The sequence below is a fragment of the Crinia signifera genome, chromosome 3, assembly GCF_055691185.1.
Source record: "Crinia signifera chromosome 3, ASM5569118v1, whole genome shotgun sequence".
NCBI lineage: Eukaryota > Metazoa > Chordata > Amphibia > Anura > Myobatrachidae > Crinia > Crinia signifera.
In genome coordinates, this window is record NC_139219.1 from 336666911 (window position 1) to 336809568 (window position 142658).

Consider the following 142658-nt stretch of genomic DNA (forward strand, 5'->3'; position numbering starts at 1 on the left):
TAGATTCACAGGAGGAATACCTAAGGCTTTAGCCAACGAAATATCAAGAAAATTCCCTGCGGCTCCGCTGTCAATAAAAGCCATAAGAGGCTCAGCGGAATCTCCCCAGGAAATTTTCGCCGGTACCATCATAGAGTTCTGCGAGGAGACCCATTGAAGACCTGAGCGAACCTCCTCACCATTCGCTAGGTCCGAGAGTTTCCCTGACGCTGAGGGCAATTTTGGACAAAATGACCTCTTCTGTTACATAAAAAGCAAACACCAAGGTTTCTTCGGCGAACCCCTCCTCCAGCTGGGATCCTAGAGAGCCCCACTTCCATGGGTTCATCCAGCTCTTCTGCCGAAGAATAGACGGCAGTGTGAGGGATTGCCGCAGAAACCTTCTCCGCTTTACCCTCCCTGAACCGCCTGTCAATTTTAATAACCAGCTCCATGAGTTTATCCAAAGTAGAAGGAACTGGGTATTGCAAGAGACTATCCTTGATGGACTCTGATAGCCCCAGTCTAAATTGGCTTCGTAGCGCTGGGTCATTCCACCCGCAATCGTTAGCCCATCTGCGAAATTCAGTACAATAGGCCTCCGCGGGATTTCTGCCCTGTTTTAGAGCTCTTAGATGACTCTCAGCGGATGCCTCTCGATCCGGGTCATCGTATAACAGCCCCAAAGCTTTAAAAAAGTTATCTACTGAAGACAACGCCTCATCCCCTGCTTTTAAACCAAATGCCCATGTTTGGGGGTCTCCATGGAGTAAAGATATTATGATCCCCACCTGTTGGGCCTGGGTGCCCGACGATCTGGGTCTTAACCGAAAGTATAATCTGCAAGACTCTCGGAAATTAAAGAACTCCCTTCGGTCACCCGAAAACCTACTGGGAAGGTTTAACTTAGGTTCAGGGGCCGTGTTCTGGGCAGCATGCGTAATACCTTCCTGCACTGACACCCGGAGGGTGAGGTCCTGCATCCTCTGGGTTAACCCCTGAAGCTGCTCAGCAGGGTTCATGTTGGAAGATGTTAAAGAATGATACTCCAACAATAAGTTTTGTCCGGTGATACTGTTAGGATCCTGGGGCCCTCCCCTGCCAACCCTACCTCCGTTGCCTCGGACTAGCGTTGGCGGACACGTGCGGTACTAGGCTTCGCCAATAATAGCCGCGTCCGAAGGAGCCCGTTAGTCAGGCTCCAACCCCGATGCCACCTGGTCTTGAGAGGAGACAACGCGGCCACCAAGGCTAGGAGAGAACAAGGGGATGACTAACTAAAGTGTACCCGAGGCAGGGGACCCCAAGGTAGTCAGGGTGGGTAAATACAAAGAGGTATGCGGACTGAACCCAAAGGGTATACAAACAAAACACAGAGGAACTGATAATTATAGAAATTAACCTGCGACACAGTCGCAACCAACAAGTGACCCTAGTCACACAATACCTGTGAAACCAATCCACAGTCAAAGGAAGTTGTGACCACCACAACTAACAGAGGGAACGAATCCCACAAATGATACGGAGGAACAAGGCCCACCTCCAATAGGGCACTAAAGAGGGACAATGCTACACGGCGGTAGCCCAAGGTAACTCACGGCACCCAGGGGGTGAGATGGAAGAAGGTCTGGGCTGGACCGTAGTATGCCAATCGTCCTCAGAGCTGGCTGCCTACAAACGAAGGCAACTTGAGCAGCTAGTAACAGGCTGCTATCACCGGCGTCTGAGATAATACTCAGACACCTGATATAGTGAGCTGGGCCAATGAGATGAGGCCTCAGGGCCAAGCCCCTACCCTGGTGATAGGTGCTAGAGAAAAGGCGCCAAGTCCCCGGCGTCCTGACTGTTTAGAAACAGCCAGGACTCAGCTTAGAGCCGCCCGGCGTCTGTCGTTGCCTAGCAACCCGCCGGGGAGCTCCGTCCTCACTGCCGGCAGTAGCGCGTCGGGCTGGTTGCCTAGCAACCCCCGACGCCCGGCGTCCGGAAGTCAGAGAGGAAGCCTCTGACGTCCGGCTGCTCCCCTGTCCTGCCTCGCGGCGCCTGAGAGGCGCAGAGACCCGGGGCGTCCGTGTGACCACCTGATCACTGCCAGTAGGTGAGTCCACGGACCCCCGAGTCCTGACACACTGTGGGAAAATGTCAAAAATGAGAAAATGTGATAAACTTACTGTACAGTACTCTTATTACTGTAAATGGGGCAGGGGTGGGCTTACAAAAAGGCGTGGACTGGATTTTATAAAGTGCTGCGGCCGCTATAGTGTACTTTATAAAATCCACTCCGCTCCAAAGTGGATAGGACCGCTGCGCTTGCCCCGCTTACGGCTGCCCTGGATAGTGGTTGTTTCAAATGGAGGCATTTGCCAGTGCAGTACAGGATTTAGTACTGCCACTGGCAAGTGCCTCCTTTGTTGTGCATCAGAGGCATTGGCGCAACGCTCCACCCCCACCCCCCCTGACATGGACACTATGCTGACTACGCAGGGCTCCCGCGGGGACACTACGCTGACTCCACTAGGCTGCCGTTGGCCGATGCTGATAGCGTCGCCCAATGGCACGGCAAAAAACTACACTACGTAGTTCAAACACACAAACACAAAACAAAATTAAGAAATGACAGGACTTACTGCTTAGCATCGTGGCGATGCTTTAGGTGGGGCCTGCAGCATCCCGGCAGGGAAGGGTCCCCTCTTCTTCAAGCGGAGGCACTGTGGGCAAATGACAAAAATGTACTCTTACTGTATTACTGTAAATGGGGCAGGGGTGGGTTTACAAAAAGGCGTGGACTGGATTTTATAAAGTGCTGCGGCCGCTATAGTGTACTTTATAAAATCCACTCCGCTCCAAAGTGGATAGGACCTCTGCGCTTGCCCCGCTTACGGCTGCCCTGGATAGTGGTTGTTTCAAATGGAGGCATTTGCCAGTGCAGTACAGAATTTAGTACTGCCACTGGCAAGTGCCTCCTTTGTTGTGCATCAGAGGCATTGGCGCAACGCTCCACCCCCACCCCCCCTGACATGGACACTATGCTGACTACGCAGGGCTGCAGCGGGGACACTACGCTGACTGCGCTAGGCTGCCGTTGGTCGACGCTGACAGCGGCGGCCAACGGCACACCAACAAAAGATACAAGTTCGAAAGAAAAAAAAAACACAAATACAGTACAAATGACAGGACTTACTCTCAGACGGAGCGGCGCCGCTTGTAGAGGCTGTGGGGGCTGTGTCGGCCTGCATGGGCAGGGTGCCCTCGTCTTCAAGCGGAGGCACTGTGGGAAAATGTCAAAAATGAGAAAATGTGATAAACTTACTGTACAGTACTCTTATTACTGTAAATGGGGCAGGGGTGGGTTTACAAAAAGGCGTGGACTGGATTTTATAAAGTGCTGCGGCCGCTATAGTGTACTTTATAAAATCCACTCCACTCCAAAGTGGATAGGACCGCTGCGCTTGCCCCGCTTACGGCTGCCCTGGATAGTGGTTGTTTCAAATGGAGGCATTTGCCAGTACAGGATTTAGTACTGCCACTGGCAAGTGCCTCCTTTGTTGTGCACCCCCACCCCCCCTGACATGGACACTATGCTGACTATGCAGGGCTGCAGCGGGGACACTACGCTGACTGGGCTAGGCTGCCGTTGGTCGAAGCTGACAGCGGCGGCCAACGGCACACCAACAAAAGATACAAGTTCGAAAGAAAAACAAAACACAAATACAGTACAATAAAGAAAGGACAGGACTTACTCTCAGAAGAAGCGGCGACGCTTGAGGTGGTAGGTGGGGCAGCTGTATGGGCCTCCATGTCTTCAAGCGGAGGCACTGTGGGAAAATGACAAAAATGCGAAAATGTGCTGTTTACTTTAAATAAACTTACTGTACTCTTATTACTGTAAATGGGGCGGGGGTGGGTTTATAAACTACAATACATTAGTGGGGGTTGGTGGTGCAGAGCTTTCCCAGATAGAAATGCTAATGAGTTATACCCCAACGGCACGCCAAGAAAAGACACAAGTTGGAAAGAAAGAAAAAATACACAAACTCAATAAACAAATGACAGGACTTACTCTCAGACGGAGCGGCGCCGCTTGTAGAGGCGGTGGGGGCTGTATCGGCCTGCATGGCCTGCATTTCCCTCCTCCTCCTCCTCTGAAGTCCTGTGTAAAAATAACATTTACAGTATACTGTAGTGTCCTTTCAAACATTAGTGCATTGGGTCAACAACACTAGTTCGACAGAAAGCAAGGTCGACATGGGTTTACTGTAGGTCGACTTTGGTCAAGGTCGACATTTCATTTGGTCAACACACCTATTACAACATTCCCGCCAGACAATGTTTGTACTGTCATGTGATCAGGGACGTCATCACAGCTACTGTACATACTGTACTGTATAAGCTACGCCGCTACGACGGTGGCACGGGGAGCAGGAGGGCTTGCACCAATACTAACCCTAATACAATGAGCTGTGGGACGTGCAATCGCAGCTTGGCTCCGACATCTCCGCATCGCCATCTCCTGACGCTGTGACATACTGTACTGTACTTGCGACAGTGTCCTACATGCGCCAAATATACAGCCAAATACAGTATACAGTACCTGTATACTGTAGTATTTTTTTTTAAAAATATACTGTACTGTGTGCTGCATTACCTACTGTAATACATTATTTGCGGATATGCCCTTAAAAATTGTGTTTCGGGGTAATTATTATCTGCAATTATTGGGGAAGATGTAGAACCGGCCCTTTGAGGGTGACCAAACTGCTGATGCGGCCCCGGATGAATTTGAGTTTGACACCCCTGCCCTAGTGGATGATAGGGCATGAAATACAGTACAGTTTCGCCTGTCAGCACATGGCGGATCCCAAAAACACTGGAAAATACCATGTCAACCTTTTGAATGTTGACATACTGTAATGCTTGTGTCAATCTAATCACATGTCCACCTTGACCCATGTTGACCTAAACACATGTAGACCTTGCTTTCTGTTGACCTAGGGGTGTCGACACAATGCTTGTCAACCTACAGTAGTTGGTGTAGGTACTGTAGGTACAGGATCAGTACACAATCTAAATACAGTATACTGTACAGTAGAGTTCAATGTAAAGTACAGTACCTAACAGGAGTAGCAGTGGCGGAACTCCAGGAGACAATGGAGGTCCCCCATCACCTGCAGTGGATCGGATCTTTATTTGCGATCCAGGCAGTGACTGACAGCCACCGCAGAGCTGTACTTCCGGTGGCTGTCCAGTAGCATCTGCAGCCTGTGATGACTGGACAACACACAGGCTGCAGGGACTGGTAGGGAATGTCTCTGCAGGCCCCGCAGTGGGGTCTGCATGGAGCGCTGGGTCCAACAGGCGGGGAGCAGAAGCTGTATCCGTTCTTCTCCTTCCCTCCTGGTTGCACCACGGAACTTTCTCCCTCCACCCTTGATACAGTCAAGTGCAGGTGGGGAGGGGGGCTCAGTATCCCCAGCACCCGCCGATCCGACTCCCCTCTCACAGCGCCCTGTCAGTAATGATTTTCCCTGCCAATCAAGGGTGTCTGCATGCACCACATAGCGCGATTATCAACAACACAGCCACCCGGTCTCCCCCCAGGCCATCGATGAAGAGAAGCTAACTGCCCTCCCCAGGGGTGTAACTATAGCACCGCAGCCCCCGCGACCGCGGGGGGGCGCTGTGCATGTGCGGGCGCCGGGGGCTGCAGTGCTATAGTTACACCCCGCTGCCCCGCCGCCATCCCCCGCAGTCTTTACCTGTCAGTGTCTTCTTCAGTACGCGCTGGTCCCGGCTCCCTTCTTCTGCTGTGAGGACCACAATAAAATGTCCGCCCCAATGTAGCAGACAGTTCTCTGAAACTGTCTGCTGCATGGGGGCAGACATTTTGTGGTGGTCCCCATAGCAGAAGAAGGGAGCCGGGACCAGCGCGTACTGAGCATAGGTAAGACTGCGGGGGATGGGGGGGATTGCATGGGCGGCGAGGCGGGGGTTGGTGCGGCGGGGCGGGCGAGGGTTGGTGCAGCGGTGCGGGCGGGGGTTGGTGCGGCGGGGTGCGTGGGTGGGCGCCCTCCCTTTAACGGCGGGGGGGGGGGGGGGCGCCCAAAAGCTAGTTACGCCACTGGCCCTCCCCACAGCATAATCCTATCCTCCCCCTGCAATCTATAGCTAACTTTACCCCCCCAAGTCTAAACTTAGAACCCCCTCCAAGCCTGACCCTAACACATACTGTACTGTAGGTTTGTAAAAAGGGTACATGTTATAAGTTATAGTGGCCACATGTGTGTACCTCTGTAGGGGGCACCAATATTTATCTTGCCTCCGGGCGACTTTGACAAACTTACGCCACTGAGGAGTAGTGTACAGTACTTACTTGCGACAGAACGGTGCAGGGCCTCTAGCTTCGCAGGCTGCCTTGTCACTAGGTCGCTCCATTTTCTTTGGAGCGACCTAATCCTGCGCAGCCGGCAGTATCTGCGCAGGATTAGCCTGCGCGCATCCCGGTAAGCATTCCGCTTCTCCAGGTTAGTGCTCAGAGGCTGGTCCCGGCAGCTAACCAAAATCATCAGCTCGCCGTAGCTGTAACGCTGCCTCTGAGCAGAATCCATTTTGGAAGTGAACACTCCCCAGCGCATGACACAAAACGCAGTACACATGGTAGTCAGTAGGCTAAAGTAATCAATCCAGGAGACATACTGTACTATAGTAGCACTTGCGAATAATATCCGACCTTTGCGAATTTGATCCCAGCGCCTGTCCTGCGTTTATTATCCCAGCTCTGAGAATAGTAGCCCAGTTCGACTGTATACTGTATACTGTAGTAGCACGTGCGAATAATATCCGACCTTTGCGAATTTGATCCCCGCGTCTGTCCTGCGTTTATTATCCCAGCTCTGAGAATAGTAGCCCAGTTCGAGTCACGGATATTATCCTGTAGGGAAAAGCTCTGTAATGTACAGTAGTACAGTGATGTACAATACTGTACTGTATATACGATTTTATATTATTATATTATTATTATATTATATTATTATAGTATACTGCAGTATACAGTACATTAATTTTCCAGACTCTGTATTGTGACCAAAAGATATGCAGCTGGGGGAGGTGTTTTCATAGACACAAAGTCACAATAGTGTAAACAGTGGTTCTGCATACTAATTAATGAGTGATCGTGGGGGAAGGTACAGTAAAGAAATCTGCAGTGACTTTTCAAACTCTGTAGATTGCGAACAATGCCATGTCATACTGTACTGTAGTACATCAGCATACTGTATTATTCCATTGGATGTTGTGAATGAGTTTCTTAACTTTAATGAAATTGTGTCTTCATACCGTACAGTATATGGGAGGCCTCATATTAATTAATTTAATTTAATAAACTGTGCGTTGCAGCTGCTACAGTATTATTCCTGCGATTAATACTGTACAGTATACCGGATTTAGTACTCAATATACGGTACTATACTGTATGTTCTGTACGTATTTTGTCCTGCGAAAATAACCGGATTTAGTGGAGGGTTTCCGTAATCAGTGCATACTGTATAGTGATAGGGTATGTGCGCCGCGAATTTGTTCTGCGAAATTTTCCGTTTTTAGTGCAGGGCTTCTGTAAGTACTGTAGTACACTAATGTAGGGACAAAAACTTGAATGATGCGACTTGCTGTGTTTGAAATGTGACCTGTGTCGACATGTGACATGCGTGGAAGGCGGCCACTATTACAGTATACTGTAGGCAACATGGCGCAGAGGAAAAGGAACTTCTCCGATGCGGGGCTCCTGATCTTGCTGCGGCATGTTGACAAGTCCTTGGCCACTAATGCCGATAAACATAGCGCATATAGGAGCGCAAAGGAGGAGATTGAGGAAGTCCTGCACAGGGATAGGAGTATCCTCTCGTTGCAGAAGAGGTGGAGTGACCTGCTTTGAAGACAGCCAGATAAACTGGCCAAATTGAGGGCCAAGCTGAGCAGAGGTACAGTACTGTACAGTACAGTACATGACATTTACAAAATTAAAGTACATTAGTACTGTAGTACAGTATTTACTGTTATTATAGCGGGTATGGATAATTGGATAGACACAAACGCGTGGGGACGCGGACACCTGTGAAGCCCGCGTGGGTAAGCGTTTATCTGTACAGGTATCCGTGTCCCCTCGCGGTGCTCGCTGCGCTCGCCACACTTTCTGTTCTAAACTCCACGGCGACGTGGATAGTGGGGTTATGAAAAGGTCGTTGGACACGTAACGCCGCCGCTCGCCACGCTTCGGGTTGGCGTTGATAGTGGGGGTGGTTTACTATGAAAAGAGGAACCGCCGTGCATCAAAAAACAGTGACAAAACCCATGATGACATTTTGACTGTAGCCCTATTGCTTGTGTTGACCAAATGAAATGTCGACCTTGACCAAAGTCGACCTAAACCCATGTCGACCTTGTGTTCGGTCGACCTAGTGTTGTTGACCCAATGCACTAATGTTTGAAAGGACACTACTGTATACTGTAAATGTTATTTTTAATGCTACAGGACTTCAGAGGAGGAGGAGGGAAAGGGCAAGTCCACTGTCGCCATCAAGTGGAAGCGTGGCAAGCGGTATGTGTCCTATCCACTTTGGTGCGGAGTCGATTTTATAAAGTACAGTATGGCGTCCGCAGCACTTTATAAAATCCAGTCCACGCCTTTTTGTAAACCCACCCACGCCCCATTTACAGTAATAAGAGTACAGTAAGTTTATTTACAGTACATTAAACATCACATTTTCTCATTTTTGACATTTTCCCACAGTGCCTCCGCTTGAAGAGGAGGGCACCCTGCCCATGGAGGCCGACACAGCCCCCACAGCCTCTACAAGCGGCGCCGCTCCGTCTGAGAGTAAGTCCTGTCATTTGTTTATTGAGTTTGTGTATTTTTTCTTTCTTTCCAACTTGTGTCTTTTCTTGGCGTGCCGTTGGCCTAGGCTGAGGGGACGCAATGCACTTTTCTAGTGTCCATGTTGACTGTGTCGACATTCAGGCAACAATAATGAAAAACTCGATGGTAAACTTTTTGAATGTTGACCATACCCATGTCGACCTAATAATTTAGTTTTCCTAATGACCATGTCTCCCTAACCCATGTTGACCTTCAGTCATGTCGACCTTCATGCATGTCAACATTCAGTGGTCGACCTAAAGCTTGTAGATCTAATGTCTGTCTTTCCTATGACCCATCTTTGTTTGCTACTACTGTATACTGTATTTGTGAAAATCTGAAAGTTTTCTTCAAATGTGATGAGGATTCCCCTTTTCAAAGCTGCAAGTTCACCCTTCTTTCTGTAGTGTTAAGTGCAGACAGATAATGTGATTAAGGGTCACTATACACCTGGACTGCATTGTCTAAAAAGGACATTTACATTTGAATCTTGTATCTGTCAAAGGAAAAATAACACTTAGCCTCCCCACTCCAAGTACACTAACTCATTAGCATTTCTATCTGGTAAAGCTCTGCACCACCAACCCCCACTAATGTATTGTCGTTTATAGGATACTGTATTTGTGAGAAACTGAAATACTGTATTTCTTCAATGTTGATTAAGATCTAGTTTCTCTGTACTGTATGTATAAATACTGTATATGAAAATAAAAAACACCCTGCCCATGGAGGCCGACACAGCCCCCACAGCCTCTACAAGCGGCGCCGCTCCGTCTGAGAGTAAGTCCTGTCATTTGTTTATTGAGTTTGTGTATTTTTTCTTTCTTTCCAACTTGTGTTTTTTCTTGGCGTGCCGTTGGCCGACGCTGCCAGCGTCACGGGAGTTTCCAGGGTTGGACCCAGCTTCATACCCAATTTACACAGCACTGTGACCCAGGTCGGACCCAGGTCTGCGCCGTTTACACTGAACCGGGGTTAAAAGACATGACAAGTTAGCATTGAAAAATGTTGGTTTGTTTATTTAGCAAAATATTTTTCAAAAAGTTTTACATTCAGTGCTCAAGCGCACATAGCGGTATAAAGGTGCAGCATCACCCATGTGCTCTCCCCAGCCCCCTCCCCAGCAGCAGCAGACCGAATCTCCCATGTGCTCCCCCCCCCCAAATAATAATAATAATAATATACTGTAAATTATACTACATCCAATTATGATTTCTGTGTGCACTGCCCGTATCCTTCCTGGCTGCTGTCTTTTGCCACTGCAGCGCACTGTGGAAAGGCGTCCAGCACTTCTGGTATCCTTTCAGCTCTACCCGGATGTCCCAACCTGGGACCCCCGCCCCATTTACAGTAATAAGAGTACAGTAAGTTTATTTACATTAAACAGCACATTTTCGCATTTTTGTCATTTTCCCACAGTGCCTCCGCTTGAAGACAAGGAGGCCCATACAGCTGCCCCACCTACCACCTCAAGCGCCGCCGCTCCTTCTGAGAGTAAGTCCTGTCCTTTCTTTATTGTACTGTATTTGTGTTTTTTTTTTCTTTCGAACTTGTATCTTTTGTTGGTGTGCCGTTGGCCGCCGCTGTCAGCGTCGACCAACGGCAGCCTAGCGCAGTCAGCGTAGTGTCCCCGCTGCAGCCCTGCGTAGTCAGCATAGTGTCCATGTCAGGGGGGGTGGGGGTGGAGCGTTGCGCCAATGCCTCTGATGCACAACAAAGGAGGCACTTGCTAGTGGCAGTACTAAATTCTGTACTGCACTGGCAAATGCCTCCATTTGAAACAACCACTATCCAGGGCAGCCGTAAGCGGGGCAAGCGCAGCGGTCCTATCCACTTTGGAGCGGAGTGGATTTTATAAAGTACACTATAGCGGCCGCAGCACTTTATAAAATCCAGTCCACGCCTTTTTGTAAACCCACCCCTGCCCCATTTACAGTAATACAGTAAGAGTACATTTTTGTCATTTGCCCACAGTGCCTCCGCTTGAAGAACAGGGGACCCGTCCCTGCCGGGATGCTGCAGGCCCCACCTAAAGCATCGCCACGATGCTAAGCAGTAAGTCCTGTCATTTCTTAATTTTGTTTTGTGTTTGTGTGTTTAAACTACGTAGTGTAGTTTTTTGCCGTGCCATTGGGCGACGCTATCAGCATCGGCCAACGGCAGCCTAGTGGAGTCAGCGTAGTGTCCCCGCGGGAGCCCTGCGTAGTCAGCATAGTGTCCATGTCAGGGGGGGTGGGGGTGGAGCGTTGCGCCAATGCCTCTGATGCACAACAAAGGAGGCACTTGCCAGTGGCAGTACTAAATCCTGTACTGCACTGGCAAATGCCTCCATTTGAAACAACCACTATCCAGGGCAGCCGTAAGCGGGGCAAGCGCAGCGGTCCTATCCACTTTGGAGCGGAGTGGATTTTATAAAGTACACTATAGCGGCCGCAGCACTTTATAAAATCCAGTCCACGCCTTTTTGTAAACCCACCCCTGCCCCATTTACAGTAATAAGAGTACTGTACAGTAAGTTTATCACATTTTCTCATTTTTGACATTTTCCCACAGTGCCTCCGCTTGAAGACGAGGGCACCCTGCCCATGCAGGCCGACACAGCCCCCACAGCCTCTACAAGCGGCGCTGCTCCGTCTGAGAGTAAGTCCTGTCATTTGTTTATTGAGTTTGTGTATTTTTTCTTTCTTTCCAACTTGTGTTTTTTCTTGGCGTGCCGTTGGCCGACGCTGCCAGCGTCACGGGAGTTTCCAGGGTTGGACCCAGCTTCATACCCAATTTACACAGCACTGTGACCCAGGTCGGACCCAGGTCTGCGCCGTTTACACTGAACCAGGGTTAAAAGACATGACAAGTTAGCATTGAAAAATGTTGCTTTGTTTATTTAGCAAAATATTTTTCAAAAAGTTTTACATTCAGTGCTCAAGCGCACATAGCGGTATAAAGGAGCAGCATCACCCATGTGCTCTCCCCAGCCCCCTCCCCAGCAGCAGCAGACCGAATCTCCCATGTGCTCCCCCCCCCCCCAAATAATAATAATAATATACTGTAAATGATACTGCATCCAATTATGATTTCTGTGTGCACTGCCCGTATCCTTCCTGGCTGCTGTCTTTTGCCACTGCAGCGCACTGTGGAAAGGCGTCCAGCACTTCTGGTATCCTTTCAGCACTACCCGGATGTCCCAACCTGGGACCCCCGCCCCATTTACAGTAATAAGAGTACAGTAAGTTTATTTACATTAAACATCACATTTTCGCATTTTTGTCATTTTCTCACAGTGCCTCCGCTTGAAGACAAGGAGGCCCATACAGCTGCCCCACCTACCACCTCAAGCGCCGCCGCTCCTTCTGAGAGTAAGTCTTGTCCTTTCTTTATTGTACTGTATTTGTGTTTTTTTTTTCTTTCGAACTTGTATCTTTTGTTGGTGTGCCGTTGGCCGCCGCTGTCAGCGTCGACCAACGGCAGCCTAGCGCAGTCAGCGTAGTGTCCCCGCTGCAGCCCTGCGTAGTCAGCATAGTGTCCATGTCAGGGGGGGTGGGGGTGGAGCGTTGCGCCAATGCCTCTGATGCACAACAAAGGAGGCACTTGCCAGTGGCAGTACTAAATTCTGTACTGCACTGGCAAATGCCTCCATTTGAAACAACCACTATCCAGGGCAGCCGTAAGCGGGGCAAGCGCAGAGGTCCTATCCACTTTGGAGCGGAGTGGATTTTATAAAGTACACTATAGCGGCCGCAGCACTTTATAAAATCCAGTCCACGCCTTTTTGTAAACCCACCCCTGCCCCATTTACAGTAATACAGTAAGAGTACATTTTTGTCATTTGCCCACAGTGCCTCCGCTTGAAGAACAGGGGACCCTTCCCTGCCGGGATGCTGCAGGCCCCACCTAAAGCATCGCCACGATGCTAAGCAGTAAGTCCTGTCATTTCTTAATTTTGTTTTGTGTTTGTGTGTTTGAACTACGTAGTGTAGTTTTTTGCCGTGCCATTGGGCGACGCTATCAGCATCGGCCAACGGCAGCCTAGTGGAGTCAGCGTAGTGTCCCCGCGGGAGCCCTGCGTAGTCAGCATAGTGTCCATGTCAGGGGGGGTGGGGGTGGAGCGTTGCGCCAATGCCTCTGATGCACAACAAAGGAGGCACTTGCCAGTGGCAGTACTAAATCCTGTACTGCACTGGCAAATGCCTCCATTTGAAACAACCACTATCCAGGGCAGCCGTAAGCGGGGCAAGCGCAGCGGTCCTATCCACTTTGGAGTGGAGTGGATTTTATAAAGTACACTATAGCGGCCGCAGCACTTTATAAAATCCAGTCCACGCCTTTTTGTAAACCCACCCCTGCCCCATTTACAGTAATAAGAGTACTGTACAGTAAGTTTATCACATTTTCTCATTTTTGACATTTTCCCACAGTGCCTCCGCTTGAAGACGAGGGCACCCTGCCCATGCAGGCCGACACAGCCCCCACAGCCTCTACAAGCGGCGCTGCTCCGTCTGAGAGTAAGTCCTGTCATTTGTTTATTGAGTTTGTGTATTTTTTCTTTCTTTCCAACTTGTGTTTTTTCTTGGTGTGCCGTTGGCCGACGCTGCCAGCGTCACGGGAGTTTCCAGGGTTGGACCCAGCTTCATACCAAATTTACACAGCACTGTGACCCAGGTCGGACCCAGGTCTGCGCCGTTTACACTGAACCAGGGTTAAAAGACATGACAAGTTAGCATCGAAAAATGTTGCTTTGTTTATTTAGCAAAATATTTTTCAAAAAGTTTTACATTCAGTGCTCAAGCGCACATAGCGGTATAAAGGAGCAGCATCACCCATGTGCTCTCCCCAGTCCCCTCCCCAGCAGCAGCAGACCGAATCTCCCATGTGCTCCCCCCCCCCCCAAATAATAATAATAATATACTGTAAATGATACTACATCCAATTATGATTTCTGTGTGCACTGCCCGTATCCTTCCTGGCTGCTGTCTTTTGCCACTGCAGCGCACTGTGGAAAGGTGTCCAGCACTTCTGGTATCCTTTCAGCACTACCCGGATGTCCCAACCTGGGACCCCCGCCCCATTTACAGTAATAAGAGTACAGTAACTTTATTTACAGTAAACAGCACATTTTCGCATTTTTGTCATTTTCCCACAGTGCCTCCGCTTGAAGACGAGGGCACCCTGACTATGGTGGCCGACACAGCCCCCACAGCCTCCAAAATTCATTGGAGAGGCCGGATCAGCCCACCACCTAGTAAGTACAGTACATGTTTTTATTTACTGTACAGTACAGTATTTGTTAGTTTGTAAATACAGTAGGGGGACAACTGTCTGAATTTTTTTTCCCGATTTTTTAAGATTGTGTGCGTCTACAGTACAGTATTTCTCTCCCTGGGGCCGATTCTGATGTTTTCTCTATAGTACAGTATACAGTATTACAGTATGAATGCAAGTGCTACTAATAGACCCCAGCTCCATTCCATCCCCTCTTACGCATGCGCAGAAACACAAGTGTGTCTGATTACGCTCAACTCTAAACTACAGTAGTCCCTCTGTGTCTCTTTGCATCCATACAGTAAAATACTGTACTGTACTGTACAGTATATCCTCTATGCTACAGACAAGATTGTTCCCTATTGTACAGTGTACTGTATCACCAAGCTCAAATTGTGGTGTCATTTGTTTTACAGACCTGCAATATAAGGAAGATGCCCAAGACCAGGAGGATGAAGAGAGTGTAGAGGGCGACACTTGGAGCACTTCATCCCCAGAGCCACAGGAACACCCCTACACTAGCCCTACAGAGAGTGAGGTGGCAGTGGCAGAAGCTCTTCCTCCAGCCTCGACCAGAACTCCACCAGGATGTAAGTACCGTACTCAGGGCCGGCCCCATAAATCTTGGGGCGCCATCCTGTACATTGATCTCTCTGGGGCCCCTTCCCCATCAAGCATACAGCAGTTAGTAATGGTGTGGATCATGGGGGGAGTAATACTGTAGTTTCGAGTAGGGAGGTACAGTAGTGTGGGAGTAATAATGCAGAGCAGGGAGGTAGGCTGTGAATAATAGTGTGGTGGAGGGTGGGAGTAATAGTGTGGAGTAGAGAGGGAGGTAGTAATTGTGAAAAACAAGGTGGGACGGTGGGAGTAATAGTGCGGAGCAGGCAGGGAGGGTACAGTAGGAGTAGTAGTGTGGAGCAGGGAGGGAAGGTGGGAGTAATGGTGTTGAGCATTGAGGGAGTTGTTGAGTCCACCTGTAAAGCCATACAGTATACTGTACCTACTGTACAGTATGCAGTACAAAATTCCCTCAATAGTGCCATTCTGTATACTGTACAGAATGACCCATACTGTATGAAGAATGCCCCCCTTTAGTGCCTACAGTAATTATGCATTCTAACCCCCCCTCCCCCCTATCACCTAATGCACAATGCCCCCTGACTTGTGTAATGCCTTCATTCATCAACACTCCCTGCTGCAACTGCTGTACTTCTGCTGCATTGAATACTGGCCTACAGTATGGATAGCTGTCCTGAGATTCTGTCTCCAGGAGCAGCTGAAATGGGAGCTGCTCCATCTGTACATTACTGTACACAGAAAGTTGTGCTCCACTATGACAATTCTTATGACTTTATTGGTGTTCATACAGTACTGTACAGTACACTAGTGTACAGTACTGTATGTGCTGCAGTATGAGACACTATTGTTCAGTACTGTACAGTACAGTATTTGTACTGTACTGTACAGTATTGTACAGTATGTACTGTACAATATGCTGTACTGTATTACTATTGTTTCAGAAAATGATCAAACATTTCTTTTTCCACAGTGCATTCCCCTTGTCTACCTTGGCAGTATGACCAAACTCCTCCCCAACCATGTAAGTAGTAGTAGTAGCAGTACGTTTATTTATAAGGCGCCACAAAGTGTCCACAGCGCCGTACATACTGTAGCAAACAAAAAAACAAATTACAAGGTAACGTACTGTACTGTACAGGGTGTGTTGAAAAATACAGCATACTGTAAATAGGGGTATACTGTAGCTGGTAGAACTAAAATCAGCATCAGTTCAGAAGTACTGTAGGTGTTGAAATTGTCGAGGAGACTGAAGATGAAGTACAGTACAGTAGATGAAGGGAAGAACAGGACAGGAGCACAGGTGAGGTAAAGAGGTAGGGTGAGTACGTGAGGAAGGAGGGCCCTACTCATAAGAGTTAACCGACTAAAAGGAGGACGAACGAAAAAACAATAGGATACTGTACTGTAAGTACTGTAGGAACAGATGGGAACGGAGGCAGGATAGGAGGATCAAAAGAGGTTAGGAGGAGGGATAGGCTAGTCGAAAAAAGTGGGTTTTGAGGGAGCGCTTGAAGGAGGTAAGGGAATCAGAAAGCCTGATACAGTAGGTGGCGGGAGGTTGTTCCAGGAGGCGGAGGTAGAGTGGCGGGAGAGGAAGATGAGCCTAGCAGCAGCGTTAATAATGGTAGCCAAGAGAGAAGGATGTTGCAGTAGTCAAGGCGGGAGATGACAAGAGAGTGAATGAGAATTTTGGTCGCGTCAGTGGAGAGGAATGGTCTGATGCGTGAGATGTTGCGTGAGATGTTGCGTAGGTGAAAACGGCAAGACTGGGAGAGAGCACGAATGTGGGGGGTGAAAGAGAGGGAGGAGTCAATGATGACACCGAGGCCGCGCGTTTGGTCGGTGGAGGTGATCTCGGTTTCACCAATGCTGATGGAGATAGTGGGAAAAAGAGGATGTTCGAGGGATGGAAGATTAGAAGTTTAGTTTTAGCCATGTTTAGTTTCAGTAAGCGTTGGGTCATCCAGGCTGACATGGCCGTGAGGCATTCGGAGACCTTGGGCAGGAGTGATGGGATACTGTAGGTCGGAGGAGCAGAGATACTGTACTGTAGATTAGGGTATCATCAGTATAAAGGTGGTAATGGAAACCATAGGAGCTGATGAGAGTGCCCAGAGAGGTGGTGTAGAGGGAGAAGAGGAGAGGGCCAAGGATTGACCCTTGGGGAACAACGACTGGCTGCGGGGTAGTAGGAGAGGAGGAGCTCGGAGTGGAGATGGAGAAGGGGCGATCAGAGAGGTACAGTATGAGGTGAACCAGGAGAAGACCGTGCCAGTAATGCCAAAGGAGCAGAGGGTGTTGAGCAGGAGAGGGTGGTCAACAGTGTCAAAGGCAGCCGACAGATCAAGCTGGATGAGGATAGAGAAGAGGCCTTTGGATTTAGCCGATAGTACTGTAGATCGTTAGTGAATTTGGTCAGGACAGTTTCAGTGTAATGTAAAGGGCGGAACACGGATTGGAGGGATTGGATTATCTACATTTTTAAAATACAGTACAGTACAGTATGTACAGTAATACAGTATACAGTACTGGTTGAAATTTCATAAGCACTTTTTGCCTCAAATTTGCACATTTCAGAGGTGCGGTTTTTAGTGAAACTACAAATCGCATCCAGATGTTTTCGCATGAAAAAGCATACAAATCAGCTACTGTATTTAATGGGATGCGATTTTTATCCATTTACAGTATCTGTACTGTACAGTACAGTATTTTGTTTTTCACATTGGGTAGAGGTTGATAATTACAGTACTGTATTATACTGTACTGTAGTAAACTGACAGTGCTTATTTTTTTTTACAGCAACTCCTGCACCCTCGTTTGTTGAAGAAGAGCAACAAGGTACAGTACAGTTTTGTACTTCTTAATACTGTAACTTACAGTATTTTTAAACTTTTTTTTAAATTAAGGCTTTCACCACTGTCTCTCAACCTTATTCCCCACACGGTGCCTTGTATCCAACCCCTCCCCCAGTGCCTAAGTTTAAACCGTGACTTTCAGCAAATCCCTGCCCCTGGGGCTAAGCCTCTGCTTGGCAACATCATGACGTCAGGCCATCTGCCAGTCATGATTCCTCTTGGCCTTTTTGTGCCTTGCTGAATGCAGGAGCTTATACTGTATACAGTACAATACTGTACTGTAATGGGGGGAGCTGGTACATGCACACCTATTGTGTGCCCTCCTTAACCGAGCAGTAGTGTACTCCAGTGAGTGACATCACAACTGGTTGGACACATGTACTGTACAGTTAATGGATGGATACTGTAGTTGTGATACTGTATCAAGCAGGTCTCAATGGCCACATTCAGTACAGTAATTAGTATAGAACTGTAACTGCGTGCACTTACAGTACATTTCAGAATAGAAAATAATGTACTGTACAGGAATGTACTGTAAAGGAATGTACTGTAAAACTCACTGCATTTACAGATAAATATTTTTTCTCATAAAACAGGTCACAGGCAAGATGGAGGGCAGGTGCCATTGGGCCATGGGCCACCACCACCCCAGAATAGAGGTACAGTATACAATAACACTGTAATAATGTTTACTGTAAAGTACTCAACTTGTATTACTGTTCTAAAACTGTTCATTTTTTTTTATTTTCACAGATGCCATACGAAGTGAAATTCGGAGACTGATTGGGACAGCAAATCATCTTTTTGATTACCTTTTAAAAAATTTATAAATTATTAATTTTGTTTTAAATGTGCAGTACTATTTATTTGTGTTATTATCCATCTTAGTAGTAGACTACTTTTTTTGGGGGGGTTGATCACCCCGCCCATGGAAACGGAGCCACCAGGGCAATCCCTGGCCCGCCAGCCGGCCGACCCCAGCACGCAGCATGTCACTTGCCATCTCCCCGGCAATGGCACAGTGGGGGTTGAGGTGAGCGAGCTGGCTGCCTCACTAATCCACTGTCCCTTTGCAGCATTGGGCATCTGGCAGCGGGTATACTGGGATTTAAGATTGGACTCCATGCAAAGCAGCAGAGATTTGGAGACAGGGAAGTTATAAAACAAGTCCCATTCTACCCACCCCCCCCTTAATGGAATTACTGCGGTGAATTACAAGGTGAGCAGGAGCCGGACAGCCAACACAATAATCTCCCCTGGTCTCCTTCACGCTGCCGAACAGCCTCTGAACTAATCCCTGCTGGTCTTCCACGCAGCCACACATCCCAGAGCATGGGCTCTGCCGACCTGCAGCAGCGGCAATGCTGAAGCTCACGCTCCACTGGAAGCACCCTCCCTATGCCCCTGGTCCTATCACATCTGTCTCAGTGATGTGGGCTGACGTACCTGTCACTGAGGCAGGTGTGCAGTGACATTTTTCAATGGGCTTTTCAGCCTCTTTTTGTGCACAAAATTAGCCCCCCACCGCTGCTAACATTTTTCCATTGACAGCGCAAGGCATGGACACTTCCCAGGTCACAGCCCAGACACACAGGTGTACTCATTACTCACTGACACACTTCTGCAGAGTGCGCACGATGCCTGCTACCCTCTCCAGCCGCGACCTCCAAGATACAACTTCCCTCACAGCCGCAAAGCCGCCTATTACCTCCGCAGTGCCGCTACCCTGACACCCACCACTGCACTCAACTCTCCGCCGCTGCCTGCTACCTCAGCACCTGCAAGGACTACCGGTACTTTATTGACAAAACACAGCATTGACCAAAAATATTGTACATTACAGTACATCATTTTTCTTAAAACATACAGTACAGTACAATACAGTGCAGGAGAAGTGTTATTTACAGTATGCATGTACTGTACATTACATTACATTTCATTCAATGACGTCAGGCAAGACCCTGTACAGATGGTTTGCAGTTTGTCTGGGGACTTAACGTAGAATACTGTATTATAATAAAAAGTACAGTAATTCAATCAGTCCTAACACAGTATTTTAAGTAAAGTACAGTATTTTACAGTAGGTGACAAGAAAGCTTTTTCCAAGGCAGTGGGTCTCTCTTTTTCTCTGTCCCAAACACGCTTGATTTTGCTCATGGTAGAGTGGTATGGGGAGAGAAGAAAAATAGCGGTAGTACTGAATGGTCACAAGGATTTCAGGGGGGGGGGGGGGAGACACATGTTGGCAGGGGAAGAGGATGGGAGAGAGGGAGAGAGATACAGTAATGTACAGTAAGATCATGGGTGACATTTACAGTATTAGAGATCGATGGTGGGTTTTTGGCGATTTTTATCGCAAAAACGGCCATTTTTTTTCATTTTTTTCCCAAATCGATTTTTTAATGGTTGGCGATTTGCGGCACTTTTTGCTGCGAAATCGCACTTTCTAAAAGTGCGATTTTTTTTAACTCCGGAATTCGCATTCAGATGTTTTCCCCATTGAAAAAGATACAATTCACATTTTTAATGAGATGCGAATTTGGAAATCGCCAAAAAAAATGGTCTAAAGTTTAAAAAAAAAATAGACCTGATCCTGACTGGCGGTTTGGTCAGAAACATGGCGATTTTGTCAGAACCATGCACAGATCATTGTGATCTGTGTATGGTTCTTTGTTAAAATACAGTATGTGTAAAAGTAAAAAAAAAATTGGCGTGAGGTCCCCCCTCCTGTACATAACCAGCCCCGGGCTCATTGAGCCAGACCTGGTTCCAAAAATACGGGGGACAAAAAGCGTAGGGGTCCCCCGTATTTCTGAAACCAGCCCCGGACTCTTGGACCGGTCCTGGTTCCAAAAATACGAGGGACAAAAAATCTGGGGGTCCCCCGTGTTTTGAAACCAGCACCGGGCTCCAACAGCCCGCAGTGTCATGCCACAGCCGGGGGACACTTTTTACACAAGGTCCCCCGGCCGCACCATGAGCACCGTGGCTGGTCAGCCTTGGACGGGGTACCTGGAGGAGTGGGGACCCCCCCAATAAAGGGGTCCCCCCCCCCCCAGGCTTCATCCATCCAGGGCTGAAGCCCGGGGCTGTCACCGGCGTCCCTGGCCATTGGACGCCGGCCTGATAGGGTTAAATTCGCATTCCTAACATTGCCTAATACAGGAGAACTGCAAGTGCCAGCAGACCTCCCCCGCAGGCTGGGACTTGGGGAACCACAAGTCCCAGCATGCGGGGCATTAATGGGCCCACTGGGACTAGTAGACCACCTGTAAAAAGAATGTTAAAATAAAGCACACACACAGAAAAGTATAACTTTAATACACCCACATCCGCACACCTCACTTTTACACCACATTCTTACCGATCCAGGATCCAGCGCTGGTCTCTCTGCAGCCGAGCCGGACAGTCCGCATTGACAGCGGGCTGAACCGGCTTCCTCCGACGCAGCTAACAGCTTCTGTCGCGCTGTCCCAGCGCGACACTGGCTGTCCCAGCGCGACGCCGGTGACAGCCCCGGGCTTCAGCCCTGGACGGGTGAAGCCTGGGGGGGGACCCCTTTATTGGGGGGGTCCCCACTCCTCCAGGTACCCCGTCCAAGGCTGACCAGCCACGGTGCTCATGGTGCGGCCGGGGGACCTTGTGTAAAAAGTGTCCCCCGGCTGTGGCATGACACTGCGGGCTGTTGGAGCCCGGTGCTGGTTTCAAAATACGGGGGACCCCCAGATTTTTTGTCCCCCGTATTTTTGGAACCAGGACCGGTCCAAGAGTCCGGGACTGGTTTCAGAAATACGGGGGACCCCTACGCTTTTTGTTCCCCGTATTTTTGGAACCAGGTCCAGCTCATTGAGCCCGGGGCTGGTTATGTACAGGAGGGGGGACCTCACGCCAATTTTATTATTTTTTTTCAATCACAAAATCGCACATTAAAAAAAAATTGCAACTTTTCATGACTAAAAAATCGCAATTTTCATCCCGAAAATCGCCCTACTGTACATCGCACTTTATCGCACTTTTCATGCCGGAATACACACCTCATTAAATATTCGAGTTCTGGAAAAAAATGCGATTTTAAAAAACGGCGATAAAGGGCGATTTGAGCAAAAATTGCATTTTCGGAAAAACGGTAAACACAATAAATCTTGCCCCATAAACGTACTTTTTTCCATTTCATTGCCTGTCCTTTGTTCTCTGTCCCAAACACGCTTGATTTTGCTCATGGTAGAGTGGCATGGTGGATAAGGGGAGAAGAAAAAAGAATAGCGTTAGTACTGAATGGTCACAAGGATTTCGGGGGGGGGGGAGACACATGTTGGCAGGGGAAGGGGATGGGAGAGAGGGAGAGAGATAATGTACAGTAAGATCATAAACATACTTTTTTTTCCATTTCATTGCCTGTCCTTTTTTCTCTGTCCCAAACACGCTTGATTTTGCTCATGGTAGAGTGGCATGGTGGATAAGGGGAGAAGAAAAAAGAATAGCGTTAGTACTGAATGGTCACAAGGATTTCGGGGGGGGGAGACACATGTTGGCAGGGGAAGGGGATGGGAGAGAGGGAGAGAGATAATGTACAGTAAGATCATAAACATACTTTTTTTCCATTTCATTGCCTGTCCTTTGTTCTCTGTCCCAAACACGCTTGATTTTGCTCATGGTAGAGTGGCATGGTGGATAAGGGGAGAAGAAAAAAGAATAGCGTTAGTACTGAATGGTCACAAGGATTTCGGGGGGGGGGGGAGGGAGACACATGTTGGCAGGGGAAGGGGATGGGAGAGAGGGAGAGAGATAATGTACAGTAAGATCATAAACATACTTTTTTTTTCCATTTCATTGCCTGTCCTTTGTTCTCTGGCCCAAACACGCTTGATTTTGCTCATGGTAGAGTAGAAAAAATAATAGCGAGGGAGAGATACACATGACAATCTGTAAGAGTGTTGTACAGTAAGATCATAAACTTACTTTTTTCAGGCCAGTGGTTCTTCCTTGTTCTCTGACCCAAGCAAACTGCAATGTGTAGTACATGTCAAGTAATCATTGAAGGGAGGGAAATACAGTAAGTTGTGAGGTGGACAGCGAGTAAAAGGAGAGGTACTGTACTGTACTGTACAGTACACTGTACTGTAAGAGACTGCTGTGAGGGGTTCAGTTTTACAGGTACAGTACTTTATACTGTATTATACAGTACTGGAGAATCTACATAGCAGTTGCATGCCCATTTCGCTCAATGACGACAGGCAAGACGGTGTCCAGATGGTATATGTACTTATTACACTGGACACGTGTCAGTTTTTTTTCCCAAAAAGTCCTGATCCCATCCAAAAGTTCTTGTTTATTTTTCGGTTTCACTTCATTCCTGATGAACTTCTTCATTTGTGCCCAGACCATTTCAATTGGGTTCATGTCCGGTGACCTAAAGTATACGTAGTACAGTACATACAAAAGTTAAGTACTACTGTATTAACCCCTTCCCGACATTTGACGTACATTTACGTCATGGTCGGGAAGTACTTCCCGACACATGGCGTAAATGTACGTCATGGCTTTAAACTGTCACCGCGCCTATAGACGCGGTGACAGTTTAAACATGTCTGCTGTCCCTGACAGCAGACATGTCCCTGCATGCCCAGGGGGGGCTGCGATGCCGCCCCCCCGTCGGCGATCGCTGTGATTGGCTGTTCAGTGTGAACAGCCAATTACAGCGTTTTCTGTGTCACCGGCGAATAACGTTCGCCGGTGACACAGGGATCGGAGGTGATTGGTGCTGTAAAGTACAGCACCAATCACCACGGGGTGTAAGGGTGACACTGGTGTCACCCCACCTCACCCCGCCCGCCCCCAAAGGCCGTGATTGGTTCGTCGGACCGACGAATCAATCACAGCCATGGAGGGGGATTTAAACTAACGGTGACTGCACTGCAGACGCCATTCCGGTCTGGAATTGCGTGCAGTGCGGTCACCGTGCCTATCTGCCGTAGTATACTGACCTGATCCTTGCAAATACTTACCTGATCACTGCTTGTAGCATGCTGGATGCTTCCTGGATCCTGTTACTACTTGTGACTTCCTGTGTTGTGCTGCTGCAGTGTGATAGCGTTATAGATAGAGAGAGATAGAGAGAGATAGAGAGAGATAGTGACAGAGAGTGCTATATTTTGTGCTGCTGCAGTGTGATAGAGTTATAGATAGAGAGATAGAGAGAGATAGAGAGAGATAGAGAGAGAGAGATAGAGAGAGATAGAGAGATAGTGACAGATTGTGCTATATATTTTTTATATAACTGACTGCTGCCCCCCCTTTTGTGCTGATCAGTATAAATTAACTGATCAGCAACTTTTTGGGGGCGCAGGTTTTTTTTTAATATATATACCTGTCAGTGCTGCTGCTGAAGTGTCATAGAGTGATAGATAGTGAGAGATAGAGAGATAGAGAGAGATAGTGACAGAGAGTGATAGAAAGTGCTATATTTTGTGTCTGCTGCCCCCCTTTTGTGCACCCCCAGCAACTTTTTGGGGGTGCAGGGGTTATTTTTTATATATATAACTGTCAGTGCTGCTGCTGCAGTGTCATAGAGTGATAGATAGAGAGATAGAGAGAGATAGAGAGAGATAGTGACAGAGAGTGATAGAGAGTGCTATATTTTGTGTCTGCTGCCCCCGCCTTTTGTGCTGATCACTATATCTGAGGTGATCAGCAACTTTTTGGGGGTGCAGAGGTTTTTTTTTTTATATATACCTGTCAGTTGCTGCCAGTTGCACTGTCAGTTGCACCAAAGGTTGTGCACCTGCTGCCCCTCACTGGTAATCAGTGTCGCATCAGTGATCACCTTTTTTTTTTTTGAGGGTGCTGTGGGGTCTTTTTTTAATTTTTTTTTACACACACTGTGATTTTGTGGGTGTCCTGTGGCCACTGTGCGCTGATCAGTGACGTACATCACTGATCAGCTTTTTCGGCACAGGGTTGATCTATTTTTTTTTTTGATCAAATTCCTGTTGCCTTTGAGCGCTGTTCAGTGACGGACGTTACTGACCAACATCTGTGCTCAATTTTTGGCGCAGGACCTTTTTTTTTTTGTTTTTAACCCCTTCAATTTTTTTTTTTTTTTATTGGGATCAAATTCCTGTATAAAGTATTTTTTTTTCTGCACTACATACACACTACACACTACATACCCCCCTGGTTGAAATAAAGTTTGTACCCCCCCTACACTATACACGTGTTGAAACATTTCACTACCAGAAACACAAAAATAAAAATGTCATCCCAAATGTCATCCCAAATGTCATCCCAGTCATCCAGAAGAATGTATTCAGCGGAGGAGGCATATGCCATGCTTGCCTCTGACTCTGACACAGCCAGTGATGCAAGCGGGGAATTTGAAGGATTCGTCGTAAGCTCCTCTTCCTCCTCTAGTGATGAGGGACCCCCTCAAAGACGCCCCTGTAGAGCAGCTGAGACCCCCCCCAATAATTGATCTCGTATGGACCCCACCACCAGACAATTTTGAGCCCCAGGTTCCTGAGTTTTTGGCCATGCCAGGAATCCAATTTGATTCCACAGGTCTCAGAGAAATTGACTTTTTCAAATTATTTTTCTCTGATGATTTTATAAATTTAATGGTGGACCAAACTAATTTATATGCCCAGCAGTTTATTGCTCAAAACCCCACGTCATCATTTGCTAGGTGGACCCCTGTAGATGCAGTAGAGATGATGACGTTTTGGGGTCTGGTGTTTCATATGGGCATAGTAAAAAAGCCAGAAATTAGGCAATATTGGAGTACAGATGTTCTGTATAGCACCCCATTTTACCGTATGGCCATGACTCGGGCTCGTTTTGAGATGATCCTTAAATTTTTGCATTACAACGATAATGCACAGTGCCCACCCAGAGATGATCCCACCTTTGACCGGCTATTCAAAGTCAGGCCGGTCATTGATCATTTCAGTGCCAAATTTGCAGAGATGTACATCCCTGAAAAATTTATTTGTATTGACGAGTCCCTTATACATTTTAAAGGAAGGGTTAAATTCCGCCAGTACCTTCCCAGTAAGAGGGCAAGGTATGGCATAAAAATGTATAAGCTGTGTGAAAGCACCTCAGGGTACACCCACATGTTTAGGGTATATGAAGGGAAGGATTCAAGAATTGAACCGCCAGAATGCCCCCCCTCCCTCGTAGGTGTTAGTGGAAAAATTGTCTGGGATTTAGTGCACCCCTTCCTGGATAAAGGTTATCACCTCTATGTGGATAACTTTTACACTAGCATCCCCCTGTTTAAGGCCCTTGGTTCAAGAGGTACAGCAGCTTGCGGTACTGTGCGCAAGAACCAAAGAGGCCTCCCAAAAACGCACATTGCCCAAGTAATGAGAAGGGGTGAAAGCAGGGGAATATGCACCGAAAATATGTTGTTGGTCAAATATAAGGACAAGAGGGATGTCCTTATACTGACAACAATTCACGGAGACAGTACCACCTCCGTCCCTGTACGAGGTACCAGTACCCACACCTCAAAACCTAATTGTATCCTGGATTACAATAGGTACATGGGCGGAGTGGATCTTTCAGATCAGGTACTGAAGCCGTACAGTGCCCTGCGGAAAACAAAAATCTGGTACTAGAAGCTGGCCGTGTATATCATCCAGATGGCACTGTATAACGCTTACGTGCTATTCCGTTCTACCGGCCAGAGGGGGACATTTATGCACTTTCAAGAGGAAGTCATAAAGGGCCTAATATTTAGGAACCAGCAGGCAGAGGGCCCCAGTACTTCTAGTACTGGCCTCCGTATTGTACCAGGGCAGCATTTTCCTGATGAAATCCCCTCCACTGGAAAAAAGGGCAGGACACAAAAAAGGTGCAAAGTTTGCTATAAAAAGGGAATAAGAAAGCAAACTATTTTCCAGTCTGACACTTGCCCCGACAAACCCGGCCTATGTATAAAGGAGTGTTTTAAAATATACCACACATCTATGGATTATTAGGTTCATCATTTCACCGTGCTTCGGGGGTCTTGCTAATGCCACATAGCACCCACCATTCATTCCACCAGAATCTGAGCCGCAAAATCCAAAAATCACTCCTTCCCTTCTGAGTCCTGCCATGCACCCAACTGGTATTTTTTGGTCACATGTGAGGCATTGCCGTACTGGGGAGAAATTGGGGCACAGATTTTGGGGTGCTTTGTCTCCTTCATTCCTTGTGAAAATGAAAAATTTTGAGCCAGAACTGCATTTTTGTGTAAAAAAATGTAATTTTTCATTTTCACTGCCCAGTTGTATCAAAATTGGTGAAACCCCTGGGGGTTTGAAATGTACACTATACCCCTAGATGAATTCCCTGAGGGGTGTAGTTTGCAAAATGGGGTCACTTGTGGGGGAGTTCCACTGTATTGGTGCTTTGGGGGTCTTGCTAATGCGACATAGCACCCACCAACATTCCACCAGAATTTGTGCTGCAAAATCCAAATATCACTCCTTCCCTTCTGAGTCCTGCCACTTTTTGGTCACACATGAGGCATTGCCGTACTCGGGAGAAATTGGGGCACAGATTTTGGGGTGCTTTTTCTCCTTCATACCTTCTGAAAATGAAAAATTTTGAGCCAGAACTGCATTTTTGTGTAAAAAAATGTAATTTTTCATTTTCACTGCCCAGTTGTATCAAAATTGGTGAAACCCCTGGGGGTTTGAAATGTACACTATACCCCTAGATGAATTCCCTGAGGGGTGTAGTTTGCAAAATGGGGTCACTTGTGGGCGGGTTCCACTGTATTGGTGCTTTGGGGGTCTTGCTAATGCGATATAGCACCCACCAACATTCCACCAGAATCTGAGCTGCAAAATCCAAAAATCACTCCTTCCCTTCTGAGTCCTGCCATGCACCCAACTGGTATTTTTTGGTCACATGTGAGGCATTGCCGTACTGGGGAGAAATTGGGGCACAGATTTTGGGGTGCTTTGTCTCCTTCATTCCTTGTGAAAATGAAAAATTTTGAGCCAGAACTGCATTTTTGTGTAAAAAAATGTAATTTTTCATTTTCACTGCCCAGTTGTATCAAAATTGGTGAAACCCCTGGGGGTTTGAAATGTACACTATACCCCTAGATGAATTCCCTGAGGGGTGTAGTTTGCAAAATGGGGTCACTTGTGGGCGGGTTCCACTGTATTGGTGCTTTGGGGGTCTTGCTAATGCGATATAGCACCCACCAACATTCCACCAGAATCTGAGCTGCAAAATCCAAAAATCACTCCTTCCCTTCTGAGTCCTGCCATGCACCCAAATGGTATTTTTTGGTCACATGTGAGGCATTGCCGTACTCGGGAGAAATTGGGGCACAGATTTTGGGGTGCTTTGTCTCCTTCATTCCTTGTGAAAATGAAAAATTTTGAGCCAGAACTGCATTTTTGTGTAAAAAATGTAATTTTTCATTTGCACAGCCCAGTTGTATCAAAATTGGTGAAACCCCTGGGGGTTTGAAATGTACACTATACCCCTAGATGAATTCCCTGAGGGGTGTAGTTTGCAAAATGGCGTCACTTCTGGGGGGGTTTCACTGTATTGGTGCTTGGGGGGTCTTGCTAATGCGACATAGCACCCACCAACATTCCACCAGAATCTGAGCTGCAAAATCCAAAAATCACTCCTTCCTTTCTGAGTCCTGCCATGCACCCAACTGGTATTTTTTGGTCACATGTGAGGCATTGCCGTACTCGGGAGAAATTGGGGCACAGATTTTGGGGTGCTTTGTCTCCTTCATTCCTTGTGAAAATGAAAAATTTTGAGCCAGAACTGCATTTTTGTGTAAAAAATTTAATTTTTCATTTTCACTGCCCAGTTGTATCAAAATTGGTGAAACCCCTGGGGGTTTGAAATGTACACTATACCCCTAGATGAATTCCCTGAGGCGTGTAGTTTGCAAAATGGGGTCACTTGTGGGGGGGTTCCACTGTATTGGTGCTTGGGGGGTCTTGCTAATGCGACATAGCACCCACCAACATTCCACCAGAATCTGAGCTGCAAAATCCAAAAATCACTCCTTCCTTTCTGAGTCCTGCCATGCACCCAACTGGTATTTTTTGGTCACATGTGAGGCATTGCCGTACTCGGGAGAAATTGGGGCACAGATTTTGGGGTGCTTTGTCTCCTTCATTCCTTGTGAAAATGAAAAATTTTGAGCCAGAACTGCATTTTTGTGTAAAAAATTTAATTTTTCATTTTCACTGCCCAGTTGTATCAAAATTGGTGAAACCCCTGGGGGTTTGAAATGTACACTATACCCCTAGATGAATTCCCTGAGGGGTGTAGTTTGCAAAATGGGGTCACTTGTGGGGGGGTTCCACTGTATTGGTGCTTGGGGGGTCTTGCTAATGCGACATAGCACCCACCAACATTCCACCAGAATCTGAGCTGCAAAATCCAAAAATCACTCCTTCCTTTCTGAGTCCTGCCATGCACCCAACTGGTATTTTTTGGTCACATGTGAGGCATTGCCGTACTCGGGAGAAATTGGGGCACAGATTTTGGGGTGCTTTGTCTCCTTCATTCCTTGTGAAAATGAAAAATTTTGAGCCAGAACTGCATTTTTGTGTAAAAAGTTTAATTTTTCATTTTCACTGCCCAGTTGTACCACAATTGGTGAAACCCCTGGGGGTTTGAAATGTACACTATACCCCTAGATGAATTCCTTGAGGGGTGTAGTTTGCAAAATGGGGTCACTTCTGGGGGGGGTTCCACTGTATTGGTGCTTGGGGGGTCTTGCTAATGCGACATAGCACCCACCAACATTCCACCAGAATCTGAGCTGCAAAATCCAAAAATCACTCCTTCCTTTCTGAGTCCTGCCATGCACCCAACTGGTATTTTTTGGTCACATGTGAGGCATTGCCGTACTCGGGAGAAATTGGGGCACAGATTTTGGGGAGCTTTGTCTCCTTCATTCCTTGTGAAAATGAAAAATTTTGAGCCAGAACTGCATTTTTGTGTAAAAAATTTAATTTTTAATTTTCACTGCCCAGTTGTACCACAATTGGTGAAACCCCTGGGGGTTTGAAATGTACACTATACCCCTAGATGAATTCCCTGAGGGGTGTAGTTTGCAAAATGGGGTCACTTGTGGGGGGGTTCCTAAATTTTAGCATCTTATGGTGCCTAGAAACCTACATGGTGCCTAAAAAAATAATCTCATAAAAAGGAGGCTCCAAAATCAAGTAGGTGCTCCTTCTATTATGAAGCCTGTGGTTTGGTCATCGTGCACACTAGGGCCACATATAGGATATTTATGAAAACAAAAGAATTGGGGGAATCAATTTTTAGTCACATTTCTCTAGTAAAATCTACTGTGTTCCTTAGAAAAATGTATTAAAATTGCAAATCTGCAAAAAAAATGAAATTTTGAAATTTCACCTACACTTTGTTTTAATTCCTGTGAAACACCTAAAGGGTTAACAAACTTCCAAAATGCTGTTTTGAATACTGTGAGGGGTGCAGTTTTTGAAATGGCATCATTTATGGGGGTGTCTCACATACAAGTCCCTCAAAGTCACATCAGAACTGAACTGGTCCCTAAAAAAATCAGTGTTTGAAATTTTCTTGAAAATTTGAGAATTTGCTATTCATATTGTAAGCCTCCTAGTGTCCAAAAAAATTAAAAGGAAGTTGAAATAATGATGGAAACATAAAGTAGACATATGGTCTATGTTAGTTATTAACTATTTTGAGTGGTATGATTATTTGTCTCACAAGCAGAAAATTTAACATTTTGCAAATTGCTAAATTTTCCATTTTTTTACGACATTTTGGTATTTTTCACAAAAAAACACAGACTGTATCGACCCAAATTTACCACTAACTTGAAGTACAATGTGTCACGAGAAAACAATCTCAAAATCACTGGGATAAGTAAAAGCAAAAAAAAGTTATCCCCACTTAAGTGATACATGTCAGATTTGAAAAAAAGGGCTCTGTCAGGAAGGCAAAAACTGGCTGTGTCAGGAAGGGGTTAACATACTGTACAGTACAGTAGTAATAAAATCACGACTGTACAATAAGTAGTGTACTGTAGTTCAGTAAATGCTGTTCGAATAATACTCACTCTGGTGGTGTGCATTGCCAAATTATTCCTCTCTCTTCCATGTATTTTGCAGAAGCAGAATGTTTTGGGTCATTATCTTGGAATACTCTGTGTCCAGATGGATAGTATTTTCTGATAAATGGCACCAAAACACGATCGACTATTTGTTCTTGGAAGAAGATCTTATCCATAATCCCTACAGAGATACAGTAAGATGCCATTAACATGTACACATTTCAGGGTTCTGAGTTGTTTAAAACTACAGTAGAAATGTACAGTACAGTACCTTCAAAAACTAACATAGGTCCAGCACCCCTGCGAGATATACCTCCCCATACGTGGACTTTTAATGGAAACTTTGCTCGTGGTTTCAATGAGATAAAGGTAGGTTTGCGGAAGGACATTCTTGAGAACCTCTCCATAGAAACAGAAGTTTCATCTGTGAAAAGAACATCATTAAATTTTTCTGCACTGTCAATCCACTGTTGAGCTTGTATCACTCTCTTTTCTTTATTGACATCTCTTATCATGGGATGCAGCCTACAGGTACAGTAAGTAAAGAAAAATTAGGACCATTGAGACATTAAATGCTTATGACTTGCAGTATACAGTATTGTAAAATTAAGGTTGATGTACTGTACAGTACAGTATTTTACATTACCTTGTGCGACCATATCTCCATCCCATTTTTCTTCGCATCCGTTTCACAATGGAAACTGAAACGTCCATATCATAGTCCGAATGAAGAATGTTTTTTATTTTTCCAGCAGTACGCTCATCATCACCACAAGTTAATTCTTCTACAATCTTTTGGACTTTCCTATAGTATAACACAGACAAAAATGATTGTACAGCATACAGCAGGCATGTCCAAACTGTGGACCTCCAGCTGTTGTGAAACTACACATCCAGGCATGCCTTGCCATAATTGTACTGTACTGTATCTTTCTCTAATAGCAAATCGATGGCACAGCATGATGGCAATTGTAGTTTCACAACGGCTGGAGGGCCACAGCTTGAAGCCGCCTGGTACAGTACAGTATACAGTAGTAATGTACAGTACAGTAATTATAGAATCTGCTAATATACAGTAGAGTACTGTACTTACAATGTGTAGTGAGAAGAAGTTCTGTATCTGGGGCGCATCCTCATAGAAGCATGATTGCGCACAGTCTGTAAATGAACTTCAGTACCACTTTCTTTCAGCCAAGCCTGGATCTCTCGTGTTGTCTTGTTATCTTGCTTCATCTTGACGATGATCTGGCTCATTTCTTTGGTGATTTTTGACGGCATGTTTAATCTCAGGAACTGTGGAGACAAGATACAGTAATGTACCGTAAATACTGACCAGTAATGGAAATTTTGGTACTTCGGCAACAAGTCGACTGGCTGGCAGCCGGGCAGGCAGGCGTGAAGTTGGGGCCGGACGTGCAGCCGGTAGGGTTGCCTTCCCTTAATTAGTGGTACAGTATGCGATGCGATGGGCGCCGTGATAATAGACAAGTACCAAATACAGTACAGTCTAAAGGATTAAAGGGATGAGGTGGCAACCCTAGGCCGGTAATGTGTGGCTTCTCCCTGCTCATAACAACACAGAGCAGGGGGAAGGAGCAGGGGCGGGAGAAGGGGAGGCGCAGAGGCGGTCCGCAAGTTGAAAGCCCGCGCGGCGTACACACACACACACAGCGATGATGGATGAAAAATTATCCATCATCGCTGGCATGCTGGTCAAATCAGCAGACGGGAGACTTTGCTAGTGTTGTGTCTCCCATTGGTGGCCTACACTATACACACTTGGAGATTTACTGTAAATCTGAAAATTGGCAAAAAGTAGCATGATTAAAAAAAAATGGGGTACTGTACTTGTGTATTATCAAGGCGCCCCCGAAATACGTTACTTACAGTAGTACACCAATAGTATTACGGAGAGCAGCCTACAGTAGCCCACCCTAATAGAGTATTGTCATCGCTAGTCGGGGATCTGCATCCCATACACACCAGGCAATTTTAACACATTGTACAATATTCTCAATGGGCTACAGTATCTCTACTGCACTGTGCAGCCATGTCGATTCCCAACATGGCTGAAAATCACGATATCACATGTGCTCCTATTACTGACTGAGCCTGCGAAACAGTCCGTTAACATGAGAAAAACACCGGTCCCCTCGTTTGAGGAAAAAATACGTTATTTACAGTATTACACCAATAGTATTACGGAGATCTAGTATTTAGCAGCCTACAGTAGCCCACCCTAATAGAGTACTGTCATCGCTAGTCGGGGATCTGCGGCCCATACACACCAGGCAATTTTAACACATTGTACAATATTCTCAATGGCGCTATCTCTACTGCACTGCACTGAACGGGTGCATTTGAACAGTAGGGAAAGAAGGGAAACAGGTTCATTCAGGGACAAGGTGGGAACCGAGCGCTTCCGCGCAGGGACCGTTTTGTCCTCGTACAGTAGGAGCCTGGCTGCTTACTGTATACTGTAATGCAGCAATCAGTCAAATGTACAAATGACTGTACTACTGTATAGTGTACAGTACTTACTGCTCCAGCGAGAAGATACTGTACTGTTCTTGCGGAAGGAAGGCAGTATGATGGTAAAGCTTGGTAGAAACAGGAACGCAGCAACAACTTGACTTTGGATTCAGCAGAATGATTAGTCCAGGTGTACAGGTACAATCTCGTGCTTGTATACAGGCAAGAGATGAAGAGACGATCCGTAGCAATTCTACACGGTTTAGATGCAGAAAAACAAACTGGATAGTTTGACAACTTTAGTGTCTGTAGCTGAATTTATGCTGGCAGAGACAAAGGAAAACCTTCACGAAGCTGATAGGTGCATTTGAATTATGTACAATTAGCAGTGAAACAAAAAGGCAGACTGCAATTAACATACTGTATTTTGTATGACTGCAATCAACATCTTATTGTCTGAGGTGTCGGTCTGTGTCTGAGTTTGGAGAAATCTATTGTTGCGGAAAAAAACGTTCTCTGTAGCGCAGTACAGTATGTACAGTATGGGTATTAACTATCGTGTACATGGCGGCCTGCCATTGTGAATTTTTGTTTGTGGAAAAGTCCGAAAGAATTTGATACTGTAAGCACCAAATACTGTAACTACAGTACCTGTATTGGTTTAAAAAATAAAAAAAGTACGTTTAAAAAATGAAAATATGTTGTAACCAACTGAGGATCAAACTACTGATACTGAGATAGTGAAGCCGTGCCTCTACCCGCTAGGCCACTGTTGCCTGTGATTACACTGCTGGCAGATGGTTAGCATGGCTTCTGCACCAATCACATACAGTTCATGACCATACAGTACGTCACTGTGGCTGCGAATAAAATACAAAAACTCTGGCCGTAAAGTAAGGACAAAATCCGTAGTGTAAAGTATGATACTGTAGGTCCTCAAATAATGTTTTAAGTAGTCATCCAGCAATAGCAAAGGTTAGCATGGCTTCTGTACCAATTACATAAATGACCGTACGTAGCTGCTTCTGCGAATAAATACAAACACTCTGTCCGTAAAGTAAGGACAAAATCCGTAGTGAAAAGTGGCTGTTTAGCAAAGGTTAGCGAATTTAATCCCGAAACACGGTCCGGTACTTATGTAGTATCTGGGCGTCCGATTTTGTGATTGTATGCCTTACCTTAAGGCATACAATCAGATGCGATGTGATGCGATTCGATGCGATTTTGCATAGGATTCAATGTTAAGAAGGTCCTGTTAATTTCCCCACTATCCAAGTGGGCATAGAGTTGATTTTATATAGCGTGGCGAGCGCAGCGAGCCACCGAGCCCGAAGCGTGGTGAGCGAAGCGAGCCCCGTGAGGGGACGCATATTTCTTAAAAAGTATTCTGTGTCCCGTCGCGGGGCTCGCTACGCTCGCCACGCTTCGGGCTCGGTGGCTCGCTACGCTCGCCACAGGTTTATATCCGACTCCATGCCCACTTGGATAGTGGGGAAAGGAAAAGGACCCCTTTTTCCCATTGAATTCTATGTTAAAATGGACTCAGACCATTTTAACATTGAATCCTATGGAAAAATCTTAACCATCGCATCGCATACGATTTGGTCGCATGCGATGCGATCCGATCCGATTTCTAAATCAGACGCTCAGATACTACATAAGTACCCACGGTCCTCAAAGCAAGGAATTTTACCTGAAAAGCTAAATCTATTTTGCGAAAAAAAAACGTTCTCTGTAGCGCAGTATGTATGGGTATTAACTATCGTGTACATGGAGGCCTGCCATTGTGAATTTTTGTTTGTGGAAAAGTCCGAAAGAATTTGATAAGCACCAACTACTGTAACTACAGTACCTGTATTGGTTTAAAAAAAAAAAAGTACGTTTAAAAAATGAAAATATATTGTAACCAACTGAGGATCGAACTACTGATACTGACATAGTGAAGCCGTGTCTCTACCTGCTAGGCCACTGTTGCCAGTGATTATACTGCTGGCAGATGGTTAGCATGGCTTCTGCACCAATCACATACAGTTCATGACCATACAGTACGTCACTGCGGCTGCGAATAAAATACTAAAACTCTGTCCGTAAAGTAAGGACAAAATCCGTAGTGTAAAGTATGATACTGTATGTCCTCAAATAATGTTTTAAGTAGTCATCCAGCAATAGCAAAGGTTAGCATGGCTTCTGTACCAATTACATAAATGACCGTACGTAGCTGCTTCTGCGAATAAATACAAACACTCTGTCCGTAAAGTAAGGCCAAGATCCGTAGTGAAAAGTGGCTGTTTAGCAAAAATCCATAGCGTAAAGTCTTAACGTGGAGCATTAGTCACCCAGTGGTTAAACTATGTATTACATGGCGTGGTACATAACGCAGGACATAACGCAATCTGCAACTCGCGAGTCAGAGCCCTCAAAAGCGAGTTGTAAACCACGATGTACCTGACCATAACTGTAATTAACTACTTTTAAGAGGAATTGTATCAGAGAAGTCTAGATATAATGCATAACAAGAGGTGGTTTTATGTTTTAACTTGTCTACCTAAGGTTCTTCAAAATATGATCACAAGGTTAAAAATATCCCTGGGTGGATTTAAACCACAAACCTTTGAGATAGAAACCAAATGTGCTGACTGATTGTTCCAAGTCAACAAAATAAGACTAGATTCAAGTTAGTACCATAAAAAAATTCCTAGACATAGATTTAATAGTCATTATTTTAAAGAGCTTTTGTAAGATTCTTTATCTACTGAAGAACAGAGGAGAAACATTGGTACTTTCTGATGAAGAGTGAAGCTTTCAGGAGCTTCTGTGACTTAAGATCAGGAACACTATACCACAAGAGGTGATTTAATGTTTTAACTTGTCAACATCTAGTTCTCCAAAATGTGACCAAAAAGTCGATTACGTCCCTGGGTGGGATTGAACCACCAACCTTTCGGTTAACAGCCGAACGCGCTAACGGATTGCGCCACAGAGACCCCGCTAACGTTGTATCAAATTAGTGATCTAAAAATAATTTATTGAAATATGTGTAAAAGGCCAAAATCTGGAGATCTTTTGTAAAACTCTTCCTCCATTGAAGAACAAAAAAACAAATTGGTACTTTCTTGTCAAGAGGTAAGCTTTCAGGAGCTGAAACTGTTTATATGATAAGCAGAGTGGCGCAGCGGAAGCGTGCTGGGCCCATAACCCAGAGGTCGATGGATCGAAACCATCCTCTGCTATCTTTCTTTTTTTATAATTATTTGTTGATTAAACCAATACAAAACTGAGATTAATATTTTGGCTCAGTTCTATCTTTTTTATTATGTTAAAAAAGAGATTTAGTAAAACTGTTCATCCATTAAAGAACAAAGAAACACATTGGTACAAACACTAAAATGTGCTTCAATGGTTTCCTAAAAACTTACCTAATTAACTACTTTTAAGAGGAATTGTATCAGAGAAGTCTAGATATACTGCATAACAAGAGGTGGTTTTATGTTTTAACTTGTCTACCTAAGGTTCTTCAAAATATGATCACAAGGTCAAAAATATCCCTGGGTGGGATTAAACCACAAACCTTTGAGATAGAAACCAAATGTGCTGACTGATTGTTCCAAGTCAACAAAATAAGACTAGATTCAAGTTAGTACCATAAAAAAATTCCTAGACATAGATTTAATAGTCATTATTTTAAAGAGCTTTTGTAAGATTCTTTATCTACTGAAGAACAGAGGAGAAACATTGGTACTTTCTGATGAAGAGTGAAGCTTTCAGGAGCTTCTGTGACTTAAGATCAGGAACACTATACCACAAGAGGCGATTTAATGTTTTAACTTGTCAACATCTAGTTCTCCAAAATGTGACCAAAAAGTCGATTACGTCCCTGGGTGGGATTGAACCACCAACCTTTCAGTTAACAGCCGAACGCGCTAACCGATTGCGCCACAGAGACCCCTCTAAAGTTGTATCAAATTAGTGATCTAAAAATGATTTATTGAAATATGTGTAAAAGGCCAACATCTGGAGATCTTTTGTAAAACTCTTCCTCCATTGAAGAACAAAAAAACAAATTGGTACTTTCTTGTCAAGAGGTAAGCTTTCAGGAGCTGAAGCTGGTTATATGATTAGCAGAGTGGCGCAGCGGAAGCGTGCTGGGCCCATAACCCAGAGGTCGATGGATCAAAACCATCCTCTGCTATCTTTGTTTTTTTATAATTATTTGTTAAATAAAAAAATACAAAACTGAGATTAATATTTTGGCTCAGTTCTATCTTTTTTATTATGTTAATAAAGAGATTTAGTAAAACTGTTCATCCATTAAAGAACAAAGAAACAAATTGGTACAAACACTAAAATGTGCTTCAATGGTTTCCTAAAAACTTACCTAATTAACTACTTTTAAGAGGAATTGTATCAGAGAAGTCTAGATATACTGCATAACAAGAGGTGGTTTTATGTTTTAACTTGTCTACCTAAGGTTCTTCAAAATATGATCACAAGCTCAAAAAAATCCCTGGGTGGGATTAAACCACAAACCTTTGAGATAGAAACCAAATGTGCTGACTGATTGTTCCAAGTCAACAAAAAAAGACTAGATTCAAGTTAGTACCATAAAAAAATTCCTAGACATAGATTTAATAGTCATTATTTTAAACAGCTTTTGTAAGATTCTTTATCTACTGAAGAACAGAGGAGAAACATTGGTACTTTCTGATGAATATTGAAGCTTTCAGGAGCTTCTGTGACTTAAGATCAGGAACACTATACCACAAGAGGTGATTTAATGTTTTAACTTGTCAACATCTAGTTCTCCAAAATGTGACCAAAAAGTCGATTACGTCCCTGGGTGGGATTGAACCACCAACCTTTTGGTTAACAGCCGAACGCGCTAACCGATTGCGCCACAGAGACCTCTCTAAAGTTGTATCAAATTAGTGATCTAAAAATGATTTATTGAAATATGTGTAAAAGGCCAACATCTGGAGATCTTTTGTAAAACTCTTCCTCCATTGAAGAACAAAAAAACAAATTGGTACTTTCTTGTCAAGAGGTAAGCTTTCAGGAGCTGAAGCTGTTTATATGATTAGCAGAGTGGCGCAGCGGAAGCGTGCTGGGCCCATAACCCAGAGGTCGATGGATCGAAACCATCCTCTGCTATCTTTGTTTTTTTTATAATTATTTGTTGATTAAACCAATACAAAACTGAGATTAATATTTTGGCTCAGTTCTATCTTTTTTATTATGTTAAAAAAGAGATTTAGTAAAACTGTTAATCCATTAAAGAACAAAGAAACACATTGGTACAAACACTAAAATGTGCTTCAATGGTTTCCTAAAAACTTACGTAATTAACTACTTTTAAGAGGAATTGTATCAGAGAAGTCTAGATATACTGCATAACAAGAGGTGGTTTTATGTTTTAACTTGTCTACCTAAGGTTCTTCAAAATATGATCACAAGGTCAAAAATATCCCTGGGTGGGATTAAACCACAAACCTTTGAGATAGAAACCAAATGTGCTGACTGATTGTTCCAAGTCAACAAAATAAGACTAGATTCAAGTTAGTACCATAAAAAAATTTCTAGACATAGATTTAATAGTCATTATTTTAAAGAGCTTTTGTAAGATTCTTTATTTACTGAAGAACAGAGGAGAAACATTGGTACTTTCTGATGAAGAGTGAAGCTTTCAGGAGCTTCTGTGATTTAAGATCAGGAACACTATACCACAAGAGGTGATTTAATGTTTTAACTTGTCAACATCTAGTTCTCCAAAATGTGACCAAAAAGTCGATTACGTCCCTGGGTGGGATTGAACCACCAACCTTTCGGTTAACAGCCGAACGCGCTAACCGATTGCGCCACAGAGACCCCTCTAAAGTTGTATCAAATTAGTAATCTAAAAATGATTTATTGAAATATGTGTAAAAGGCCAACATCTGGAGATCTTTTGTAAAACTCTTCCTCCATTGAAGAACAAAAAAACAAATTGGTACTTTCTTGTCAAGAGGTAAGCTTTCAGGAGCTATAGCTGTTTATATGATTAGCAGAGTGGCGCAGCGGAAGCGTGCTGGGCCCATAACCCAAAGGTCGATGGATCGAAACCATCCTCTGCTATCTTTGTTTTTTATAATTATTTGTTGATTAAACCAATACAAAACTGAGATTAATATTTTGGCTCAGTTCTATCTTTTTTATTATGTTAAAAAAGAGATTTAGTAAAACTGTTCATCCATTAAAGAACAAAGAAACACATTGGTACAAACACTAAAATGTGCTTCAATGGTTTCCTAAAAAACTTACCTAATTAACTACTTTTAAGAGGAATTGTATCAGAGAAGTCTAGATATACTGCATAACAAGAGGTGGTTTTATGTTTTAACTTGTCTACCTAAGGTTCTTCAAAATATGATTACAAGGTCAAAAATATCCCTGGGTGGGATTAAACCACAAACCTTTAAAATAGAAACCAAATGTGCTGACTGTTTGTTCCAAGTCAACAAAATAAGACTAGATTCAAGTTAGTACCATAAAAAAATTCCTAGACATAGATTTAATAGTCATTATTTTAAAGAGCTTTTGTAAGATTCTTTATCTACTGAAGAACAGAGGAGAAACATTGGTACTTTCTGATGAAGAGTGAAGCTTTCAGGAGCTTCTGTGATTTAAGATCAGGAACACTATACCACAAGAGGTGATTTAATGTTTTAACTTGTCAACATCTAGTTCTCCAAAATGTGACCAAAAAGTCGATTACATCCCTGGGTGGGATTGAACCACCAACCTTTCGGTTAACAGCCGAACGCGCTAACCGATTGCGCCACAGAGACCCCTCTAAAGTTGTATCAAATTAGTGATCTAAAAATGATTTATTGAAATATGTGTAAAAGGCCAACATCTGGAGATCTTTTGTAAAACTCTTCCTCCATTGAAGAACAGAAAAACAAATTGGTACTTTCTTGTCAAGAGGTAAGCTTTCAGGAGCTGAAGCTGTTTATATGATTAGCAGAGTGGCGCAGCGGAAGCGTGCTGGGCCCATAACCCAGAAGTCGATGGATCGAAACCATCCTTTGCTATCTTTGTTTTTTTTACAATTATTTGTTGATTAAACCAATACAAAACTGAGATTAATATTTTGGCTCAGTTCTATCTTTTTTATTATGTTAAAAAAGAGATTTAGTAAAACTGTTCATCCTTTAAAGAACAAAGAAACACATTGGTACAAACACTAAAATGTGCTTCAATGGTTTCCTAAAAACTTACCTAATTAACTACTTTTAAGAGGAATTGTATCAGAGAAGTCTAGATATACTGCATAACAAGAGGTGGTTTTATGTTTTAACTTGTCTACCTAAGGTTCTTCAAAATATGATCACAAGGTCAAAAATATCCCTGGGTGGGATTAAACCACAAACCTTTGAGATAGAAACCAAATGTGCTGACTGATTGTTCCAAGTCAACAAAATAAGACTAGATTCAGTTAGTACCATAAAAAAATTCCTAGACATAGATTTAATAGTCATTATTTTAAAGAGCTTTTGTAAGATTCTTTATCTACTGAAGAACAGAGGAGAAACATTGGTACTTTCTGATGAAGAGTGAAGCTTTCAGGAGCTTCTGTGACTTAAGATCAGGAACACTATACCACAAGAGGTGATTTAATTTTTTAACTTGTCAACATCTAGTTCTCCAAAATGTGACCAAAAAGTCGATTACGTCCCTGGGTGGGATTGAACCACCAACCTTTTGGTTAACAGCCGAACGCGCTAACCGATTGCGCCACAGAGACCCCTCTAAAGTTGTATCAAATTAGTGATCTAAAAATGATTTATTGAAATATGTGTAAAAGGCCAACATCTGGAGATCTTTTGTAAAACTCTTCCTCCATTGAAAAACAAAAAAACAAATTGGTACTTTCTTGTCAAGAGGTAAGCTTTCAGGAGCTGAAGTTGTTTATATGATTAGCAGAGTGGCGCAGCGGAAGCGTGCTGGGCCCATTACCCAGAAGTCGATGGATCGAAACCATCCCCTGCTATCTTTGTTTTTTTTATAATTATTTGTTGATTAAACCAATACAAAACTGAGATTAATATTTTGGCTCAGTTCTATCTTTTTTATTATGTTAAAAAAGAGATTTAGTAAAACTGTTCATCCATTAAAGAACAAAGAAACACATTGGTACAAACACTAAAATGCGCTTCAATGGTTTCCTAAAAACTTACGTAATTAACTACTTTTAAGAGGAATTGTATCAGAGAAGTCTAGATATACTGCATAACAAGAGGTGGTTTTATGTTTTAACTTGTCTACCTAAGGTTCTTCAAAATATGATCACAAGGTCAAAAATATCCCTGGGTGGGATTAAACCACAAACCTTTGAGATAGAAACCAAATGTGCTGACTGATTGTTCCAAGTCAACAAAATAAGACTAGATTCAGTTAGTACCATAAAAAAATTCCTAGACATAGATTTAATAGTCATTATTTTAAAGAGCTTTTGTAAGATTCTTTATCTACTGAAGAACAGAGGAGAAACATTGGTACTTTCTGATGAAGAGTGAAGCTTTCAGGAGCTTCTGTGACTTAAGATCAGGAACACTATACCACAAGAGGTGATTTAATTTTTTAACTTGTCAACATCTAGTTCTCCAAAATGTGACCAAAAAGTCGATTACGTCCCCGGGTTGGATTGAACCACCAACCTTTCGGTTAACAGCCGAACGCGCTAACCGATTGCGCCACAGAGACCCCTCTAAAGTTGTATCAAATTAGTGATCTAAAAATGATTTATTGAAATATGTGTAAAAGGCCAACATCTGGAGATCTTTTGTAAAACTCTTCCTCCATTGAAGAACAGAAAAACAAATTGGTACTTTCTTGTCAAGAGGTAAGCTTTCAGGAGCTGAAGCTGTTTATATGATTAGCAGAGTGGCGCAGCGGAAGCGTGCTGGGCCCATAACCCAGAAGTCGATGGATCGAAACCATCCTTTGCTATCTTTGTTTTTTTTACAATTATTTGTTGATTAAACCAATACAAAACTGAAATTAATATTTTGGCTCAGTTCTATCTTTTTTATTATGTTAAAAAAGAGATTTAGTAAAACTGTTCATCCATTAAAGAACAAAGAAACACATTGGTACAAACACTAAAATGTGCTTCAATGGTTTCCTAAAAACTTACCTAATTAACTACTTTTAAGAGGAATTGTATCAGAGAAGTCTAGATATACTGCATAACAAGAGGTGGTTTTATGTTTTAACTTGTCTACCTAAGGTTCTTCAAAATATGATCACAAGGTCAAAAATATCCTTGGGTGGGATTAAACCACAAACCTTTGAGATAGAAACCAAATGTGCTGACTGATTGTTCCAAGTCAACAAAATAAGACTAGATTCAAGTTAGTACCATAAAAAAATTCCTAGACATAGATTTAATAGTCATTATTTTAAAGAGCTTTTGTAAGATTCTTTATCTACTGAAGAACAGAGGAGAAACATTGGTACTTTCTGATGAAGAGTGAAGCTTTCAGGAGCTTCTGTGACTTAAGATCAGGAACACTATACCACAAGAGGTGATTTAATGTTTTAACTTGTCAACATCTAGTTCTCCAAAATGTGACCAAAAAGTCGATTACGTCCCTGGGTGGGATTGAACCACCAACCTTTCGGGTAACAGCCAAACACGCTAACCGATTGCGCCACAGAGACCTCTCTAAAGTTGTATCAAATTAGTGATCTAAAAATGATTTATTGAAATATGTGTAAAAGGCCAACATCTGGAGATCTTTTGTAAAACTCTTCCTCCATTGAAGAACAAAAAAACAAATTGGTAATTCTTGTCAAGAGGTAAGCTTTCAGGAGCTGAAGCTGTTTATATGATTAGCAGAGTGGCGCAGCGGAAGCGTGCTGGGCCCAGAAGTCGATGGATCGAAACCATCCTTTGCTATCTTTGTTTTTTTTACAATTATTTGTTGATTAAACCAATACAAAACTGAGATTAATATTTTGGCTCAGTTCTATCTTTTTTATTATGTTAAAAAAGAGATTTAGTAAAACTGTTCATCCATTAAAGAACAAAGAAACACATTGGTACAAACACTAAAATGTGCTTCAATGGTTTCCTAAAAAACTTACCTAATTAACTACTTTTAAGAGGAATTGTATCAGAGAAGTCTAGATATACTGCATAACAAGAGGTGGTTTTATGTTTTAACTTGTCTACCTAAGGTTCTTCAAAATATGATCACAAGGTCAAAAATATCCCTGGGTGGGATTAAACCACAAACCTTTGAGATAGAAACCAAATGTGCTGACTGATTGTTCCAAGTCAACAAAATAAGACTAGATTCAGTTAGTACCATAAAAAAATTCCTAGACATAGATTTAATAGTCATTATTTTAAAGAGCTTTTGTAAGATTCTTTATCTACTGAAGAACAGAGGAGAAACATTGGTAATTTCTGATGAAGAGTGAAGCTTTCAGGAGCTTCTGTGATTTAAGATCAGGAACACTATACCACAAGAGGTGATTTAATGTTTTAACTTGTCAACATCTAGTTCTCCAAAATGTGACCAAAAAGTCGATTACGTCCCTGGGTGGGATTGAACCACCAACCTTTCGGTTAACAGCCGAACGCGCTAACCGATTGCGCCACAGACACCCCTCTAAAGTTGTATCAAATTAGTGATCTAAAAATGATTTATTGAAATATGTGTAAAATGCCAACATCTGGAGATCTTTTGTAAAACTCTTCCTCCGTTGAAGAACAAAAAAACTAATTGGTACTTTCTTGTCAAGAGGTAAGCTTTCAGGAACTGAAGCTGTTTATATGATTAGCAGAGTGGCGCAGCGGAAGCGTGCTGGGCCCATAACCCAGAGGTCGATGGATCGAAACCATCCTCTGCTATCTTTGTTTTTTTATAATTATTTGTTGATTAAACCAATACAAAACTGAGATTAATATTTTGGCTCAGTTCTATCTTTTTTATTATGTTAAAAAAGAGATTTAATAAAACTGTTCATCGATTAAAGAACAAAGAAACACATTGGTACAAACACTAAAATGTGCTTCAATGGTTTCCTAAAAAACTTACCTAATTAACTACTTTTAAGAGGAATTGTATCAGAGAAGTCTAGATATACTGCATAACAAGAGGTGGTTTTATGTTTTAACTTGTCTACCTAAGGTTCTTCAAAATATGATTACAAGGTCAAAAATATCCCTGGGTGGGATTAAACCACAAACCTTTGAGATAGAAACCAAATGTGCTGACTGTTTGTTCCAAATCAACAAAATAAGACCAGATTCTAGTTAGTACCATAAAAAAATTCCTAGACATAGATTTAATAGTCATTATTTTAAAGAGCTTTTGTAAGATTCTTTATCTACTGAAGAACAGAGGAGAAACATTGGTACTTTCTGATGAAGAGTGAAGCTTTCAGGAGCTTCTGTGACTTAAGATCAGGAACACTATACCACAAGAGGTGATTTAATGTTTTAACTTGTCAACATCTAGTTCTCCAAAATGTGACCAAAAAGTCGATTAGGTCCCTGGGTGGGATTGAACCACCAACCTTTCGGTTAACAGCCGAACGCGCTAACCGATTGCGCCACAGAGACCCCTCTAAAGTTGTATCAAATTAGTGATCTAAAAATGATTTATTGAAATATGTGTAAAAGGCCAACATCTGGAGATCTTTTGTAAAACTCTTCCTCCATTGAAGAACAAAAAAACAAATTGGTACTTTCTTGTCAAGAGGTAAGCTTTCAGGAGCTGAAGCTGTTTATATGATTGGCAGAGTGGCGCAGCGGAAGTGTGCTGGGCCCATAACCCAGAGGTCGATGGATCGAAACCATCCTCTGCTATCTTTGTTTTTTTATAATTATTTGTTGATTAAACCAATACAAAACTGAGATTAATATTTTGGCTCAGTTCTATCTTTTTTATTATGTTAAAAAAGAGATTTAGTAAAACTGTTCATCCATTAAAGAACAAAGAAACACATTGGTACAAACACTAAAATGTGCTTCAATGGTTTCCTAAAAACTTACCTAATTAACTACTTTTAAGAGGAATTGTATCAGAGAAGTCTAGATATACTGCATAACAAGAGGTGGTTTTATGTTTTAACTTGTCTACCTAAGGTTCTTCAAAATATGATCACAAGGTCAAAAATATCCCTGGGTGGGATTAAACCACAAACCTTTGAGATAGAAACCAAATGTGCTGACTGATTGTTCCAAGTCAACAAAATAAGACTAGATTCAAGTTAGTACCATAAAAAAATTCCTAGACTCAGATTTAATAGTCATTATTTTAAAGAGCTTTTGTAAGATTCTTTATCTACTGAAGAACAGAGGAGAAACATTGGTACGTTCTGATGAAGAGTGAAGCTTTCAGGAGCTTCTGTGACTTAAGATCAGGAACACTATACCACAAGAGGTGATTTAATGTTTTAACTTGTCAACATCTAGTTCTCCAAAATGTGACCAAAAAGTCGATTATGTCCCTGGGTGGGATTGAACCACCAACCTTTCGGTTAACAGCCGAACGCGCTAACCGATTGCGCCACAGAGACCCCTCTAAAGTTGTATCAAATTAGTAATCTAAAAATGATTTATTGAAATATGTGTAAAAGGCCAACATCTGGAGATCTTTTGTAAAACTCTTCCTCCATTGAAGAACAAAAAAACAAATTGGTACTTTCTTGTCAAGAGGTAAGCTTTCAGGAGCTATAGCTGTTTATATGATTAGCAGAGTGGCGCAGCGGAAGCGTGCTGGGCCCATAACCCAAAGGTCGATGGATCGAAACCATCCTCTGCTATCTTTGTTTTTTATAATTATTTGTTGATTAAACCAATACAAAACTGAGATTAATATTTTGGCTCAGTTCTATCTTTTTTATTATGTTAAAAAAGAGATTTAGTAAAACTGTTCATCCATTAAAGAACAAAGAAACACATTGGTACAAACACTAAAATGTGCTTCAATGGTTTCCTAAAAAACTTACCTAATTAACTACTTTTAAGAGGAATTGTATCAGAGAAGTCTAGATATACTGCATAACAAGAGGTGGTTTTATGTTTTAACTTGTCTACCTAAGGTTCTTCAAAATATGATTACAAGGTCAAAAATATCCCTGGGTGGGATTAAACCACAAACCTTTAAAATAGAAACCAAATGTGCTGACTGTTTGTTCCAAGTCAACAAAATAAGACTAGATTCAAGTTAGTACCATAAAAAAATTCCTAGACATAGATTTAATAGTCATTATTTTAAAGAGCTTTTGTAAGATTCTTTATCTACTGAAGAACAGAGGAGAAACATTGGTAATTTCTGATGAAGAGTGAAGCTTTCAGGAGCTTCTGTGATTTAAGATCAGGAACACTATACCACAAGAGGTGATTTAATGTTTTAACTTGTCAACATCTAGTTCTCCAAAATGTGACCAAAAAGTCGATTACGTCCCTGGGTGGGATTGAACCACCAACCTTTCGGTTAACAGCCGAACGCGCTAACCGATTGCGCCACAGACACCCCTCTAAAGTTGTATCAAATTAGTGATCTAAAAATGATTTATTGAAATATGTGTAAAATGCCAACATCTGGAGATCTTTTGTAAAACTCTTCCTCCGTTGAAGAACAAAAAAACTAATTGGTACTTTCTTGTCAAGAGGTAAGCTTTCAGGAACTGAAGCTGTTTATATGATTAGCAGAGTGGCGCAGCGGAAGCGTGCTGGGCCCATAACCCAGAGGTCGATGGATCGAAACCATCCTCTGCTATCTTTGTTTTTTTATAATTATTTGTTGATTAAACCAATACAAAACTGAGATTAATATTTTGGCTCAGTTCTATCTTTTTTACTATGTTAAAAAAGAGATTTAGTAAAACTGTTCATCCATTAAAGAACAAAGAAACACATTGGTACAAACACTAAAATGTGCTTCAATGGTTTCCTAAAAAACTTACCTAATTAACTACTTTTAAGAGGAATTGTATCAGAGAAGTTTAGATATACTGCATAACAAGAGGTGGTTTTATGTTTTAACTTGTCTACCTAAGGTTCTTCAAAATATGATCACAAGGTCAAAAATATCCCTGGGTGGGATTAAACCACAAACCTTTGAGATAGAAACCAATTGTGCTGACTGATGGTTTCAAGTCAACAAAATAAGACTAGATTCGAGTTAGTACCATAAAAAAATTCCTAGACATAGATTTAATAGTCATTATTTTAAAGAGCTTTTGTAAGATTCTTTATCTACTGAAGAACAGAGGAGAAACATTGGTACTTTCTGATGAAGAGTGAAGCTTTCAGGAGCTTCTGTGACTTAAGATCAGGAACACTATACCACAAGAGGTGATTTAATGTTTTAACTTGTCAACATCTAGTTCTCCAAAATGTGACCAAAAAGTCGATTACGTCCCTGGGTGGGATTGAACCACCAACCTTTCGGTTAACAGCCGAACGCGCTAACCGATTGCGGGCATTGAGGCATTGAACACAAAAATCGCGTCCATTGACACTTTTAACATTGATCCCTATGGGAAATCGCGGGCATCGCGGGCATCGCGTCGCACCCGTTTTTTTAGTGCATGCGATGGCCGCGATGCCCGCGATTTTTTACCCCTGATGACCGCGATGGACATCGTGGGCGCCGTTCTAGGTAAAGAGTACCAACTGTTCATCCATTAAAGAACAAAGAAACACATTGGTACAAACACTAAAATGTGCTTCAATGTTTCCTAAAAACTTACCTAATTAACTACTTTTAAGAGGAATTGTATCAGAGAAGTCTAGATATACTGCATAACAAGAGGTGGTTTTATGTTTTAACTTGTCTACCTAAGGTTCTTCAAAATATGATCACACGGTCAAAAATATCCCTGGGTGGGATTAAACCACAAACCTTTGAGATAGAAACCAAATGTGCTGACTGATTGTTCCAAGTCAACAAAATAAGACTAGATTCAAGTTAGTACCATAAAAAAATTCCTAGACATAGATTTAATAGTCATTATTTTAAAGAGCTTTTGTAAGATTCTTTATCTACTGAAGAACAGAGGAGAAACATTGGTACTTTCTGATGAAGAGTGAAGCTTTCAGGAGCTTCTGTGACTTAAGATCAGGAACACTATACCACAAGAGGTGATTTAATGTTTTAACTTGTCAACATCTAGTTCTCCAAAATGTGACCAAAAAGTCGATTACGTCCCTGGGTGGGATTGAACCACCAACCTTTCGGTTAACAGCCGAATGCGCTAACCGATTGCGCCACAGAGACCCCTCTAAAGTTGTATCAAATTAGTGATCTAAAAATGATTTATTGAAATATGTGTAAAAGGCCAACATCTGGAGATCTTTTGTAAAACTCTTCCTCCATTGAAGAACAAAAAAACAAATTGGTACTTTCTTGTCAAGAGGTAAGCTTTCAGGAGCTGAAGCTGTTTAAATTATTAGCAGAGTGGCGCAGCGGAAGCGTGCTGGGCCCATAACCCAGAGGTCGATGGATTGAAACCATCCTCTGCTATCTTTGTTTTTTTATAATTATTTGTTGATTAAACCAATACAAAACTGAGATTAATATTTTGGCTCAGTTCTATCTTTTTTATTATGTTAAAAAAGAGATTTAGTAAAACTGTTCATCCATTAAAGAACAAAGAAACACATTGGTACAAACACTAAAATGTGCTTCAATGGTTTCCTAAAAACTTACGTAATTAACTACTTTTAAGAGGAATTGTATCAGAGAAGTCTAGATATACTGCATAACAAGAGGTGGTTTTATGTTTTAACTTGTCTACCTAAGGTTCTTCAAAATATGATCACAAGGTCAAAAATATCCCTGGGTGGGATTAAACCACAAACCTTTGAGATAGAAACCAAATGTGCTGACTGATTGTTCCAAGTCATCAAAATAAGACTAGATTCAAGTTAGTACCATAAAAAAATTCCTAGACATAGATTTAATAGTCATTATTTTAAAGAGCTTTTGTAAGATTCTTTATCTACTGAAGAACAGAGGAGAAACATTGGTACTTTCTGATGAAGAGTGAAGCTTTCAGGAGCTTCTGTGACTTAAGATCAGGAACACTATACCACAAGAGGTGATTTAATGTTTTAACTTGTCAACATCTAGTTCTCCAAAATGTGACCAAAAAGTCGATTACGTCCCTGGGTGGGATTGAACCACCAACCTTTCGGTTAACAGCCGAACGCGCTAACCGATTGCGGGCATTGAGGCATTGAACACAAAAATCGCGTCCATTGACACTTTTAACATTGATCCCTATGGGAAATCGCGGGCATCGCGGGCATCGCGTCGCACCCGTTTTTTTAGTGCATGCGATGGCCGCGATGCCCGCGATTTTTTACCCCTGATGACCGCGATGGACATCGTGGGCGCCGTTCTAGGTAAAGAGTACCAACTGTTCATCCATTAAAGAACAAAGAAACACATTGGTACAAACACTAAAATGTGCTTCAATGTTTCCTAAAAACTTACCTAATTAACTACTTTTAAGAGGAATTGTATCAGAGAAGTCTAGATATACTGCATAACAAGAGGTGGTTTTATGTTTTAACTTGTCTACCTAAGGTTCTTCAAAATATGATCACAAGGTCAAAAATATCCCCGGGTGGGATTAAACCACAAACCTTTGAGATAGAAACCAAATATGCTGACTGATTGTTCCAAGTCAACAAAATAAGACTAGATTCAAGTTAGTACCATAAAAAAATTCCTAGACATAGATTTAATAGTCATTATTTTAAAGAGCTTTTGTAAGATTCTTTATCTACTGAAGAACAGAGGAGAAACACTGGTACTTTCTTGTCAAGAGGTAAGCTTTCAGGAGCTGAAGCTGTTTATATGATTAGCAGAGTGGCGCAGCGGAAGCATGCTGGGCCCATAACCCAGAGGTCGATGGATCGAAACCATCCTCTGCTATTTTTGTTTTTTTATAATTATTTGTTGATTAAACCAATACAAAACTGAGAATAATATTTTGGCTCAGTTCTATCTTTTTTATTATGTTAAAAAAGAGATTTAGTAAAACTGTTCATCCATTAAAGAACAAAGAAACACATTGGTACAAACACTAAAATGTGCTTCAATGGTTTCCTAAAAAACTTACCTAATTAACTACTTTTAAGAGGAATTGTATCAGAGAAGTCTAGATATACTGCATAACAAGAGGTGGTTTTGCGTTTTAACTTGTCTACCTAAGGTTCTTCAAAATATGATCACAAGGTCAAAAATATCCCTGGGTGGGATTAAACCACAAACCTTTTAGATAGAAACCAAATGTGCTGACTGATTGTTCCAAGTCAACAAAATAAGACTAGATTCAAGTTAGTACCATAAAAAAATTCCTAGACATAGATTTAATAGTCATTATTTTAAAGAGCTTTTGTAAGATTCTTTATCTACTGAAGAACAGAGGAGAAACATTGGTACTTTCTGATGAAGAGTGAAGCTTTCAGGAGCTTCTGTGACTTAAGATCAGGAACACTATACCACAAGAGGTGATTTAGTGTTTTAACTTGTCAACATCTAGTTCTCCAAAATGTGACCAAAAAGTCGATTACGTCCCTGGGTGGGATTGAACCACCAACCTTTCGGTTAACAGCCGAACACGCCACAGAGACCACTCTAAAGTTGTATCAAATTAGTGATCTAAAAATGATTTATTGAAATATGTGTAAAAGGCCAACATCTGGAGATCTTTTGTAAAACTCTTCCTCCATTGAAGAACAAAAAAACAAATTGGTACTTTCTTGTCAAGAGGTAAGCTTTCAGGAGCTGAAGCTGTTTATATGATTAGCAGAGTGGCGCAGCGGAAGCGTGCTGAGCCCATAACCCAGAGGTCGATGGATCGAAACCATCCTCTGCTATCTTTGTTTTTTTATAATTATTTGTTGATTAAACCAATACAAAACTGAGATTAATATTTTGGCTCAGTTCTATCTTTTTTATTATGTTAAAAAAGAGATTTAGTAAAACTGTTCATCCATTAAAGAACAAAGAAACACATTGGTACAAACACTAAAATGTGCTTCAATGGTTTCCTAAAAACTTACCTAATTAACTACTTTTAAGAGGAATTGTATCAGAGAAGTCTAGATATACTGCATAACAAGAGGTGGTTTTATGTTTTAACTTGTCTACCTAAGGTTCTTCAAAATATGATCACACGGTCAAAAATATCCCTGGGTGGGATTAAACCACAAACCTTTGAGATAGAAACCAAATGTGCTGACTGATTGTTCCAAGTCAACAAAATAAGACTAGATTCAAGTTAGTACCATAAAAAAATTCCTAGACATAGATTTAATAGTCATTATTTTAAATAGCTTTTGTAAGATTCTTTATCTACTGAAGAACAGAGGAGAAACATTGGTACTTTCTGATGAAGAGTGAAGCTTTCAGGAGCTTCTGTGACTTAAGATCAGGAACACTATACCACAAGAGGTGATTTAATGTTTTAACTTGTCAACATCTAGTTCTCCAAAATGTGACCAAAAAGTCGATTACGTCCCTGGGTGGGATTGAACCACCAACCTTTCGGTTAACAGCCGAATGCGCTAACCGATTGCGCCACAGAGACCCCTCTAAAGTTGTATCAAATTAGTGATCTAAAAATGATTTATTGAAATATGTGTAAAAGGCCAACATCTGGAGATCTTTTGTAAAACTCTTCCTCCATTGAAGAACAAAAAAACAAATTGGTACTTTCTTGTCAAGAGGTAAGCTTTCAGGAGCTGAAGCTGTTTAAATTATTAGCAGAGTGGCGCAGCGGAAGCGTGCTGGGCCCATAACCCAGAGGTTGATGGATTGATACCATCCTCTGCTATCTTTGTTTTTTTATAATTATTTGTTGATTAAACCAATACAAAACTGAGATTAATATTTTGGCTCAGTTCTATCTTTTTTATTATGTTAAAAAAGAGATTTAGTAAAACTGTTCATCCATTAAAGAACAAAGAAACACATTGGTACAAACACTAAAATGTGCTTCAATGGTTTCCTAAAAACTTACGTAATTAACTACTTTTAAGAGGAATTGTATCAGAGAAGTCTAGATATACTGCATAACAAGAGGTGGTTTTATGTTTTAACTTGTCTACCTAAGGTTCTTCAAAATATGATCACAAGGTCAAAAATATCCCTGGGTGGGATTAAACCACAAACCTTTGAGATAGAAACCAAATGTGCTGACTGATTGTTCCAAGTCAACAAAATAAGACTAGATTCAAGTTAGTACCATAAAAAAATTCCTAGACATAGATTTAATAGTCATTATTTTAAAGAGCTTTTGTAAGATTCTTTATCTACTGAAGAACAGAGGAGAAACATTGGTACTTTCTGATGAAGAGTGAAGCTTTCAGGAGCTTCTGTGACTTAAGATCAGGAACACTATACCACAAGAGGTGATTTAATGTTTTAACTTGTCAACATCTAGTTCTCCAAAATGTGACCAAAAAGTCGATTACGTCCCTGGGTGGGATTGAACCACCAACCTTTCGGTTAACAGCCGAACGCGCCACAGAGACCCCTCTAAAGTTGTATCAAATTAGTGATCTAAAAATGATTTATTGAAATATGTGTAAAAGGCCAACATCTGGAGATCTTTTGTAAAACTCTTCCTCCATTGAAGAACAAAAAAACAAATTGGTACTTTCTTGTCAAGAGGTAAGCTTTCAGGAGCTGAGGCTGTGTATATGATTAGCAGAGTGGCGCAGCGGAAGCGTGCTGAGCCCATAACCCAGAGGTCGATGGATCGAAACCATCCTCTGCTATCTTTGTTTTTTTATAATTATTTGTTGATTAAACCAATACAAAACTGAGAATAATATTTTGGCTCAGTTCTATCTTTTTTATTATGTTAAAAAAGAGATTTAGTAAAACTGTTCATCCATTAAAGAACAAAGAAACACATTGGTACAAACACTAAAATGTGCTTCAATGGTTTCCTAAAAAACTTACCTAATTAACTACTTTTAAGAGGAATTGTATCAGAGAAGTCTAGATATACTGCATAACAAGAGGTGGTTTTATGTTTTAACTTGTCTACCTAAGGTTCTTCAAAATATGATCACAAGGTCAAAAATATCCCTGGGTGGGATTAAACCACAAACCTTTTAGATAGAAACCAAATGTGCTGACTGATTGTTCCAAGTCAACAAAATAAGACTAGATTCAAGTTAGTACCATAAAAAAATTCCTAGACATAGATTTAATAGTCATTATTTTAAAGAGCTTTTGTAAGATTCTTTATCTACTGAAGAACAGAGGAGAAACATTGGTACTTTCTGATGAAGAGTGAAGCTTTCAGGAGCTTCTGTGACTTAAGATCAGGAACACTATACCACAAGAGGTGATTTAATGTTTTAACTTATCAACATCTAGTTCTCCAAAATGTGACCAAAAAGTCGATTACGTCCCTGGGTGGGATTGAACCACCAACCTTTCGGTTAACAGCCGAACGCGCCACAGAGACCCCTCTAAAGTTGTATCAAATTAGTGATCTAAAAATGATTTATTGAAATATGTGTAAAAGGCCAACATCTGGAGATCTTTTGTAAAACTCTTCCTCCATTGAAGAACAAAAAAACAAATTGGTACTTTCTTGTCAAGAGGTAAGCTTTCAGGAGCTGAAGCTGTTTAAATTATTAGCAGAGTGGCGCAGCGGAAGCGTGCTGGGCCCATAACCCAGAGGTCGATGGATTGAAACCATCCTCTGCTATCTTTGTTTTTTTATAATTATTTGTTGATTAAACCAATACAAAACTGAGATTAATATTTTGGCTCAGTTCTATCTTTTTTATTATGTTAAAAAAGAGATTTAGTAAAACTGTTCATCCATTAAAGAACAAAGAAACACATTGGTACAAACACTAAAATGTGCTTCAATGGTTTCCTAAAAACTTACGTAATTAACTACTTTTAAGAGGAATTGTATCAGAGAAGTCTAGATATACTGCATAACAAGAGGTGGTTTTATGTTTTAACTTGTCTACCTAAGGTTCTTCAAAATATGATCACAAGGTCAAAAATATCCCTGGGTGGGATTAAACCACAAACCTTTGAGATAGAAACCAAATGTGCTGACTGATTGTTCCAAGTCAACAAAATAAGACTAGATTCAAGATTCAAGTAATTAACTACTTTTAAGAGGAATTGTATCAGAGAAGTCTAGATATACTGCATAACAAGAGGTGGTTTTATGTTTTAACTTGTCTACCTAAGGTTCTTCAAAATATGATCACACGGTCAAAAATATCCCTGGGTGGGATTAAACCACAAACCTTTGAGATAGAAACCAAATGTGCTGACTGATTGTTCCAAGTCAACAAAATAAGACTAGATTCAAGTTAGTACCATAAAAAAAATCCTAGACATAGATTTAATAGTCATTATTTTAAATAGCTTTTGTAAGATTCTTTATCTACTGAAGAACAGAGGAGAAACATTGGTACTTTCTGATGAAGAGTGAAGCTTTCAGGAGCTTCTGTGACTTAAGATCAGGAACACTATACCACAAGAGGTGATTTAATGTTTTAACTTGTCAACATCTAGTTCTCCAAAATGTGACCAAAAAGTCGATTTCGTCCCTGGGTGGGATTGAACCACCAATCTTTCGGTTAACAGCCGAATGCGCTAACCGATTGCGCCACAGAGACCCCTCTAAAGTTGTATCAAATTAGTGATCTAAAAATGATTTATTGAAATATGTGTAAAAGGCCAACATCTGGAGATCTTTTGTAAAACTCTTCCTCCATTGAAGAACAAAAAAACAAATTGGTACTTTCTTGTCAAGAGGTAAGCTTTCAGGAGCTGAAGCTGTTTAAATTATTAGCAGAGTGGCGCAGCGGAAGCGTGCTGGGCCCATAACCCAGAGGTCGATGGATTGAAACCATCCTCTGCTATCTTTGTTTTTTTATAATTATTTGTTGATTAAACCAATACAAAACTGAGATTAATATTTTGGTTTAGTTCTATCTTTTTTATTATGTTAAAAAAGAGATTTAGTAAAACTGTTCATTAATTAAAGAACAAAGAAACACATTGGTACAAACACTAAAATGTGCTTCAATGGTTTCCTAAAAACTTACGTAATTAACTACTTTTAAGATGAATTGTATCAGAGAAGTCTAGATATACTGCATAACAAGAGGTGGTTTTATGTTTTAACTTGTCTACCTAAGGTTCTTCAAAATATGATCACAAGGTCAAAAATATCCCTGGGTGGGATTAAACCACAAACCTTTGAGATAGAAACCAAATGTGCTGACTGATTGTTCCAAGTCAACAAAATAAGACTAGATTCAAGTTAGTACCATAAAAAAATTCCTAGACATAGATTTAATAGTCATTATTTTAAAGAGCTTTTGTAAGATTCTTTATCTACTGAAGAACAGAGGAGAAACATTTATACTTTCTGATGAAGAGTGAAGCTTTCAGGAGCTTCTGTGACTTAAGATCAGGAACACTATACCACAAGAGGTGATTTAATGTTTTAACTTGTCAACATCTAGTTCTCCAAAATGTGACCAAAAAGTCGATTACGTCCCTGGGTGGGATTGAACCACCAACCTTTCGGTTAACAGCCGAACGCGCTAACCGATTGCGCCACAGAGACCCCTCTAAAGTTGTATCAAATTAGTGATCTAAAAATGATTTATTGAAATATGTGTAAAAGGCCAACATCTGGAGATCTTTTGTAAAACTCTTCCTCCATTGAAGAACAAAAAAACAAATTGGTACTTTCTTGTCAAGAGGTAAGCTTTCAGGAGCTGAAGCTGTTTATATGATTAGCAGAGTGGCGCAGCGGAAGCTTGCTGGGCCCATAACCCAGAGGTCGATGGATCGAAATCATCCTCTGCTATCTTTGTTTTTTTTTATAATTATTTGTTGATTAAACCAATACAAAACTGAGATTAATATTTTGGCTCAGTTCTATCTTTTTTATTATGTTAAAAAAGAGATTTAGTAAAACTGTTCATCCATTAAAGAACAAAGAAACACATTGGTACAAACACTAAAATGTGCTTCAATGGTTTCCTAAAAACTTACCTAATTAACTACTTTTAAGAGGAATTGTATCAGAGAAGTCTAGATATACTGCATAACAAGAGGTGGTTTTATGTGTTATACTGCATAACAAGAGGTGGTTTTAACTTGTCTACCTAAAGTTCTTCAAAATCTGATCACAAGGTCAAAAAATATCCCTTGGTGGGATTAAACCACAAACCTTTGAGATAGAAACCAAATGTGCTGACTGATTGTTCCAAGTCAACAAAATAAGACTAGATTCAAGTTAGTACCATAAAAAAATTCCTAGACATAGATTTAATAGTCATTATTTTAAAGAGCTTTTGTAAGATTCTTTATCTACTGAAGAACAGAGGAGAAACATTGGTACTTTCTGATGAAGAGTGAAGCTTTCAGGAGCTTCTGTGACTTAAGATCAGGAACACTATACCACAAGAGGTGATTTAATGTTTTAACTTGTCAACATCTAGTTCTCCAAAATGTGACCAAAAAGTCGATTACGTCCCTGGGTGGGATTGAACCACCAACCTTTCGGTTAACAGCCGAACGCGCCACAGAGACCCCTCTAAAGTTGTATCAAATTAGTGATCTAAAAATGATTTATTGAAATATGTGTAAAAGGCCAACATCTGGAGATCTTTTGTAAAACTCTTCCTCCATTGAAGAACAAAAAAACAAATTGGTACTTTCTTGTCAAGAGGTAAGCTTTCAGGAGCTGAAGCTGTGTATATGATTAGCAGAGTGGCGCAGCGGAAGCGTGCTGAGCCCATAACCCAGAGGTCGATGGATCGAAACCATCCTCTGCTATCTTTGTTTTTTTATAATTATTTGTTGATTAAACCAATACAAAACTGAGATTAATATTTTGGCTCAGTTCTATCTTTTTTATTATGTTAAAAAAGAGATTTAGTAAAACTGTTCATCCATTAAAGAACAAAGAAACACATTGGTACAAACACTAAAATGTGCTTCAATGGTTTCCTAAAAACTTACGTAATTAACTACTTTTAAGAGGAATTGTATCAGAGAAGTCTAGATATACTGCATAACAAGAGGTGGTTTTATGTTTTAACTTGTCTACCTAAGGTTCTTCAAAATATGATCACACGGTCAAAAATATCCATGGGTGGGATTAAACCACAAACCTTTGAGATAGAAACCAAATGTGCTGACTGATTGTTCCAAGTCAACAAAATAAGACTAGATTCAAGTTAGTACCATGAAAACTCACCTCTTCAGGCAAGCCTATAATGTTTAAGTTCTACATGCATAACCCTCTGAGGCACTTATGTATTATATAGCTACCCTTCTGGACTTGTAACTTGGTGGGACTGCTATGGTATTACTGGTGCCTGTCCTTGTGTTTCCCCCTATATCCCTATAGATTGTAAGCTTGCAGCAGGGCCCTCCTACCTCCAAGTCTGTATGTTGTTACCCAGTTTGTTTTATCACTGTCTACTATTGTAAAGCGCAACGGAATCTGCTGCGCTATATAAGAACCTGTAAATAAATAAATAAATAAATAATACCATAAAAAAATTCCTAGACATAGATTTCATAGTCATTATTTTAAAGAGCTTTTGTAAGATTCTTTATCTACTGAAGAACAGAGGAGAAACATTGGTACTTTCTGATGAAGAGTGAAGCTTTCAGGAGCTTCTGTGACTTAAGATCAGGAACACTATACCACAAGAGGTGATTTAATGTTTTAACTTGTCAACATCTAGTTCTCCAAAATGTGACCAAAAAGTCGATTACGTCCCTGGGTGGGATTGAACCACCAACCTTTCGGTTAACAGCCGAACGCGCCACAGAGACCCCTCTAAAGTTGTATCAAATTAGTGATCTAAAAATGATTTATTGAAATATGTGTAAAAGGCCAACATCTGGAGATCTTTTGTAAAACTCTTCCTCCATTGAAGAACAAAAAAACAAATTGGTACTTTCTTGTCAAGAGGTAAGCTTTCAGGAGCTGAAGCTGTGTATATGATTAGCAGAGTGGCGCAGCGGAAGCGTGCTGAGCCCATAACCCAGAGGTCGATGGATCGAACCCATCCTCTGCTATCTTTGTTTTTTTATAATTATTTGTTGATTAAACCAATACAAAACTGAGATTAATATTTTGGCTCAGTTCTATCTTTTTTATTATGTTAAAAAAGAGATTTAGTAAAACTGTTCATCCATTAAAGAACAAAGAAACACATTGGTACAAACACTAAAATGTGCTTCAATGGTTTCCTAAAAACTTACGTAATTAACTACTTTTAAGAGGAATTGTATCAGAGAAGTCTAGATATACTGCATAACAAGAGGTGGTTTTATGTTTTAACTTGTCTACCTAAGGTTCTTCAAAATATGATCACACGGTCAAAAATATCCATGGGTGGGATTAAACCACAAACCTTTGAGATAGAAACCAAATGTGCTGACTGATTGTTCCAAGTCAACAAAATAAGACTAGATTCAAGTTAGTACCATAAAAAAATTCCTAGACATAGATTTAATAGTCATTATTTTAAAGAGCTTTTGTAAGATTCTTTATCTACTGAAGAACAGAGGAGAAACATTGGTACTTTCTGATGAAGAGTGAAGCTTTCAGGAGCTTCTGTGACTTAAGATCAGGAACACTATACCACAAGAGGTGATTTAATGTTTTAACTTGTCAACATCTAGTTCTCCAAAATGTGACCAAAAAGTCGATTACGTCCCTGGGTGGGATTGAACCACCAACCTTTCGGTTAACAGCCGAACGCGCCACAGAGACCCCTCTAAAGTTGTATCAAATTAGTGATCTAAAAATGATTTATTGAAATATGTGTAAAAGGCCAACATCTGGAGATCTTTTGTAAAACTCTTCCTCCATTGAAGAACAAAAAAACAAATTGGTACTTTCTTGTCAAGAGGTAAGCTTTCAGGAGCTGAAGCTGTTTATATGATTAGCAGAGTGGCGTAGCGGAAGCGTGCTGGGCCCATAACCCAGAGGTCGATGGATCGAAACCATCCTCTGCTATCTTTGTTTTTTTATAATTATTTGTTGATTAAACCAATACAAAACTGAGATTAATATTTTGGCTCAGTTCTATCTTTTTTATTATGTTAAAAAAGAGATTTAGTAAAACTGTTCATCCATTAAAGAACAAAGAAACACATTGGTACAAACACTAAAATGTGCTTCAATGGTTTCCTAAAAACTTGCCTAATTAACTACTTTTAAGAGGAATTGTATCAGAGAAGTCTAGATATACTGCATAACAAGAGGTGGTTTTATGTTTTAACTTGTCTACCTAAGGTTCTTCAAAATATGATCACAAGGTCAAAAATATCCCTGGGTGGGATTAAACCACAAACCTTTGAGATAGAAACCAAATGTGCTGACTGATTGTTCCAAGTCAACAAAATAAGACTAGATTCAAGTTAGTACCATAAAAAAATTCCTAGACATAGATTTAATAGTCATTATTTTAAAGAGCTTTTGTAAGATTCTTTATCTACTGAAGAACAGAGGAGAAACATTTATACTTTCTGATGAAGAGTGAAGCTTTCAGGAGCTTCTGTGACTTAAGATCAGGAACACTATACCACAAGAGGTGATTTAATGTTTTAACTTGTCAACATCTAGTTCTCCAAAATGTGACCAAAAAGTCGATTACGTCCCTGGGTGGGATTGAACCACCAACCTTTCGGTTAACAGCCGAACGCGCTAACCGATTGCGCCACAGAGACCCCTCTAAAGTTGTATCAAATTAGTGATCTAAAAATGATTTATTGAAATATGTGTAAAAGGCCAACATCTGGAGATCTTTTGTAAAACTCTTCCTCCATTGAAGAACAAAAAAACAAATTGGTACTTTCTTGTCAAGAGGTAAGCTTTCAGGAGCTGAAGCTGTTTATATGATTAGCAGAGTGGCGCAGCGGAAGCTTGCTGGGCCCATAACCCAGAGGTCGATGGATCGAAACCATCCTCTGCTATCTTTGTTTTTTTTTATAATTATTTGTTGATTAAACCAATACAAAACTGAGATTAATATTTTGGCTCAGTTCTATCTTTTTTATTATGTTAAAAAAGAGATTTAGTAAAACTGTTCATCCATTAAAGAACAAAGAAACACATTGGTACAAACACTAAAATGTGCTTCAATGGTTTCCTAAAAACTTACCTAATTAACTACTTTTAAGAGGAATTGTATCAGAGAAGTCTAGATATACTGCATAACAAGAGGTGGTTTTATGTGTTATACTGCATAACAAGAGGTGGTTTTAACTTGTCTACCTAAAGTTCTTCAAAATATGATCACAAGGTCAAAAAATATCCCTTGGTGGGATTAAACCACAAACCTTTGAGATAGAAACCAAATGTGCTGACTGATTGTTCCAAGTCAACAAAATAAGACTAGATTCAAGTTAGTACCATAAAAAAATTCCTAGACATAGATTTAATAGTCATTATTTTAAAGAGCTTTTGTAAGATTCTTTATCTACTGAAGAACAGAGGAGAAACATTGGTACTTTCTGATGAAGAGTGAAGCTTTCAGGAGCTTCTGTGACTTAAGATCAGGAACACTATACCACAAGAGGTGATTTAATGTTTTAACTTGTCAACATCTAGTTCTCCAAAATGTGACCAAAAAGTCGATTACGTCCCTGGGTGGGATTGAACCACCAACCTTTCGGTTAACAGCCGAACGCGCCACAGAGACCCCTCTAAAGTTGTATCAAATTAGTGATCTAAAAATGATTTATTGAAATATGTGTAAAAGGCCAACATCTGGAGATCTTTTGTAAAACTCTTCCTCCATTGAAGAACAAAAAAACAAATTGGTACTTTCTTGTCAAGAGGTAAGCTTTCAGGAGCTGAAGCTGTGTATATGATTAGCAGAGTGGCGCAGCGGAAGCGTGCTGAGCCCATAACCCAGAGGTCGATGGATCGAAACCATCCTCTGCTATCTTTGTTTTTTTATAATTATTTGTTGATTAAACCAATACAAAACTGAGATTAATATTTTGGCTCAGTTCTATCTTTTTTATTATGTTAAAAAAGAGATTTAGTAAAACTGTTCATCCATTAAAGAACAAAGAAACACATTGGTACAAACACTAAAATGTGCTTCAATGGTTTCCTAAAAACTTACGTAATTAACTACTTTTAAGAGGAATTGTATCAGAGAAGTCTAGATATACTGCATAACAAGAGGTGGTTTTATGTTTTAACTTGTCTACCTAAGGTTCTTCAAAATATGATCACACGGTCAAAAATATCCATGGGTGGGATTAAACCACAAACCTTTGAGATAGAAACCAAATGTGCTGACTGATTGTTCCAAGTCAACAAAATAAGACTAGATTCAAGTTAGTACCATGAAAACTCACCTCTTCAGGCAAGCCTATAATGTTTAAGTTCTACATGCATAACCCTCTGAGGCACTTATGTATTATATAGCTACCCTTCTGGACTTGTAACTTGGTGGGACTGCTATGGTATTACTGGTGCCTGTCCTTGTGTTTCCCCCTATATCCCTATAGATTGTAAGCTTGCAGCAGGGCCCTCCTACCTCCAAGTCTGTATGTTGTTACCCAGTTTGTTTTATCACTGTCTACTATTGTAAAGCGCAACGGAATCTGCTGCGCTATATAAGAACCTGTAAATAAATAAATAAATAAATAATACCATAAAAAAATTCCTAGACATAGATTTCATAGTCATTATTTTAAAGAGCTTTTGTAAGATTCTTTATCTACTGAAGAACAGAGGAGAAACATTGGTACTTTCTGATGAAGAGTGAAGCTTTCAGGAGCTTCTGTGACTTAAGATCAGGAACACTATACCACAAGAGGTGATTTAATGTTTTAACTTGTCAACATCTAGTTCTCCAAAATGTGACCAAAAAGTCGATTACGTCCCTGGGTGGGATTGAACCACCAACCTTTCGGTTAACAGCCGAACGCGCCACAGAGACCCCTCTAAAGTTGTATCAAATTAGTGATCTAAAAATGATTTATTGAAATATGTGTAAAAGGCCAACATCTGGAGATCTTTTGTAAAACTCTTCCTCCATTGAAGAACAAAAAAACAAATTGGTACTTTCTTGTCAAGAGGTAAGCTTTCAGGAGCTGAAGCTGTGTATATGATTAGCAGAGTGGCGCAGCGGAAGCGTGCTGAGCCCATAACCCAGAGGTCGATGGATCGAACCCATCCTCTGCTATCTTTGTTTTTTTATAATTATTTGTTGATTAAACCAATACAAAACTGAGATTAATATTTTGGCTCAGTTCTATCTTTTTTATTATGTTAAAAAAGAGATTTAGTAAAACTGTTCATCCATTAAAGAACAAAGAAACACATTGGTACAAACACTAAAATGTGCTTCAATGGTTTCCTAAAAACTTACGTAATTAACTACTTTTAAGAGGAATTGTATCAGAGAAGTCTAGATATACTGCATAACAAGAGGTGGTTTTATGTTTTAACTTGTCTACCTAAGGTTCTTCAAAATATGATCACACGGTCAAAAATATCCATGGGTGGGATTAAACCACAAACCTTTGAGATAGAAACCAAATGTGCTGACTGATTGTTCCAAGTCAACAAAATAAGACTAGATTCAAGTTAGTACCATAAAAAAATTCCTAGACATAGATTTAATAGTCATTATTTTAAAGAGCTTTTGTAAGATTCTTTATCTACTGAAGAACAGAGGAGAAACATTGGTACTTTCTGATGAAGAGTGAAGCTTTCAGGAGCTTCTGTGACTTAAGATCAGGAACACTATACCACAAGAGGTGATTTAATGTTTTAACTTGTCAACATCTAGTTCTCCAAAATGTGACCAAAAAGTCGATTACGTCCCTGGGTGGGATTGAACCACCAACCTTTCGGTTAACAGCCGAACGCGCCACAGAGACCCCTCTAAAGTTGTATCAAATTAGTGATCTAAAAATGATTTATTGAAATATGTGTAAAAGGCCAACATCTGGAGATCTTTTGTAAAACTCTTCCTCCATTGAAGAACAAAAAAACAAATTGGTACTTTCTTGTCAAGAGGTAAGCTTTCAGGAGCTGAAGCTGTTTATATGATTAGCAGAGTGGCGTAGCGGAAGCGTGCTGGGCCCATAACCCAGAGGTCGATGGATCGAAACCATCCTCTGCTATCTTTGTTTTTTTATAATTATTTGTTGATTAAACCAATACAAAACTGAGATTAATATTTTGGCTCAGTTCTATCTTTTTTATTATGTTAAAAAAGAGATTTAGTAAAACTGTTCATCCATTAAAGAACAAAGAAACACATTGGTACAAACACTAAAATGTGCTTCAATGGTTTCCTAAAAACTTGCCTAATTAACTACTTTTAAGAGGAATTGTATCAGAGAAGTCTAGATATACTGCATAACAAGAGGTGGTTTTATGTTTTAACTTGTCTACCTAAGGTTCTTCAAAATATGATCACAAGGTCAAAAATATCCCTGGGTGGGATTAAACCACAAACCTTTGAGATAGAAACCAAATGTGCTGACTGATTGTTCCAAGTCAACAAAATAAGACTAGATTCAAGTTAGTACCATAAAAAAATTCCTAGACATAGATTTAATAGTCATTATTTTAAAGAGCTTTTGTAAGATTCTTTATCTACTGAAGAACAGAGGAGAAACATTTATACTTTCTGATGAAGAGTGAAGCTTTCAGGAGCTTCTGTGACTTAAGATCAGGAACACTATACCACAAGAGGTGATTTAATGTTTTAACTTGTCAACATCTAGTTCTCCAAAATGTGACCAAAAAGTCGATTACGTCCCTGGGTGGGATTGAACCACCAACCTTTCGGTTAACAGCCGAACGCGCTAACCGATTGCGCCACAGAGACCCCTCTAAAGTTGTATCAAATTAGTGATCTAAAAATGATTTATTGAAATATGTGTAAAAGGCCAACATCTGGAGATCTTTTGTAAAACTCTTCCTCCATTGAAGAACAAAAAAACAAATTGGTACTTTCTTGTCAAGAGGTAAGCTTTCAGGAGCTGAAGCTGTTTATATGATTAGCAGAGTGGCGCAGCGGAAGCTTGCTGGGCCCATAACCCAGAGGTCGATGGATCGAAACCATCCTCTGCTATCTTTGTTTTTTTTTATAATTATTTGTTGATTAAACCAATACAAAACTGAGATTAATATTTTGGCTCAGTTCTATCTTTTTTATTATGTTAAAAAAGAGATTTAGTAAAACTGTTCATCCATTAAAGAACAAAGAAACACATTGGTACAAACACTAAAATGTGCTTCAATGGTTTCCTAAAAACTTACCTAATTAACTACTTTTAAGAGGAATTGTATCAGAGAAGTCTAGATATACTGCATAACAAGAGGTGGTTTTATGTGTTATACTGCATAACAAGAGGTGGTTTTAACTTGTCTACCTAAAGTTCTTCAAAATATGATCACAAGGTCAAAAAATATCCCTTGGTGGGATTAAACCACAAACCTTTGAGATAGAAACCAAATGTGCTGACTGATTGTTCCAAGTCAACAAAATAAGACTAGATTCAAGTTAGTACCATAAAAAAATTCCTAGACATAGATTTAATAGTCATTATTTTAAAGAGCTTTTGTAAGATTCTTTATCTACTGAAGAACAGAGGAGAAACATTGGTACTTTCTGATGAAGAGTGAAGCTTTCAGGAGCTTCTGTGACTTAAGATCAGGAACACTATACCACAAGAGGTGATTTAATGTTTTAACTTGTCAACATCTAGTTCTCCAAAATGTGACCAAAAAGTCGATTACGTCCCTGGGTGGGATTGAACCACCAACCTTTCGGTTAACAGCCGAACGCGCCACAGAGACCCCTCTAAAGTTGTATCAAATTAGTGATCTAAAAATGATTTATTGAAATATGTGTAAAAGGCCAACATCTGGAGATCTTTTGTAAAACTCTTCCTCCATTGAAGAACAAAAAAACAAATTGGTACTTTCTTGTCAAGAGGTAAGCTTTCAGGAGCTGAAGCTGTGTATATGATTAGCAGAGTGGCGCAGCGGAAGCGTGCTGAGCCCATAACCCAGAGGTCGATGGATCGAAACCATCCTCTGCTATCTTTGTTTTTTTATAATTATTTGTTGATTAAACCAATACAAAACTGAGATTAATATTTTGGCTCAGTTCTATCTTTTTTATTATGTTAAAAAAGAGATTTAGTAAAACTGTTCATCCATTAAAGAACAAAGAAACACATTGGTACAAACACTAAAATGTGCTTCAATGGTTTCCTAAAAACTTACGTAATTAACTACTTTTAAGAGGAATTGTATCAGAGAAGTCTAGATATACTGCATAACAAGAGGTGGTTTTATGTTTTAACTTGTCTACCTAAGGTTCTTCAAAATATGATCACACGGTCAAAAATATCCATGGGTGGGATTAAACCACAAACCTTTGAGATAGAAACCAAATGTGCTGACTGATTGTTCCAAGTCAACAAAATAAGACTAGATTCAAGTTAGTACCATGAAAACTCACCTCTTCAGGCAAGCCTATAATGTTTAAGTTCTACATGCATAACCCTCTGAGGCACTTATGTATTATATAGCTACCCTTCTGGACTTGTAACTTGGTGGGACTGCTATGGTATTACTGGTGCCTGTCCTTGTGTTTCCCCCTATATCCCTATAGATTGTAAGCTTGCAGCAGGGCCCTCCTACCTCCAAGTCTGTATGTTGTTACCCAGTTTGTTTTATCACTGTCTACTATTGTAAAGCGCAACGGAATCTGCTGCGCTATATAAGAACCTGTAAATAAATAAATAAATAAATAATACCATAAAAAAATTCCTAGACATAGATTTCATAGTCATTATTTTAAAGAGCTTTTGTAAGATTCTTTATCTACTGAAGAACAGAGGAGAAACATTGGTACTTTCTGATGAAGAGTGAAGCTTTCAGGAGCTTCTGTGACTTAAGATCAGGAACACTATACCACAAGAGGTGATTTAATGTTTTAACTTGTCAACATCTAGTTCTCCAAAATGTGACCAAAAAGTCGATTACGTCCCTGGGTGGGATTGAACCACCAACCTTTCGGTTAACAGCCGAACGCGCCACAGAGACCCCTCTAAAGTTGTATCAAATTAGTGATCTAAAAATGATTTATTGAAATATGTGTAAAAGGCCAACATCTGGAGATCTTTTGTAAAACTCTTCCTCCATTGAAGAACAAAAAAACAAATTGGTACTTTCTTGTCAAGAGGTAAGCTTTCAGGAGCTGAAGCTGTGTATATGATTAGCAGAGTGGCGCAGCGGAAGCGTGCTGAGCCCATAACCCAGAGGTCGATGGATCGAACCCATCCTCTGCTATCTTTGTTTTTTTATAATTATTTGTTGATTAAACCAATACAAAACTGAGATTAATATTTTGGCTCAGTTCTATCTTTTTTATTATGTTAAAAAAGAGATTTAGTAAAACTGTTCATCCATTAAAGAACAAAGAAACACATTGGTACAAACACTAAAATGTGCTTCAATGGTTTCCTAAAAACTTACGTAATTAACTACTTTTAAGAGGAATTGTATCAGAGAAGTCTAGATATACTGCATAACAAGAGGTGGTTTTATGTTTTAACTTGTCTACCTAAGGTTCTTCAAAATATGATCACACGGTCAAAAATATCCATGGGTGGGATTAAACCACAAACCTTTGAGATAGAAACCAAATGTGCTGACTGATTGTTCCAAGTCAACAAAATAAGACTAGATTCAAGTTAGTACCATAAAAAAATTCCTAGACATAGATTTAATAGTCATTATTTTAAAGAGCTTTTGTAAGATTCTTTATCTACTGAAGAACAGAGGAGAAACATTGGTACTTTCTGATGAAGAGTGAAGCTTTCAGGAGCTTCTGTGACTTAAGATCAGGAACACTATACCACAAGAGGTGATTTAATGTTTTAACTTGTCAACATCTAGTTCTCCAAAATGTGACCAAAAAGTCGATTACGTCCCTGGGTGGGATTGAACCACCAACCTTTCGGTTAACAGCCGAACGCGCCACAGAGACCCCTCTAAAGTTGTATCAAATTAGTGATCTAAAAATGATTTATTGAAATATGTGTAAAAGGCCAACATCTGGAGATCTTTTGTAAAACTCTTCCTCCATTGAAGAACAAAAAAACAAATTGGTACTTTCTTGTCAAGAGGTAAGCTTTCAGGAGCTGAAGCTGTTTATATGATTAGCAGAGTGGCGTAGCGGAAGCGTGCTGGGCCCATAACCCAGAGGTCGATGGATCGAAACCATCCTCTGCTATCTTTGTTTTTTTATAATTATTTGTTGATTAAACCAATACAAAACTGAGATTAATATTTTGGCTCAGTTCTATCTTTTTTATTATGTTAAAAAAGAGATTTAGTAAAACTGTTCATCCATTAAAGAACAAAGAAACACATTGGTACAAACACTAAAATGTGCTTCAATGGTTTCCTAAAAACTTGCCTAATTAACTACTTTTAAGAGGAATTGTATCAGAGAAGTCTAGATATACTGCATAACAAGAGGTGGTTTTATGTTTTAACTTGTCTACCTAAGGTTCTTCAAAATATGATCACAAGGTCAAAAATATCCCTGGGTGGGATTAAACCACAAACCTTTGAGATAGAAACCAAATGTGCTGACTGATTGTTCCAAGTCAACAAAATAAGACTAGATTCAAGTTAGTACCATAAAAAAATTCCTAGACATAGATTTAATAGTCATTATTTTAAAGAGCTTTTGTAAGATTCTTTATCTACTGAAGAACAGAGGAGAAACATTGGTACTTTCTGATGAAGAGTGAAGCTTTCAGGAGCTTCTGTGACTTAAGATCAGGAACACTATACCACAAGAGGTGATTTAATGTTTTAACTTGTCAACATCTAGTTCTCCAAAATGTGACCAAAAAGTCGATTACGTCCCTGGGTGGGATTGAACCACCAACCTTTCGGTTAACAGCCGGACGCGCCACAGAGACCCCTCTAAAGTTGTATCAAATTAGTGATCTAAAAATGATTTATTGAAATATGTGTAAAAGGCCAACATCTGGAGATCTTTTGTAAAACTCTTCGTCCATTAAAGAACAAAAAAACAAATTGGTACTTTCTTGTCAAGAGGTAAGCTTTCAGGAGCTGAAGCTGTTTATATGATTAGCAGAGTGGCGCAGCGGAAGCGTGCTGGGCCCATAACCCAGAGGTCGATGGATCGAAACCATCCTCTGCTATCTTTGTTTTTTTATAATTATTTGTTGATTAAACCAATACAAAACTGAGATTAATATTTTGGCTCAGTTCTATCTTTTTTATTATGTTAAAAAAGAGATTTAGTAAAACTGTTCATCCATTAAAGAACAAAGAAACACATTGGTACAAACACTAAAATGTGCTTCAATGGTTTCCTAAAAAACTTACCTAATTAAGTACTTTTAAGAGGAATTGTATCAGAGAAGTCTAGATATACTACATAACAAGAGGTGGTTTTATGTTTTAACTTGTCTACCTAAGGTTCTTCAAAATATGATCACAAGGTCAAAAATATCCCTGGGTGGGATTAAACCACAAACCTTTGAGATAGAAACCAAATGTGCTGACTGATTGTTCCAAGTCAACAAAATAAGACTAGATTCAAGTTAGTACCATAAAAAAATTCCTAGACATAGATTTAATAGTCATTATTTTAAAGAGCTTTTGTAAGATTCTTTATCTACTGAAGAACAGAGGAGAAACATTGGTACTTTCTGATGAAGAGTGAAGCTTTCAGGAGCTTCTGTGACTTAAGATCAGGAACACTATACCACAAGAGGTGATTTAATGTTTTAACTTGTCAACATCTAGTTCTCCAAAATGTGACCAAAAAGTCGATTACGTCCCTGGGTGGGATTGAACCACCAACCTTTCGGTTAACAGCCGGACGCGCCACAGAGACCCCTCTAAAGTTGTATCAAATTAGTGATCTAAAAATGATTTATTGAAATATGTGTAAAAGGCCAACATCTGGAGATCTTTTGTAAAACTCTTCGTCCATTAAAGAACAAAAAAACAAATTGGTACTTTCTTGTCAAGAGGTAAGCTTTCAGGAGCTGAAGCTGTTTATATGATTAGCAGAGTGGCGCAGCGGAAGCGTGCTGGGCCCATAACCCAGAGGTCGATGGATCGAAACCATCCTCTGCTATCTTTGTTTTTTTATAATTATTTGTTGATTAAACCAATACAAAACTGAGATTAATATTTTGGCTCAGTTCTATCTTTTTTATTATGTTAAAAAAGAGATTTAGTAAAACTGTTCATCCATTAAAGAACAAAGAAACACATTGGTACAAACACTAAAATGTGCTTCAATGGTTTCCTAAAAAACTTACCTAATTAAGTACTTTTAAGAGGAATTGTATCAGAGAAGTCTAGATATACTACATAACAAGAGGTGGTTTTATGTTTTAACTTGTCTACCTAAGGTTCTTCAAAATATGATCACAAGGTCAAAAATATCCCTGGGTGGGATTAAACCACAAACCTTTGAGATAGAAACCAAATGTGCTGACTGATTGTTCCAAGTCAACAAAATAAGACTAGATTCAAGTTAGTACCATAAAAAAATTCCTAGACATAGATTTAATAGTCATTATTTTAAAGAGCTTTTGTAAGATTCTTTATCTACTGAAGAACAGAGGAGAAACATTGGTACTTTCTGATGAAGAGTGAAGCTTTCAGGAGCTTCTGTGACTTAAGATCAGGAACACTATACCACAAGAGGTGATTTAATGTTTTAACTTGTCAACATCTAGTTCTCCAAAATGTGACCAAAAAGTCGATTACGTCCCTGGGTGGGATTGAACCACCAACCTTTCGGTTAACAGCCGAACGCGCTAACCGATTGCGCCACAGAGACCCCTCTAAAGTCGTATCAAATTAGTGATCTAAAAATGATTTATTGAAATATGTGTAAAAGGCCAACATCTGGAGATCTTTTGTAAAACTCTTCCTCCATTGAAGAACAAAAAAACAAATTGGTACTTTCTTGTCAAGAGGTAAGCTTTCAGGAGCTTAAGCTGTTTATATGATTAGCAGAGTGGCGCAGCAGAAGCGTGCTGGGCCCATAACCCAGAGGTCGATGGATCGAAACCATCCTCTGCTATCTTTGTTTTTTTATAATTATTTGTTGATTAAACCAATACAAAACTGAGATTAATATTTTGGCTCAGTTCTGTCTTTTTTATTATGTTAAAAAAGAGATTTAGTAAAACTGTTCATCCATTAAAGAACAAAGAAACACATTGGTACAAACACTAAAATGTGCTTCAATGGTTTCCTAAAAACTTACGTAATTAACTACTTTTAAGAGGAATTGTATCAGAGAAGTCTAGATATACTGCATAACAAGAGGTGGTTTTATGTTTTAACTTGTCTACCTAAGGTTCTTCAAAATATGATCACACGGTCAAAAATATCCCTGGGTGGGATTAAACCACAAACCTTTGAGATAGAAACCAAATGTGCTGACTGATTGTTCCAAGTCAAGAAAATAAGACTAGATTCAAGTTAGTACCATAAAAAAATTCCTAGACATAGATTTAATAGTCATTATTTTAAAGAGCTTTTGTAAGATTCTTTATCTACTGAAGAACAGAGGAGAAACATTGGTACTTTCTGATGAAGAGTGAAGCTTTCAGGAGCTTCTGTGACTTAAGATCAGGAACACTATACCACAAGAGGTGATTTAATGTTTTAACTTGTCAACATCTAGTTCTCCAAAATGTGACCAAAAAGTTGATTACGTCCATGGGTGGGATTGAACCACCAACCTTTCGGTTAACAGCCGAACGCGCTAACCGATTGCGCCACAGAGACCCCTCTAAAGTTGTGTCAAATTAGTGATCTAAAAATGATTTATTGAAATATGTGTAAAAGGCCAACATCTGGAGATCTTTTGTAAAACTCTTCCTCCATTGAAGAACAAAAAAACAAATTGGTACTTTCTTGTCAAGAGGTAAGCTTTCAGGAGCTGAAGCAGTTTATATGATTAGCAGAGTGGCGTAGCAGAAGCGTGCTGGGCCCATAACCCAGAGGTCGATGGATCGAAACCATCCTCTGCTATCTTTGTTTTTTTATAATTATTTGTTGATTAAACCAATACAAAACTGAGTTTAATATTTTGGCTCAGTTCTATCTTTTTTATTATGTTAAAAAAGAGATTTAGTAAAACTGTTCATCCATTAAAGAACAAAGAAACACATTGGTACAAACACTAAAATGTGCTTCAATGGTTTCCTAAAAACTTACCTAATTAACTACTTTTAAGAGGAATTGTATCAGAGAAGTCTAGATATACTGCATAACAATAGGTGGTTTTATGTTTTAACTTGTCTACCTAAGGTTCTTCAAAATATGATCACAAGGTCAAAAATATCCCTGGGTGGGATTAAACCACAAACCTTTGAGATAGAAACCAAATGTGCTGACTGATTGTTCCAAGTCAACAAAATAAGACTAGATTCAAGTTAGTACCATAAAAAAATTCCTAGACATAGATTTAATAGTCATTATTTTAAAGAGCTTTTGTAAGATTCTTTATCTACTGAAGAACAGAGGAGAAACATTGGTACTTTCTGATGAAGAGTGAAGCTTTCAGGAGCTTCTGTGACTTAAGATTAGGAACACTATACCACAAGAGGTGATTTAATGTTTTAACTTGTCAACATCTAGTTCTCCAAAATGTGACCAAAAAGTCGATTACGTCCCTGGGTGGGATTGAACCACCAACCTTTCGGTTAACAGCCGAACGCGCCACAGAGACCCCTCTAAAGTTGTATCAAATTAGTGATCTAAAAATGATTTATTGAAATATGTGTAAAAGGCCAACATCTGGAGATCTTTTGTAAAACTCTTCCTCCATTAAAGAACAAAAAAACAAATTGGTACTTTCTTGTCAAGAGGTAAGCTTTCAGGAGCTGAAGCTGTTTATATGATTAGCAGAGTGGCGCAGCGGAAGCTTGCTGGGCCCATAACCCAGAGGTCGATGGATCGAAACCATCCTCTGCTATCTTTGTTTTTTTATAATTATTTGTTGATTAAACCAATACAAAACTGAGATTAATATTTTGGCTCAGTTCTATCTTTTTTATTATGTTAAAAAAGAGATTTAGTAAAACTGTTCATCCATTAAAGAACAAAGAAACACATTGGTACAAACACTAAAATGTGCTTCAATGGTTTCCTAAAAACTTACCTAATTAACTACTTTTAAGAGGAATTGTATCAGAGAAGTCTAGATATACTGCATAACAAGAGGTGGTTTTATGTTTTAACTTGTCTACCTAAGGTTCTTCAAAATATGATCACAAGGTCAAAAATATCCCTGGGTGGGATTAAACCACAAACCTTTGAGATAGAAACCAAATGTGCTGACTGATTGTTCCAAGTCAACAAAATAAGACTAGATTCAAGTTAGTACCATAAAAAAATTCCTAGACATAGATTTAATAGTCATTATTTTAAAGAGCTTTTGTAAGATTCTTTATCTACTGAAGAACAGAGGAGAAACATTGGTACTTTCTGATGAAGAGTGAAGCTTTCAGGAGCTTCTGTGACTTAAGATCAGGAACACTATACCACAAGAGGTGATTTAATGTTTTAACTTGTCAACATCTAGTTCTCCAAAATGTGACCAAAAAGTCGATTACGTCCCTGGGTGGGATTGAACCACCAACCTTTCGGTTAACAGCCGAACGCGCTAACCGATTGCGCCACAGAGACCCCTCTAAAGTTGTATCAAATTAGTGATCTAAAAATGATTTATTGAAATATGTGTAAAAGGCCAACATCTGGAGATCTTTTGTAAAACTCTTCCTCCATTGAAGAACAAAAAAACAAATTGGTACTTTCTTGTCAAGAGGTAAGCTTTCAGGAGCTTAAGCTGTTTATATGATTAGCAGAGTGGCGCAGCAGAAGCGTGCTGGGCCCATAACCCAGAGGTCGATGGATCGAAACCATCCTCTGCTATCTTTGTTTTTTTATAATTATTTGTTGATTAAACCAATACAAAACTGAGATTAATATTTTGGCTCAGTTCTATCTTTTTTATTATGTTAAAAAAGAGATTTAGTAAAACTGTTCATCCATTAAAGAACAAAGAAACACATTGGTACAAACACTAAAATGTGCTTCAATGGTTTCCTAAAAACTTACGTAATTAACTACTTTTAAGAGGAATTGTATCAGAGAAGTCTAGATATACTGCATAACAAGAGGTGGTTTTATGTTTTAACTTGTCTACCTAAGGTTCTTCAAAATATGATCACACGGTCAAAAATATCCCTGGGTGGGATTAAACCACAAACCTTTGAGATAGAAACCAAATGTGCTGACTGATTGTTCCAAGTCAAGAAAATAAGACTAGATTCAAGTTAGTATCATAAAAAAATTCCTAGACATAGATTTAATAGTCATTATTTTAAAGAGCTTTTGTAAGATTCTTTATCTACTGAAGAACAGAGGAGAAACATTGGTACTTTCTGATGAAGAGTGAAGCTTTCAGGAGCTTCTGTGACTTAAGATCAGGAACACTATACCACAAGAGGTGATTTAATGTTTTAACTTGTCAACATCTAGTTCTCCAAAATGTGACCAAAAAGTTGATTACGTCCATGGGTGGGATTGAACCACCAACCTTTCGGTTAACAGCCGAACGCGCTAACCGATTGCGCCACAGAGACCCCCTAAAGTTGTGTCAAATTAGTGATCTAAAAATGATTTATTGAAATATGTGTAAAAGGCCAACATCTGGAGATCTTTTGTAAAACTCTTCCTCCATTGAAGAACAAAAAAACAAATTGGTACTTTCTTGTCAAGAGGTAAGCTTTCAGGAGCTGAAGCAGTTTATATGATTAGCAGAGTGGCGTAGCAGAAGCGTGCTGGGCCCATAACCCAGAGGTCGATGGATCGAAACCATCCTCTGCTATCTTTGTTTTTTTATAATTATTTGTTGATTAAACCAATACAAAACTGAGTTTAATATTTTGGCTCAGTTCTATCTTTTTTATTATGTTAAAAAAGAGATTTAGTAAAACTGTTCATCCATTAAAGAACAAAGAAACACATTGGTACAAACACTAAAATGTGCTTCAATGGTTTCCTAAAAACTTACCTAATTAACTACTTTTAAGAGGAATTGTATCAGAGAAGTCTAGATATACTGCATAACAAGAGGTGGTTTTATGTTTTAACTTGTCTACCTAAGGTTCTTCAAAATATGATCACAAGGTCAAAAATATCCCTGGGTGGGATTAAACCACAAACCTTTGAGATAGAAACCAAATGTGCTGACTGATTGTTCCAAGTCAACAAAATAAGACTAGATTCAAGTTAGTACCATAAAAAAATTCCTAGACATAGATTTAATAGTCATTATTTTAAAGAGCTTTTGTAAGATTCTTTATCTACTGAAGAACAGAGGAGAAACATTGGTACTTTCTGATGAAGAGTGAAGCTTTCAGGAGCTTCTGTGACTTAAGATCAGGAACACTATACCACAAGAGGTGATTTAATGTTTTAACTTGTCAACATCTAGTTCTCCAAAATGTGACCAAAAAGTCGATTACGTCCCTGGGTGGGATTGAACCACCAACCTTTCGGTTAACAGCCGAACGCGCCACAGAGACCCCTCTAAAGTTGTATCAAATTAGTGATCTAAAAATGATTTATTGAAATATGTGTAAAAGGCCAACATCTGGAGATCTTTTGTAAAACTCTTCCTCCATTAAAGAACAAAAAAACAAATTGGTACTTTCTTGTCAGAAGGTAAGCTTTCAGGAGCTGAAGCTGTTTATATGATTAGCAGAGTGGCGCAGCGGAAGCTTGCTGGGCCCATAACCCAGAGGTCGATGGATCGAAACCATCCTCTGCTATCTTTGTTTTTTTATAATTATTTGTTGATTAAACCAATACAAAACTGAGATTAATATTTTGGCTCAGTTCTATCTTTTTTATTATGTTAAAAAAGAGATTTAGTAAAACTGTTCATCCATTAAAGAACAAAGAAACACATTGGTACAAACACTAAAATGTGCTTCAATGGTTTCCTAAAAACTTACCTAATTAACTACTTTTAAGAGGAATTGTATCAGAGAAGTCTAGATATACTGCATAACAAGAGGTGGTTTTATGTTTTAACTTGTCTACCTAAGGTTCTTCAAAATATGATCACACGGTCAAAAATATCCCTGGGTGGGATTAAACCACAAACCTTTGAGATAGAAACCAAATGTGCTGACTGATTGTTCCAAGTCAACAAAATAAGACTAGATTCAAGTTAGTACCATAAAAAAATTCCTAGACATAGATTTAATAGTCATTATTTTAAAGAGCTTTTGTAAGATTCTTTATCTACTGAAGAACAGAGGAGAAACATTGGTACTTTCTGATGAAGAGTGAAGCTTTCAGGAGCTTCTGTGACTTAAGATCAGGAACACTATACCACAAGAGGTGATTTAATGTTTTAACTTGTCAACATCTAGTTCTCCAAAATGTGACCAAAAAGTCGATTACGTCCCTGGGTGGGATTGAACCACCAACCTTTCGGTTAACAGCCGAACGCGCCACAGAGACCCCTCTAAAGTTGTATCAAATTAGTGATCTAAAAATGATTTATTGAAATATGTGTAAAAGGCCAACATCTGGAGATCTTTTGTAAAACTCTTCCTCCATTAAAGAACAAAAAAACAAATTGGTACTTTCTTGTCAAGAGGTAAGCTTTCAGGAGCTGAAGCTGTTTATATGATTAGCAGAGTGGCGCAGCGGAAGCTTGCTGGGCCCATAACCCAGAGGTCGATGGATCGAAACCATCCTCTGCTATCTTTGTTTTTTTATAATTATTTGTTGATTAAACCAATACAAAACTGAGATTAATATTTTGGCTCAGTTCTATCTTTTTTATTATGTTAAAAAAGAGATTTAGTAAAACTGTTCATCCATTAAAGAACAAAGAAACACATTGGTACAAACACTAAAATGTGCTTCAATGGTTTCCTAAAAACTTACCTAATTAACTACTTTTAAGAGGAATTGTATCAGAGAAGTCTAGATATACTGCATAACAAGAGGTGGTTTTATGTTTTAACTTGTCTACCTAAGGTTCTTCAAAATATGATCACAAGGTCAAAAATATCCCTGGGTGGGATTAAACCACAAACCTTTGAGATAGAAACCAAATGTGCTGACTGATTGTTCCAAGTCAACAAAATAAGACTAGATTCAAGTTAGTACCATAAAAAAATTCCTAGACATAGATTTAATAGTCATTATTTTAAAGAGCTTTTGTAAGATTCTTTATCTACTGAAGAACAGAGGAGAAACATTGGTACTTTCTGATGAAGAGTGAAGCTTTCAGGAGCTTCTGTGACTTAAGATCAGGAACACTATACCACAAGAGGTGATTTAATGTTTTAACTTGTCAACATCTAGTTCTCCAAAATGTGACCAAAAAGTCGATTACGTCCCTGGGTGGGATTGAACCACCAACCTTTCGGTTAACAGCCGAACGCGCTAACCGATTGCGCCACAGAGACCCCTCTAAAGTTGTATCAAATTAGTGATCTAAAAATGATTTATTGAAATATGTGTAAAAGGCCAACATCTGGAGATCTTTTGTAAAACTCTTCCTCCATTGAAGAACAAAAAAACAAATTGGTACTTTCTTGTCAAGAGGTAAGCTTTCAGGAGCTTAAGCTGTTTATATGATTAGCAGAGTGGCGCAGCAGAAGCGTGCTGGGCCCATAACCCAGAGGTCGATGGATCGAAACCATCCTCTGCTATCTTTGTTTTTTTATAATTATTTGTTGATTAAACCAATACAAAACTGAGATTAATATTTTGGCTCAGTTCTATCTTTTTTATTATGTTAAAAAAGAGATTTAGTAAAACTGTTCATCCATTAAAGAACAAAGAAACACATTGGTACAAACACTAAAATGTGCTTCAATGGTTTCCTAAAAACTTACGTAATTAACTACTTTTAAGAGGAATTGTATCAGAGAAGTCTAGATATACTGCATAACAAGAGGTGGTTTTATGTTTTAACTTGTCTACCTAAGGTTCTTCAAAATATGATCACACGGTCAAAAATATCCCTGGGTGGGATTAAACCACAAACCTTTGAGATAGAAACCAAATGTGCTGACTGATTGTTCCAAGTCAAGAAAATAAGACTAGATTCAAGTTAGTATCATAAAAAAATTCCTAGACATAGATTTAATAGTCATTATTTTAAAGAGCTTTTGTAAGATTCTTTATCTACTGAAGAACAGAGGAGAAACATTGGTACTTTCTGATGAAGAGTGAAGCTTTCAGGAGCTTCTGTGACTTAAGATCAGGAACACTATACCACAAGAGGTGATTTAATGTTTTAACTTGTCAACATCTAGTTCTCCAAAATGTGACCAAAAAGTTGATTACGTCCATGGGTGGGATTGAACCACCAACCTTTCGGTTAACAGCCGAACGCGCTAACCGATTGCGCCACAGAGACCCCCTAAAGTTGTGTCAAATTAGTGATCTAAAAATGATTTATTGAAATATGTGTAAAAGGCCAACATCTGGAGATCTTTTGTAAAACTCTTCCTCCATTGAAGAACAAAAAAACAAATTGGTACTTTCTTGTCAAGAGGTAAGCTTTCAGGAGCTGAAGCAGTTTATATGATTAGCAGAGTGGCGTAGCAGAAGCGTGCTGGGCCCATAACCCAGAGGTCGATGGATCGAAACCATCCTCTGCTATCTTTGTTTTTTTATAATTATTTGTTGATTAAACCAATACAAAACTGAGTTTAATATTTTGGCTCAGTTCTATCTTTTTTATTATGTTAAAAAAGAGATTTAGTAAAACTGTTCATCCATTAAAGAACAAAGAAACACATTGGTACAAACACTAAAATGTGCTTCAATGGTTTCCTAAAAACTTACCTAATTAACTACTTTTAAGAGGAATTGTATCAGAGAAGTCTAGATATACTGCATAACAAGAGGTGGTTTTATGTTTTAACTTGTCTACCTAAGGTTCTTCAAAATATGATCACAAGGTCAAAAATATCCCTGGGTGGGATTAAACCACAAACCTTTGAGATAGAAACCAAATGTGCTGACTGATTGTTCCAAGTCAACAAAATAAGACTAGATTCAAGTTAGTACCATAAAAAAATTCCTAGACATAGATTTAATAGTCATTATTTTAAAGAGCTTTTGTAAGATTCTTTATCTACTGAAGAACAGAGGAGAAACATTGGTACTTTCTGATGAAGAGTGAAGCTTTCAGGAGCTTCTGTGACTTAAGATCAGGAACACTATACCACAAGAGGTGATTTAATGTTTTAACTTGTCAACATCTAGTTCTCCAAAATGTGACCAAAAAGTCGATTACGTCCCTGGGTGGGATTGAACCACCAACCTTTCGGTTAACAGCCGAACGCGCCACAGAGACCCCTCTAAAGTTGTATCAAATTAGTGATCTTAAAATGATTTATTGAAATATGTGTAAAAGGCCAACATCTGGAGATCTTTTGTAAAACTCTTCCTCCATTAAAGAACAAAAAAACAAATTGGTACTTTCTTGTCAGAAGGTAAGCTTTCAGGAGCTGAAGCTGTTTATATGATTAGCAGAGTGGCGCAGCGGAAGCTTGCTGGGCCCATAACCCAGAGGTCGATGGATCGAAACCATCCTCTGCTATCTTTGTTTTTTTATAATTATTTGTTGATTAAACCAATACAAAACTGAGATTAATATTTTGGCTCAGTTCTATCTTTTTTATTATGTTAAAAAAGAGATTTAGTAAAACTGTTCATCCATTAAAGAACAAAGAAACACATTGGTACAAACACTAAAATGTGCTTCAATGGTTTCCTAAAAACTTACCTAATTAACTACTTTTAAGAGGAATTGTATCAGAGAAGTCTAGATATACTGCATAACAAGAGGTGGTTTTATGTTTTAACTTGTCTACCTAAGGTTCTTCAAAATATGATCACACGGTCAAAAATATCCCTGGGTGGGATTAAACCACAAACCTTTGAGATAGAAACCAAATGTGCTGACTGATTGTTCCAAGTCAACAAAATAAGACTAGATTCAAGTTAGTACCATAAAAAAATTCCTAGACATAGATTTAATAGTCATTATTTTAAAGAGCTTTTGTAAGATTCTTTATCTACTGAAGAACAGAGGAGAAACATTTATACTTTCTGATGAAGAGTGAAGCTTTCAGGAGCTTCTGTGACTTAAGATCAGGAACACTATACCACAAGAGGTGATTTAATGTTTTAACTTGTCAACATCTAGTTCTCCAAAATGTGACCAAAAAGTCGATTACGTCCCTGGGTGGGATTGAACCACCAACCTTTCGGTTAACAGCCGAACGCGCTAACCGATTGCGCCACAGAGACCCCTCTAAAGTTGTATCAAATTAGTGATCTAAAAATGATTTATTGAAATATGTGTAAAAGGCCAACATCTGGAGATCTTTTGTAAAACTCTTCCTCCATTGAAGAACAAAAAAACAAATTGGTACTTTCTTGTCAAGAGGTAAGCTTTCAGGAGCTGAAGCTGTTTATATGATTAGCAGAGTGGCGCAGCGGAAGCTTGCTGGGCCCATAACACAGAGGTCGATGGATCGAAACCATCCTCTGCTATCTTTGTTTTTTTTTATAATTATTTGTTGATTAAACCAATACAAAACTGAGATTAATATTTTGGCTCAGTTCTATCTTTTTTATTATGTTAAAAAAGAGATTTAGTAAAACTGTTCATCCATTAAAGAACAAAGAAACACATTGGTACAAACACTAAAATGTGCTTCAATGGTTTCCTAAAAACTTACCTAATTAACTACTTTTAAGAGGAATTGTATCAGAGAAGTCTAGATATACTGCATAACAAGAGGTGGTTTTATGTTTTAACTTGTCTACCTAAGGTTCTTCAAAATATGATCACAAGGTCAAAAATATCCCTGGGTGGGATTAAACCACAAACCTTTGAGATAGAAACCAAATGTGCTGACTGATTGTTCCAAGTCAACAAAATAAGACTAGATTCAAGTTAGTACCATAAAAAAATTCCTAGACATAGATTTAATAGTCATTATTTTAAAGAGCTTTTGTAAGATTCTTTATCTACTGAAGAACAGAGGAGAAACATTTATACTTTCTGATGAAGAGTGAAGCTTTCAGGAGCTTCTGTGACTTAAGATCAGGAACACTATACCACAAGAGGTGATTTAATGTTTTAACTTGTCAACATCTAGTTCTCCAAAATGTGACCAAAAAGTCGATTACGTCCCTGGGTGGGATTGAACCACCAACCTTTCGGTTAACAGCCGAACGCGCTAACCGATTGCGCCACAGAGACCCCTCTAAAGTTGTATCAAATTAGTGATCTAAAAATGATTTATTGAAATATGTGTAAAAGGCCAACATCTGGAGATCTTTTGTAAAACTCTTCCTCCATTGAAGAACAAAAAAACAAATTGGTACTTTCTTGTCAAGACGTAAGCTTTCAGGAGCTGAAGCTGTTTATATGATTAGCAGAGTGGCGTAACGGAAGCGTGCTGGGCCCATAACCCAGAGGTCGATGGATCGAAACCATCCTCTGCTATCTTTGTTTTTTTATAATTATTTGTTGATTAAACCAATACAAAACTGAGATTGATATTTTGGCTCAGTTCTATCTTTTTTATTATGTTAGAAAAGAGATTTAGTAAAACTGTTCATCCATTAAAGAACAAAGAAACACATTGATACAAACACTAAAATGTGCTTCAATGGTTTCCTAAAAACTTACCTAATTAACTACTTTTAAGAGGAATTGTATCAGAGAAGTCTAGATATACTGCATAACAAGAGGTGGTTTTATGTTTTAACTTGTCTACCTAAGGTTCTTCAAAATATGATCACAAGGTCAAAAATATCCCTGGGTGGGATTAAACCACAAACCTTTGAGATAGAAACCAAATGTGCTGACTGATTGTTCCAAGTCAACAAAATAAGACTAGATTCAAGTTAGTACCATAAAAAAATTCCTAGACATACATTTAATAGTCATTATTTTAAAGAGCTTTTGTAAGATTCTTTATCTACTGAAGAACAGAGGAGAAACATTTATACTTTCTGATGAAGAGTGAAGCTTTCAGGAGCTTCTGTGACTTAAGATCAGGAACACTATACCACAAGAGGTGATTTAATGTTTTAACTTGTCAACATCTAGTTCTCCAAAATGTGACCAAAAAGTCGATTACGTCCCTGGGTGGGATTGAACCACCAACCTTTCGGTTAACAGCCGAACGCGCTAACCGATTGCGCCACAGAGACCCCTCTAAAGTTGTATCAAATTAGTGATCTAAAAATGATTTATTGAAATATGTGTAAAAGGCCAACATCTGGAGATCTTTTGTAAAACTCTTCCTCCATTGAAGAACAAAAAAACAAATTGGTACTTTCTTGTCAAGAGGTAAGCTTTCAGGAGCTGAAGCTGTTTATATGATTAGCAGAGTGGCGCAGCGGAAGCTTGCTGGGCCCATAACCCAGAGGTCGATGGATCGAAACCATCCTCTGCTATCTTTGTTTTTTTTTATAATTATTTGTTGATTAAACCAATACAAAACTGAGATTAATATTTTGGCTCAGTTCTATCTTTTTTATTATGTTAAAAAAGAGATTTAGTAAAACTGTTCATCCATTAAAGAACAAAGAAACACATTGGTACAAACACTAAAATGTGCTTCAATGGTTTCCTAAAAACTTACCTAATTAACTACTTTTAAGAGGAATTGTATCAGAGAAGTCTAGATATACTGCATAACAAGAGGTGGTTTTATGTTTTAACTTGTCTACCTAAGGTTCTTCAAAATATGATCACACGGTCAAAAATATCCCTGGGTGGGATTAAACCACAAACCTTTGAGATAGAAACCAAATGTGCTGACTGATTGTTCCAAGTCAACAAAATAAGACTAGATTCAAGTTAGTACCATAAAAAAAATCCTAGACATAGATTTAATAGTCATTATTTTAAAGAGCTTTTGTAAGATTCTTTATCTCCTGAAGAACAGAGGAGAAACATTTATACTTTCTGATGAAGAGTGAAGCTTTCAGGAGCTTCTGTGACTTAAGATCAGGAACACTATACCACAAGAGGTGATTTAATGTTTTAACTTGTCAACATCTAGTTCTCCAAAATGTGACCAAAAAGTCGATTACGTCCCTGGGTGGGATTGAACCACCAACCTTTCGGTTAACAGCCGAACGCGCTAACCGATTGCGCCACAGAGACCCCTCTAAAGTTGTATCAAATTAGTGATCTAAAAATGATTTATTGAAATATGTGTAAAAGGCCAACATCTGGAGATCTTTTGTAAAACTCTTCCTCCATTGAAGAACAAAAAAACAAATTGGTACTTTCTTGTCAAGACGTAAGCTTTCAGGAGCTGAAGCTGTTTATATGATTAGCAGAGTGGCGTAACGGAAGCGTGCTGGGCCCATAACCCAGAGGTCGATGGATCGAAACCATCCTCTGCTATCTTTGTTTTTTTATAATTATTTGTTGATTAAACCAATACAAAACTGAGATTGATATTTTGGCTCAGTTCTATCTTTTTTATTATGTTAGAAAAGAGATTTAGTAAAACTGTTCATCCATTAAAGAACAAAGAAACACATTGGTACAAACACTAAAATGTGCTTCAATGGTTTCCTAAAAACTTACGTAATGAACTACTTTTAAGAGGAATTGTATCAGAGAAGTCTAGATATACTGCATAACAAGAGGTGGTTTTATGTTTTAACTTGTCTACCTAAGGTTCTTCAAAATATGATCACACGGTCAAAAATATCCCTGGGTGGGATTAAACCACAAACCTTTGAGATAGAAACCAAATGTGCTGACTGATTGTTCCAAGTCAACAAAATAAGACTAGATTCAAGTTAGTACCATAAAAAAATTCCTGGACATAGATTTAATAGTCATTATTTTAAAGAGCTTTTGTAAGATTCTTTATCTACTGAAGAACAGAGGGGAAACATTGGTACTTTCTGATGAAGAGTGAAGCTTTCAGGAGCTTCTGTGACTTAAGATCAGGAACACTATACCACAAGAGGTGATTTAATGTTTTAACTTGTCAACATCTAGTTCTCCAAAATGTGACCAAAAAGTCGATTACGTCCCTGGGTGGGATTGAACCACCAACCTTTCGGTTAACAGCCGAACGCGCCACAGAGACCCCTCTAAAGTTGTATCAAATTAGTGATCTAAAAATGATTTATTGAAATATGTGTAAAAGGCCAACATCTGGAGATCTTTTGTAAAACTCTTCCTCCATTGAAGAACAAAAAAACAAATTGGTACTTTCTTGTCAAGAGGTAAGATTTCAGGAGCTGAAGCTGTTTATATGATTAGCAGAGTGGCGCAGCGGAAGCGTGCTGGGGCCATAACCCAGAGGTCGATGGATCGAAACCATCCTCTGCTATCTTTGTTTTTTTATAATTATTTGTTGATTAAACCAATACAAAACTGAGATTGATATTTTGGCTCAGTTCTATCTTTTTTATTATGTTAAAAAAGAGATTTAGTAAAACTGTTCATCCATTAAAGAACAAAGAAACACATTGGTACAAACACTAAAATGTGCTTCAATGGTTTCCTAAAAACTTACGTAATGAACTACTTTTAAGAGGAATTGTATCAGAGAAGTCTAGATATACTGCATAACAAGAGGTGGTTTTATGTTTTAACTTGTCTACCTAAGGTTCTTCAAAATATGATCACAAGGTCAAAAATATCCCTGGGTGGGATTAAACCACAAACCTTTGAGATAGAAACCAAATGTGCTGACTGATTGTTCCAAGTCAACAAAATAAGACTAGATTCAAGTTAGTACCATAAAAAAATTCCTAGACATAGATTTAATAGTCATTATTTTAAAGAGCTTTTGTAAGATTCTTTATCTACTGAAGAACAGAGGAGAAACATTTATACTTTCTGATGAAGAGTGAAGCTTTCAGGAGCTTCTGTGACTTAAGATCAGGAACACTATACCACAAGAGGTGATTTAATGTTTTAACTTGTCAACATCTAGTTCTCCAAAATGTGACCAAAAAGTCGATTACGTCCCTGGGTGGGATTGAACCACCAACCTTTCGGTTAACAGCCGAACGCGCTAACCGATTGCGCCACAGAGACCCCTCTAAAGTTGTATCAAATTAGTGATCTAAAAATGATTTATTGAAATATGTGTAAAAGGCCAACATCTGGAGATCTTTTGTAAAACTCTTCCTCCATTAAAGAACAAAAAAACAAATTGGTACTTTCTTGTCAAGAGGTAAGCTTTCAGGAGCTGAAGCTGTTTATATGATTAGCAGAGTGGCGCAGCGGAAGCGTGCTGGGCCCATAACCCAGAGGTCGATGGATCGAAACCATCCTCTGCTATCTTTGTTTTTTTATAATTATTTGTTGATTAAACCAATACAAAACTGAGATTAATATTTTGGCTCAGTTCTATCTTTTTTATTATGTTAAAAAAGAGATTTAGTAAAACTGTTCATCCATTAAAGAACAAAGAAACACATTGGTACAAACACTAAAATGTGCTTCAATGGTTTCCTAAAAAACTTACCTAATTAACTACTTTTAAGACGAATTGTATCAGAGAAGTCTAGATATACTGCATAACAAGAGGTGGTTTTATGTTTTAACTTGTCTACCTAAGGTTCTTCAAAATATGATCACAAGGTCAAAAATATCCCTGGGTGGGATTAAACCACAAACCTTTGAGATAGAAACCAAATGTGCTGACTGATTGTTCCAAGTCAACAAAATAAGACTAGATTCAAGTTAGTACCATAAAAAAATTCCTAGACATAGATTTAATAGTCATTATTTTAAAGAGCTTTTGTAAGATTCTTTATCTACTGAAGAACAGAGGAGAAACATTGGTACTTTCTGATGAAGAGTGAAGCTTTCAGGAGCTTCTGTGACTTAAGATCAGGAACACTATACCACAAGAGGTGATTTAATGTTTTAACTTGTCAACATCTAGTTCTCCAAAATGTGACCAAAAAGTCGATTACGTCCCTGGGTGGGATTGAACCACCAACCTTTCGGTTAACAGCCGAACGCGCTAACCGATTGCGCCACAGAGACCCCTCTAAAGTTGTATCAAATTAGTGATCTAAAAATGATTTATTGAAATATGTGTAAAAGGCCAACATCTGGAGATTTTTTGTAAAACTCTTCCTCCATTGAAGAACAAAAAAACAAAATGGTACTTTCTTGTCAAGAGGTAAGCTTTCAGGAGCTGAAGCTGTTTATGTGATTAGCAGAGTGGCGCAGCGGAAGCGTGCTGGGCCCATAACCCAGAGGTCGATGGATCGAAACCATCCTCTGCTATCTTCGTTTTTTTATAATTATTTGCTGATTAAACCAATACAAAACTGAGATTAATATTTTGGCTCAGTTCTATCTTTTTTATTATGTTAAAAAAAGAGATTTAGTAAAACTGTTCATCCATTAAAGAACAAAGAAACACATTGGTACAAACACTAAAATGTGCTTCAATGGTTTCCTAAAAACTTACGTAATTAACTACTTTTAAGAGGAATTGTATCAGAGAAGTCTAGATATACTACATAACAAGAGGTGGTTTTATGTTTTAACTTGTCTACCTAAGGTTCTTCAAAATATGATCACACGGTCAAAAATATCCCTGGGTGGGATTAAACCACAAACCTTTGAGATAGAAACCAAATGTGCTGACTGATTGTTCCAAGTCAACAAAATAAGACTAGATTCAAGTTAGTACCATAAAAAAATTCCTAGACTTAGATTTAATAGTCATTATTTTAAAGAGCTTTTGTAAGATTCTTTATCTACTGAAGAACAGAGGAGAAACATTGGTACTTTCTGATGAAGAGTGAAGCTTTCAGGAGCTTCTGTGACTTAAGATCAGGAAGACTATACCACAAGAGGTGATTTAATGTTTTAACTTGTCAACATCTAGTTCTCCAAAATGTGACCAAAAAGTCGATTACGTCCCTGGGTGGGATTGAATCACCAACCTTTCGGTTAACAGACGAACGCGCCACAGAGACCCCTCTAAAGTTGTATCAAATTAGTGATCTAAAAATGATTTATTGAAATATGTGTAAAAGGCCAACATCTGGAGATCTTTTGTAAAACTCTTCCTCCATTGAAGAACAAAAAAACAAATTGGTACTTTCTTGTCAAGAGGTAAGCTTTCAGGAGCTGAAGCTGTTTATATGATTAGCAGAGTGGCGCAGCGGAAGCGTGCTGGGCCCATAACCCAGAGGTCGATGGATCGAAACCATCCTCTGCTATCTTTGTTTTTTTATAATTATTTGTTGATTAAACCAATACAAAACTGAGATTAATATTTTGGCTCAGTTCTATCTTTTTTATTATGTTAAAAAAGAGATTTAGTAAAACTGTTCATCCATTAAAGAACAAAGAAACACATTGGTACAAACACTAAAATGTGCTTCAATGGTTTCCTAAAAACTTACCTAATTAACTACTTTTAAGAGGAATTGTATCAGAGAAGTCTAGATATACTGCATAACAAGAGGTGGTTTTATGTTTTAACTTGTCTACCTAAGGTTCTTCAAAATATGATCACACGGTCAAAAATATCCCTGGGTGGGATTAAACCACAATTCTTTGAGATAGAAACCAAATGTGCTGACTGATTGTTCCAAGTCAACAAAATAAGACTAGATTCAAATTAGTACCATAAAAAAATTCCTAGACATAGATTTAATAGTCATTATTTTAAAGAGCTTTTGTAAGATTCTTTATCTACTGAAGAACAGAGGAGAAACATTGGTACTTTCTGATGAAGAGTGAAGCTTTCAGGAGCTTCTGTGACTTAAGATCAGGAACACTATACCACAAGAGGTGATTTAATGTTTTAACTTGTCAACATCTAGTTCTCCAAAATGTGACCAAAAAGTCGATTACGTCCCTGGGTGGGATTGAACCACCAACCTTTCGGTTAACAGCCGAACGCGCTAACCGATTGCGCCACAGAGACCCCTCTAAAGTTGTATCAAATTAGTTATCAAAAAATTATTTATTGAAATATGTGTAAAATGCCAACATCTGGAGATCTTTTGTAAAACTCTTCCTCCGTTGAAGAACAAAAAAACAAATTGGTACTTTCTTGTCAAGAGTTAAGCTTTCAGGAGCTGAAGCTGTTTATATGATTAGCAGAGTGGCGCAGCAGAAGCGTGCTGGGCCCATAACCCAGAGGTCGATGGATCGAAACCATCCTCTACTATCTTTGTTTTTTTATAATTATTTGTTTATTAAACCAATACAAAACTGAGATTAATATTTTGGCTCAGTTCTATCTTTTTTATTATGTTAAAAAAGAGATTTAGTAAAACTGTTCACCCATTAAAGAACAAAGAAACACATTGGTACAAACACTAAAATGTGCTTCAATGGTTTCCTAAAAACTTACGTAATTAACTACTTTTAAGAGGAATTGTATCAGAGAAGTCTAGATATACTGCATAACAAGAGGTGGTTTTATGTTTTAACTTGTCTACCTAAGGTTCTTCAAAATATGATCACACGGTCAAAAATATCCCTGGGTGGGTTTAAACCACAAACCTTTGAGATAGAAACCAAATGTGCTGACTGATTGTTCCAAGTCAACAAAATAAGACTAGATTCAAGTTAGTACCATAAAAAAATTCCTAGACATAGATTTAATAGTCATTATTTTAAAGAGCTTTTGTAAGATTCTTTATCTACTGAAGAACAGAGGAGAAACATTGGTACTTTCTGATGAAGAGTGAAGCTTTCAGGAGCTTCTGTGACTTAAGATCAGGAACACTATACCACAAGAGGTGATTTAATGTTTTAACTTGTCAACATCTAGTTCTCCAAAATGTGACCAAAAAGTCGATTACGTCCCTGGGTGGGATTGAACCACCAACCTTTCGGTTAACAGCCGAACGCGCCACAGAGACCCCTCTAAAGTTGTATCAAATTAGTGATCTAAAAATGATTTATTGAAATATGTGTAAAAGGCCAACATCTGGAGATCTTTTGTAAAACTCTTCCTCCATTGAAGAACAAAAAAACAAATTGGTACTTTCTTGTCAAGAGGTAAGCTTTCAGGAGCTGAAGCTGTTTATATGATTAGCAGAGTGGCGCAGCGGAAGCGTGCTGGGCCCATAACCCAGAGGTCGATGGATCGAAACCATCCTCTGCTATCTTCGTTTTTTTATAATTATTTGTTGATTAAACCAATACAAAACTGAGATTAATATTTTGGCTCAGTTCTATCTTTTTTATTATGTTAAAAAAGAGATTTAGTAAAACTGTTCATCCATTAAAGAACAAAGAAACACATTGGTACAAACACTAAAATGTGCTTCAATGGTTTCCTAAAAAACTTACCTAATTAACTACTTTTAAGACGAATTGTATCAGAGAAGTCTAGATATACTGCATAACAAGAGGGGGTTTTATGTTTTAACTTGTCTACCTAAGGTTCTTCAAAATATGATCACAAGGTCAAAAATATCCCTGGGTGGGATTAAACCACAAACCTTTGAGATAGAAACCAAATGTGCTGACTGATTGTTCCAAGTCAACAAAATAAGACTAGATTCAAGTTAGTACCATAAAAAAATTCCTAGACATAGATTTAATAGTCATTATTTTAAAGAGCTTTTGTAAGATTCTTTATCTACTGAAGAACAGAGGAGAAACATTGGTACTTTCTGATGAAGAGTGAAGCTTTCAGGAGCTTCTGTGACTTAAGATCAGGAACACTATACCACAAGAGGTGATTTAATGTTTTAACTTGTCAACATCTAGTTCTCCAAAATGTGACCAAAAAGTCGATTACGTCCCTGGGTGGGATTGAATCACCAACCTTTCGGTTAACAGACGAACGCGCCACAGAGACCCCTCTAAAGTTGTATCAAATTAGTGATCTAAAAATGATTTATTGAAATATGTGTAAAAGGCCAACATCTGGAGATCTTTTGTAAAACTCTTCCTCCATTGAAGAACAAAAAAACAAATTGGTACTTTCTTGTCAAGAGGTAAGCTTTCAGGAGCTGAAGCTGTTTATATGATTAGCAGAGTGGCGCAGCGGAAGCGTGCTGGGCCCATAACCCAGAGGTCGATGGATCGAAACCATCCTCTGCTATTTTTGTTTTTTTATAATTATTTGTTGATTAAACCAATACAAAACTGAGATTAATATTTTGGCTCAGTTCTATCTTTTTATTATGTTAAAAAAGAGATTTAGTAAAACTGTTCATCCATTAAAGAACAAAGAAACACATTGGTACAAACACTAAAATGTGCTTCAATGGTTTCCTAAAAACTTACGTAATTAACTATTTTTAAGAGGAATTGTATCAGAGAAGTCTAGATATACTGCATAACAAGAGGTGGTTTTATGTTTTAACTTGTCTACCTAAGGTTCTTCAAAATATGATCACACGGTCAAAAATATCCCTGGGTGGGATTAAACCACAAACCTTTGAGATAGAAACCAAATGTGCTGACTGATTGTTCCAAGTCAACAAAATAAGACTAGATTCAAGTTAGTACCATAAAAAAATTCCTAGACATAGATTTAATAGTCATTATTTTAAAGAGCTTTTGTAAGATTTTTTATCTACTGAAGAACAGAGGAGAAACATTGGTACTTTCTGATGAAGAGTGAAGCTTTCAGGAGCTTCTGTGACTTAAGATCAGGAACACTATACCACAAGAGGTGATTTAATGTTTTAACTTGTCAACATCTAGTTCTCCAAAATGTGACCAAAAAGTCGATTACGTCCCTGGGTGGGATTGAACCACCAACCTTTCGGTTAACAGCCGAACGCGCCACAGAGACCCCTCTAAAGTTGTATCAAATTAGTGATCTAAAAATGATTTATTGAAATATGTGTAAAAGGCCAACATCTATAGATCTTTTGTAAAACTCTTCCTCCATTGAAGAACAAAAAAACAAATTGGTACTTTCTTGTCAAGAGGTAAGCTTTCAGGAGCTGAAGCTGTTTATATGATTAGCAGAGTGGTGCAGCGGAAGCGTGCTGGGCCCATAACCCAGAGGTCGATGGATCGAAACCATCCTCTGCTATCTTTGTTTTTTTTATAATTATTTGTTGATTAAACCAATACAAAACTGAGATTAATATTTTGGCTCAGTTCTATCTTTTTATTATGTTAAAAAAGAGATTTAGTAAAACTGTTCATCCATTAAAGAACAAAGAAACACATTGGTACAAACACTAAAATGTGCTTCAATGGTTTCCTAAAAACTTACCTAATTAACTACTTTTAAGAGGAATTGTATCAGAGAAGTCTAGATATACTGCATAACAAGAGGTGGTTTTATGTTTTAACTTGTCTACCTAAGGTTCTTCAAAATATGATCACACGGTCAAAAATATCCCTGGGTGGGATTAAACCACAATTCTTTGAGATAGAAACCAAATGTGCTGACTGATTGTTCCAAGTCAACAAAATAAGACTAGATTCAAATTAGTACCATAAAAAAATTCCTAGACATAGATTTAATAGTCATTATTTTAAAGAGCTTTTGTAAGATTCTTTATCTACTGAAGAACAGAGGAGAAACATTGGTACTTTCTGATGAAGAGTGAAGCTTTCAGGAGCTTCTGTGACTTAAGATCAGGAACACTATACCACAAGAGGTGATTTAATGTTTTAACTTGTCAACATCTAGTTCTCCAAAATGTGACCAAAAAGTCGATTACGTCCCTGGGCTGTTCGGTTAACAGCCGAACGCGCTAACCGATTGCGCCACAGAGACCCCTCTACAGTTGTATCAAATTAGTGATCTAAAAATGATTTATTGAAATATGTGTAAAAGGCCAACATCTGGAGATCTTTTGTAAAACTCTTCCTCCATTGAAGAACAAAAAAACAAATTGGTACTTTCTTGTCAAGAGGTAAGCTTTCAGGAGCTGAAGCTGTTTATATGATTAGCAGAGTGGTGCAGCGGAAGCGTGCTGGGCCCATAACCCAGAGGTCGATGGATCGAAACCATCCTCTGCTATCTTTGTTTTTTTTATAATTATTTGTTGATTAAACCAATACAAAACTGAGATTAATATTTTGGCTCAGTTCTATCTTTTTATTATGTTAAAAAAGAGATTTAGTAAAACTGTTCATCCATTAAAGAACAAAGAAACACATTGGTACAAACACTAAAATGTGCTTCAATGGTTTCCTAAAAACTTACCTAATTAACTACTTTTAAGAGGAATTGTATCAGAGAAGTCTAGATATACTGCATAACAAGAGGTGGTTTTATGTTTTAACTTGTCTACCTAAGGTTCTTCAAAATATGATCACACGGTCAAAAATATCCCTGGGTGGGATTAAACCACAATTCTTTGAGATAGAAACCAAATGTGCTGACTGATTGTTCCAAGTCAACAAAATAAGACTAGATTCAAATTAGTACCATAAAAAAATTCCTAGACATAGATTTAATAGTCATTATTTTAAAGAGCTTTTGTAAGATTCTTTATCTACTGAAGAACAGAGGAGAAACATTGGTACTTTCTGATGAAGAGTGAAGCTTTCAGGAGCTTCTGTGACTTAAGATCAGGAACACTATACCACAAGAGGTGATTTAATGTTTTAACTTGTCAACATCTAGTTCTCCAAAATGTGACCAAAAAGTCGATTACGTCCCTGGGCTGTTCGGTTAACAGCCGAACGCGCTAACCGATTGCGCCACAGAGACCCCTCTACAGTTGTATCAAATTAGTGATCTAAAAATGATTTATTGAAATATGTGTAAAAGGCCAACATCTGGAGATCTTTTGTAAAACTCTTCCTCCATTGAAGAACAAAAAAACAAATTGGTACTTTCTTGTCAAGAGGTAAGCTTTCAGGAGCTGAAGCTGTTTATATGATTAGCAGAGTGGCGCAGCGGAAGCGTGCTGGGCCCATAACCCAGAGGTCGATGGATCGAAACCATCCTCTGCTATCTTTGTTTTTTTATAATTATTTGTTGATTAAACCAATACAAAACTGAGATTAATATTTTGGCTCAGTTCTATCTTTTTTATTATGTTAAAAAAGAGATTTAGTAAAACTGTTCATCCATTAAAGAACAAAGAAACACATTGGTACAAACACTAAAATGTGCTTCAATGGTTTCCTAAAAAACTTACCTAATTAACTACTTTTAAGAGGAATTGTATCAGAGAAGTCTAGATATACTGCATAACAAGAGGTGGTTTTATGTTTTAACTTGTCTACCTAAGGTTCTTCAAAATATGATCACAAGGTCAAAAATATCCCTGGGTGGGATTAAACCACAAACCTTTGAGATAGAAACCAAATGTGCTGACTGATTGTTCCAAGTCAACAAAATAAGACTAGATTCAAGTTAGTACCATAAAAAAATTCCTAGACATAGATTTAATAGTCATTATTTTAAAGAGCTTTTGTAAGATTCTTTATCTACTGAAGAACAGAGGAGAAACATTGGTACTTTCTGATGAAGAGTGAAGCTTTCAGGAGCTTCTGTGACTTAAGATCAGGAACACTATACCACAAGAGGTGATTTAATGTTTTAACTTGTCAACATCTAGTTCTCCAAATTGTGACCAAAAAGTCGATTACGTCCCTGGGTGGGATTGAATCACCAACCTTTCGGTTAACAGACGAACGCGCCACAGAGACCCCTCTAAAGTTGTATCAAATTAGTGATCTAAAAATGATTTATTGAAATATGTGTAAAAGGCCAACATCTGGAGATCTTTTGTAAAACTCTTCCTCCATTGAAGAACAAAAAAACAAATTGGTACTTTCTTGTCAAGAGGTAAGCTTTCAGGAGCTGAAGCTGTTTATATGATTAGCAGAGTGGCGCAGCGGAAGCGTGCTGGGCCCATAACCCAGAGGTCGATGGATCGAAACCATCCTCTGCTATCTTTGTTTTTTTATAATTATTTGTTGATTAAACCAATACAAAACTGAGATTAATATTTTGGCTCAGTTCTATCTTTTTTATTATGTTAAAAAAGAGATTTAGTAAAACTGTTCATCCATTAAAGAACAAAGAAACACATTGGTACAAACACTAAAATGTGCTTCAATGGTTTCCTAAAAACTTACCTAATTAACTACTTTTAAGAGGAATTGTATCAGAGAAGTCTAGATATACTGCATAACAAGAGGTGGTTTTATGTTTTAACTTCAATTTTATACAAAAAAAGGGGGGTATAGGATAATCTGCGCTCACAGACTGCAACACTGTACACGCCAGGGATTACCAATCCCAAATCCACAATACAACAAATACACAAGAGGGCGAGTACACTTGCGCTGTCTGAATATGATAATCTACTAATTATATGTAGATGTCCACCTGATGGAATAATCAGAGGGCTTGGGCGAAGGGTCAGAGAAATGCCAACAATGGGGGTATAGCCCCCTGTAACTGACCTCTCTGCCGTGCCCTATGGGCATATAAAGGTATCTTTAATCCAAAGGGTATTCAGCCTCAATGTTTTCAATTGGATCAGAGCTCACCTTGGGTCAATGCCCTATATGCATGGAAAGGTTTCTTTTCCCTGTCGTCTTGCTTCAGAAGGGTCCAATTATCACCAATCACGAGTCAGTGAAAAAAGGTGCTTTTATTCCAATCACGACAGGTAATGACAATAAAAAATGTATAAAAAAGAGATAAAAAGGCACTTAGATGGGATCCACCGGAACTGCGTCCGACCACCCTCACCTCACCCGGGTAACGAGGAGAAGGTAGGTGTCTTCAAGATGAAAAAAAGTGACACTGGAATCCCAAACAGGTGCCTAGGCTCAGTTCCTCCAGCCAACGCGTTTCGGGCCTCACCTAGGGCCCTTTTTCAAGGTATGGAGGAAGGAGAGTGGGACCAGGTATATATACCTGTCCTCATTTGCATAAAACAGAAACATAGTAAAAACCAGTCATGGATTTCATTAAAAATTCCCTGTATAATACAATAAGACAATGCTATTCACTAATATTCAAGATAAGACAATGATAAAGAACAGATGAACATGCATATAAGCAAAGCAACTGAGTCCTTTTTGATATATGATGATCACAGAATACGTATCCAGAGCCGGTTTTTCCGGTTATCCTTAATGGTAGTGGTACACGGTTACCGGATATGACGTTATCGCCATTATCCTACGTCCTGTTTGGTAGCCGGATGTGACGTTCCGCTGTGTATGGAACGCAAAGCGGAAGACGGGAGATGTGTAGCGCTGTTCTTCTATGAGGCGCCCCTTTCCTTTGGAACGCAAACGGAAGCGAAACACACCTTCCCCTTGAGATGCAGACGGAAGTGATGTATTACTACTCTTCCGTTGTTGTGGAGCGCACCTTTCATCTTGGAACGCAAACGGAAGTGATGTATCGCTGTTATAAGACTCAATCTGCTCGTATTCTGTTGGATGCATTTCAATCACCATGGTAACGCTTCCGCGTTGATTTTTAGTGAATTTGATCACAGACAAACATAGAAGAAAGAGGCAATGATTAGTATTAAATCAAAACACGCAAGAGTAAATTCATATGTATATATAAGTATATTGGCAGCAAAACAGAGAACAGATAATCACAAAAAACACTTCAGTTCAAAATCTACGTTGATCCCCCTGGGTTCAAGGGTTTTCAACTCATAGATAGATCTCATTTCAAGCTGTGACAATCTTTGATCCCTATTATTGACACGCCAATGTGTCTTTACTGTGCGTATCCCACAGAATGATCTTAATTGTGAAATATCGCATCCATGAAGTTGCTTGAAATGGGCCGATACATTGTGGGATTCAAGACCCTTTTTAATGTTACGGACGTGTTCGGCCATTCTCACTTTTAGTACCCGTTTGGTCTTGCCCACATACTGTTTTGAACAGTTACATTCCAATAAGTAAATGCAGTAGTTACTGTTGCAGGAAATAAATTCATCTATATTATAAATCCTGCCCGTTGCTTTAGATTGATATTCATGAATCACAGATGCTGGACTTTTACATAGGCGACAAAGGCTGCAAGTGCCGCACCGATAAAATCCCTTTGATTTTATAGGATTATAGGGTGCTGGAGTGTTTATGGCACTGCTGACTATTTTATCCTTAATATTTTTCGCCCTTCTGTAAACAAATTTGGGATTGCTGTTTACATATTTTTTCAAGAGGGGATCATTTGTAAGGATTTGCCAATGTTTTTTAATTATATTTTCTAATTGTTTATATTGGCTAGTATACTGGGTGATGAAGGCTACATCCATATTTTTTTCTTTAGGTCTTACAGAAATCGGATGTCCATCTCTCCCAGAGAGGAGGGTCCTTCCTCTATTTTTAGCTTTAGCAACCATAGATCCATCGTAACCTTTACTCAAAAATTGGTTTTCCAGGCCCTCTGCCTGTATATCATACACTTCCAGATCTGTGCAGTTGCGACTGATCCGCTGAAATTGGCTATTGGGCACACTCTTTAGCCAATTTAGATGGTGGTTGCTATCAGCCCCTATGAAGGAATTGCAATCTGTTGCTTTGATAAAATTCTTAGATTTTAGCATATCACCTTCTACATAGAATGTAACGTCCAAAAAATCAATGGATTGTTTACTGATATTAAATGACAATTTAATGTTGTATTGGTTGTCATTAAGATGGTCACAAAAAAGTTTTAGCGATTCATCATCACCCTGCCACACCATCACCACATCGTCAATATAGCGACGCCAGAGCACCAGACTGGCACCATATGGGTGTCCTGCCCATACCGATTCTGCCTCCCACCATGCCATAAATAAGTTGGCATAGCTAGGTGCCAGTCTGGTGCCCATAGCGGTGCCTGTGAGTTGCAGGTAATAAGTCCCCTCAAACCAAAAGTAGTTGTTGGTAAGAATGAGAGTGATCCCCTCCAACACAAATTTCTTTTTATCGTCAGGGACTTCTTCTTTTTCAAGGAAATAAGACACAGCTTTTAATCCTAATTCATGGCTAATAATTGTGTACAATGAAGTCACATCTGAAGTGACTAGGATGAAGTCTGGTTGCCACACCACCTCTTTCATAATATCAAGTGTGGCTATGGTATCCTTCAGATATGACTTATTAGCCTGTGCCAGGGGTTGCAGTATGTTATCAAGATAATGGGATAAATTAGACAGTATGGAGTTGGTGCCCGCCACAATGAGACTATCCAACTAGAGGATTCCCTAGGGAAAAATAAAATTTATAACCTTAGTGATTACACCCTCAGTGAGGATGAGAGAAAGGTCCTTGAAAAGGGACTTAAGTTTGCCCCGGACAACAAAATAAATGATTTTGAAGTCTTTATTGATCTTCAAAAATTCGTCAGGAAACTGACATTAAAAAGATTTTTTGAGGATAAAGAAACTATAGATCCCCCAATTTCAGAACCTAACGGTGAGAATTTTTCAGTTTTTCGGAAGAAATCCACATTTTTTCCGAAGCATAAAAAGGGATGCTTCGTTGAAACCTTTGAGCGTTTAGTAAAGGAAGATCTTGAAAAGAGTGAATTTAAATTCAATAAGAGAACGAATACCACCAAAAACGAGAGAATGGCCATAAAAGCCCTCAAAGAAAATGTGGATATTGTAATAAAACCCGCTGACAAAGGGGGCAGTATTGTTATTCTCAATACTACAGACTATAATGGTGAAATCATTAGACAGTTGGAGGATAGATCAACATATAAAAAACTAAGGGGAGACCCTACCGAAACAATAGCTAAAAAACTTGATGTATTCTTGCAACTGTATACCAACAAAGGAGTTATTGATGAAAAGGTAAAGGAGTATATTCGGATTGAGAATCCATCTAAGCCGGTGATATACATTTTACCGAAGGTGCACAAGTGCCAAGAAAAGCCACCAGGCCGCCCTATTGTGGCGGGCACCAACTCCATACTGTCTAATTTATCCCATTATCTTGATAACATACTGCAACCCCTGGCACAGGCTAATAAGTCATATCTGAAGGATACCATAGCCACACTTGATATTATGAAAGAGGTGGTGTGGCAACCAGACTTCATCCTAGTCACTTCAGATGTGACTTCATTGTACACAATTATTAGCCATGAATTAGGATTAAAAGCTGTGTCTTATTTCCTTGAAAAAGAAGAAGTCCCTGACGATAAAAAGAAATTTGTGTTGGAGGGGATCACTCTCATTCTTACCAACAACTACTTTTGGTTTGAGGGGACTTATTACCTGCAACTCACAGGCACCGCTATGGGCACCAGACTGGCACCTAGCTATGCCAACTTATTTATGGCATGGTGGGAGGCAGAATCGGTATGGGCAGGACACCCATATGGTGCCAGTCTGGTGCTCTGGCGTCGCTATATTGACGATGTGGTGATGGTGTGGCAGGGTGATGATGAATCGCTAAAACTTTTTTGTGACCATCTTAATGACAACCAATACAACATTAAATTGTCATTTAATATCAGTAAACAATCCATTGATTTTTTGGACGTTACATTCTATGTAGAAGGTGATATGCTAAAATCTAAGAATTTTATCAAAGCAACAGATTGCAATTCCTTCATAGGGGCTGATAGCAACCACCATCTAAATTGGCTAAAGAGTGTGCCCAATAGCCAATTTCAGCGGATCAGTCGCAACTGCACAGATCTGGAAGTGTATGATATACAGGCAGAGGGCCTGGAAAATCAATTTTTGAGTAAAGGTTACGATGGATCTATGGTTGCTAAAGCTAAAAATAGAGGAAGGACCCTCCTCTCTGGGAGAGATGGACATCCGATTTCTGTAAGACCTAAAGAAAAAAATATGGATGTAGCCTTCATCACCCAGTATACTAGCCAATATAAACAATTAGAAAATATAATTAAAAAACATTGGCAAATCCTTACAAATGATCCCCTCTTGAAAAAATATGTAAACAGCAATCCCAAATTTGTTTACAGAAGGGCGAAAAATATTAAGGATAAAATAGTCAGCAGTGCCATAAACACTCCAGCACCCTATAATCCTATAAAATCAAAGGGATTTTATCGGTGCGGCACTTGCAGCCTTTGTCGCCTATGTAAAAGTCCAGCATCTGTGATTCATGAATATCAATCTAAAGCAACGGGCAGGATTTATAATATAGATGAATTTATTTCCTGCAACAGTAACTACTGCATTTACTTATTGGAATGTAACTGTTCAAAACAGTATGTGGGCAAGACCAAACGGGTACTAAAAGTGAGGATGGCCGAACACGTCCGTAACATTAAAAAGGGTCTTGAATCCCACAATGTATCGGCCCATTTCAAGCAACTTCATGGATGCGATATTTCACAATTAAGATCATTCTGTGGGATACGCACAGTAAAGACACATTGGCGTGTCAATAATAGGGATCAAAGATTGTCACAGCTTGAAATGAGATCTATCTATGAGTTGAAAACCCTTGAACCCAGGGGGATCAACGTAGATTTTGAACTGAAGTGTTTTTTGTGATTATCTGTTCTCTGTTTTGCTGCCAATATACTTATATATACATATGAATTTACTCTTGCGTGTTTTGATTTAATACTAATCATTGCCTCTTTCTTCTATGTTTGTCTGTGATCAAATTCACTAAAAATCAACGCGGAAGCGTTACCATGGTGATTGAAATGCATCCAACAGAATACGAGCAGATTGAGTCTTATAACAGCGATACATCACTTCCGTTTGCGTTCCAAGATGAAAGGTGCGCTCCACAACAACGGAAGAGTAGTAATACATCACTTCCGTCTGCATCTCAAGGGGAAGGTGTGTTTCGCTTCCGTTTGCGTTCCAAAGGAAAGGGGCGCCTCATAGAAGAACAGCGCTACACATCTCCCGTCTTCCGCTTTGCGTTCCATACACAGCGGAACGTCACATCCGGCTACCAAACAGGACGTAGGATAATGGCGATAACGTCATATCCGGTAACCGTGTACCACTACCATTAAGGATAACCGGAAAAACCGGCTCTGGATACGTATTCTGTGATCATCATATATCAAAAAGGACTCAGTTGCTTTGCTTATATGCATGTTCATCTGTTCTTTATCATTGTCTTATCTTGAATATTAGTGAATAGCATTGTCTTATTGTATTATACAGGGAATTTTTAATGAAATCCATGACTGGTTTTTACTATGTTTCTGTTTTATGCAAATGAGGACAGGTATATATACCTGGTCCCACTCTCCTTCCTCCATACCTTGAAAAAGGGCCCTAGGTGAGGCCCGAAACGCGTTGGCTGGAGGAACTGAGCCTAGGCACCTGTTTGGGATTCCAGTGTCACTTTTTTTCATCTTGAAGACACCTACCTTCTCCTCGTTACCCGGGTGAGGTGAGGGTGGTCGGACGCAGTTCCGGTGGATCCCATCTAAGTGCCTTTTTATCTCTTTTTTATACATTTTTTATTGTCATTACCTGTCGTGATTGGAATAAAAGCACCTTTTTTCACTGACTCGTGATTGGTGATAATTGGACCCTTCTGAAGCAAGACGACAGGGAAAAGAAACCTTTCCATGCATATAGGGCATTGACCCAAGGTGAGCTCTGATCCAATTGAAAACATTGAGGCTGAATACCCTTTGGATTAAAGATACCTTTATATGCCCATAGGGCACGGCAGAGAGGTCAGTTACAGGGGGCTATACCCCCATTGTTGGCATTTCTCTGACCCTTCGCCCAAGCCCTCTGATTATTCCATCAGGTGGACATCTACATATAATTAGTAGATTATCATATTCAGACAGCGCAAGTGTACTCGCCCTCTTGTGTATTTGTTATGTTTTAACTTGTCTACCTAAGGTTCTTCAAAATATGATCACACGGTCAAAAATATCCCTGGGTGGGATTAAACCACAATTCTTTGAGATAGAAACCAAATGTGCTGACTAATTGTTCCAAGTCAACAAAATAAGACTAGATTCAAATTAGTACCATAAAAAAATTCCTAGACATAGATTTAATAGTCATTATTTTAAAGAGCTTTTGTAAGATTCTTTATCTACTGAAGAACAGAGGAGAAACATTGGTACTTTCTGATGAAGAGTGAAGCTTTCAGGAGCTTCTGTGACTTAAGATCAGGAACACTATACCACAAGAGGTGATTTAATGTTTTAACTTGTCAACATCTAGTTCTCCAAAATGTGACCAAAAAGTCAATTACGTCCCTGGGTGGGATTGAACCACCAACCTTTCGGTTAACCGCCGAACGCGCTAACCGATTGCGCCACAGAGACCCCTCTAAATTTGTATCAAATTAGTGATCTAAAAATGATTTATTGAAATATGTGTAAAAGGCCAACATTTGGAGATCTTTTGTAAAACTCTTCCTCCATTGAAGAACAAAAAAAACAAATTGGTACTTTCTTGTCAAGAGGTAAGCTTTCAGGAGCTGAAGCTGTTTATATGATTAGCAGAGTGGCGCAGCAGAAGCGTGCTGAGCCCATAACCCAGAGGTCGATGGATCGAAACCATCCTCTGCTATCTTTGTTTTTTTATAATTATTTGTTGATTAAACCAATACAAAACTGAGATTAATATTTTGGCTCAGTTCTATCTTTTTTATTATGTTAAAAAAGAGATTTAGTAAAACTGTTCATCCATTAAAGAACAAAGAAACACATTGGTACAAACACTAAAATGTGCTTCAATTGTTTCCTAAAAACTTACCTAATTAACTACTTTTAAGAGGAATTGTATCAGAGAAGTCTAGATATACTGCATAACAAGAGGTGGTTTTATGTTTTAACTTGTCTACCTAAGGTTCTTCAAAATATGATCACAAGGTCAAAAATATCCCTTGGTGGGATTAAACCACAAACCTTTGAGATAGAAACCAAATGTGCTGACTGATTGTTCCAAGTCAACAAAATAAGACTAGATTCAAGTTAGTACCATAAAAAAATTCCTAGACATAGATTTAATAGTCATTATTTTAAAGAGCTTTTGTAAGATTCTTTATCTACTGAAGAACAGAGGAGAAACATTGGTACTTTCTGATGAAGAGTGAAGCTTTCAGGAGCTTCTGTGACTTAAGATCAGGAGCACTATACCACAAGAGGTGATTTAATGTTTTAACTTGTCAACATCTAGTTCTCCAAAATGTGACCAAAAAGTCGATTACGTCCCTGGGTGGGATTGAACCACCAACCTTTCGGTTAACAGCCGAACGCGCTAACCGATTGTGCCACAAAGACCCCTCTAAAGTTGTATCAAATTAGTGATCTAAAAATGATTTATTGAAATATGTGTAAAAGGCCAACATCTGGAGATCTTTTGTAAAACTCTTCCTCCATTGAAGAACAAAAAAACAAATTGGTACTTTCTTGTCAAGAGGTAAGCTTTCAGGAGCTGAAGCTGTTTATATGATTAGCAGAGTGGCGCAGCAGAAGCGTGCTGGGCCCATAACCCAGAGGTCGATGGATCGAAACCATCCTCTGCTATCTTTGTTTTTTTATAATTATTTGTTGATTAAACCAATACAAAACTGAGATTAATATTTTGGCTCAGTTCTATCTTTTTTATTATGTTAAAAAAGAGATTTAGTAAAACTGTTCATCCATTAAAGAACAAAGAAACACATTGGTACAAACACTAAAATGTGCTTCAATTGTTTCCTAAAAACTTACCTAATTAACTACTTTTAAGAGGAATTGTATCAGAGAAGTCTAGATATACTGCATAACAAGAGGTGGTTTTATGTTTTAACTTGTCTACCTAAGGTTCTTCAAAATATGATCACAAGGTCAAAAATATCCCTTGGTGGGATTAAACCACAAACCTTTGAGATAGAAACCAAATGTGCTGACTGATTGTTCCAAGTCAACAAAATAAGACTAGATTCAAGTTAGTACCATAAAAAAATTCCTAGACATAGATTTAATAGTCATTATTTTAAAGAGCTTTTGTAAGATTCTTTATCTACTGAAGAACAGAGGAGAAACATTGGTACTTTCTGATGAAGAGTGAAGCTTTCAGGAGCTTCTGTGACTTAAGATCAGGAGCACTATACCACAAGAGGTGATTTAATGTTTTAACTTGTCAACATCTAGTTCTCCAAAATGTGACCAAAAAGTCGATTACGTCCCTGGGTGGGATTGAACCACCAACCTTTCGGTTAACAGCCGAACGCGCTAACCGATTGTGCCACAAAGACCCCTCTAAAGTTGTATCAAATTAGTGATCTAAAAATGATTTATTGAAATATGTGTAAAAGGCCAACATCTGGAGATCTTTTGTAAAACTCTTCCTCCATTGAAGAACAAAAAAACAAATTGGTACTTTCTTGTCAAGAGGTAAGCTTTCAGGAGCTGAAGCTGTTTATATGATTAGCAGAGTGGCGCAGCAGAAGCGTGCTGGGCCCATAACCCAGAGGTCGATGGATCGAAACCATCCTCTGCTATCTTTGTTTTTTTATAATTATTTGTTGATTAAACCAATACAAAACTGAGATTAATATTTTGGCTCAGTTCTATCTTTTTTATTATGATAAAAAAGAGATTTAGTAAAACTGTTCATCCATTAAAGAACAAAGAAACACATTGGTACAAACACTAAAATGTGCTTCAATGGTTTCCTAAAAAACTTACCTAATTAACTACTTTTAAGAGGAATTGTATCAGAGAAGTCTAGATATACTGCATAACAAGAGGTGGTTTTATGTTTTAACTTGTCTACCTAAGGTTCTTCAAAATATGATCACAAGGTCAAAAATATCCCTGGGTGGGATTAAACCACAAACCTTTTAGTTAGAAACCAAATGTGCTGACTGATTGTTCCAAGTCAACAAAATAAGACTAGATTCAAGTTAGTACCATAAAAAAATTCCTAGACATAGATTTAATAGTCATTATTTTAAAGAGCTTTTGTAAGATTCTTTATCTACTGAAGAACAGAGGAGAAACATTGGTACTTTCTGATGAAGAGTGAAGCTTTCAGGAGCTTCTGTGACTTAAGATCAGGAACACTATACCACAAGAGGTGATTTAATGTTTTAACTTGTCAACATCTAGTTCTCCAAAATGTGACAAAAAAGTCGATTACGTCCCTGGGTGGGATTGAACCACCAACCTTTCGGTTAACAGCCGAACGCGCCACAGAGACCCCTCTAAAGTTGTATCAAATTAGTGATCTAAAAATGATTTATTGAAATATGTGTAAAAGGCCAACATCTGGAGATTTTTTGTAAAACTCTTCCTCCATTGAAGAACAAAAAAACAAATTGGTACTTTCTTGTCAAGAGGTAAGCTTTCAGGAGCTGAAGCTGTTTATATGATTAGCAGAGTGGCGCAGCGGAAGCGTGCTGGGCCCATAACCCAGAGGTCGATGGATCGAAACCATCCTCTGCTATCTTTGTTTTTTTATAATTATTTGTTGATTAAACCAATACAAAACTGAGATTAATATTTTGGCTCAGTTCTATCTTTTTTATTATGTTAAAAAAAGAGATTTAGTAAAACTGTTCATCCATTAAAGAACAAAGAAACACATTGGTACAAACACTAAAATGTGCTTCAATGGTTTCCTAAAAACTTACGTAATTAACTACTTTTAAGAGGAATTGTATCAGAGAAGTCTAGATATACTACATAACAAGAGGTGGTTTTATGTTTTAACTTGTCTACCTAAGGTTCTTCAAAATATGATCACACGGTCAAAAATATCCCTGGGTGGGATTAAACCACAAACCTTTGAGATAGAAACCAAATGTGCTGACTGATTGTTCCAAGTCAACAAAATAAGACTAGATTCAAGTTAGTACCATAAAAAAATTCCTAGACATAGATTTAATAGTCATTATTTTAAAGAGCTTTTGTAAGATTCTTTATCTACTGAAGAACAGAGGAGAAACATTGGTACTTTCTGATGAAGAGTGAAGCTTTCAGGAGCTTCTGTGACTTAAGATCAGGAACACTATACCACAAGAGGTGATTTAATGTTTTAACTTGTCAACATCTAGTTCTCCAAAATGTGACCAAAAAGTCGATTACGTCCCTGGGTGGGATTGAACCACCAACCTTTCGGTTAACAGCCGAACGCGCCACAGAGACCCCTCTAAAGTTGTATCAAATTAGTGATCTAAAAATGATTTATTGAAATATGTGTAAAAGGCCAACATCTGGAGATCTTTTGTAAAACTCTTCCTCCATTGAAGAACAAAAAAACAAATTGTTACTTTCTTGTCAAGAGGTAAGCTTTCAGGAGCTGAAGCTGTTTATATGATTAGCAGAGTGGCGCAGCGGAAGCGTGCTGGGCCCATAACCCAGAGGTCGATGGATCGAAACCATCCTCTGCTATCTTATTTTTTTTATAATTATTTGTTGATTAAACCAATACAAAACTGAGATTAATATTTTGGCTCAGTTCTGTCTTTTTTTATGTTAAAAAAGAGATTTAGTAAAACTGTTCATCCATTAAAGAACAAAGAAACAAATTGGTACAAACATTAAAATGTGCTTCAATGGTTTCCTAAAAACTTACCTAATTAACTACTTTTAAGAGGAATTGTATCAGAGAAGTCTAGATATACTGCATAACAAGAGGTGGTTTTATGTTTTAACTTGTCTACCTAAGGTTCTTCAAAATATGATCACACGGTCAAAAATATCCCTGGGTGGGATTAAACCACAAACCTTTGAGATAGAAACCAAATGTGCTGACTGATTGTTCCAAGTCAACAAAATAAGACTAGATTCAAGTTAGTACCATAAAAAATTCCTAGACATTGATTTAATAGTCATTATTTTAAAGAGCTTTTGTAAGATTCTTTATCTACTGAAGAACAGAGGAGAAACATTGGTACTTTCTGATGAAGAGTGAAGCTTTCAGGAGCTTCTGTGACTTAAGATCAGGAACACTATACTACAAGAGGTGATTTAATGTTTTAACTTGTCAACATCTAGTTCTCCAAAATGTGACCAAAAAGTCGATTACGTCCCTGGGCTGTTCGGTTAACAGCCGAACGCGCTAACCGATTGCGCCACAGAGACCCCTCTACAGTTGTATCAAATTAGTGATCTAAAAATGATTTATTGAAATATGTGTAAAAGGCCAACATCTGGAGATCTTTTGTAAAACTCTTCCTCCATTGAAGAACAAAAAAACAAATTGGTACTTTCTTGTCAAGAGGTAAGCTTTCAGGAGCTTAAGCTGTTTATATGATTAGCAGAGTGGCGCAGCGGAAGCGTGCTGGGCCCATAACCCAGAGGTCGATGGATCGAAACCATCCTCTGCTATCTTTGTTTTTTTATAATTATTTGTTGATTAAACCAATACAAAACTGAGATTAATATTTTGGCTCAGTTCTATCTTTTTTATTATGTTAAAAAAGAGATTTAGTAAAACTGTTCATCCATTAAAGAACAAAGAAACACATTGGTACAAACACTAAAATGTGCTTCAATGGTTTCCTAAAAAACTTACCTAATTAACTACTTTTAAGAGGAATTGTATCAGAGAAGTCTAGATATACTGCATAACAAGAGGTGGTTTTATGTTTTAACTTGTCTACCTAAGGTTCTTCAAAATATGATCACAAGGTCAAAAATATCCCTGGGTGGGATTAAACCACAAACCTTTGAGATAGAAACCAAATGTGCTGACTGATTGTTCCAAGTCAACAAAATAAGACTAGATTCAAGTTAGTACCATAAAAAAATTCCTAGACATAGATTTAATAGTCATTATTTTAAAGAGCTTTTGTAAGATTATTTATCTACTGAAGAACAGAGGAGAAACATTGGTACTTTCTGATGAAGAGTGAAGCTTTCAGGAGCTTCTGTGACTTAAGATCAGGAACACTATACCACAAGAGGTGATTTAATGTTTTAACTTGTCAACATCTAGTTCTCCAAAATGTGACCAAAAAGTCAATTACGTCCCTGGGTGGGATTGAACCACCAACCTTGCGGTTAACAGCCGAACGCGCTAACCAATTGCGCCACAGAGACCCCTCTAAAGTTGTTTCAAATTAGTGATCTAAAAATGATTTATTGAAATATGTGTAAAAGGCCAACATCTGGAGATCTTTTGTAAAACTCTTCCTCCGTTGAAGAACAAAAAAACAAATTGGTACTTTATTGTCAAGAGGTAAGCTTTCAGGAGCTGAAGCTGTTTATATGATTAGCAGAGTGGCGCAGCGGAAGCGTGCTGGGCCCATAACCCAGAGGTCGATGGATCGAAACCATCCTCTGCTATCTTTATTTTTTTGTAATTATTTGTTGATTAAACCAATACAAAACTGAGATTAATATTTTGGCTCAGTTCTATCTTTTTTATTATGTTAAAAAAGAGATTTAGTACAACTGTTCATCCATTAAAGAACAAAGAAACACATTGGTACAAACACTAAAATGTTCTTCAATGGTTTCCTAAAAACTTACCTAATTAACTACTTTTAAGAGGAATTGTATCAGAGAAGTATAGATATACTGCATAACAAGAGGTGGTTTTACGTTTTAACTTGTCTACCTAAGGTTCTTCAAAATATGATCACAAGGTCAAAAATATCCCTGGGTGGGATTAAACCACAAACCTTTGAGATAGAAACCAAATGTGCTGACTGTTTGTTCCAAGTCAACAAAATAAGACTAGATTCAAGTTAGTACCATAAAAAAATTCCTAGACATAGATTTAATAGTCATTATTTTAAAGAGCTTTTGTAAGATTCTTTATCTACTGAAGAACAGAGGAGAAACATTGGTACTTTCTGATGAAGAGTGAAGCTTTCAGGAGCTTCTGTGGGTACTTGTGAGTTATCCGGGCTGCCGATTTCTAAATCGGGTCGGATCGGGCACATCGCATCGCATCGCATGCGACCATCGGATGCGATGCGATGCGATGACCCGATTTTTCCATAGGAATCAATGTTAAAATGGACTGAGTCCATTTTAACATGGAATTCAATGGGAAAAAGGGGTCCTTTTCATACCCCTACTATCCAAGTGGAAATGGAGTTGGATATAAACCTGTGGCGAGCGTAGCGAGCCACCGAGCCCGAAGCGTGGCGAGCGTAGCGAGCCCCGCGAGGGGACACAGAATACCGTCCCCTCGCGGGGCTCGCTTCGCTCGCCACGCTTCGGGCTCGGTGGCTCGCTACGCTCGCCACAGGTTTATATCCAACTCCATGCCCACTTGGATAGTAGGGGTATGAAAAGGACCCCTTTTTCCCATTGAATTCCATGTTAAAATGGACTCAGTCCATTTTAACATTGATTCCTATGGAAAAATCGGGTCATCGCATCCGATGATCGCATGCGATGCGATGTGATATCGCATCGCATCGCATCTGATTGTATGCCTTAACTTAAGGCATACAATCAAAAAATCGGCAGCCCGGATAACTCACAAGTACCCTTCTGTGACTTAAGATCAGGAACACTATACCACAAGAGGTGATTTAATGTTTTAACTTGTCAACATCTAGTTCTCCAAAATGTGACCAAAAAGTCGATTACGTCACTGGGTGGGATTGAACCACCAACCTTTCGGTTAACAGCCGAACGCGCTAACCGATTGCGCCACCGAGACCCCTCTAAAGTTGTATCAAATTAGTGATCTAAAAATGATTTATTGAAATATGTGTAAAAGGCCAACATCTGGAGATCTTTTGTAAAACTCTTCCTCCATTGAAGAACAAAAAAACAAATTGGTACTTTCTTGTCAAGAGGTAAGATTTCAGGAGCTGAAGCTGTTTATATGATTAGCAGAGTGGCGCAGCGGAAGCGTGCTGGGCCCATAACCCAGAGGTCGATGGATCGAAACCATCCTCTGCTATCTTTGTTTTTTTATAATTATTTGTTGATTAAACCAATACAAAACTGAGATTAATATTTTGGCTCAGTTCTATCTTTTTTATTATGTTAAAAAAGAGATTTAGTAAAACTGTTCATCCATTAAAGAACAAAGAAACACATTGGTACAAACACTAAAATGTGCTTCAATGGTTTCCTAAAAACTTACCTAATTAACTACTTTTAAGAGGAATTGTATCAGAGAAGTCTAGATATACTGCATAACAAGAGGTGGTTTTATGTTTTAACTTGTCTACCTAAGGTTCTTCAAAATATGATCACACGGTCAAAAATATCCCTGGGTGGGATTAAACCACAATTCTTTGAGATAGAAACCAAATGTGCTGACTGATTGTTCCAAGTCAACAAAATAAGACTAGATTCAAATTAGTACCATAAAAAAATTCCTAGACATAGATTTAATAGTCATTATTTTAAAGAGCTTTTGTAAGATTCTTTATCTACTGAAGAACAGAGGAGAAACATTGGTACTTTCTGATGAAGAGTGAAGCTTTCAGGAGCTTCTGTGACTTAAGATCAGGAACACTATACCACAAGAGGTGATTTAATGTTTTAACTTGTCAACATCTAGTTCTCCAAAATGTGACCAAAAAGTCAATTACGTCCCTGGGTGGGATTGAACCACCAACCTTTCGGTTAACAGCCGAACGCGCTAACCGATTGCGCCACAGAGACCCCTCTAAATTTGTATCAAATTAGTGATCTAAAAATGATTTATTGAAATATGTGTAAAAGGCCAACATTTGGAGATCTTTTGTAAAACTCTTCCTCCATTGAAGAACAAAAAAAACAAATTGGTACTTTCTTGTCAAGAGGTAAGCTTTCAGGAGCTGAAGCTGTTTATATGATTAGCAGAGTGCCGCAGCGGAAGCGTGTTGGGCCCATAACCCAGAGGTCGATGGATCGAAACCATCCTCTGCTATCTTTGTTTTTTTATAATTATTTGTTGATTAAACCAATACAAAACTGAGATTAATATTTTGGCTCAGTTCTATCTTTTTTATTATGTTAAAAAAGAGATTTAGTAAAACTGTTCATCCATTAAAGAACAAAGAAACACATTGGTACAAACACTAAAATGTGCTTCAATGGTTTCCTAAAAACTTACCTAATTAACTACTTTTAAGAGGAATTGTATCAGAGAAGTCTAGATATACTGCATAACAAGAGGTGGTTTTATGTTTTAACTTGTCTACCTAAGGTTCTTCAAAATATGATCACAAGGTCAAAAATATCCCTTGGTGGGATTAAACCACAAACCTTTGAGATAGAAACCAAATGTGCTGACTGATTGTTCCAAGTCAACAAAATAAGACTAGATTCAAGTTAGTACCATAAAAAAATTCCTAGACATAGATTTAATAGTCATTATTTTAAAGAGCTTTTGTAAGATTATTTATTTACTGAAGAAGAGAGGAGAAACATTGGTACTTTCTGATGAAGAGTAAAGCTTTCAGGAGCTTCTGTGACTTAAGATCAGGAACACTATACCACAAGAGGTGATTTAATGTTTTAACTTGTCAACATCTAGTTCTCCAAAATGTGACAAAAAATCGATTACGTCCCTGGGTGGGATTGAACCACCAACCTTTCGGTTAACAGCCGAACGCGCCACAGAGACCCCTCTAAAGTTGTATCAAATTAGTGATCTAAAAATGATTTATTGAAATATGTGTAAAAGGCCAACATCTGGAGATCTTTTGTAAAACTCTTCCTCCATTGAAGAACAAAAAAACAAATTGGTACTTTCTTGTCAAGAGGTAAGCTTTCAGGAGCTGAAGCTGTTTATATGATTAGCAGAGTGGCGCAGCGGAAGCGTGCTGGGCCCATAACCCAGAGGTCGATGGATCGAAACCATCCTCTGCTATCTTATTTTTTTTATAATTATTTGTTGATTAAACCAATACAAAACTGAGATTAATATTTTGGCTCAGTTCTATCTTTTTTATTATGTTAAAAAAGAGATTTAGTAAAACTGTTCATCCATTAAAGAACAAAGAAACACATTGGTACAAACACTAAAATGTGCTTCAATGGTTTCCTAAAAAACTTACGTAATTAACTACTTTTAAGAGGAATTGTATCAGAGAAGTCTAGATATACTGCATAACAAGAGGTGGTTTTATGTTTTAACTTGTCTACCTAAGGTTCTTCAAAATATGATCACAAGGTCAAAAATATCCCTGGGTGGGATTAAACCACAAACCTTTGAGATAGAAACCAAATGTGCTGACTGATTGTTCCAAGTCAACAAAATAAGACTAGATTCAAGTTAGTACCATAAAAAAATTCCTAGACATAGATTTAATAGTCATTATTTTAAAGAGCTTTTGTAAGATTATTTATCTACTGAAGAACAGAGGAGAAACATTGGTACTTTCTGATGAAGAGTGAAGCTTTCAGGAGCTTCTGTGACTTAAGATCAGGAACACTATACCACAAGAGGTGATTTAATGTTTTAACTTGTCAACATCTAGTTCTCCAAAATGTGACCAAAAAGTCAATTACGTCCCTGGGTGGGATTGAACCACCAACCTTGCGGTTAACAGCCGAACGCGCTAACCAATTGCGCCACAGAGACCCCTCTAAAGTTGTTTCAAATTAGTGATCTAAAAATGATTTATTGAAATATGTGTAAAAGGCCAACATCTGGAGATCTTTTGTAAAACTCTTCCTCCGTTGAAGAACAAAAAAACAAATTGGTACTTTATTGTCAAGAGGTAAGCTTTCAGGAGCTGAAGCTGTTTATATGATTAGCAGAGTGGCGCAGCGGAAGCGTGCTGGGCCCATAACCCAGAGGTCGATGGATCGAAACCATCCTCTGCTATCTTTATTTTTTTGTAATTATTTGTTGATTAAACCAATACAAAACTGAGATTAATATTTTGGCTCAGTTCTATCTTTTTTATTATGTTAAAAAAGAGATTTAGTACAACTGTTCATCCATTAAAGAACAAAGAAACACATTGGTACAAACACTAAAATGTTCTTCAATGGTTTCCTAAAAACTTACCTAATTAACTACTTTTAAGAGGAATTGTATCAGAGAAGTATAGATATACTGCATAACAAGAGGTGGTTTTACGTTTTAACTTGTCTACCTAAGGTTCTTCAAAATATGATCACAAGGTCAAAAATATCCCTGGGTGGGATTAAACCACAAACCTTTGAGATAGAAACCAAATGTGCTGACTGTTTGTTCCAAGTCAACAAAATAAGACTAGATTCAAGTTAGTACCATAAAAAAATTCCTAGACATAGATTTAATAGTCATTATTTTAAAGAGCTTTTGTAAGATTCTTTATCTACTGAAGAACAGAGGAGAAACATTGGTACTTTCTGATGAAGAGTGAAGCTTTCAGGAGCTTCTGTGGGTACTTGTGAGTTATCCGGGCTGCCGATTTCTAAATCGGGTCGGATCGGGCACATCGCATCGCATCGCATGCGACCATCGGATGCGATGCGATGCGATGCGATGACCCGATTTTTCCATAGGAATCAATGTTAAAATGGACTGAGTCCATTTTAACATGGAATTCAATGGGAAAAAGGGGTCCTTTTCATACCCCTACTATCCAAGTGGAAATGGAGTTGGATATAAACCTGTGGCGAGCGTAGCGAGCCACCGAGCCCGAAGCGTGGCGAGCGTAGCGAGCCCCGCGAGGGGACACAGAATACCGTCCCCTCGCGGGGCTCGCTTCGCTCGCCACGCTTCGGGCTCGGTGGCTCGCTACGCTCGCCACAGGTTTATATCCAACTCCATGCCCACTTGGATAGTAGGGGTATGAAAAGGACCCCTTTTTCCCATTGAATTCCATGTTAAAATGGACTCAGTCCATTTTAACATTGATTCCTATGGAAAAATCGGGTCATCGCATCCGATGATCGCATGCGATGCGATGTGATATCGCATCGCATCGCATCTGATTGTATGCCTTAACTTAAGGCATACAATCAAAAAATCGGCAGCCCGGATAACTCACAAGTACCCTTCTGTGACTTAAGATCAGGAACACTATACCACAAGAGGTGATTTAATGTTTTAACTTGTCAACATCTAGTTCTCCAAAATGTGACCAAAAAGTCGATTACGTCCCTGGGTGGGATTGAACCACCAACCTTTCGGTTAACAGCCGAACGCGCTAACCAATTGCGCCACAGAGACCACTCTAAAGTTGTATCAAATTAGTGATCTAAAAATGATTTATTGAAATATGTGTAAAAGGCCAACATCTGGAGATCTTTTGTAAAACTCTTCCTCCATTGAAGAACAAAAAAACAAATTGGTACTTTCTTGTCAAGAGGTAAGCTTTCAGGAGCTGAAGCTGTTTATATGATTAGCAGAGTGGCGCAGCGGAAGCGTGCTGGGCCCATAACCCAGAGGTCGATGGATCGAAACCATCCTCTGCTATCTTTGTTTTTTTATAATTATTTGTTGATTAAACCAATACAAAACTGAGATTAATATTTTGGCTCAGTTCTATCTTTTTTATTATGTTAAAAAAGAGATTTAGTAAAACTGTTCATCCATTAAAGAACAAAGAAACACATTGGTACAAACACTAAAATGTGCTTCAATGGTTTCCTAAAAACTTACCTAATTAACTACTTTTAAGAGGAATTGTATCAGAGAAGTCTAGATATACTGCATAACAAGAGGTGGTTTTATGTTTTAACTTGTCTACCTAAGGTTCTTCAAAATATGATCACAAGGTCAAAAATATCCCTTGGTGGGATTAAACCACAAACCTTTGAGATAGAAACAAAATGTGCTGACTGATTGTTCCAAGTCAACAAAATAAGACTAGATTCAAGTTAGTACCATAAAAAAATTCCTAGACATAGATTTAATAGTCATTATTTTAAAGAGCTTTTGTAAGATTCTTTATCTACTGAAGAACAGAGGAGAAACATTGGTACTTTCTGATGAAGAGTGAAGCTTTCTGGAGCTTCTGTGACTTAAGATCAGGAACACTATACCACAAGAGGTGATTTAATGTTTTAACTTGTCAACATCTAGTTCTCCAAAATGTGACCAAAAAGTCAATTACGTCCCTGGGTGGGATTGAACCACCAACCTTTCGGTTAACAGCCGAACGCGCCACAGAGACCCCTCTAAAGTTGTATCAAATTAGTGATCTAAAAATGATTTATTGAAATATGTGTAAAAGGCCAACATCTGGAGATCTTTTGTAAAACTCTTCCTCCATTGAAGAACAAAAAAACAAATTGGTACTTTCTTGTCAAGAGGTAAGCTTTCAGGAGCTGAAACTGTTTATATGATTAGCAGAGTGGCGCAGCGGAAGCGTGCTGGGCCCATAACCCAGAGGTCGATGGATCGAAACCACCCTCTGCTATCTTTGTTTTTTTATAATTATTTGTTGATTAAACCAATACAAAACTGAGATTAATATTTTGGCTCAGTTCTATCTTTTTTATTATGTTAAAAAAGAGATTTAGTAAAACTGTTCATCCATTAAAGAACAAAGAAACACATTGGTACAAACACTAAAATGTGCTTCAATGGTTTCCTAAAAACTTACCTAATTAACTACTTTTAAGAGGAATTGTATCAGAGAAGTCTAGATATACTGCATAACAAGAGGTGGTTTTATGTTTTAACTTGTCTACCTAAGGTTCTTCAAAATATGATCACAAGGTCAAAAATATCCCTGGGTGGGATTAAACCACAAACCTTTGAGAAACCAAATGTGCTGACTGATTGTTCCAAGTCAACAAAATAAGACTAGATTCAAGTTAGTACCATAAAAAAATTCCTAGACATAGATTTAATCGTCATTATTTTAAAGAGCTTTTGTAAGATTCTTTATCTACTGAAGAACAGAGGAGAAACATTGGTACTTTCTGATGAAGAGTGAAGCTTTCTGGAGCTTCTGTGACTTAAGATCAGGAACACTATACCACAAGAGGTGATTTAATGTTTTAACTTGTCAACATCTAGTTCTCCAAAATGTGACCAAAAAGTCGATTACGTCCCTGGGTGGGATTGAACCACCAACCTTTCGGTTAACAGCCGAACGCGCTAACCGATTGCGCCACAGAGACCCCTCTAAAGTTTTATCAAATTAGTGATCTAAAAATGATTTATTGAAATATGTGTAAAATGCCAACATCTGGAGATCTTTTGTAAAACTCTTCCTCCGTTGAAGAACAAAAAAATAATTTGGTACTTTCTTGTCAAGAGGTAAGCTTTCAGGAGCTGAAGCTGTTTATATGATTAGCAGAGTGGCGCAGCGGAAGCGTGCTGGGCCCATAACCCAGAGGTCGATGAATCGAAACCATCCTCTGCTATCTTTGTTTTTTTATAATTATTTGTTGATTAAACCAATACAAAACTGAGATTAATATTTTGGCTCAGTTCTATCTTTTTTATTATGTTAAAAAAGAGATTTAGTAAAACTGTTCATCCATTAAAGAACAAAGAAACACATTGGTACAAACACTAAAATGTGCTTCAATGGTTTCCTAAAAACTTACCTAATTAACTACTTTTAAGAGGAATTGTATCAGAGAAGTCTAGATATACTGCATAACAAGAGGTGGTTTTATGTTTTAACTTGTCTACCTAAGGTTCTTCAAAATATGATCACACGGTCAAAAATATCCCTGGGTGGGATTAAACCACAAACCTTTGAGATAGAAACCAAATGTGCTGACTGATTTTTCCAAGTCAACAAAATAAGACTAGATTCAAGTTAGTACCATAAAAAAATTCCTAGACATAGATTTAATAGTCATTATTTTAAAGAGCTTTTGTAAGATTCTTTATCTACTGAAGAACAGAGGAGAAACATTGGTACTTTCTGATGAAGAGTGAAGCTTTCAGGAGCTTCTGTGACTTAAGATCAGGAACACTATACCACAAGAGGTGATTTAATGTTTTAACTTGTAAACATCTAGTTCTCCAAAATGTGACCAAAAAGTCGATTACGTCCCTGGGTGGGATTGAACCACCAACCTTTCGGTTAACAGCCGAACGCGCTAACCGATTGCGCCACAGAGACCCCTCTAAAGTTGTATCAAATTAGTGATCTAAAAATGATTTATTGAAATATGTATAAAATGCCAACATCTGGAGATCTTTTGTAAAACTCTTCCTCCGTTGAAGAACAAAAAAACAAATTGGTACTTTCTTGTCAAGAGGTAAGCTTTCAGGAGCTGAAGCTTTTTATATGATTAGCAGAGTGGCGCAGCGGAAGCGTGCTGGGCCCATAACCCAGAGGTCGATGGATCGAAACCACCCTCTGCTATCTTTGTTTTTTTATAATTATTTGTTGATTAAACCAATACAAAACTGAGATTAATATTTTGGCTCAGTTCTATCTTTTTTATTATGTTAAAAAAGAGATTTAGTAAAACTGTTCATCCATTAAAGAACAAAGAAACACATTGGTACAAACACTAAAATGTGCTTCAATGGTTTCCTAAAAACTTACCTAATTAACTACTTTTAAGAGGAATTGTATCAGAGAAGTCTAGATATACTGCATAACAAGAGGTGGTTTTATGTTTTAACTTGTCTACCTAAGGTTCTTCAAAATATGATCACAAGGTCAAAAATATCCCTGGGTGGGATTAAACCACAAACCTTTGAGAAACCAAATGTGCTGACTGATTGTTCCAAGTCAACAAAATAAGACTAGATTCAAGTTAGTACCATAAAAAAATTCCTAGACATAGATTTAATAGTCATTATTTTAAAGAGCTTTTGTAAGATTCTTTATCTACTGAAGAACAGAGGAGAAACATTGGTACTTTCTGATGAAGAGTGAAGCTTTCTGAAGCTTCTGTGACTTAAGATCAGGAACACTATACCACAAGAGGTGATTTAATGTTTTAACTTGTCAACATCTAGTTCTCCAAAATGTGACCAAAAAGTCGATTACGTCCCTGGGTGGGATTGAACCACCAACCTTTCGGTTAACAGCCGAACGCGCTAACCGATTGCGCCACAGAGACCCCTCTAAAGTTGTATCAAATTAGTGATCTAAAAATGATTTATTGAAATATGTGTAAAAGGCCAACATCTGGAGATCTTTTGTAAAACTCTTCCTCCATTGAAGAACAAAAAAACAAATTGATACTTTCTTGTCAAGAGGTAAGCTTTCAGGAGCTGAAGCTGTTTATATGATTAGCAGAGTGGCGCAGCGGAAGCGTGCTGGGCCCATAACCCAGAGGTCGATGGATCAAAACCATTCTATGCTATATTTGTTTTTTTATAATTATTTGTTGATTAAACCAATACAAAACTGAGATTAATATTTTGGCTCAGTTTTATCTTTTTTATTATGTTAAAAAAGAGATTTAGTAAAACTGTTCATCCATTAAAGAACAAAGAAACACATTGGTACAAACACTAAAATGTGCTTCAATGGTTTCCTAAAAACTTACCTAATTAATTACTTTTAAGAGGAATTGTATCAGAGAAGTCTAGATATACTGCATAACAAGAGGTGGTTTTATGTGTTATACTGCATAACAAGAGGTGGTTTTAACTTGTCTACCTAAGGTTCTTCAAAATATGATCACAAGGTCAAAAATATCCCTGGTTGGGATTAAACCACAAACCTTTGAGATAGAAACCAAATGTGCTGACTGTTTGTTCCAAGTCAACAAAATAAGACTAGATTCAAGTTAGTACCATAAAAAAATTCCTAGACATAGATTTAATAGTCATTATTTTAAAGAGCTTTTGTAAGATTCTTTATCTACTGAAGAACAGAGGAGAAACATTGGTACTTTCTGATGAAGAGTGAAGCTTTCAGGAGCTTCTGTGACTTAAGATCAGGAACACTATACCACAAGAGGTGATTTAATGTTTTAACTTGTCAACATCTAGTTCTCCAAAATGTGACCAAAAGGTCGATTATGTCCCTGGGTGGGATTGAACCACCAACCTTTCGGTTAACAGCTGAACGCGCTAACCTATTGCGCCACAGAGACCCCTCTAAAGTTGTATCAAATTAGTGATCTAAAAATGATTTATTGAAATATGTGTAAAAGGCCAACATCTGGAGATCTTTTGTAAAACTCTTCCTCCATTGAAGAACAAAAAAACAAATTGGTACTTTCTTGTCAAGAGGTAAGCTTTCAGGAGCTGAAGCTGTTTATATGATTAGCAGAGTGGCGCAGCGGAAGCGTGCTGGGCCCATAACCCAGAGGTCGATGGATCGAAACCATCCTCTGCTATCTTTGTTTTTTTATAATTATTTGTTGATTAAACCAATACAAAACTGAGATTAATATTTTGGCTCAGTTCTATCTTTTTTATTATGTTAAAAAAGAGATTTAGTAAAACTGTTCATCCATTAAAGAACAAAGAAACACATTGGTACAAACACTAAAATGTGCTTCAATGGTTTCCTAAAAACTTACGTAATTAACTACTTTTAAGAGGAATTGTATCAGAGAAGTCTAGATATACTGCATGCCAGGAGGTGGTTTTATGTTTTAACTTGTCTACCTAAGGTTCTTCAAAATATGATCACACGGTCAAAAATATCCCTGGGTGGGATTAAACCACAAACCTTTGAGATAGAAACCAAATGTGCTGACTGATTGTTCCAAGTCAACAAAATAAGACTAGATTCAAGTTAGTACCATAAAAAAATTCCTAGACATAGATTTAATAGTCATTATTTTAAAGAGCTTTTGTAAGATTCTTTATCTACTGAAGAACAGAGGAGAAACATTGGTACTTTCTGATGAAGAGTGAAGCTTTCAGGAGCTTCTGTGACTTAAGATCAGGAACACTATACCACAAGAGGTGATTTAATGTTTTAACTTGTCAACATCTAGTTCTCCAAAATGTGACCAAAAAGTCAATTACGTCCCTGGGTGGGATTGAACCACCAACCTTTCGGTTAACACCCGAACGCGCTAACCGATTGCGCCACAGAGACCCCTCTAAAGTTGCATCAAATTAGTGATCTAAAAATGATTTATTGAAATATGTGTAAAAGGCCAACATCTGGAGATCTTTTGTAAAACTCTTCCTCCATTGAAGAACAAAAAAACAAATTGGTACTTTCTTGTCAAGAGGTAAGCTTTCAGGAGCTGAAGCTGTTTATATGATTAGCAGAGTGGCGCAGCGGAAGCATGCTGGGCCCATAACCCAGAGGTCGATTGATCGAAACCATCCTCTGCTATCTTTGTTTTTTTATAATTATTTGTTGATTAAACCAATACAAAACTGAGATTAATATTTTGGCTCAGTTCTATCTTTTTTATTATGTTAAAAAAGAGATTGAGTAAAGATCAAAAATATCCCTGGGTGGGATTAAACCACAAACCTTTGAGATAGAAACCAAATGTGCTGACTGATTGTTCCAAGTCAACAAAATAAGACTAGATTCAAGTTAGTACCATAAAAAAATTCATAGACATAGATTTAATAGTCATTATTTTAAAGAGCTTTTGTAAGATTCTTTATCTACTGAAGAACAGAGGAGAAACATTGGTACTTTCTGATGAAGAGTGAAGCTTTCAGGAGCTTCTGTGACTTAAGATCAGGAACACTATACCACAAGAGGTGATTTAATGTTTTAACTCGTCAACATCTAGTTCTCCAAAATGTGACCAAAAAGTCGATTACGTCCCTGGGTGGGATTGAACCACCAACCTTTCGGTTAACAGCCGAACGCGCTTACCGATTGCGCCACAGAGACCCCTCTAAAGTTGTATCAAATTAGTGATCTAAAAATGATTTATTGAAATATGTGTAAAATACAACATCTGGAGATCTTTTGTAAAACTCTTCCTCCGTTGAAGAACAAAAAAACAAATTGGTACTTTCTTGTCAAGAGGTAAGCTTTCAGGAGCTGAAGCTGTTTATATGATTAGCAGAGTGGCGCAGCGGAAGCGTGCTGGGCCCATAACCCAGAGGTCGATGGATCGAAACCATCCTCTGCTATCTTTGTTTTTTTATAATTATTTGTTGATTAAACCAATACAAAACTGAGATTAATATTTTGGCTCAGTTTTATCTTTTTTATTATGTTAAAAAAGAGATTTAGTAAAACTGTTCATCCATTAAAGAACAAAGAAACACATTGGTACAAACACTAAAATGTGCTTCAATGGTTTCCTAAAAACTTACCTAATTAACTACTTTTAAGAGGAATTGTATCAGAGAAGTCTAGATATACTGCATAACAAGAGGTGGTTTTATGTTTTAACTTGTCTACCTAAGGTTCTTCAAAATATGATCACAAGGTCAAAAATATCCCTTGGTGGGATTAAACCACAAACCTTTGAGATAGAAACCAAATGTGCTGACTGATTGTTCCAAGTCAACAAAATAAGACTAGATTCAAGTTAGTACCATAAAAAAATTCCTAGACATAGATTTAATAGTCATTATTTTAAAGAGCTTTTGTAAGATTCTTTATCTACTGAAGAACAGAGGAGAAACATTGGTACTTTCTGATGAAGAGTGAAGCTTTCAGGAGCTTCTGTGACTTAATATCAGGAACACTATACCACAAGAGGTGATTTAATGTTTTAACTTGTCAACATCTAGTTCTCCAAAATGTGACCAAAAAGTCGATTACGTCCCTGGGTGGGATTGAACCACCAAGCTTTCGGTTAACAGCCGAACGCGCCACAGAGACCCCTCTAAAGTTGTATCAAATTAGTGATCTAAAAATGATTTATTGAAATATGTGTAAAAGGCCAACATCTGGAGATCTTTTGTAAAACTATTCCTCCATTGAAGAACAAAAAAACAAATTGGTACTTTCTTGTCAAGAGGAAAGCTTTCAGGAGCTGAAGCTGTTTGTATGATTAGCAGAGTGGCACAGCGGAAGCGTGCTGGGCCCATAACACAGAGGTCGATGGATTGAAACCATCCTCTGCTATCTTTGTTTTTTTATAATTATTTGTTGATTAAACCAATACAAAACTGAGATTAATATTTTGGCTCAGTTCTATCTTTTTTATTATGTTAAAAAAGAGATTTAGTAAAACTGTTCATCCATTAAAGAACAAAGAAACACATTGGTAGAAACACTAAAATGTGCTTCAATGGTTTCCTAAAAACTTACGTAATTAACAACTTTTAAGAGGAATTGTATCAGAGAAGTCTAGATATACTGCATAACAAGAGGTGGTTTTATGTTTTAACTTGTCTACCTAAGGTTCTTCAAAATATGATCACACGGTCAAAAATATCCCTGGGTGGGATTAAACCACAAACCTTTGAGATATAAACCAAATGTGCTGACTGATTGTTCCAAGTCAACAAAATAAGACTAGATTCAAGTTAGTACCATAAAAAAATTCCTAGACATAGATTTAATAGTCATTATTTTAAAGAGCTTTTGTAAGATTCTTTATCTACTGAAGAACAGAGGAGAAACATTGGTACTTTCTGATGAAGAGTGAAGCTTTCAGGAGCTTCTGTGACTTAAGATCAGGAACACTATACCACAAGAGGTGATTTAATGTTTTAACTTGTCAACATCTAGTTCTCCAAAATGTGACCAAAAAGTCGATTACGTCCCTGGGTGGTATTGAACCACCAACCTTTCGGTTAACAGCCGAACGCGCCACAGAGACCCCTCTAAAGTTGTATCAAATTAGTGATCTAAAAATGATTTATTGAAATATGTGTAAAAGGCCAACATCTGGAGATCTTTTGTAAAACTCTTCCTCCATTGAAGAACAAAAAAAACAAATTGGTACTTTCTTGTCTAGAGGTAAGCTTTCAGGAGCTGAAGCTGTTTATATGATTAGCAGAGTGGCGCAGCGGAAGCGTGCTGGGCCCATAACCCAGAGGTCGATGGATCGAAACCATCCTCTGCTATCTTTGTTTTTTTATAATTATTTGTTGATTAAACCAATACAAAACTGAGATTAATATTTTGGCTCAGTTCTATCTTTTTTATTATGTTAAAAAAGAGATTTAGTAAAACTGTTCATCCATTAAAGAACAAAGAAACACATTGGTACAAACACTAAAATGTGCTTCAATGGTTTCCTAAAAACTTACCTAATTAACTACTTTTAAGAGGAATTGTATCAGAGAAGTCTAGATATACTGCATGACAGGAGGTGGTTTTATGTTTTAACTTGTCTACCTAAGGTTCTTCAAAATATGATCACACGGTCAAAAATATCCCTGGGTGGGATTAAACCACAAACCTTTGAGATAGAAACCAAATGTGCTGACTGATTGTTCCAAGTCAACAAAATAAGACTAGATTCAAGTTAGTACCATAAAAAAATTCCTAGACATAGATTTAATAGTCATTATTTTAAAGAGCTTTTGTAAGATTCTTTATCTACTGAAGAACAGAGGAGAAACATTGGTACTTTCTGATGAAGAGTGAAGCTTTCAGGAGCTTCTGTGACTTAAGATCAGGAACACTATACCACAAGAGGTGATTTAATGTTTTAACTTGTCAACATCTAGTTCTCCAAAATGTGACCAAAAAGTCGATTACGTCCCTGGGTGGGATTGAACCACCAACCTTTCGGTTAACAGCCGAACGCGCTAACCGATTGCGCCACAGAGACCCCTCTAAAGTTGCATCAAATTAGTGATCTAAAAATGATTTATTGAAATATGTGTAAAAGGCCAACATCTGGAGATCTTTTGTAAAACTCTTCCTCCATTGAAGAACAAAAAAACAAATTGGTACTTTCTTGTCAAGAGGTAAGCTTTCAGGAGCTGAAGCTGTTTATATGATTAGCAGAGTGGCGCAGCGTAAGCGTGCTGGGCCCATAACCCAGAGGTCGATTGATCGAAACCATCCTCTGCTATCTTTGTTTTTTTATAATTATTTGTTGATTAAACCAATACAAAACTGAGATTAATATTTTGGCTCAGTTCTATCTTTTTTATTATGTTAAAAAAGAGATTTAGTAAAGATCAAAAATATCCCTGGGTGGGATTAAACCACAAACCTTTGAGATAGAAACCAAATGTGCTGACTGATTGTTCCAAGTCAACAAAATAAGACTAGATTCAAGTTAGTACCATAAAAAAATTCCTAGACATAGATTTAATAGTCATTATTTTAAAGAGCTTTTGTAAGATTCTTTATCTACTGAAGAACAGAGGAGAAACATTGGTACTTTCTGATGAAGAGTGAAGCTTTCAGGAGCTTCTGTGACTTAAGATCAGGAACACTATACCACAAGAGGTGATTTAATGTTTTAACTCGTCAACATCTAGTTCTCCAAAATGTGACCAAAAAGTCGATTACGTCCCTGGGTGGGATTGAACCACCAACCTTTCGGTTAACAGCCGAACGCGCTAACCGATTGCGCCACAGAGACCCCTCTAAAGTTGTATCAAATTAGTGATCTAAAAATGATTTATTGAAATATGTGTAAAATACAACATCTGGAGATCTTTTGTAAAACTCTTCCTCCGTTGAAGAACAAAAAAACAAATTGGTACTTTCTTGTCAAGAGGTAAGCTTTCAGGAGCTGAAGCTGTTTATATGATTAGCAGAGTGGCGCAGCGGAAGCTTGCTGGGCCCATAACCCAGAGGTCGATGGATCGAAACCATCCTCTGCTATCTTTGTTTTTTTATAATTATTTGTTGATTAAACCAATACAAAACTGAGATTAATATTTTGGCTCAGTTTTATCTTTTTTATTATGTTAAAAAAGAGATTTAGTTAAACTGTTCATCCATTAAAGAACAAAGAAACACATTGGTACAAACACTAAAATGTGCTTCAATGGTTTCCTAAAAACTTACCTAATTAACTACTTTTAAGAGGAATTGTATCAGAGAAGTCTAGATATACTGCATAACAAGAGGTGGTTTTATGTTTTAACTTGTCTACCTAAGGTTCTTCAAAATATGATCACAAGGTCAAAAATATCCCTTGGTGGGATTAAACCACAAACCTTTGAGATAGAAACCAAATGTGCTGACTGATTGTTCCAAGTCAACAAAATAAGACTAGATTCAAGTTAGTACCATAAAAAAATTCCTAGACATAGATTTAATAGTCATTATTTTAAAGAGCTTTTGTAAGATTCTTTATCTACTGAAGAACAGAGGAGAAACATTGGTACTTTCTGATGAAGAGTGAAGCTTTCAGGAGCTTCTGTGACTTAAGATCAGGAACACTATACCACAAGAGGTGATTTAATGTTTTAACTTGTCAACATCTAGTTCTCCAAAATGTGACCAAAAAGTCGATTACGTCCCTGGGTGGGATTGAACCACCAAGCTTTCGGTTAACAGCCGAACGCGCCACAGAGACCCCTCTAAAGTTGTATCAAATTAGTGATCTAAAAATGATTTATTGAAATATGTGTAAAAGGCCAACATCTGGAGATCTTTTGTAAAACTATTCCTCCATTGAAGAACAAAAAAACAAATTGGTACTTTCTTGTCAAGAGGAAAGCTTTCAGGAGCTGAAGCTGTTTGTATGATTAGCAGAGTGGCACAGCGGAAGCGTGCTGGGCCCATAACACAGAGGTCGATGGATTGAAACCATCCTCTGCTATCTTTGTTTTTTTATAATTATTTGTTGATTAAACCAATACAAAACTGAGATTAATATTTTGGCTCAGTTCTATCTTTTTTATTATGTTAAAAAAGAGATTTAGTAAAACTGTTCATCCATTAAAGAACAAAGAAACACATTGGTAGAAACACTAAAATGTGCTTCAATGGTTTCCTAAAAACTTACGTAATTAACAACTTTTAAGAGGAATTGTATCAGAGAAGTCTAGATATACTGCATAACAAGAGGTGGTTTTATGTTTTAACTTGTCTACCTAAGGTTCTTCAAAATATGATCACACGGTCAAAAATATCCCTGGGTGGGATTAAACCACAAACCTTTGAGATATAAACCAAATGTGCTGACTGATTGTTCCAAGTCAACAAAATAAGACTAGATTCAAGTTAGTACCATAAAAAAATTCCTAGACATAGATTTAATAGTCATTATTTTAAAGAGCTTTTGTAAGATTCTTTATCTACTGAAGAACAGAGGAGAAACATTGGTACTTTCTGATGAAGAGTGAAGCTTTCAGGAGCTTCTGTGACTTAAGATCAGGAACACTATACCACAAGAGGTGATTTAATGTTTTAACTTGTCAACATCTAGTTCTCCAAAATGTGACCAAAAAGTCGATTACGTCCCTGGGTGGTATTGAACCACCAACCTTTCGGTTAACAGCCGAACGCGCCACAGAGACCCCTCTAAAGTTGTATCAAATTAGTGATCTAAAAATGATTTATTGAAATATGTGTAAAAGGCCAACATCTGGAGATCTTTTGTAAAACTCTTCCTCCATTGAAGAACAAAAAAAACAAATTGGTACTTTCTTGTCTAGAGGTAAGCTTTCAGGAGCTGAAGCTGTTTATATGATTAGCAGAGTGGCGCAGCGGAAGCGTGCTGGGCCCATAACCCAGAGGTCGATGGATCGAAACCATCCTCTGCTATCTTTGTTTTTTTATAATTATTTGTTGATTAAACCAATACAAAACTGAGATTAACATTTTGGCTCAGTTCTATCTTTTTTATTATGTTAAAAAAGAGATTTAGTAAAACTGTTCATCCATTAAAGAACAAAGAAACACATTGGTACAAACACTAAAATGTGCTTCAATGGTTTCCTAAAAACTTACCTAATTAACTACTTTTAAGAGGAATTGTATCAGAGAAGTCTAGATATACTGCATGACAGGAGGTGGTTTTATGTTTTAACTTGTCTACCTAAGGTTCTTCAAAATATGATCACACGGTCAAAAATATCCCTGGGTGGGATTAAACCACAAACCTTTGAGATAGAAACCAAATGTGCTGACTGATTGTTCCAAGTCAACAAAATAAGACTAGATTCAAGTTAGTACCATAAAAAAATTCCTAGACATAGATTTAATAGTCATTATTTTAAAGAGCTTTTGTAAGATTCTTTATCTACTGAAGAACAGAGGAGAAACATTGGTACTTTCTGATGAAGAGTGAAGCTTTCAGGAGCTTCTGTGACTTAAGATCAGGAACACTATACCACAAGAGGTGATTTAATGTTTTAACTTGTCAACATCTAGTTCTCCAAAATGTGACCAAAAAGTCGATTACGTCCCTGGGTGGTATTGAACCACCAACCTTTCGGTTAACAGCCGAACGCGCCACAGAGACCCCTCTAAAGTTGTATCAAATTAGTGATCTAAAAATGATTTATTGAAATATGTGTAAAAGGCCAACATCTGGAGATCTTTTGTAAAACTCTTCCTCCATTGAAGAACAAAAAAACAAATTGGTACTTTCTTGTCAAGAGGTAAGCTTTCAGGAGCTGAAGCTGTTTATATGATTAGCAGAGTGGCGCAGCGGAAGCGTGCTGGGCCCATAACCCAGAGGTCGATGGATCGAAACCATCCTCTGCTATCTTTGTTTTTTATAATTATTTGTTGATTAAACCAATACAAAACTGAGATTAATATTTTGGCTCAGTTCTATCTTTTTTATTATGTTAAAAAAGAGATTTAGTAAAACTGTTCATCCATTAAAGAACAAAGAAACACATTGGTACAAACACTAAAATGTGCTTCAATGGTTTCCTAAAAACTTACGTAATTAACTACTTTTAAGAGGAATTGTATCAGAGAAGTCTAGATATACTGCATAACAAGAGGTGGTTTTATGTTTTAACTTGTCTACCTAAGGTTCTTCAAAATATGATCACACGGTCAAAAATATCCCTGGGTGGGATTAAACCACAAACCTTTGAGATAGAAACCAAATGTGCTGACTGATTGTTCCAAGTCAACAAAATAAGACTAGATTCAAGTTAGTACCATAAAAAAATTCCTAGACATAGATTTAATAGTCATTATTTTAAAGAGCTTTTGTAAGATTCTTTATCTACTGAAGAACAGAGGAGAAACATTGGTACTTTCTGATGAAGAGTGAAGCTTTCAGGAGCTTCTGTGACTTAAGATCAGGAACACTATACCACAAGAGGTGATTTAATGTTTTAACTTGTCAACATCTAGTTCTCCAAAATGTGACCAAAAAGTCGATTACGTCCCTGGGTGGGATTGAACCACCAACCTTTCGATTAACAGCCGAACGCGCTAACCGATTGCGCCACAGAGACCCCTCTAAAGTTGTATCAAATTAGTGATCTAAAAATGATTTATTGAAATATGTGTAAAAGGCCAACATCTGGAGATCTTTTGTAAAACTCTTCCTCCATTGAAGAACAAAAAAACAAATTGGTACTTTCTTGTCAAGAGGTAAGCTTTCAGGAGCTGAAGCTGTTTATATGATTAGCAGAGTGGCGCAGCGGAAGCGTGCTGGGCCCATAACCCAGAGGTCGATGGATCGAAAACATCCTCTGCTATCTTTGTTTTTTTATAATTATTTGTTGATTAAACCAATACAAAACTGAGATTAATATTTTGGCTCAGTTCTATCTTTTTTATTATGTTAAAAAAGAGATTTAGTAAAACTGTTCATCCATTAAAGAACAAAGAAACACATTGGTACAAACACTAAAATGTGTTTCAATGGTTTCCTACTTACTTACGTAATTAACTACTTTTAAGAGGAATTGTATCAGAGAAGTCTAGATATACTGCATGACAGGAGGTGGTTTTATGTTTTAACTTGTCTACCTAAGGTTCTTCAAAATATGATCACACGGTCAAAAATATCCCTGGGTGGGATTAAACCACAAACCTTTGAGATAGAAACCAAATGTGCTGACTGATTGTTCCAAGTCAACAAAATAAGACTAGATTCAAGTTAGTACCATAAAAAAATTCCTAGACATAGATTTAATAGTCATTATTTTAAAGAGCTTTTGTAAGATTCTTTATCTACTGAAGAACAGAGGAGAAACATTGGTACTTTCTGATGAAGAGTGAAGCTTTCAGGAGCTTCTGTGACTTAAGATCAGGAACACTATACCACAAGAGGTGATTTAATGTTTTAACTTGTCAACATCTAGTTCTCCAAAATGTGACCAAAAAGTCGATTACGTCCCTGGGTGGGATTGAACCACCAACCTTTCGGTTAACAGCCGAACGCGCTAACCGATTGCGCCACAGAGACCCCTCTAAAGTTGTATCAAATTAGTGATCTAAAAATGATTTATTGAAATATGTGTAAAAGGCCAACATCTGGAGATCTTTTGTAAAACTATTCCTCCATTGAAGAACAAAAAACAAATTGGTACTTTCTTGTCAAGAGGTAAGCTTTCAGGAGCTGAAGCTGTTTATATGATTAGCAGAGTGGCGCAGCGGAAGCGTGCTGGGCCCATAACCCAGAGGTCGATGGATCGAAACCATCCTCTGCTATCTTTGTTTTTTTATAATTATTTGTTGATTAAACCAATACAAAACTGAGATTAATATTTTGGCTCAGTTCTATCTTTTTTATTATGTTAAAAAAGAGATTTAGTAAAACTGTTCATCCATTAAAGAACAAAGAAACACATTGGTACAAACACTAAAATGTGCTTCAATGGTTTCCTAAAAACTTACGTAATTAACTACTTTTAAGAGGAATTGTATCAGAGAAGTCTAGATATACTGCATGACAGGAGGTGGTTTTATGTTTTAACTTGTCTACCTAAGGTTCTTCAAAATATGATCACACGGTCAAAAATATCCCTGGGTGGGATTAAACCACAAACCTTTGAGATAGAAACCAAATGTGCTGACTGATTGTTCCAAGTCAACAAAATAAGACTAGATTCAAGTTAGTACCATAAAAAAATTCCTAGACATAGATTTAATAGTCATTATTTTAAAGAGCTTTTGTAAGATTCTTTATCTACTGAAGAACAGAGGAGAAACATTGGTACTTTCTGATGAAGAGTGAAGCTTTCAGGAGCTTCTGTGACTTAAGATCAGGAACACTATACCACAAGAGGTGATTTAATGTTTTAACTTGTCAACATCTAGTTCTCCAAAATGTGACCAAAAAGTCGATTACGTCCCTGGGTGGGATTGAACCACCAACCTTTCGGTTAACAGCCGAACGCGCTAACCGATTGCGCCACAGAGACCCCTCTAAAGTTGTATCAAATTAGTGATCTAAAAATGATTTATTAAAATATGTGTAAAAGGCCAACATCTGGAGATCTTTTGTAAAACTCTTCTTCCATTGAAGAACAAAAAAACAAAGTGGTACTTTCTTGTCAAGAGGTAAGCTTTCAGGAGCTGAAGCTGTTTATATGATTAGCAGAGTGGCGCAGCGGAAGCGTGCTGGGCCCATAACCCAGAGGTCGATGGATCGAAACCATCCTCTGCTATCTTTGTTTTTTTTATAATTATTTGTTGATTAAACCAATACAAAACTGAGATTAATATTTTGGCTCAGTTCTATCTTTTTTATTATGTTAAAAAAGAGATTTAGTAAAACTGTTCATCCATTAAAGAACAAAGAAACACATTGGTACAAACACTAAAATGTTATCTACTGAAGAACAGAGGAGAAACATTGGTACTTTCTAAAGAAGAGTGAAGCTTTCAGGAGCTTCTGTGCTTTAAGATCAGGAACACTATATTTATTTATTTATTTATTAACAGTTTCTTATATAGCGCAGCATATTCCGTTGCGCTTTACAATAGCAGACAGTGATACAACAAAACAGGGTATTTACAGACAGTCAAAATGTAGGAGGGCCCTGCTCGCAAGCTTACAATCTATAGGGAAATAGGCACTGATACATAAGGATATATACTGTATTCTTTATTGCATCGATTCCACCAGAATGCAAGGTTCTATGACTGGTTCTGGAATTTGATAAGCTTGCCTGAAGAGATGAGTCTTCAGGGAACGCTTATAGGTTTGGAGACTGGAGGAGAGTCTTATTGTGCTTGGGAGGGCATTCCACAGAGTGGGTGCAGCCCGAAGAAAGTCCTGCAGTCGGGAATGGGAACGGGTAATGAGTGTGGATGAGAGACGCAGATCTTGGGAGGAGCGTAGAGGTCGTGTTGGATGATATTTTGAGATAAGAGAAGATATGTATGTTGGTGTAGTTTGGTTTATGGCTTTGTGTGTAAGTAAAAGAATTTTGTATTGAATACGGTAGAATACAGGTAACCAATGAAGTGACTGACAGAGTAGCTTTGCAGACGATGAACGTCTGGCTAGGAAGATTAGCCTTGCAGCTGCATTCATAATGGACTGTAGTGGTGAGAGTCTGTATTGGGGAAGGCCAATAAGGAGACTATTGCAATAATCAATGCGTGAGATGATGAGAGCATGGATTAGAGTTTTTGCAGTGTCTTGTGTAAGGTAAGGGCGAATTTAAATATGTTTTTTAGGTGCATGTGGCATGATTTTGAGACAGATTGAATGTGGGGTACAAAGGAAAGTTCTGAGTCAAGGATAACACCTAGGCAGCGAGCTTGAGAGGTAGGAGTGATTGTCATCTTCTCAACAGCGATAGAGATATCAGGTTGGTAACTACTATTTATTGGCGGAAATATAATTAATTCTGTTTTTGAGATATTAAGTTTGAGGTGGCGAGATGACATCCAGGTTGAAACAGCAGAGGTGATTTTAAGTTTGAGGTGGCGAGATGACATCCAGGTTGAAACAGCAGAGGTGATTTAATGTTTTAACTTGTCAACATCTAGTTCTCCAAAATGTGACCAAAAAGTCGATTACGTCCCTGGGTGGGATTGAACCACCAAGCTTTCGGTTAACAGCCGAACGCGCCACAGAGACCCCTCTAAAGTTGTATCAAATTAGTGATCTAAAAATGATTTATTGAAATATGTGTAAAAGGCCAACATCTGGAGATCTTTTGTAAAACTCTTCCTCCATTGAAGAACAAAAAAACAAATTGGTACTTTCTTGTCAAGAGGTAAGCTTTCAGGAGCTGAAGCTGTTTATATGATTAGCAGAGTGGTGCAGCGGAAGCGTGCTGGGCCCATAACCCAGAGGTCGATGGATCGAAACCATCCTCTGCTATCTTTGTTTTTTTATAATTATTTGTTGATTAAACCAATACAAAACTGAGATTAATATTTTGGCTCAGTTCTATCTTTTTTATTATGTTAAAAAAGAGATTTAGTAAAACTGTTCATCCATTAAAGAACAAAGAAACACATTGGTACAAACACTAAAATGTGCTTCAATGGTTTCCTAAAAACTTACCTAATTAACTACTTTTAAGAGGAATTGTATCAGAGAAGTCTAGATATACTGCATGACAGGAGGTGGTTTTATGTTTTAACTTGTCTACCTAAGGTTCTTCAAAATATGATCACACGGTCAAAAATATCCCTGGGTGGGATTAAACCACAAACCTTTGAGATAGAAACCAAATGTGCTGACTGATTGTTCCAAGTCAACAAAATAAGACTAGATTCAAGTTAGTACCATAAAAAAATTCCTAGACATAGATTTAATAGTCATTATTTTAAAGAGCTTTTGTAAGATTCTTTATCTACTGAAGAACAGAGGAGAAACATTGGTACTTTCTGATGAAGAGTGAAGCTTTCAGGAGCTTCTGTGACTTAAGATCAGGAACACTATACCACAAGAGGTGATTTAATGTTTTAACTTGTCAACATCTAGTTCTCCAAAATGTGACCAAAAAGTCGATTACGTCCCTGGGTGGTATTGAACCACCAACCTTTCGGTTAACAGCCGAACGCGCCACAGAGACCCCTCTAAAGTTGTATCAAATTAGTGATCTAAAAATGATTTATTGAAATATGTGTAAAAGGCCAACATCTGGAGATCTTTTGTAAAACTCTTCCTCCATTGAAGAACAAAAAAACAAATTGGTACTTTCTTGTCAAGAGGTAAGCTTTCAGGAGCTGAAGCTGTTTATATGATTAGCAGAGTGGCGCAGCGGAAGCGTGCTGGGCCCATAACCCAGAGGTCGATGGATCGAAACCATCCTCTGCTATCTTTGTTTTTTTATAATTATTTGTTGATTAAACCAATACAAAACTGAGATTAATATTTTGGCTCAGTTCTATCTTTTTTATTATGTTAAAAAAGAGATTTGGTAAAACTGTTCATCCATTAAAGAACAAAGAAACACATTGGTACAAACACTAAAATGTGCTTCAATGGTTTCCTAAAAACTTACGTAATTAACTACTTTTAAGAGGAATTGTATCAGAGAAGTCTAGATATACTGCATAACAAGAGGTGGTTTTATGTTTTAACTTGTCTACCTAAGGTTCTTCAAAATATGATCACACGGTCAAAAATATCCCTGGGTGGGATTAAACCACAAACCTTTGAGATAGAAACCAAATGTGCTGAATGATTGTTCCAAGTCAACAAAATAAGACTAGATTCAAGTTAGTACCATAAAAAAATTCCTAGACATAGATTTAATAGTCATTATTTTAAAGAGCTTTTGTAAGATTCTTTATCTACTGAAGAACAGAGGAGAAACATTGGTACTTTCTAAAGAAGAGTGAAGCTTTCAGGAGCTTCTGTGCTTTAAGATCAGGAACACTATACCACAAGAGGTGATTTAATGTTTTAACTTGTCAACATCTAGTTCTCCAAAATGTGACCAAAAAGTCGATTACGTCCCTGGGTGGGATTAAACCACCAACCTTACGGTTAACAGCCCAACGCGCCACAGAGACCCCTCTAAAGTTGTATCAAATTAGTGATCTAAAAATGATTTATTGAAATATGTGATAAAAGGCCAACATCTGGAGATCTTTTGTAAAACTCTTCCTCCATTGAAGAACAAAAAAACAAATTGGTACTTTCTTGTCAAGAGGTAAGCTTTCAGGAGCTGAAGCTGTTTATATGATTAGCAGAGTGGCGCAGCGGAAGCGTACTGGGCCCATAACCCAGAGGTCGATGGATCGAAACCATCCTTTGCTATCTTTGTTTTTTTATAATTATTTGATGATTAAACCAATACAAAACTGAGATTAATATTTTGGCTCAGTTCTATCTTTTTTATTAAGTTAAAAAAGAGATTTAGTAAAACTGGTTATCCATTAAAGAACAAAGAAACACATTGGTACAAACACTAAAATGTGCTTCAATGGTTTCCTAAAAACTTACGTAATTAACTACTTTTAAGAGAAATTGTATCAGAGAAGTCTAAATATACTGCATAACAAGAGGTGGTTTTATGTTTTAACTTGTCTACCTAAGGTTCTTCAAAATATGATCACACGGTCAAAAATATCCCTGGGTGGGATTAAACCACAAATCTTTGAGATAGAAACCAAATGTGCTGACTGATTGTTCCAAGTCAACAAAATAAGACTAGAATTAAGTTAGTACCATAAAAAAATTCCTAGACATAGATTTAATAGTCATTATTTTAAAGTGCTTTTGTAAGATTCTTTATCTACTGAAGAACAGAGGAGAAACATTGGTACTTTCTGATGAAGAGTGAAGCTTTCAGGAGCTTCTGTGACTTAAGATCAGGAACACTATACCACAAGAGGTGATTTAATGTTTTAACTTGTCAACATCTAGTTCTCCAAAATGTGACCAAAAAGTCGATTACGTCCCTCGGTGGGATTGAACCACCAACCTTTCGGTTAACAGCCGAACGCGCTAACCGATTGCGCCACAGAGACCCCTCTAAAGTTGTATCAAATTAGTGATCTAAAAATGATTTATTGAAATATGTGTAAAAGGCCAACATCTGGAGATCTTTTGTAAAACTATTCATCCATTGAAGAACAAAAAAACAAATTGGTACTTTCTTGTCAAGAGGTAAGCTTTCAGGAGCTGAAGCTGTTTATATGATTAGCAGAGTGGCGCAGCGGAAGCGTGCTGGGCCCATAACCCAGAGGTCGATGGATCGAAACCATCCTCTGCTATCTTTGTTTTTTTATAATTATTTGTTGATTAAACCAATACAAAACTGAGATTAATATTTTGGCTCAGTTCTATCTTTTTTATTATGTTAAAAAAGAGATTTAGTAAAACTGTTCATCCATTAAAGAATAAAGAAACACATTGGTACAAACACTAAAATGTGCTTCAATGGTTTCCTAAAAACTTACGTAATTAACTACTTTTAAGAGGAATTGTATCAGAGAAGTCTAGATATACTGCATAACAAGAGGTGGTTTTATGTTTTAACTTGTCTACCTAAGGTTCTTCAAAATATGATCACACGGTCAAAAATATCCCTGGGTGGGATTAAACCACAAACCTTTGAGATAGAAACCAAATGTGCTGACTGATTGTTCCAAGTCAACAAAATAAGACTAGATTCAAGTTAGTACCATAAAAAAATTCCTAGACATAGATTTAATAGTCATTATTTTAAAGAGCTTTTGTAAGATTCTTTATCTACTGAAGAACAGAGGAGAAACATTGGTACTTTCTAAAGAAGAGTGAAGCTTTCAGGAGCTTCTGTGCTTTAAGATCAGGAACACTATACCACAAGAGGTGATTTAATGTTTTAACTCGTCAACATCTAGTTCTCCAAAATGTGACCAAAAAGTCGATTACGTCCCTGGGTGGGATTGAACCACCAACCTTTCGGTTAACAGCCGAACGCGCTAACCGATTGCGCCACAGAGACACCTCTAAAGTTGTATCAAATTAGTGATCTAAAAATGATTTATTGAAATATGTGATAAAAGGCCAACATCTGGAGATCTTTTGTAAAACTCTTCCTCCATTGAAGAACAAAAAAACAAATTGGTACTTTCTTGTCAAGAGGTAAGCTTTCAGGAGCTGAAGCTGTTTATATGATTAGCAGAGTGGCGCAGCGGAAGCGTGCTGGGCCCATAACCCAGAGGTCGATGGATCGAAAACATCCTCTGCTATCTTTGTTTTTTTATAATTATTTGTTGATTAAACCAATACAAAACTGAGATTAATATTTTGGCTCAGTTCTATCTTTTTTATTATGTTAAAAAAGAGATTTAGTAAAACTGTTCATCCATTAAAGAACAAAGAAACACATTGGTACAAACACTAAAATGTGCTTCAATGGTTTCCTAAAAACTTACGTAATTAACTACTTTTAAGAGAAATTGTATCAGAGAAGTCTAAATATACTGCATAACAAGAGGTGGTTTTATGTTTTAACTTGTCTACCTAAGGTTCTTCAAAATATGATCACACGGTCAAAAATATCCCTGGGTGGGATTAAACCACAAATCTTTGAGATAGAAACCAAATGTGCTGACTGATTGTTCCAAGTCAACAAAATAAGACTAGAATTAAGTTAGTACCATAAAAAAATTCCTAGACATAGATTTAATAGTCATTATTTTAAAGTGCTTTTGTAAGATTCTTTATCTACTGAAGAACAGAGGAGAAACATTGGTACTTTCTGATGAAGAGTGAAGCTTTCAGGAGCTTCTGTGACTTAAGATCAGGAACACTATACCACAAGAGGTGATTTAATGTTTTAACTTGTCAACATCTAGTTCTCCAAAATGTGACCAAAAAGTCGATTACGTCCCTCGGTGGGATTGAACCACCAACCTTTCGGTTAACAGCCGAACGCGCTAACCGATTGCGCCACAGAGACCCCTCTAAAGTTGTATCAAATTAGTGATCTAAAAATGATTTATTGAAATATGTGTAAAAGGCCAACATCTGGAGATCTTTTGTAAAACTATTCATCCATTGAAGAACAAAAAAACAAATTGGTACTTTCTTGTCAAGAGGTAAGCTTTCAGGAGCTGAAGCTGTTTATATGATTAGCAGAGTGGCGCAGCGGAAGCGTGCTGGGCCCATAACCCAGAGGTCGATGGATCGAAACCATCCTCTGCTATCTTTGTTTTTTTATAATTATTTGTTGATTAAACCAATACAAAACTGAGATTAATATTTTGGCTCAGTTCTATCTTTTTTATTATGTTAAAAAAGAGATTTAGTAAAACTGTTCATCCATTAAAGAATAAAGAAACACATTGGTACAAACACTAAAATGTGCTTCAATGGTTTCCTAAAAACTTACGTAATTAACTACTTTTAAGAGGAATTGTATCAGAGAAGTCTAGATATACTGCATAACAAGAGGTGGTTTTATGTTTTAACTTGTCTACCTAAGGTTCTTCAAAATATGATCACACGGTCAAAAATATCCCTGGGTGGGATTAAACCACAAACCTTTGAGATAGAAACCAAATGTGCTGACTGATTGTTCCAAGTCAACAAAATAAGACTAGATTCAAGTTAGTACCATAAAAAAATTCCTAGACATAGATTTAATAGTCATTATTTTAAAGAGCTTTTGTAAGATTCTTTATCTACTGAAGAACAGAGGAGAAACATTGGTACTTTCTAAAGAAGAGTGAAGCTTTCAGGAGCTTCTGTGCTTTAAGATCAGGAACACTATACCACAAGAGGTGATTTAATGTTTTAACTCGTCAACATCTAGTTCTCCAAAATGTGACCAAAAAGTCGATTACGTCCCTGGGTGGGATTGAACCACCAACCTTTCGGTTAACAGCCGAACGCGCTAACCGATTGCGCCACAGAGACACCTCTAAAGTTGTATCAAATTAGTGATCTAAAAATGATTTATTGAAATATGTGATAAAAGGCCAACATCTGGAGATCTTTTGTAAAACTCTTCCTCCATTGAAGAACAAAAAAACAAATTGGTACTTTCTTGTCAAGAGGTAAGCTTTCAGGAGCTGAAGCTGTTTATATGATTAGCAGAGTGGCGCAGCGGAAGCGTGCTGGGCCCATAACCCAGAGGTCGATGGATCGAAAACATCCTCTGCTATCTTTGTTTTTTTATAATTATTTGTTGATTAAACCAATACAAAACTGAGATTAATATTTTGGCTCAGTTCTATCTTTTTTATTATGTTAAAAAAGAGATTTAGTAAAACTGTTCATCCATTAAAGAACAAAGAAACACATTGGTACAAACACTAAAATGTGCTTCAATGGTTTCCTAAAAACTTACGTAATTAACTACTTTTAAGAGGAATTGTATCAGAGAAGTCTAGATATACTGCATGACAGGAGGTGGTTTTATGTTTTAACTTGTCTACCTAAGGTTCTTCAAAATATGATCACACGGTCAAAAATATCCCTGGGTGGGATTAAACCACAAATCTTTGAGATAGAAACCAAATGTGCTGACTGATTGTTCCAAGTCAACAAAATAAGACTAGATTCAAGTTAGTACCATAAAAAAATTCCTAGACATAGATTTAATAGTCATTATTTTAAAGAGCTTTTGTAAGATTCTTTATCTACTGAAGAACAGAGGAGAAACATTGGTACTTTCTGATGAAGAGTGAAGCTTTCAGGAGCTTCTGTGACTTAAGATCAGGAACACTATACCACAAGAGGTGATTTAATGTTTTAACTTGTCAACATCTAGTTCTCCAAAATGTGACCAAAAAGTCGATTACGTCCCTGGGTGGGATTGAACCACCAACCTTTCGGTTAACAGCCGAACGCGCTAACCGATTGCGCCACAGAGACCCCTCTAAAGTTGTATCAAATTAGTGATCTAAAAATGATTTATTGAAATATGTGTAAAAGGCCAACATCTGGAGATCTTTTGTAAAACTCTTCCTCCATTGAAGAACAAAAAAACAAATTGGTACTTTCTTGTCAAGAGGTAAGCTTTCAGGAGCTGAACCTGTTTATATGATTAGCAGAGTGGCGCAGCGGAAGCGTGCTGGGCCCATAACCCAGAGGTCGATTGATCGAAACCATCCTCTGCTATCTTTGTTTTTTTATAATTATTTGTTGATTAAACCAATACAAAACTGAGATTAATATTTTGGCTCAGTTCTATCTTTTTTATTATGTTAAAAAAGAGATTTAGTAAAACTGTTCATCCATTAAAGAACAAAGAAACACATTGGTACAAACACTAAAATGTGCTTCAATGGTTTCCTAAAAACTTACGTAATTAACTACTTTTAAGAGGAATTGTATCAGAGAAGTCTAGATATACTGCATAACAAGAGGTGGTTTTATGTTTTAACTTGTCTACCTAAGGTTCTTCAAAATATGATCACAAGATCAAAAATATCCCTGGGTGGGATTAAACCACAAACCTTTGAGATAGAAACCAAATGTGCTGACTGATTGTTCCAAGTCAACTAAATAAGACTAGATTCAAGTTAGTACCATAAAAAAATTCCTAGACATAGATTTAATAGTCATTATTTTAAAGAGATTTTGTACGATTCTTTATCTACTGAAGAATAGAGGAGAAACATTGGTACTTTCTGATGAAGAGTGAAGCTTTCAGGAGCTTCTGTGACTTAAGATCAGGAACACTATACCACAAGAGGTGATTTAATGTTTTAACTTGTCAACATCTAGTTCTCCAAAATGTGACCAAAAAGTCGATTACGTCCCTGGGTGGGATTGAACCACCAACCTTTCGGTTAACAGCCGAACGCGCTAACCGATTGCGCCACAGAGACCCCTCTAAAGTTGTATCAAATTAGTGATCTAAAAATGATTTATTAAAATATGTGTAAAAGGCCAACATCTGGAGATCTTTTGTAAAACTCTTCTTCCATTGAAGAACAAAAAAACAAAGTGGTAATTTCTTGTCAAGAGGTAAGCTTTCAGGAGCTGAAGCTGTTTATATGATTAGCAGAGTGGCGCAGCGGAAGCGTGCTGTGCCCATAACCCAGAGGTCGATGGATCGAAACCATCCTCTGCTATCTTTGTTTTTTTATAATTATTTGTTGATTAAACCAATACAAAACTGAGATTAATATTTTGGCTCAGTTCTATCTTTTTTATTATGTTAAAAAAGAGATTTAGTAAAACTGTTCATCCATTAAAGAACAAAGAAACACATTGGTACAAACACTAAAATGTGCTTCAATGGTTTCCTAAAAACTTACGTAATTAACTACTTTTAAGAGGAATTGTATCAGAGAAGTCTAGATATACTGCATAACAAGAGGTGGTTTTATGTTTTAACTTGTCTACCTAAGGTTCTTCAAAATATGATCACACGGTCAAAAATATCCCTGGGTGGGATTAAACCACAAACCTTTGAGATAGAAACCAAATGTGCTGACTGATTGTTCCAAGTCAACAAAATAAGACTAGATTCAAGTTAGTACCATAAAAAAATTCCTAGACATAGATTTAATAGTCATTATTTTAAAGAGCTTTTGTAAGATTCTTTATCTACTGAAGAACAGAGGAGAAACATTGGTACTTTCTAAAGAAGAGTGAAGCTTTCAGGAGCTTCTGTGCTTTAAGATCAGGAACACTATACCACAAGAGGTGATTTAATGTTTTAACTCGTCAACATCTAGTTCTCCAAAATGTGACCAAAAAGTCGATTACGTCCCTGGGTGGGATTGAACCACCAACCTTTCGGTTAACAGCCGAACGCGCTAACCGATTGCGCCACAGAGACCCCTCTAAAGTTGTATCAAATTAGTGATCTAAAAATGATTTATTGAAATATGTGATAAAAGGCCAACATCTGGAGATCTTTTGTAAAACTCTTCCTCCATTGAAGAACAAAAAAACAAATTGGTACTTTCTTGTCAAGAGGTAAGCTTTCAGGAGCTGAAGCTGTTTATATGATTAGCAGAGTGGCGCAGCGGAAGCGTGCTGGGCCCATAACCCAGAGGTCGATGGATCGAAAACATCCTCTGCTATCTTTGTTTTTTTATAATTATTTGTTGATTAAACCAATACAAAACTGAGATTAATATTTTGGCTCAGTTCTATCTTTTTTATTATGTTAAAAAAGAGATTTAGTAAAACTGTTCATCCATTAAAGAACAAAGAAACACATTGGTACAAACACTAAAATGTGCTTCAATGGTTTCCTAAAAACTTACGTAATTAACTACTTTTAAGAGGAATTGTATCAGAGAAGTCTAGATATACTGCATGACAGGAGGTGGTTTTATGTTTTAACTTGTCTACCTAAGGTTCTTCAAAATATGATCACACGGTCAAAAATATCCCTGGGTGGGATTAAACCACAAATCTTTGAGATAGAAACCAAATGTGCTGACTGATTGTTCCAAGTCAACAAAATAAGACTAGATTCAAGTTAGTACCATAAAAAAATTCCTAGACATAGATTTAATAGTCATTATTTTAAAGAGCTTTTGTAAGATTCTTTATCTACTGAAGAACAGAGGAGAAACATTGGTACTTTCTGATGAAGAGTGAAGCTTTCAGGAGCTTCTGTGACTTAAGATCAGGAACACTATACCACAAGAGGTGATTTAATGTTTTAACTTGTCAACATCTAGTTCTCCAAAATGTGACCAAAAAGTCGATTACGTCCCTGGGTGGGATTGAACCACCAACCTTTCGGTTAACAGCCGAACGCGCTAACCGATTGCGCCACAGAGACCCCTCTAAAGTTGTATCAAATTAGTGATCTAAAAATGATTTATTGAAATATGTGTAAAAGGCCAACATCTGGAGATCTTTTGTAAAACTCTTCCTCCATTGAAGAACAAAAAAACAAATTGGTACTTTCTTGTCAAGAGGTAAGCTTTCAGGAGCTGAACCTGTTTATATGATTAGCAGAGTGGCGCAGCGGAAGCGTGCTGGGCCCATAACCCAGAGGTCGATTGATCGAAACCATCCTCTGCTATCTTTGTTTTTTTATAATTATTTGTTGATTAAACCAATACAAAACTGAGATTAATATTTTGGCTCAGTTCTATCTTTTTTATTATGTTAAAAAAGAGATTTAGTAAAACTGTTCATCCATTAAAGAACAAAGAAACACATTGGTACAAACACTAAAATGTGCTTCAATGGTTTCCTAAAAACTTACGTAATTAACTACTTTTAAGAGGAATTGTATCAGAGAAGTCTAGATATACTGCATAACAAGAGGTGGTTTTATGTTTTAACTTGTCTACCTAAGGTTCTTCAAAATATGATCACAAGATCAAAAATATCCCTGGGTGGGATTAAACCACAAACCTTTGAGATAGAAACCAAATGTGCTGACTGATTGTTCCAAGTCAACTAAATAAGACTAGATTCAAGTTAGTACCATAAAAAAATTCCTAGACATAGATTTAATAGTCATTATTTTAAAGAGATTTTGTACGATTCTTTATCTACTGAAGAATAGAGGAGAAACATTGGTACTTTCTGATGAAGAGTGAAGCTTTCAGGAGCTTCTGTGACTTAAGATCAGGAACACTATACCACAAGAGGTGATTTAATGTTTTAACTTGTCAACATCTAGTTCTCCAAAATGTGACCAAAAAGTCGATTACGTCCCTGGGTGGGATTGAACCACCAACCTTTCGGTTAACAGCCGAACGCGCTAACCGATTGCGCCACAGAGACCCCTCTAAAGTTGTATCAAATTAGTGATCTAAAAATGATTTATTAAAATATGTGTAAAAGGCCAACATCTGGAGATCTTTTGTAAAACTCTTCTTCCATTGAAGAACAAAAAAACAAAGTGGTAATTTCTTGTCAAGAGGTAAGCTTTCAGGAGCTGAAGCTGTTTATATGATTAGCAGAGTGGCGCAGCGGAAGCGTGCTGTGCCCATAACCCAGAGGTCGATGGATCGAAACCATCCTCTGCTATCTTTGTTTTTTTATAATTATTTGTTGATTAAACCAATACAAAACTGAGATTAATATTTTGGCTCAGTTCTATCTTTTTTATTATGTTAAAAAAGAGATTTAGTAAAACTGTTCATCCATTAAAGAACAAAGAAACACATTGGTACAAACACTAAAATGTTATCTACTGAAGAACAGAGGAGAAACATTGGTACTTTCTAAAGAAGAGTGAAGCTTTCAGGAGCTTCTGTGCTTTAAGATCAGGAACACTATATTTATTTATTTATTTATTAACAGTTTCTTATATAGCGCAGCATATTCCGTTGCGCTTTACAATAGCAGACAGTGATACAACAAAACAGGGTATTTACAGACAGTCAAAATGTAGGAGGGCCCTGCTCGCAAGCTTACAATCTATAGGGAAATAGGCACTGATACATAAGGATATATACTGTATTCTTTATTGCATCGATTCCACCAGAATGCAAGGTTCTATGACTGGTTCTGGAATTTGATAAGCTTGCCTGAAGAGATGAGTCTTCAGGGAACGCTTATAGGTTTGGAGACTGGAGGAGAGTCTTATTGTGCTTGGGAGGGCATTCCACAGAGTGGGTGCAGCCCGAAGAAAGTCCTGCAGTCGGGAATGGGAACGGGTAATGAGTGTGGATGAGAGACGCAGATCTTGGGAGGAGCGTAGAGGTCGTGTTGGATGATATTTTGAGATAAGAGAAGATATGTATGTTGGTGTAGTTTGGTTTATGGCTTTGTGTGTAAGTAAAAGAATTTTGTATTGAATACGGTAGAATACAGGTAACCAATGAAGTGACTGACAGAGTAGCTTTGCAGACGATGAACGTCTGGCTAGGAAGATTAGCCTTGCAGCTGCATTCATAATGGACTGTAGTGGTGAGAGTCTGTATTGGGGAAGGCCAATAAGGAGACTATTGCAATAATCAATGCGTGAGATGATGAGAGCATGGATTAGAGTTTTTGCAGTGTCTTGTGTAAGGTAAGGGCGAATTTAAATATGTTTTTTAGGTGCATGTGGCATGATTTTGAGACAGATTGAATGTGGGGTACAAAGGAAAGTTCTGAGTCAAGGATAACACCTAGGCAGCGAGCTTGAGAGGTAGGAGTGATTGTCATCTTCTCAACAGCGATAGAGATATCAGGTTGGTAACTACTATTTATTGGCGGAAATATAATTAATTCTGTTTTTGAGATATTAAGTTTGAGGTGGCGAGATGACATCCAGGTTGAAACAGCAGAGGTGATTTTAAGTTTGAGGTGGCGAGATGACATCCAGGTTGAAACAGCAGAGGTGATTTAATGTTTTAACTTGTCAACATCTAGTTCTCCAAAATGTGACCAAAAAGTCGATTACGTCCCTGGGTGGGATTGAACCACCAAGCTTTCGGTTAACAGCCGAACGCGCCACAGAGACCCCTCTAAAGTTGTATCAAATTAGTGATCTAAAAATGATTTATTGAAATATGTGTAAAAGGCCAACATCTGGAGATCTTTTGTAAAATTCTTCCTCCATTGAAGAACAAAAAAACAAATTGGTACTTTCTTGTCAAGAGGTAAGCTTTCAGGAGCTGAAGCTGTTTATATGATTAGCAGAGTGGTGCAGCGGAAGCGTGCTGGGCCCATAACCCAGAGGTCGATGGATCGAAACCATCCTCTGCTATCTTTGTTTTTTTATAATTATTTGTTGATTAAACCAATACAAAACTGAGATTAATATTTTGGCTCAGTTCTATCTTTTTTATTATGTTAAAAAAGAGATTTAGTAAAACTGTTCATCCATTAAAGAACAAAGAAACACATTGGTACAAACACTAAAATGTGCTTCAATGGTTTCCTAAAAACTTACCTAATTAACTACTTTTAAGAGGAATTGTATCAGAGAAGTCTAGATATACTGCATGACAGGAGGTGGTTTTATGTTTTAACTTGTCTACCTAAGGTTCTTCAAAATATGATCACACGGTCAAAAATATCCCTGGGTGGGATTAAACCACAAACCTTTGAGATAGAAACCAAATGTGCTGACTGATTGTTCCAAGTCAACAAAATAAGACTAGATTCAAGTTAGTACCATAAAAAAATTCCTAGACATAGATTTAATAGTCATTATTTTA

The 142658-nt window shown here is 38.4% G+C and overlaps 2 long non-coding RNA genes and 43 other non-coding genes across 45 annotated transcripts; 2 read left to right on the top strand and 43 right to left on the bottom strand.

The window, feature by feature from the left end:
• The first annotated feature begins 12166 nt into the window (after positions 1-12166).
• On the top strand, positions 12167-13383 carry LOC146062827 (uncharacterized). Its single transcript, XR_014471539.1, has 3 exons — positions 12167-12237; positions 12718-12798; positions 13297-13383. It is a non-coding gene; the product is annotated as an uncharacterized LOC146062827 (long non-coding RNA).
• Positions 13384-14563: 1180 nt separating this feature from the next.
• Positions 14564-18427, top strand: LOC146062828 (uncharacterized). The gene is made up of 5 exons (XR_014471540.1): positions 14564-14730; positions 15693-15743; positions 17522-17560; positions 18174-18236; positions 18331-18427. It is a non-coding gene; the product is annotated as an uncharacterized LOC146062828 (long non-coding RNA).
• Positions 18428-36999: 18572 nt separating this feature from the next.
• On the bottom strand, positions 37000-37073 carry TRNAN-GUU (transfer RNA asparagine (anticodon GUU)). Its single transcript has one exon. It is a non-coding gene; the product is annotated as a tRNA-Asn (tRNA).
• Positions 37074-38918: 1845 nt separating this feature from the next.
• TRNAN-GUU (transfer RNA asparagine (anticodon GUU)) lies at positions 38919-38992 on the bottom strand. Its single transcript has one exon. It is a non-coding gene; the product is annotated as a tRNA-Asn (tRNA).
• An 885-nt stretch (positions 38993-39877) lies between these two features.
• Positions 39878-39951, bottom strand: TRNAN-GUU (transfer RNA asparagine (anticodon GUU)). Its single transcript has one exon. It is a non-coding gene; the product is annotated as a tRNA-Asn (tRNA).
• A 4716-nt stretch (positions 39952-44667) lies between these two features.
• Positions 44668-44741, bottom strand: TRNAN-GUU (transfer RNA asparagine (anticodon GUU)). Its single transcript has one exon. It is a non-coding gene; the product is annotated as a tRNA-Asn (tRNA).
• Positions 44742-45626: 885 nt separating this feature from the next.
• TRNAN-GUU (transfer RNA asparagine (anticodon GUU)) lies at positions 45627-45700 on the bottom strand. Its single transcript has one exon. It is a non-coding gene; the product is annotated as a tRNA-Asn (tRNA).
• Positions 45701-48334: 2634 nt separating this feature from the next.
• On the bottom strand, positions 48335-48408 carry TRNAN-GUU (transfer RNA asparagine (anticodon GUU)). Its single transcript has one exon. It is a non-coding gene; the product is annotated as a tRNA-Asn (tRNA).
• A 3251-nt stretch (positions 48409-51659) lies between these two features.
• TRNAN-GUU (transfer RNA asparagine (anticodon GUU)) lies at positions 51660-51733 on the bottom strand. Its single transcript has one exon. It is a non-coding gene; the product is annotated as a tRNA-Asn (tRNA).
• Positions 51734-54735: 3002 nt separating this feature from the next.
• TRNAN-GUU (transfer RNA asparagine (anticodon GUU)) lies at positions 54736-54809 on the bottom strand. Its single transcript has one exon. It is a non-coding gene; the product is annotated as a tRNA-Asn (tRNA).
• An 885-nt stretch (positions 54810-55694) lies between these two features.
• Positions 55695-55768, bottom strand: TRNAN-GUU (transfer RNA asparagine (anticodon GUU)). Its single transcript has one exon. It is a non-coding gene; the product is annotated as a tRNA-Asn (tRNA).
• A 4062-nt stretch (positions 55769-59830) lies between these two features.
• TRNAN-GUU (transfer RNA asparagine (anticodon GUU)) lies at positions 59831-59904 on the bottom strand. The gene has a single exon. It is a non-coding gene; the product is annotated as a tRNA-Asn (tRNA).
• Positions 59905-63966: 4062 nt separating this feature from the next.
• TRNAN-GUU (transfer RNA asparagine (anticodon GUU)) lies at positions 63967-64040 on the bottom strand. Its single transcript has one exon. It is a non-coding gene; the product is annotated as a tRNA-Asn (tRNA).
• A 5956-nt stretch (positions 64041-69996) lies between these two features.
• On the bottom strand, positions 69997-70070 carry TRNAN-GUU (transfer RNA asparagine (anticodon GUU)). The gene has a single exon. It is a non-coding gene; the product is annotated as a tRNA-Asn (tRNA).
• A 2790-nt stretch (positions 70071-72860) lies between these two features.
• Positions 72861-72934, bottom strand: TRNAN-GUU (transfer RNA asparagine (anticodon GUU)). Its single transcript has one exon. It is a non-coding gene; the product is annotated as a tRNA-Asn (tRNA).
• Positions 72935-76669: 3735 nt separating this feature from the next.
• On the bottom strand, positions 76670-76743 carry TRNAN-GUU (transfer RNA asparagine (anticodon GUU)). The gene has a single exon. It is a non-coding gene; the product is annotated as a tRNA-Asn (tRNA).
• A 2789-nt stretch (positions 76744-79532) lies between these two features.
• TRNAN-GUU (transfer RNA asparagine (anticodon GUU)) lies at positions 79533-79606 on the bottom strand. Its single transcript has one exon. It is a non-coding gene; the product is annotated as a tRNA-Asn (tRNA).
• An 887-nt stretch (positions 79607-80493) lies between these two features.
• TRNAN-GUU (transfer RNA asparagine (anticodon GUU)) lies at positions 80494-80567 on the bottom strand. The gene has a single exon. It is a non-coding gene; the product is annotated as a tRNA-Asn (tRNA).
• Positions 80568-81452: 885 nt separating this feature from the next.
• Positions 81453-81526, bottom strand: TRNAN-GUU (transfer RNA asparagine (anticodon GUU)). The gene has a single exon. It is a non-coding gene; the product is annotated as a tRNA-Asn (tRNA).
• Positions 81527-82413: 887 nt separating this feature from the next.
• TRNAN-GUU (transfer RNA asparagine (anticodon GUU)) lies at positions 82414-82487 on the bottom strand. Its single transcript has one exon. It is a non-coding gene; the product is annotated as a tRNA-Asn (tRNA).
• A 1831-nt stretch (positions 82488-84318) lies between these two features.
• Positions 84319-84392, bottom strand: TRNAN-GUU (transfer RNA asparagine (anticodon GUU)). Its single transcript has one exon. It is a non-coding gene; the product is annotated as a tRNA-Asn (tRNA).
• Positions 84393-85278: 886 nt separating this feature from the next.
• On the bottom strand, positions 85279-85352 carry TRNAN-GUU (transfer RNA asparagine (anticodon GUU)). The gene has a single exon. It is a non-coding gene; the product is annotated as a tRNA-Asn (tRNA).
• Positions 85353-87184: 1832 nt separating this feature from the next.
• TRNAN-GUU (transfer RNA asparagine (anticodon GUU)) lies at positions 87185-87258 on the bottom strand. Its single transcript has one exon. It is a non-coding gene; the product is annotated as a tRNA-Asn (tRNA).
• Positions 87259-106138: 18880 nt separating this feature from the next.
• TRNAN-GUU (transfer RNA asparagine (anticodon GUU)) lies at positions 106139-106212 on the bottom strand. Its single transcript has one exon. It is a non-coding gene; the product is annotated as a tRNA-Asn (tRNA).
• Positions 106213-108676: 2464 nt separating this feature from the next.
• Positions 108677-108750, bottom strand: TRNAN-GUU (transfer RNA asparagine (anticodon GUU)). Its single transcript has one exon. It is a non-coding gene; the product is annotated as a tRNA-Asn (tRNA).
• A 1832-nt stretch (positions 108751-110582) lies between these two features.
• On the bottom strand, positions 110583-110656 carry TRNAN-GUU (transfer RNA asparagine (anticodon GUU)). The gene has a single exon. It is a non-coding gene; the product is annotated as a tRNA-Asn (tRNA).
• A 1510-nt stretch (positions 110657-112166) lies between these two features.
• Positions 112167-112240, bottom strand: TRNAN-GUU (transfer RNA asparagine (anticodon GUU)). The gene has a single exon. It is a non-coding gene; the product is annotated as a tRNA-Asn (tRNA).
• A 1827-nt stretch (positions 112241-114067) lies between these two features.
• Positions 114068-114141, bottom strand: TRNAN-GUU (transfer RNA asparagine (anticodon GUU)). Its single transcript has one exon. It is a non-coding gene; the product is annotated as a tRNA-Asn (tRNA).
• Positions 114142-115026: 885 nt separating this feature from the next.
• TRNAN-GUU (transfer RNA asparagine (anticodon GUU)) lies at positions 115027-115100 on the bottom strand. Its single transcript has one exon. It is a non-coding gene; the product is annotated as a tRNA-Asn (tRNA).
• Positions 115101-115981: 881 nt separating this feature from the next.
• Positions 115982-116055, bottom strand: TRNAN-GUU (transfer RNA asparagine (anticodon GUU)). Its single transcript has one exon. It is a non-coding gene; the product is annotated as a tRNA-Asn (tRNA).
• Positions 116056-118689: 2634 nt separating this feature from the next.
• TRNAN-GUU (transfer RNA asparagine (anticodon GUU)) lies at positions 118690-118763 on the bottom strand. Its single transcript has one exon. It is a non-coding gene; the product is annotated as a tRNA-Asn (tRNA).
• Positions 118764-121540: 2777 nt separating this feature from the next.
• Positions 121541-121614, bottom strand: TRNAN-GUU (transfer RNA asparagine (anticodon GUU)). The gene has a single exon. It is a non-coding gene; the product is annotated as a tRNA-Asn (tRNA).
• Positions 121615-122305: 691 nt separating this feature from the next.
• On the bottom strand, positions 122306-122379 carry TRNAN-GUU (transfer RNA asparagine (anticodon GUU)). The gene has a single exon. It is a non-coding gene; the product is annotated as a tRNA-Asn (tRNA).
• Positions 122380-126101: 3722 nt separating this feature from the next.
• On the bottom strand, positions 126102-126175 carry TRNAN-GUU (transfer RNA asparagine (anticodon GUU)). The gene has a single exon. It is a non-coding gene; the product is annotated as a tRNA-Asn (tRNA).
• Positions 126176-127060: 885 nt separating this feature from the next.
• TRNAN-GUU (transfer RNA asparagine (anticodon GUU)) lies at positions 127061-127134 on the bottom strand. The gene has a single exon. It is a non-coding gene; the product is annotated as a tRNA-Asn (tRNA).
• An 884-nt stretch (positions 127135-128018) lies between these two features.
• Positions 128019-128092, bottom strand: TRNAN-GUU (transfer RNA asparagine (anticodon GUU)). Its single transcript has one exon. It is a non-coding gene; the product is annotated as a tRNA-Asn (tRNA).
• A 4448-nt stretch (positions 128093-132540) lies between these two features.
• TRNAN-GUU (transfer RNA asparagine (anticodon GUU)) lies at positions 132541-132614 on the bottom strand. The gene has a single exon. It is a non-coding gene; the product is annotated as a tRNA-Asn (tRNA).
• An 885-nt stretch (positions 132615-133499) lies between these two features.
• Positions 133500-133573, bottom strand: TRNAN-GUU (transfer RNA asparagine (anticodon GUU)). The gene has a single exon. It is a non-coding gene; the product is annotated as a tRNA-Asn (tRNA).
• An 886-nt stretch (positions 133574-134459) lies between these two features.
• TRNAN-GUU (transfer RNA asparagine (anticodon GUU)) lies at positions 134460-134533 on the bottom strand. Its single transcript has one exon. It is a non-coding gene; the product is annotated as a tRNA-Asn (tRNA).
• An 885-nt stretch (positions 134534-135418) lies between these two features.
• TRNAN-GUU (transfer RNA asparagine (anticodon GUU)) lies at positions 135419-135492 on the bottom strand. Its single transcript has one exon. It is a non-coding gene; the product is annotated as a tRNA-Asn (tRNA).
• An 886-nt stretch (positions 135493-136378) lies between these two features.
• TRNAN-GUU (transfer RNA asparagine (anticodon GUU)) lies at positions 136379-136452 on the bottom strand. The gene has a single exon. It is a non-coding gene; the product is annotated as a tRNA-Asn (tRNA).
• Positions 136453-137337: 885 nt separating this feature from the next.
• On the bottom strand, positions 137338-137411 carry TRNAN-GUU (transfer RNA asparagine (anticodon GUU)). The gene has a single exon. It is a non-coding gene; the product is annotated as a tRNA-Asn (tRNA).
• An 885-nt stretch (positions 137412-138296) lies between these two features.
• Positions 138297-138370, bottom strand: TRNAN-GUU (transfer RNA asparagine (anticodon GUU)). The gene has a single exon. It is a non-coding gene; the product is annotated as a tRNA-Asn (tRNA).
• Positions 138371-139256: 886 nt separating this feature from the next.
• On the bottom strand, positions 139257-139330 carry TRNAN-GUU (transfer RNA asparagine (anticodon GUU)). Its single transcript has one exon. It is a non-coding gene; the product is annotated as a tRNA-Asn (tRNA).
• Positions 139331-140215: 885 nt separating this feature from the next.
• On the bottom strand, positions 140216-140289 carry TRNAN-GUU (transfer RNA asparagine (anticodon GUU)). Its single transcript has one exon. It is a non-coding gene; the product is annotated as a tRNA-Asn (tRNA).
• Positions 140290-142658: the final 2369 nt, after the last annotated feature.